This window comes from Cottoperca gobio, chromosome 9 (assembly GCF_900634415.1).
Source record: "Cottoperca gobio chromosome 9, fCotGob3.1, whole genome shotgun sequence".
Taxonomy (NCBI): domain Eukaryota; kingdom Metazoa; phylum Chordata; class Actinopteri; order Perciformes; family Bovichtidae; genus Cottoperca; species Cottoperca gobio.
This window is the reverse complement of record NC_041363.1, coordinates 24247646-24366593: the sequence shown is the minus strand read 5'-3', so window position 1 is coordinate 24366593 and position 118948 is coordinate 24247646. Positions and strand designations below refer to the sequence as shown.

General features: G+C 39.7%; 1 long non-coding RNA gene across 2 annotated transcripts; it reads right to left on the bottom strand.

Annotated features, from left to right (window-relative positions):
- Positions 1-56510: 56510 nt before the first annotated feature.
- On the bottom strand, positions 56511-112375 carry LOC115013684 (uncharacterized). Of its 2 annotated transcripts, none has more exons than XR_003832819.1 (5): positions 112230-112375; positions 111297-111424; positions 78571-78709; positions 71338-71442; positions 56511-56589 (listed from the first exon to the last, which is right to left on the bottom strand). It is a non-coding gene; the product is annotated as an uncharacterized LOC115013684 (long non-coding RNA). The 2 variants fall into 2 exon arrangements; XR_003832818.1 differs by lacking the exon at positions 56511-56589 and adding an exon at positions 64571-65468.
- Positions 112376-118948: the final 6573 nt, after the last annotated feature.

Here is a 118948-nt window from a genome sequence, read left to right as displayed (position 1 = left end):
GAAGCCAATCAAATGAATAGTTACAAAGACAGATAAAATATATTTATCTTAGATTTTAAACAAGGTTACTTGGATTGTTGCTAAGAAAGGGCCAAATAGTTTGAATCTGAATGTTGGCAATATAAAAAGGGCTTGTTGGACTCAAATGAGGGACTCTATCTACTGTCTAAAACAGTTCAAGTTAAGTATTTGATTGTATTGTTTAAATGAATCTGTGTTTCTGTAAAGTGCTTCTGAATATCTGTATGTGTTTGGTCTTTCTTTAGTTGCTTACTGACACTGAAACATTCACACTGATGTTTCCCAAACTGCCCATGTTGATTAATGTATGTTGTCCATATAAATAATCAAATAATGTTCAGATAAAATATAAACCAAGCTGCTATTAGGCAAGAAATATCATACAAAACCCAACTATTGTTCTGCTTAGAGGCCATATGTTGAGCAATACATCACAAACTGAAAAGAAATAAGTAAAACTGAAATGTTGCATCAACAAATGTTCCAGCAGTAATGTCTGCATCTATCTTCGTAGCATCTGGGTCACTGAGCTCTTTCTGGGAATGAAATGGTGTTGTTACTTAGTCTCCTTGTACTTTTAAAGGAAAGTTTCATCTGTGTAACATTATTGAAAGGTATTAGTCCTAATCTCTGTGCTTCCTTTTCCTTTTTTTTTTTTTTAAGTCTTAGAAGATACATCTGGTTCCCTATCTTGTAATTCCTGCCGGGATTCCAAAGAAAAGCGAAAACAATTTTTACAACAATGGAGGGATTAGAGAGGAGGTCAGGGTGGTTGTTTTAGGACATTTAGCTGCTGCTCTGAATGAGATGAATGCCCCCAAACAGCAACAACTGCTGCGATGTGTTGCCCTTTTCTGCAGCTGGACCAAACTTCCATGGTAATCCTTAATGGATCAGAAACTGTAAGCCCATCCTCATCACTCAGACAAACTGTTTAAGCTTTTTGACACAAAGAGTATGTATGCTGGGTACTTTATTCTTTTTTTATTTTCAGAACAATACCAAAATAAGCCCTTTAATACACAACTGACTGTAGATTAGACCTGCATATGCGTTGTTGCAATTATCCTATTTCTGCAGGGTTACACGGGAAACAGATTGGTTTTCTTGAGTTTTCAAAAGAAGATTTAGATTTTTAAGAATGATGTAAATGTAAAAATGCTTCTTTTTTTTGGTGATTGTTACTTGTTCTCATCGGCCGCTGCACCTTGTATAACAGTTTCCCTGAAACAACAGGTTGGGGTCACGTAACCCTGCAGACCAAACACTTGACAGTTTTTGCAGACATTATCTTTAGATCATAAAATGTATATATTTTGTGTCTGAACGTGTTCATGTTTCCTGATCCACTTATTACAACTTTGAATATTCTGCAGAAGGAAATTAAATTGAAGCCGTGGGTGGGTGAATGTGAGACTAATATAAACTATATTAAAATTGAATCCATTGTCTCTGTTTTTTTGCCTTCTTACTAATGTTTTGTCTCTGACCTCTGTTGGACTTCCTGTTTAAATGAAGGTGAAATTAAAATAAATGTACAGCTTTCTTCCTCTATACTTTATTTTATGTCATGTATACTCACATATTTACAAAATACAACCACCGGTATAACAAATCACAAACTATTTCAGGTACATTTGCTGCAGTGGTTTATGATGGTGGGCAGACGACGGGACAGGAGTCCCCGTTGATTTACAAGAAGTCACGTCAATTTTTTTATTCTTAAAAATATGTGCAGGATTTTAAAAAATCAAACACTTTGTTTCCTTGCAAGACTTTATATGTGTTTGTATGCAAAAGTCAAATAAAATCAAAACAAATCATATGAATTGATAAACTACTAGAATTACATTCCTAGTGGTGTGGAGAAATTGTGTTTAGATCATCATAACTGAGCAGTAAATGAATACATATGAAATATGAAAACTTGACTTGGGGGTTGTTTTGTCAGAGAGTACGTTACTTCTTAAATCATACTTTTTGTAATTAAAAGCCAAAAATTCCACAAATGCACACAATTCAAAATGCCAAGCAGTTTAGAGCCTGAGTCACAGTTTTATTGAGTTGAGACACAGTTTATGCTGAGCATGTTAGCATGCAGCACTGAAGTCCGTCTCACAGAAATGTATTATATTTTATGTCACCACATCTCTACACGTCTCACTGTAAAAAGTGTTTTCATTTTGTAGCAATTTAGTCAAACTATGCATGAAGATTCATGAGAAACCACTGCAGTATGTCGTAATGTCTCTTATTAATCACTGCTCTGCTGTAGAGTGAATTTATTTGGGATATTACTTGTGATTATGACAATCTAACTTTCTGACTGTGGGCAATAAACAGCAGCCTCTTCAGTGAAATGTATCAAACTTGTGGACGTTAATTGCCGTGTAAATCTTACTCGAAAATCAAATTAAACTGATGGATCCCTTCAAAGTAAAGAGAGAAACTTGTTCAACTTAACAGACTCTCATTCGTCGCCACTCCATCGTATCCATTAAATACACAGAGATATCTTCTGAATATTAACTCTGTGGTTCTTGTGATTTTGTTGCTGCAACAACTAAAACGTTAAATGAAAAGAACTTGAGCTGCTGTTGGAAATCATCGACGATCATTTGTTGTTTGTCAGATGTGGTCGTGCTGACTGGCAACAGGCTGCAGTTCAGTTTGCGTCCTGTGGAGGTCACTCTGTCCCTGCTGTGGATCAACGCGACAGCAGAGCAGCAGAAGGCCACCCACTGAACATGAGCTGCTTCAGATAAAACATTAAACTGATGAATCTCATCGGTCTGTCACTGACTGTACAGTATGTGGCCACATAGGAGATAATGACAAATATTATCATCATTAGAATTAATATTTCAACAGTTCTTTACATCATCAAATATACAATATAATATAAATGTGCAAGACTTTGTTATTTTGCACATATATTAAAAAGTATTTTATGGTTTGTTTTTCAGTCAGACTGTGGCGGGGTTAAATACAAGATGAGAAAGAAAAACAAGCAAACATTTAAAGAATATTAACCACATATTTCTTTTCATCAGTCAGCACTGAGCACAACAAGTCCTCACCGTGTTTTACAGCATGCCTTTTTAAATGTATCTATAGTTTTATATGCTATTTTGTGTTTTTGCAACAGTACAGAGCAAAGAGAGAGAGAGAGAGAGAGAGACAAAAGTGGAATTACATGTAACAAAGATGACCAGACTACACAGGCAGCATCCTAAACGCCACATGGAACTCTATTTTCTGTGTTTATAATTGGACTTATTCTGTACCTTTTTGTATTAACAGCAAATAAAATGAACACCAAAACCACCCAAAGCAGGAATAAATGTGTGAGTGAGCAGCGAGGAGACTTGCGTACAGTAAATCACAGACAGTTGTTGTTAATTGCTGTTTCACTGTGTGGCTACAACAAAGGACTCACAGCTGCAGAGCAATGAATCAGAGACCAGACTGAGAGGAAAATGAAGCCTGTACTTCCCTCTGAAGGCAGCAGGTGGCGCTCTGGTATCTCTGTCTGGTTCCTCCATAGAGACATCAACTCCCTGCATTGGCTTCCGTGTGTGAGACCCCCAAAACTGGCTCCTGTATCAGGCCAATAATAAATAACACACCAAGTGGGGGCTGTTTCGACTGGTATGATTTATTAAAAGTTAGTGCATTAGATCAGGGCAATAATTGAAGTTATGATTAAGGAAACGACAGGATTGGGACCCGTGGACGATGAAAAATGGATGCGTGGATGGACAGACTTGCAGATAGATCTCGTTTGATAAATAATTCATAGTTGGATTAAACCAGATTGAGATACAAGCCGAGCCTTTCTGTAAGTGGGGTTTTGAAAAAAAGATTTTACTCATGGGAGTCGCTCCAAACCTGCCGCCAGGAAGCTCTCTAGCTGGTGGCATGTTGCTCTGAGGATCATCATTGTCATCATATGCAATCCAGTATTAAGATGGATGCTGCCTGATCCCATCAAGATAATGGGTTTCATGTCTCCTGGCGTTCAGGGGGGGGTGGATGGTGGGACAGAGAAGATCTCTGCAGCTGATTTTCTTTTGTTTCCTCCCTCATCTCTGCAGGCATGTGGGCTCTGTGCGTCTACAGCACATGCCGCCACGCAGAGAAAATTACAGCACGTCTTAATGCAACATGAAAACCTCGGAAGTTAAGGATGCGTCCTCAGGTTGGAGGCGGAGAAGAGATTTTGGGATTCCAGCCAGCGAGGACAAAAGAGAAACACTTTGTTCACAGCAGAAGGGTTGTTCTATCTCTATAATGGAGAGGAAGAGAGAAACACAGAGCGAGAGGAAGAGGGGAGAGATAGTGGGGGAGGTTAGCTCTCAACCTGTCACCGCAGGAGAGGTCACGTTGGATCTGTTTCAGGCACTCTGGCTGCGTTCATGGCAAATACATGATCATTTCCAAATTTGTGGTCACGTCTGACTTTAATTGTGTTCTTCATTCCAGGATGTGAACCATCACTAAACAATATTCAGTGTCAAAACTGAATTCACTATTGTATCTATTTCTTTTGTTTGTTTCTGACTCAACCCTGTTACAGAATTTGGCTTTGGATTTAGACTTAACTGAATATGACAATTAAATGACTCCATTACAAGTTAAAGTAACATTTCATCAAGTAAATGAAGAGAAGTATTAGCAGAAAAGTGTACCTGAAGTACCAAAAGTAATAGCACTCACGATGCAGATTGACCCCTTGTTATAAATCATCGATGCCTTTAATCAGCATTTCCATGCTGCTGCTAGTCGACAGTAAGCGGTCCAAAAAAGACTCACAGCATCTACAGTCTACTGGTACTACTATATATTTGAGGTGGTGAAATATTAAACAATGCATCATGTGTGAATTGACTGCATGCTGAGCATATTAAAAAAATACATTGGCAAAGTAATAAGTGACGAATACATCTAACAGAACCAAAAACATTTCCTTCTGGAATGTAATACTATCCATGTATATGTAAGTACATTACAAAGTTGCACACAATTAAAAAACCTCTATCTATACATGGCACTTACATAAGTACAGTACTTGAGTTAATGTATGAAGTTTATTTCCAGCTTTGCAAACAACTGTATTGCTTTCCCCCGTCAGAAACACGGACACTGGTTTGAATATCCGAACACCGTTCACACACAGGGTGCCTTTGGATATAATCAGTACCTATGTCTGTTTATGACAGCCATATAAACTCTATGTAATCTCTCATTACTCGCTGTGTGTAAAAGTACAAGTACCACAGCATAAACATGGTCCGTTAAAATTAACCTCCATAAAGTTGAGGGACTCACAAGAGACAAAAAACGTCAAAATCAAAGCAACAGAAGCCCGACTTTTCTGCAGTCCCAGGATCCTACATTTCCCATGAAGCAACTGGAAAGCTTCTTTCAATGCACCCTCTCTGCCTGGTAAATGCTCATGTCTGTAACAAAGGCTTTCTGTTATAAATAAATAGACTGTCCCAGGCAGAGTAACCCTAATGAAATCCTGAATTTCCCTTTAAAGCCTTATTTTCCTTCAACAAATACTAAAGTCTGCCAGTGCAATGAGAACACTGCAGCATTTTACAATTCGTATCACAAGGTTCACTTACTTACTTCTTCTGATGCTTTCCCATTAAATAAAGTCTGCCCAGCTGTCATAGTCACATGACCTGGAACTTTGGTCATGTGATAACAAGTACGCCATCTGCAACAAGTCCTCCAACCCAAACGAACACACAGGCCGTTTGTTCCTACCCTCTAATACGACCCACAGGAGCGTCCCATCCAGGTGGCAGGAGATCAAAACGTCCTCATACCTAAACGTAACGTTTGCAGTTTCAAACACCTGGTTACTAATCTTAACCATTCAATACCTGACCTTAACCATCACGCTAGGTCAAGGGTTACCATTTAGTGGACGACTTATCCTGACCATAACCATCTACTTTAAAATGACCAGTTCCAAGTGATCTACCTGTCTGAGGTTCGTGCGACGGGGGGGGGGGGGGGGGGGGGGAACCTTTTGGGCATTCTAGACCATCTTACCATCTCGACACGACACCCATCCATCCACCTCAAATTCCTCCCTAGGCAGACTTTACCGCTCTTCATAGTACGTCACCTGACATCCTCCCTTGATCCCGTCATAACACCATGGCCACTAGAGGTCGCCGCCAAACAATAAACGTAAAAATGGGTCATAATATCCTGCTTGTACAAACAATTTATAGGGTTGTTTTTTGGGGAGAGGGTAAAGTAAACTCAATATTTCAGCTTGTTTCAAATGCAAATGAACTTGTTTCAAGTACAATTAGAAGAATTGTATTTTAGGATAAAGAGAACAATTTCTAGAAAGTTCTTGAAACCAGTTGATTGTTGTGTCTGCAGTGTGGAGGAAGCCTCATTCAGCTCCCGTTGTCTGGCGGCCCCCTCCCTCTGACTCCCTGCCCATCCAAACCCTGCAGTGTGATTCACCTAAAACAGGAGACGGGGAGTGGATTGGGGGGGGGTGAGTGGGCAGGGCATGGAGGGGAGTGGATGTCTCAAGGTCAAATGCAGAGCGGCGAATTGGGGTGGAAGCAAACTAATGAGTTTTTCCGTTCTCTCCCTGCCCCGGACCGCTGGCATCACCTCGCTGTCCTGTCAATCCAACTCACCCCCACCACCCCCTCCTCAACCCACCTATCTTCTTCCTCTTCCCCTCCCATCTTTCTCTCTTCCCACCTTCACCCCAGGGAGAGGAAAAAAACAGGAAAAAACAGTTTATTTCTGAACAGGCCTCTTAATCTATTTGGACTGGGCGTAATAGGACATTTGCATGGCGAGCACAGCGAGGTGTCAGCGATAACCACGGGGTTGTGACATCCCCTCCGAAATATGCTGAGCTTTCGCTAACCTCTCATCAAACACGCTGATCTTTATGGACTGTATCATATTGTGCCGTAATGTGCTTTATTGTCCACAGAATAAGCTTTTCTTTAAGGTAATTGGAAAGCGGGAAATGGCCGCTATCGGCGGACTTTTTAAATACATTATTCCTGAAATGTGGCTTGTGTAATGACCCTGTCGGTGTAAAACGTGAGATTTATCTTGGCAGCAGAAATTGATCCATTTCACCTTTGTCTAATGGAAATTTTTATCAAGGATTATCTGTTTATGTAAATGAGCGTGGCCCCTGGAACGGAGGGGATAAAAAAAGTCTGGAGGGGGGAGCAGTTAATCTAGGGCCTCTTTACGTGTCAGTCTGGACATAATGCATACAGGATTCATCTCTGTGGGGGTGGTGTGTGTGTTTGTGTGTGTGTGTGTTCCTGTACCTCTATCTCTGTGAGAAGCAGGTTGACTTGTAGACCTTCACAGTGAAGATAGTTCTGCTTAGAGAGGATGTTTGTGATGGTCCTCACTTCTTTACTTGGCTGTTTGAGGGTCAGGACTTGTGTTTAGGGTTATTAAATAGTGAATACATCGCTGAAGTGTTGGTGTTTAAAGACACCTCATTCTGCAACAGTACACCAACCAACCAAGCCATCAGGCATTTCTAAAGCGTTCTGTTCCAATGCTTTTTAAAAGCAACTGACATTTTTAAGATTAGGATTAGCATTTAAGGAATACATGTTGACAGTGATGGTGAGAACTACACCATGTGTGTGTATATATATCAACAAGTCCTCATGACCACCACATGAGCTTTTTCCTGATCTGGCGCCAATATTGGATAAAGATACACACAATAGTAAAACTAAGATGAGGGGAAGCTTGTGTTCATAGCAAATACATATTGTAACTTTCTGGTTAAGTTTGAGCAAACAAAACAAATTTGGTTTAAGTGGGATCATCTTTAAGGTTAAAATAAATGTTGACTGTTAGCAGGAGATGATTACACAAACACACAGTTACTGCAAATACAGATAACATGAATACGTTTTCTCTTATGGTAAGCTGTTCCAAACCCAAACTAAATGCACACACTTAAACATGCCCTGTAGCTAAACCCTATTAACAATATTCAAACACTTTATTGATTACATGTATACTAGGCAATGGTTTGGACCTGACAATAAAAAGCCCAGCAACTACTCCACAGACACTTATTTACAATGCCAAAGAGTACAAATTGGTTACAAATGTTTGCCACAGATATTAAAAATGTATTTCATGTTGAGCAATATGAGAGCTTGTCACTCACATATCAGTGTCATCTCAGAAAAGCTTTGAATGTCCACAACAAAGCCTGCACTCAGCTTGTGTTGGCGTTATTTCGGGCCCCATAATGTCTATTCATCACAAAGGCTCTTAGCATATTTCCATATCATAAAACTTTGCACAGACAGCTCCGTTATGTGCGGCATTATACAGTAACTCAGACGTTTGGACATGTCAGCTGCAGAATAGATGGCACATTTTGGATCACCGACTGCGCAGCATGAAAAATGAATGAATAGCGTGGAAGCTGTGAGTAGTGGCGGTGGGCTACAGTCACTTAGAAGTGCAGCTGTAAAGATTGACAAGGCCCCCCTCACTTGTGTTTTCATTGCAGCGGACGCTTTTGATGTTTTATGGGAGAGGCCTCGCCTTGTTGTTGGAGTCTTTGCCGTGACAGCAGCGCGACGGCCTTGAAATACAGCTGGTGGGGGAGATTCTCCACGGAGAGCAGCAAATGGTGCTTCACCGGGAGCTAGCGGTCCCCCGGTGGCCCCCGCTGTCATCTGCCATCCTGACAGGCAGACAGAGAGGGAGATAGAGAGGGGAGAGGCAGCCGGGCTAAGTGACAGACACGCCAATGTGACCCAATCCACCAGAGGGAAGGCTTCATCACTGTCTTAAACGCCCTGATGTTCTCAGAGGCCAGAGACTGAGAGGATCGGGTCTGAGCCCGGGCTAACCTCGACCCACGGCCCCACCCCTGCTTATCAAACAGAGGCTGTGATGCATCACAGTGGCCAGAGATCAGCTCCAACAGGCTGAGGGGAGGGACAGACAAGCAGAGAGACACTGTGATACTGAGGATGATGTATGGCATCAAGCATAATGCTGCTGAACACACACTGAACTCAAAGGTCCTCTGGCTGCAGCAAAAACATCCACTATCACACACTGAAGAGTCTTTTAGTAACTTCATCCATTTTACAACCTGCGGTTATTCTATTAACATTTGCCCATTAACCATATTACTGTATACAAAATAGTGTCTGTTGCAATGCAAAACTCATAATACAGCCACAGTAGGTATAATACGTTGAACCATGAAGTCTAATACATATTTACAAGAAAGGATTAATACTACTAAATGTAGCATTCACTTAAAATTCACTAAAAATAAATAATAATAATTATATATATATATATATATATATACACTATATATACTGTATATACTGTACATATATATATATATATATATATACACTGTATATACTGTATATATGTACAGTATATACAGTATATATATAGTGTATATATATATACACTATATATATACTGTATATACTGTATATATATATATATACAGGATATGCAGTATATATATACACTATATATACAGTATATATACACACTATATATATATACTGTATATACAGTATATATATAGTGTATATATATATATACTGTATATATATACTGTATATATTGTACATATATATACAGTATATACAGTATATATATGTACAGTATATATATGTACAGTATATACAGTATATATATACAGTATATATATATATATATATACACTATATATATACAGTATATACAGTATATTTATATATATATATACTGTATATACTGTACATATATATACTGTATATACTGTATATATATGTACAGTATATACAGTATATATATATACACTATATATATACAGTATATACAGTATATTTATATATATATACTGTATATACTGTACATATATATACTGTATATACTGTATATATATATATACAGTATATGTATATATATATATACTGTACATATATATAAACAGTATATACAGTACATATACATACATACATATACTGTACATATACTGTATATCTATATATATATATACTGTATATACAGTATATATATAGTGTATATGCACAGTATATACAGTATATATATATATGTACAGTATATACAGTATATATATATATATACAGTATATATATAGTGTATATATATATATATATATATATATATACATATATATGTACAGTATATACAGTATATATATAGTGTATATATATATATACACTATATATATATACTGTATATACTGTACATATATATACAGGATATGCAGTATATATATACACTATATATACAGTATATATACACACTATATATACTGTATATACAGTATATATATATAGTGTATATATATACTGTATATATACTGTATATACTGTACATATATATACACTATATATATACTGTATATACTGTACATATATATACAGTATATACAGTATATATATGTACAGTATATACAGTATATATATACAGTATATATATATATACACTATATATATACAGTATATACAGTATATTTATATATATATACTGTATATACTGTACATATATATACTGTATATACTGTATATATATATATATATACAGTATATGTATATATATATATATACTGTACATATATATATATACAGTATATACAGTATATACAGTATATATATATATATACTGTATATACTGTACATATATATATATATATATATATATATATATATATATATATATAAACAGTATATACAGTACATATACATACATACATATACTGTACATATACTGTACATCTATATATATATATATACTGTATATACAGTATATATATAGTGTATATGTACAGTATATACAGTATATATATATATGTACAGTATATACAGTATATATATATATATATATATATATATATATATATATATATATATATATATATATATATAGTGGTTTTAAAAAGATGTATTTTTAAAACAACCTGTGAGATTGTTTGTTTTGCTCACTGTTAAGGTTTCATATCCACAGGTGTCAGCAATCAATAAAATGATATCATAAGAAAACTAAATTGATGGCAAAAACTTTATAAATAATATCCACCCTGTAAAGAAAACTAAAACAAAGAAAAGCCAACACAGTTTTCCTTTAAAGGGACATTTTGGTCAAATGTAGACATCAGGATCAGTTTACGAGTCATTTCTCAGCCTGTCAAAACTGTTTTTGACGTCCTCTATGGTTTTGGAGGGAGTTTTGTCAAGTCCTAAAAAATAAACCTGATCATGTCATTAGTGTTATATCAGATTAGATTGCATCTTGGGAGGTGTAGGATCCAGTGTGACTAACACAACTAACACACTGGAGTTATCTTGTGTACAGGGTTCCTACAGTTATGGCAAATTAGATATAAGACTTTTAAAGAAAACACTCAATATCAATTGCTGAGGGTTAGGGACAATTTAGCTTGCCCTGTTGCTGGCATCAGAGATGGGGTGGAGGTGTTGTACAGACAAGAGCAGAACAGAATTAGGAGATACCTGGCGTCTGTTGGCAGTTTCATGTTTCCCACTCTGCATGAGGGATTCCTCTGCCTTGATTCCCACCGTGCAGAGCTTGAAACACTTCTTGCACAGAATACATCAGTGCTCGTATACTTTGCGTGGTACCGGTTTCAGCCATCCCACAAAACCTTGTTTGAATAGCCAATATTCATTGAGTTTGCACTTCCTAGTGTCGTCGCTAGCCATCGGCATGACGTTAATGCGAGAGGCATTCAGTAAATCATTTAAAAATAGATGTTACCAAATATTATGCGATTTTAAATAACAATATCAGGGTACAACAAGATTAATACAATCCTACATCTCATGTCTGAGCAGATGTTTTGAATACCAATGAAGGCATTATTTTTAGATGAATGAATTCAGTGTCCTTCTATGGATCCACAGGAACCCTGTGTGTCCAACCCACAGCACTGATTGAATAGTTCACCTTCTGTCTGCATCACAGGGCTGAATACATTCTTTGCCCAACACAAACCCAAGAAATATGGCCAATATACTCTCAACTAAAAAGATAATCCAAATTACACACCATGGATGTATTACAACAACTCTATACCGTGTTCCAACTTGGCAATCTTTTCTTTCCAATACAAGTTGCCCGACACACAAGTGTTGTTTCTCTTTCATTAAAAAGCTGAATCTTCTAGTTTTAAGCCGTCGCTGCCTCCATTTCCTACACAATAAGTTTTCAGTTTGAAACCCTCAGTAGGTTAGCAGCTCTATATGTGAATAGACTGCACCCTGATCCCTCAGATGAACGCCTGAGGGGTAAAAATCCACTTGTGACAGTATCTCTTCATGTCCACAGCCCTGACCCCCCATGGTGATCCACCGGTGGGATGTATGTGAGATGTTCTGCCTCTGTAATTGCAGGAAAGTGCTTTTCAAGCCAGTTCAGTGGGTGTATCTGTCCCAGAGAGACACAAGTGGAGATCTTTTTATCCTCCCTCCTAGCACTTCTGGGACTTTTAAGAACACACAGTGCCGAGTTCAGCCGTCAACTGCAGCATCTCACTGAGGTCCCCAAACCAGAACCAAAGCACCTACGAGGCCAGTGAGCCTTCACACACTTCCCATCCTCTCCATCCATGACTCCTGGTACACTGGGAGCAATATGTAATTAAAAGGGGGCTTTAAATTGCCCCAAAGCATTAAAAATTGATCATTTTGGCAGCAAATGGAGCATCTCCCTGCTCATCTGCCTCCATCTTGTCCGGTCCTTGAAGGCTGGAGGCCCAGACAGATGCTCCTCCAGGAGGCGAGGGAGGTTTGTTTGTGCCTCAGGAGGAAGTGGATGTCTGTGACCGGCTGGAGCCTTTTTGAAGATTCCTTGAAGGTATTAAGTGAGAACATTGTCGCTGAAAGATGACACAGCAGTCCAAGAATGACAGGAATGTTAGTTAACTCAAAATGTATAACAACAACCCCATTAATGATAGTCTTTATTTAAGCAGATTGTCCTTAAAGAAATGAAGAGGTGTTTTGGATTGGGGACCAAGACAGTTGTACAGCAATAATGAATGAATAAAAAGTAGAATTTCTAAGTAATAAAACTTGCTCAGGTCAGTACACTCAGGGGGTTTGCTGCTACAGCCTCACTTCTTCTGCTATGAATAGTAGCTCATGGTCTAATGTCAGCTAAGTTTACATACATATTGTTGTACATGACTGTAACATAACAGTTTAATTTTAAAACCTCAAATTATAAAAAATAACTTTTTTGACTTTTTTGAATTGTGGGAAATTAAAGGTAATTCTATTTGCTATTATCTTACGATTGCCACTTACAGTTACAGTAGGACATTAAAAATAAGACATAAGGTAAGAGAACTGCCAATAATAATATCACAATACCTTTATGACCTTGTATTAAAACCCTGGCATTGGGTGTCCTAAAGGGCTCTTGGACATTAAAAAGTATGTTTTGTACTCCGTCTTGGTCGACATTTACTACAGTCTATAGCACTATAGTATTTATGGTTTGGACTTTATGTCTTTGATTTAACATATTGTCTTGTCCGTCTCTACTTTCTTCATTTTTCATTTGTCCTTTCTGTAAAACAGTTTCGAAAGGTGCTTTATAAATCATGTTTGCATTGCCAGCTTGTCGTGAAGGAGGCTAAATAACGCTCCAAAGTTTGGAAAAATGCCAACATTTTCTGATACCAAATCATAGCATGGGTTTTTCTACCGTGTTGCTCAAGGTCTTAATGTCTTAATGTAGTATTTTGGAGGGATCATTGATTTTTTAAATCAATTCTCGAGTGGTCAAAAATAGTTAAATCCCCAAATCTCTGTTACAAATGGTATCAACACAAGAATAGCAGAAACAACTTATGAGACATAGCAGAGCATGACAATGATCATCATATACTTCTATCATAATGTTGTAAGCCCTTATACACTCTAAACCTTCAACATTTGAATTGGTGCCTAACCAAAACACAATGTTTATTACAGATTTATGACTAGAAAAACTTGACATACAGTGCACTTCTTTGTGGCATATACTGTTGACCGGCTAGCATCCCCTAAAGATCCCTTGTTCCCCCTCAATCTCTGACAAACATGGGTCTAAAGGAGTAGAGAAGTGTAAGAGCTTTGAAAAAAGGTTAAACCACAGGAAACCCCACAAGGTTCCTTGAGGGACACCATCCTAAATTTCCCTCGGGATGAATAAAGTATCTGTCTGTCTGTCTGTCTGTCTGTCTGTCTGTCTGTCTGTCTGTCTGTCTGTCTACCTATCTATCTATCTATCTATCTATCTATCTATCTATCTATCTATCTATCTATCTATCTATCTATCTATCTATCACAAGGAGATCTCAAACCTAATCTACTTCTGTAAAGTTCTACCTAAAGGCAGTTTTGGGGATTTCTGTTGCCTTACAGGTGTTTATCAGTCTCCCTTTGAATCTTCGTGGTGAACCTTCACTTTCTACAGTGTGTCTTTATGGATCAACTACATCCAAACAGAAAACCACCAAATGAAGTGTGCTCCCTCTCCACCAATGAGAAGCAGCTGCTTGTGTACTCGTTGCAGGAAGGATAACCATATGAGCCCTGGCGTTTTCCCTCCACACTTATTACATTACCATGAGCTTAGTGGCGAGGGCACCACTGCATCATATACATGGCTATTACTTTGATTGTATGCAGGGTGTCTGACTGTGTGTGTGTGAGTGTGTGTGTGAAAAGGAGGAGGTCCCTGACTCCTTGGCAACCCCCGCCCCGCCCCCCCCCCCCCCCCAACATCTTTCTGCACACATACACACACTCTCTTGCACCCGGTGTCAGAGCCTTCTCCTGTCAGTAATTTGTTGCTAATCAGCTGTCAGCTCGGAAGCGATGATGAGGTGATCATCGTGGGCGGTGGAAGGTAATGGCCTTAAAAGTCACAGAGTCAATGTCAATGGGATCACTCGGATTCAATCAGGGGCGGCCCGATGAAGGATGGCGCCCGCTGACATTACCACTCATTTTGAGCCCAAGCATCTGGGCCCTAGTAAATAACCATCAGTGGGTGGGTCCGGGGGACAGGTCATTAGCCCTGAGAAAAATAAATATCTCCTCTCTTGTGAAGGCTGCAAGTCATTTAGCACAGACTAGGAAATTTCACCCTAGATTAAGTATGATGAGCCAATATCAGTCAGAGGAGAGGCCATACTGAGCAGGGGGCCCTGATGAGACGCAGGGAAATTTATACGCAGGCTTCAGCAAATGTAATATGATTTTAAAGGCGAGGAAGTGTGTTGGCACAGGGCTGGAAGGAGGGACAGGACCACTTGAAACTAGAGTTTGACTGATAGGGATTTTTAAGGGTTGATGTCTTTGGATTGAAGCTGCTGCTTTCTGCTGATATTCTACATTTTCAAATGTGCCCAAATTTAATGGCAGATATTGAAAAATATTTTGCGTTTATTTAACATCTGGCATACAAATTTGGCTTTGTTTAGAAATAATTAATACTTAAGAAAGTGTTAAACAATTTTCTTCAAGAAATAAAGTGAAAATAATTTTACACAACTGGAGTCAGAACCTGCAGTGTTTTAGAGGTAGGAGGCATGACTGCTTGATATTCAATAAGTAGCCAATATCAACCCCATTTTATCAGAAAACTAATACAACTGTTTGACATTTTCTTTTTAAGATTATTGTTTGGGCTTTTTATCCTTTACTGTGTTTGAGGCATGATATGTCTCTCACCAACAAATATCTTAATATTTCAATGTGAAAGTAAATCAAACATTAAGTAAACTAACTTGTAATCTAGCACTGGCTGTTGTGTTCAATTAAGAGATTATATGACAGAAGACCCTGTTCCTGTTGTTTTACGGATGAGCTGCTGCACTAGCTTATCTTGATGGAGCCAGAGCCAACACAAACCTATAAAAGTTCAGTTATATTTGGTTACATACTTGACTTGATGACACTTTACTTACTTTTGTTGGTTTTGAGTAGAGTTATAAAACTAATTTGATTTTACTGTGTAATAAAAAATGATATTAACCTAATCTATGGTATTACCAAAGGACAAATGAAGGAGAATTTGTACTATGCCTGACACTGTATGCTTTTGAATCTCTATTATGTGTCATCCTTTTGTTCACAGTGTCAAGTTTGGACTACAGTTGAAGGAGACTCTATCTCCTCTTCTAAAAGTCGTGCACACACTTCATCCAACTTGACTAATGTAAAGCCTTGCTGATGCACAAATGACCCTGGTGGCTTTGAACAGTCATCAATCCAATTAATAGGAGATGGCTCTGAATCCATTACAGCAAATATAATACAAACATTATTATATTAACCTCCAAATCTAGTCTAATTCTATCAACATAATTAATTTAATCCATTTGCAAAGTGCCGGTTTTATGAATAATTAATATCAACACTTTAAATATTAAATATTCATATTTGTTCATGTATCTCAATTGTGTTGGAACGCTACTGACGTGCTCTCAGTCAGCTGTGAGTGTGTGAGTGTCTGTGTGTGTGTGTGTGTGTGTGTGTGTGTGTGTGTGTACAGGACTGACCTCCCTAAAAACCTGACAGCATCAGTTCTTTCCACATATTTGAAAAACGTTATATGTTTATGATAAGGTGACAAAGCTCGTATGGATTTACAGTAAGATGTCTGTTGGGAGCAAAGGAGCAAATCAGGAGCAGCAGCAAAATGTTAACTTATTTCTTCTTCTTATTTATTTAATTAGTTATTTAAAAAAAACTGATTCTTATTATTTAAGGAGAATTACAGTTAATTTTCATATTGTGTCAAATTAAAAAAAATCATAGAGCACATAAAAAAATCTGTGTCTGTCTTTTTCATTTTATCTATCTATTCGATTTTATCTATTAAAACTGTAAGGGGTGCAATTTGGTGCTTTTGACTGGGATCCCCCAGGGCCTTAATATCTTGGCATTTTTAAAAAGCACTAATTAAAACAGAAACATAAAACAATGATATGAAGTAATTAGGAACACATTGATTGAGAAAGTGATAGAGAATAAAGAATGAGATACAACAACAAGTGCACCTCTGAGGTCTGCAGTTGGTAGGATTAAGGTTAAAGACCCATTTTCAAGACTGTTAAAATCCCTGTTTATTGTGGATGTGGTGCTAAAAACAGAGACAAATATGTGTCTTCAAATGTACCAACATCAGTGTTTTTGACATGAGTGAAAATCAGAGAGCATTTTCCAAAAGATATTGGCAGTAACTTTGATGCAAAAACATTCATACAGAAAATATTCGAAAGCCATTTTAAGTCAATCTCTGGTGTGTATGCATGTATCGACAGAGCAGTCAGACTGACTTTGATGGAGAAGAGTCCTCACAGTCGGGTTAATCAACTCTCTCTCTATCCCCCCTCCCTCCCACCTCCTGGGTCCTGGCCATATATCTCCTCCTGTTCTCTCGCCCGATGCCCAACACTCAGCAACTCTTGGCGAGGCATCATTAGGTATAATGTACTTACCCTCTCTCGCTCTCTTTCTCTCTCTCCCAGGGATATTTTGGAGTGGGGCGAGCGAGCTGACCTTACTGAAGGGCTCAGACAGTGCTGCCAACTTTGTCTGTCTCTCCCCCTCTCCATTTATACCCCCCCCCCCCCCCCACACACACACACACTCCCCTCATCTCCACAAGCGTTTGATGAGCACACATGGCAACTAACAGTGATTTACTATTGCAATGTTACAACTACCAATCAAAACTATGTTGTAACTCTTGTTATTGCCTTCATTAAGAACCAGCTTGAATCTGAAATACCCAAAGACTTTGCTGTGATCAGCTACTTAATTTATTTTTAATATACAATAGTTTTCTGTTGTTGCACTAAGCCAGTGCAGATGGGGATCATCCTTTCTTGTACTGTTACTTTAAAAGTATCAGGGAAACACTGTGTAGGGTTATGCTTTGGTGTATTTGATCTTCCATATAAGTATCTAAGAAGTAACTTACAGCTCCTCTGGATACAACACATGTGATTGATTGAGTTTAGACCTTAGTGGTTGTGTCCAAAGAGCTACACAAAGTATAAAGGAAAGAGGTAACTCTAAATTGAAGCTCTTTCCGCCCACTGTGATCCACCAAAACTGGTTGGGTTTCACAACGCCCTCAGCGTCATCTTGGTTTTTGGAACCAGAAGTGACACAAGAGGATGGAGCGAAGTATAACCAAATGCTGAACAAGATATTTTTAAGGCAACTAAAAACTTTACAATTCATTTTCATGAACTGAAAACACACTGTGAAAGAGTTAATGTTTAAGACTAAAACACGGACAACCCCCGAAACCTGTCAATCACAAGGTAGCCCCTCCCTAAAGCGTACGCTGCTTTATCGTCTGTTTTACTCTAAATGGGACCATCATTTACTAAATGAACATCATGTTGTATTGAAAAAGACTCGAAACTAGAGATAGAGCGCCTAAACTCCTTAGGAAAATGTTTAAATGAGTGAGAAATAAGGTCATTTTCTCACAGACTATAGACAATCAGACTTCTTTTTGCAAAAAGTGAAGTTGCCCCCTGCTCAACATTTGCAGCTTCAAGGCACTTCTGCATTGGCTTCACTTTTCAGATCCAGAAGTTGCCACTTGCACAAACCTGATGAGCTCTAGACTGGCTAAACACAACTGATTCAGCAAACCAGGTGTGGATAGGCTTTTCAGAGCCAAGCACCACTGGGTTAGGGTGTCATCTAGGGTGACATCAAATGATTGACAGATGGTCCCCTTCACTGAAATATAAACCATTCACACAACTGATTGTTCCAATACATCATTTGCTGCGATTAGGTTTGTTTCAGGTAAAAGTAAAAGTTGTCGGTGTCATATGTCGTACGGGGGGGAATCAATAGATTCAACTTGACTTATAAAACTAAATTGCTTTTTGTATAAATGTAAACTAAGAAATGGGACATGTTTTTGAGGCATGTTTTTATTTATTTATCTTAAACACCCAGTATTTGTTTACAAGGTTTGGGATTGAGAATGCAGAATTGGGAATCAGTTCAAAGTCAATATACAGCATGTGTTGTGGTTTTAGAGCTTTAGAGTTTTAACAGTTGTTGGAAGCTAAAACACAGTTAAGAGATATTGGATCAGACGACCAGAAACACAACTTCTAATGAAAGCTGCTGTCTGCTGGACTTTCGCCATTTCAATTTTGTTATTGTTGCTGTAAGTTTAGACTTAGAGTTTTGGCTTTGTGAAGCTACTAGTTTACCAAGTTCTAACTAGCCAACAACTAGGTGTGCTATAGGTGCCATGACCATGAACACTATAGTAATGAATAAGTATAAAAATGTAATCTTCTTTCTATTTCACGTTCATATTTTGACAAGAGTTCCTTTCTTTTACCAGTCAATGGTCAATTAGTTCAGTTGTTCCCTGAAATAGTTTGGATATTTGTCTCCGCACAAACAATGCAATTTGTTTTGTCTCCACAGCAAAAGTCCGACCTACTAAAAGTTTGTGGCGTTGCTTGATAAGACAGTTTTATTCTCATATAAAGCTTTGTCCCTGTGCAGCCTGAGTTGATTTAATCCTAAGGCACCTGCAAATAAACAAATACCCTCCTCCCAACGCTCTTCACCCTGCCATGTCCAGTGACAGAAGCAGGTGCTGGGTCCAGGTGGGCCTGCCAACACACGAGGCTGGCACAGACCAGCGGGCGGTCCGACCAGGCCAGGACTCCACACCAGGACTGATATCATACCTCCGACACAGCAAAACCTGTCGCCAAACCCCCTCCACAAAAAAGCACATAAAACACATATACTGACTGAGTGCTTTAAAAGGCAAACTGGGAGGGTGTGCATTTGTGGATGAGCAGATTGTTATGGTGAAATGATAAACTAGAGGGACAAATTAGCCCCGAGTTTGAATCAAAGTCTGTGTGCCTGCATTGTAGCCGATGAACCCTGCCTGGAAGACGATCATTAGTGAGTCAAATACCAGCACAAATGGCCGCCCGCGATAATGGCTGACATTCATCTATGTCTGAGTCTTGTCCAACTCGCCGCTTAACGCTCACACAACGAGGGAGCTGAACGAGTCTGACGGGTAAAAAAAACCAACCTTTATAGAGGAAAGACAGTCCAAAGTATGAACCAGTGCAGCTGATACACGTTAACATTTTATACTGATGTGGCCACTTAAAGTAACTGGAACTACTTCAGATTAACACGATTATTAAGTGACTTATCAGCCCAACATTACAAGCAAATAACGCTAGAAAGTGTTAAGATCTGAGCTGTAACATCCTGAAAATAGATTTAACAAAATATTCCTCTCATCGTAGAAGAATCATGTATGATGAAGTAGTGCAAAGGGAGGAAATAAAAGCTTGTTGCGTAACATTTTAACACTCACCCACTTTGGTGTGATCAATCAGGCGCCCGTGCACAGTCCATCCCTCTGCCCCCCCATCTGTTATTGCAAGTGCTGTCCATATAACAGGCGCCTGTCAATTTCGCCTGCTTTTTATTGACTCATCCTCTGAGCCACGGAAGGGTTTCGATCACAATTATCATTTTTTATGAATACATTTTCATGAATATATTAGCGTCCTCCCCACCACCACCACCCACCACACACATACACATACACATTTGGTGGAGTGTTGTTTTCTCACAGTTAATCAGTGGCCAGATAAATCAGAGGCCATATTTGCAGTCCATCTGCTGGGAAGGTGCAGTGGGCTCCAGACGCCATTCAAACATGCTGGACAATAACAGGAAGTGGAAAGACAGCACGCAGACGTTGCAGGCATCACACTTCACTGTTCACTATGTTCTGTCAATACAGATGTCAGGCCAAGACGATCTATTTATTTTTTCTGGAACAAAACACCGAGAAGTTTTTTGGTTCTTCATGTTGCAACTTGTGACAAGTTAAGATCTATTGATTTTCTTACTGGTTAATACTTTAAAGTCTCTGGGAGGCTGAAGCACTGGCAGAGTAGTACAGTACGCTTCCTGATGTTTCTGTTCCACCCGTGGATGTGTAAGGAGAACTGGACACAGTGTTGGAGCCTACACTCTGTTTAAGTTGTTCAGTGGCGCATGAAGCAAAATAAAGTTTGACTTTACATCTTTATGCCCATAGAGCAATCGCACTAGCTTTAACCTCACGTCCCAGCCGCTCGGTCACCGGCCCATTCAAGGAAGGAATGGAGGAAAGAAAATAACTCTGGATTCGGCTATTAGTGCATTTTACCTAATGATTCAAATAAGCACTATTCAAGTGGGAAGATGATTTAACAACAAACAAATGATCCCCTGATTTACAGATGTCTCTTTCTCAATGTAAGCCGTTTAAGCCCAATGGCATCAAGAGACGTTTGGCCACTATGTTAAATTAAAAAGGGTCTTGCTGCAGTCTCGCAGACGACCCACTTCACTACACTAAAGTCCCCCTTCACCCCCCCTGAGATCTTCAGAGCCCTGCGCTCGTCCTGGGGGCTCGGTTACACCCATCAGCGTACCAGAATCCCCAAACTTCCTCCTTACTCACAACTGATGTTCAAATTGAGACTGTAACTTTCACAAGAGAAAACACCATTACCACCTTCTTCTTACTGACTTTAGGTCTCTTCTCTTCTTTGTGCTACTCTTCCACTATATTTAAGCATTAACATTATCCTGTAAAATATCACGTGTGGGTCCTTTTCTGCAATATATTCTCAAACCTCAAATTCTTTTTCAGGTGCAAAGCAACTCATGAAATTCACAAACCTTTTGGTGAGTTTCATGAGTTGCTTAGGAATAATGATAAATTATTAAAAAAGAAATAAGACTTGTAGGCACCAGACTTTCCCACCTGCACTGAAACAAATATTCTAAATAAATACAAAAAGCATTTAGTTGGTTGTCCACTAAGCTTTTAGGTATTTTTGATTTACAGACATTTACTGTATTTATATACAGTAAACTTTGCTAACAGACAAATAGACAGAAGTACAAAATAACCTATTTCTAACCTTATTCAGACATATGAAAGAAAAAAAGGGTGACAAGAGAAGAAGAACTAGACAACCAGGGAGTCGGACAGGGCATCGTCGCTTAAAATAAAAGAGCACCTCCACCGGTGAGTCTCTGAAACTCTGAATAAAGACCAAAACGGTAGCCGGGTGCTTTGTTATTCCAGATGGCTTTATGGGTCATGAAAGAGTGATTCACGCGTCACTTTAAAAGTGCTTGTCGCTGGCCTGCCGTCTAACCGCTCCTCTCCTTAAAAACCGGGAAGCACCCCATCAATTATTTGCTAAGCAGCCATACTGAAGATCTCACTTTGAACAGTGTGTGGGGACGGCAGCCCTGTCAGCGTGATGATAGATGCACTGGAGGCTCACGCTGCCCCAGCACGCCTCTCTGAGGGTCGGCAGCTGTACAAAGTCTGTGTGTGTGTGTGTGTGTGTGTGTGTGTGTGTGTGTGTGTATGTGTGTGTGTGTGTGTGTGTGTGTGCAGAAAAGCAACACACACACACACACACAGCAAGACACACAGACTTGCACGCCCTCAACACCCAGGGATGCGAGCTCAAACACACCTGCACTTATGCAAAGCAACATTTGCATAAACATCTTGTCATATACACACATGCTGACACACACACACACACACACACACACACACACACACACACACACACACACACACGATGTAGGAAAACCAAAAATAAGCAGTGGAACATAACTAAGTGCATTTTACGAGGTGAGGTACTTTCCTTGATAGTTTTCACTCTATGCTGTTATACTCCTACTCCCCAACTTTTTAGATGTACAGTAAATATTGTACTTTTACATTTTTGTTAATAAGCTTTTCCCTCAGAGCTGTGGACAGGCTGCTGAACCCATAACCCTCCCGTCCCCCCTCCAAATAAACTAACACTTTTTATATTTATATATATATATATATATACTTATATATATATATACTTATATATATGTATATATATATGTATATATATATCCTCTCTTTCTCTCTCTGTCTCTATATATATAACGCAAAAAATAAATAAATAAATATATATATATAAGATTATCTAATAATTAAATACCGTAACACTGCATTCTGCATAGTTAGCTTTGCCACTTTGAGTACATTTTGTTGTCAATGTACTTTTACTTAAGTAAAACTTTGAATATTTGAATTACTTTGATACTTTGATGGTATTGTAATTCTCACTTGAATAAATTATTTGAATACTTCTTCAACTACTGATAAAAATATATGAAGCCCGTACACACAAAGACACTTAAATGCTTGCAGACAAAGTTCACACAGCACAAGTTCATTAAAAAGAAACAAAACTACAACCAGAAGAACATCACAATAAGAAATGTGGCTTTGATTTGTAAATCATCTTAACTCTGCACAGCTGCAAACCCACCAGAGCCTGTTCTGCTAATTACACCGTTTGCCACTTTAATGTCCAATGTAGCCATTGAGGATTCAATCAGGTCTGTGGAGAATTAATAGAGCGTTAATCAACATGCGCTAATTAGCTAATAATGTGTTAATTAAATCAGGTATTTAAAGTTCTGAGACGTGTAATGATTATTCTACCGTACACGTGTCACTTACTGTGGAGCTTTGTCTGTGCCTGCATGTTGTCGTATGGAGTCGCATACAGTCAATACAAATGTCATGGTGTTGGTTCATTCCGACCCTCGTTGCTCCGTTGGGGTTTCCCTCTTTGCACCATTGTTATCCCCCCCCCACCCGACTCCTGACCCACCTCCAACCTAAACGAGTCTAATTTTTTCTCCCCTGTGATCAGCTGTGACAAATTTACACGGAAAAAAACGATTTTGGATCAATGTCGCCGTTTAGGCCGCCATACGCCGCACGCTCAGCCAACGTTCATAGATCTTACTGAGCGAGATGGAAAATGGCGGAAAGCCAATAGCTGAGCTCGTCTTTAAAGGTCCAGATCAGTGAATTACTTTGACAGTGTGGAGCCCGTCCAGGTGCTCTTAATGTGAAATCAATACTCCCTCTCCCACTTACCAGTGTAAAACGCTTGACCTGAGGATTGACTTTTTTTGTTTTTGACCCCTCTCCTTGTCTTCTAAGGAATGGGTCCGTAAGTTTGAGGACAGCTCTTATTTTTGTGGCGATACACATATTGCTGAGGCTGCTGTTCCTGTTATATCAGGCGCTGTAGGGCCTTGGCTCTGGCTACTCCGGCATCAACCTCACTCCAACCTTGCAGCCCGGACCTCTACCTAACTTGCACATCGAAAACAGCACATACCAAAGTGCCGTAAAAGTTCATTTGTAAAGTGCACATTTAAAGGTGGACATCTCATGATCATCATGTGCAGCTATAACAGCTTCTACTCCTCTGGTTTCAGACTTTCCACCTGATTGTATAACCTGGCTGCAGGGATTTGCTCCCCTTCAGCCACAACAGCATTAATGAGGTCCAACACAGATGTTGGGATGTTAGATAAGCCTGGCTCACCGTTCCTTGTTCCAGTTGATCCCAAAGGTGTTGGTGTTGGTGTTACTCACTCTCCAAAATAATAAGGTTTAGGTGAAAATGCACAATGCAGTAGTGAGCATACGACTGGATGAATGAGACTTGGATTATTAAAGAAGTTGTGTGAGAGTTTGTAAACGGATGTTTTGACATTTACTTCAATTCATCAAGACTTTTCTCAGTTTTGTTATTCTTCAAAAAAACAAAGTTTTCTTCAAGAGTTCAAGGTAACACAGGGGGTTTAATTTGTGTGAAGTATTCCTTTAATAAATAAACTACAGGCTCGTATACGCGCTGCATTTGCATCACAATGTGAACAAATGTGGACAAAATGTAGAACCAGTAAATTTAGTAACCCGGGATCCAACTCACTTGGATATGAATGTAAATAACTAGTGCACAGTCCAGGTGTGGTTATTGTATAGGCCTGTACTCAGGTTTCTCAAAGTTAAAAAGTTGGCCCACTGATAAAACAAATCACAAAATGATTTTCATATGCCACCTCAGTTTGTATTTCAAATACTACAAGATTTGATTTCACGCAACTTTGCCCAAAATCAAGATAATTTTTTCAACAGATCAGCTGTTTGCTTGACAGTAAAACCTCGCACGAGGTGAACTGTGAGACATAACAACACCATGCGATATGAAAAATCTGCTTAAAATCAATTGTAGATTTCTTCCTGTTCTCGTTCACATCTCTCCTGGTGGATCATGTTTTAATAAACCCTCCGTACGTCCTCTTCACCCCCACCATGTCACAGTCTCCTCCTCCTGTCTGTCCCCACGCTCACAGTCACCTCACCTTAAAAGGAGGAGGCCACAGATCAATACGTTTGATGGGGAGGCAATAAGCAGCCCTATTAAGTGACAAAGGTTTACTCTGTAACAGCTGGGCTGGCGCGGGAGCCGAGCTTGTCTGACTAATGAATCGTGAAACAATCAGGCAGTAGCCATTTGTGTTTAGATCTGTAAATATGGCGCGGTACAAGTGCCAGACCATCGCTGGCACTCCAGCTGGGGCCACAGATGGTCTGGATTGGAGGCGAGGCGCAGGCAAACCGTTAGCTCCTCCGGCCCACACTGCACCGCACCTCCTCTGTCTCTGAGTGACAACTTCACTTTCGCGCTAACTTAGCCCGCCTGCCCCACATTGGGAGCCAGGATTTGGTAAAAGAAAAAGAAAAAAAGATGAAAAAAAACCTGACAGCTCCTGAATGGGAGCCCAGCCGATGAGCAGTCTTGCTGCAATACGGCAGAGGGAACCAGGGGGAGTAGAGAGCCAGGCGAAAGAGAAGAGCAATGATGATCCTGCTATTTAAAGACATGATCAACCTAATTAACCTTGGGATGCCAATGACTAATTCTGAGGTGGCTGGTCCACCACGAGAGTGGCAAGGTGGAGGCCTCATAAATCTTACTAATAAGAAGTAGCTTCTCAAATAGGAGGAACATGGGTGCACAGACGGGTCATTATTTGGAAGAGGGTTGAGAATACTGTATGTGGTGTTCTTATCAGTGAGGCTGGGGAAGGAGGCGGCGGGTAATGTGGCAGAGATGGGCTGTAATTCACCCGGTGACAGATGAGTAAATACCAAAACATTCGAATAGACAAATAGGAATTCATTTCAAAGACTTTTTGTCATTTGCCCGCACAAATGATTGAAATAGAGACAGAATATATTCTTCAGTTGCCGCAATGAGAGGGGAGGGGGGGGGGGGCGTCCTTGAAGATAGAGCTATGGAAGAGATGAAAGGTTTATTTAATCTATTCTCGAGGTAAAATGATCTTACAGCGTTTTGCTCCTCACATTTGGTGCAGTGAATGTGGAAGCGGTACGAAGCCATTACAATGCCCTCAAGTCTATTAAACTGAATGACAGACGTTGTTTACAACCCCAACTGCTTCTGCAACCGCACCATTATCGCTGCATACTGATGCAAGCGCCAGCAGCAGGATTGGCTGTCATCACAAAAGGACGGCAGAGCGTCTTAAAGAAACATTTATCAGCGTTTATGAAGGATTTGTAACCCGCTAATCATTGGATGGCACGTTACTTTCATTACTTCCACCAGCATATTGGCCTGTGAATGCTGCACATTCAGAAATGGTCCATTTTTAACAATATGCCGGCCGATTAAAACACAATACACTGATGTCAGTAACAAACCTAGAATAGAATATTACTTCCAAATATAATGTTTGTCTCAATCCTAATCTGTTCTTTGTATTTTATATACATATAGGAGGATGTGTGTCATGTCATGTCTAAATAAAGAAGCTAAATAAAGTTGCAAACGTTACTACAACAGTGAAACATCCTTTATGATTGTTTTAATAGTTTTAAGACAGTGAAATAAAAATAAATTGTTTCCGGTTTTCTTCCTGTGCCTGCATTAATTATTCAGGTATGTCATCGTACATGTCAAATATATGTAATAAAAGATATAAATCTGCAACAGAACAATTGTGTTGTCTGCTCCCCTGTTTGGATGGCAGTTCATTAGCGTAATATCTAAAAAAAACAATAAGTGATTTGTCTTTGGTGCAAACCCTTGAAGCTGTTAATAGAATAACTTTTTATTTTTATCCATGGTCTTTTTTATTCAAGTTTCCAATAAACACAGATTATATCAATTCAGGATACATTATATCCATCAAAATATATATAAATGAATACACATACATATATACATGTACATGTATGCATACAGATAAAACCCCCCTCGAAAAATGATTAAAAACCAGAAGAAACTAAATTATATTTATAATAATAATAACAATAATAATAATAAATAAAAAGGGGGAAAAAGAAATTAGGCAAATGTATCTGATAATTGTTGATCACTTGTGAACTCTTTTCATACAAACATAACCCACAGCATTCTCTATCCCTAAATGTTCATATTGTGCCCAAACAACTGTGCAGCCTTAGTGTTCAGTTTGAATTAAAATGAGTGCTTGAGTTCATTCTGCATTTTAAACGCCCTGTTTGTTGTTACATATCGCTTTAAAAGCTCACATATGAAAGTCGTGTTTGCTGGATCTGTGGCGGTCACTTCCATTCAACTAACATGAGCCACATTGGAAGGTGTGTTTAAAATTGCATCTATCTTAAATCACTTTTAAGATCCTTCTCATGACACGATTACATTACTTTGTCAAACCCATTTACCTCTTACATCAGTGCAGCTTTTACAATAATGACACCCAATTGACATTCAGATGTTCTCCTTAAACACAACCCAGTCAGCTCCAGTGTCTGGATGTTCTGCTCTGTCATGTGCTGGAGGGATATTTATGGGCATCTAAATGTGCAGAGCCTTTGTTTCACAGTGGTAATAATGCCAGACCAGACCTAGTGTCCTTGTCCCCTCAGTCCTGTGAATAGGAACCTAGGCAATGGAACTTTTTGCGCAACGTTAACTGTCACGACCCGCGGCGGCGGCTGGAAATGGCTTAACTAAACTGTCAGATCTAATAAAGCCAATAAAGGGATCAGATAAATGTTTATTACATAGTGGGAAAAGATCATTTCTGGACAGAAATTGAGGATGACCTTTCCGGATAATTCCTCGCTGTCCCCCCCCCCTCCCTTCCTTCTGCCGGATAAATCACCGGGTCCCTTTTGTTTCACGGCTGATGGAGCCCTGCTGACGTGGGATTGTTAAAACCACACTTGCTCTTCTTTCTTTGTCTCCCCAATTACAGGAGCCCTCTGAGTCTGAATGCCACTTCAACGTGCAGACAGGGGCGGGCTGCTGTGCTCCTGCTGCTACAACACATCATATCAGATAACAATGTTACGTCACATAATATAATACCCGAGTCTAAATGCAGATACAGCCTTTTCTGTTGAACTTCGACGTTCAGAACATTTGACTTAAAAGCAGTCCTGTTTTGGTCAAATAAATCTTAATTAGGTTCTTCTGGATACATTTGTAAAATAAATGAATGCAACATGTATGCAATATGAAAAACAACTTTTACAACTTTATTATACTATAGAAGAGTTATCATTCAACTCGAAATAATAAGATACACGCTCTTGTTAAACAAAATATAGCAAGCCCCAATGAAAGTGCACATATACTGGTATATTTAAAGAGATTAACGGTTGGTAACATATTTACTTATTGCTGTGTACATGGTTATCTGAGAATTCATTCTTTTGTCAGGCAGTAAAACAAGCTGAGAACACAACACTGACGTATACGTTATTATTTCATACAGTTGTTTTTACCTTCGCCAAGGAGGTTATGTGTTCGGCTCGGTTTGTCTGTCAGCAGGATTATGCAAAACTAGGATTAAATATCCTGAAACTCGCTAAGAAAGAACCAAGAAAGCCAAGGAAGCACCCATTAAACTGTTGAGCAGATCACTGGGAGGACAAATGTTTCCATTAACATTGCGAGACGGTAAACTTCTGATGCATTCATGTGGTGTCTGAATGATCTGAGAAAAATCACGTGAACGCCCCCTCGAGTCAGGACAACAACTAGGAAACAGATATAAACGTGTCGTTTAAATCACAACACATCTTCTTCGTGGCGTCCATGTTGTTTCCACATTACGACTTAAAGCTCACAAACACACCAAAGTCGGAAAAGAACGACATGGCGGAAGTCTATTACCAATTCTGCCAAGTAAAGTCCAAGTTAACAAAGTGAAAAAGCATAAGCTCAGTGTTCATTATTAATGTGGAGGGGGGAGGTCTTATAGTTCAAACCAATGTAAAATTTAAGCCTTACACAGAAAACCTGTAACACTCATCAAATATGGATGACGACACCTACCCACGAGCACCTGCAGCTCACGGGTTCACATCAACAGATGTGGCGTGATGAGATCAGGTTAGGGGGTGTTTGAAGATGCTTCCTTACGGCCCCATCCCCTCTATTTTCCACTCAGAAACCCCCTCCCTCCTCCCCCCGCCCCTCCTTGGCCTGTCCTCTGAGCTACATGTGGCGTGGCTGCCTACTGCTTCCTGTGACAAGCCAAGCTGTCCGCTGACCACTTCATTTTTGATGTTGGCAGGCGAAACTCGAGCAGTGTGAAACCAATGTGTGTGTGTGTCCACGGACGCGCGCAAACACACACACACGTGCACACACACTGGGTTCAAGGGAACATCATCCAAGAAGAAGAAGAGTTTCCAAATGACCAAACACAGGCTGCTTGATGAGTGTTTGCTTCGCCTCTTCTTTGTTTTCTCTTCATCTCAGAAGTCCATCATCGTATCCCTGTTTATCTTTCTTTCCCTTTCTTTCTTCTCCTTCTTTGTATTGATATTGATATTTCTGTCTGTCTTGGCTGTTGTTTTTCCTCTTTGTTTAAGTTATTTTCTGTCCTGCTTCCCTTTCTTCTACTTACTTTAAGAGCTTACTTTCTCTTTGCGTTGTCTTTCTGTCCTTGGTCTTTCTCTTTCTCTTTAATGCCCATCCTTAGTGTTAGTGTTTTTGCTCTGTCCTTATATTGTTTCTTTCCTCCTTTCTTTCATTCTTCCTTGATCTCTCTGTTTCACTAATTGTTTTTATTTTTGTTGTTTTCTGTTTCCTTTTTTCTTGCTTCAGTCCTTCCAGTCTTGTGTTTCTTTGAATCCCTGAGTACAGTATTTTAATGCTGCCCATCCATACCCAAAGTGAGTATAATGCTTTGATTATTGTTTTTCTCTGACTGTGTAGTGTCTGTCCTTCTTTTTCTAACTTTATATTGTCTCTTTTCTTTTATCCTTGTACTACATTTTTTCTTTCTGTCTCTGGTTGTTTTTTCTGTTTCTGTCCTTTCGTCTAATTTGTGTGTCGTACTTTTCTACTTTTGTTTCTGTCTATGTCTGTCTTGTTTCATTTTTGGTCCTGTCTTGCTTTAGTTTCACTTCCTTTACGTTTTTTTCCCGATGAGTATTTCATACATGATCCTGGCCGTCCATGGACTGAGTGGAATACCGCTGGAAACACCTTTGTCATGTAAAACCATTAAATTCTGCATTTTAACCTGAGTCGAGGGTTTACATGCACCTCTATGGGTTACCAGTGAACATATACTAAATTATACACCATGTTCCCCTACTTCTTCAGCTTTTATAAACCTTTAAAAAACCCATTGGATTATATTTGTCACAAAGCTGAAAACAAATCTCACGAAAAGACATTTGGAGATAAATGTTTTTTTATAAACATTACAAAACTGAATGTTTTACGTCTTCTTCTTAAACTCGCTCTGTCACTGTGTAAAATCAAACAGATCCTTTATTTCTCTTGGTAATTCCTCGTGTTTAGCTCCGCTCTGTCTCCTGTAGAAGACATCATGTACTACTCAGGACACCTGCATGTACCCCATTCTCTATATCAGAGTAATAGAGTAATAGACTGATGTAAGCCTAAAAACATGTCAAGGCCCCTATTTTAGGTCAGATACACATTAGATGTTGGGGTCAGGATAAGAGGCTTTGATCGGTGGTACCATGCTGGGTTCAAGAGCTGTGTGTGTGTGTGTGTGTGTGTGTGTGTGTGTGTGTGTGTGTGTGTGTGTGTGTGTGTGTGTGTGGTCATAGCTATAGAGTGAGAGTGTATGAGGCAGGAGGGCCTCACCCAGCCCATTAGATGTGCGCACTGGCCTGTGAGATGTTGTATCACTTTAATTAGCGGGGGGCTGTGGGCCACGGCAGCGTGAGGAGATGGGGAGAAGGTTGATTGTGTTTTAGTCATTGCCTAAAGCCACGGACACCCCCCCCCTGCCCCCGACCCCTCCTCACCCTCCAACCCCCTCCTCCCATCCTGCATGTAAAAAGTTTGGTCAAGCTTGGCTTCCTCTCTGGGCCTTTTGTCAAAGTGGCTGATGAGAAGACGGCCATTGTTTTGTTTCAACGATCTCGTTCTTTTAGTCTCGTGGTTGGGGAAATTATATGTTCAATTGTAATATTTTAATTGACACTGGCATGAAAATATCCCTTCTTCCTTTTCAACCTCACAACATCTCCTTTAATTGCAGCCACATTTCCATATTAGCTGATCTGTAAAACCATTCATTTAGCCATTCTGCCTCAGGCCTCATCTGAATTTGAGAAAACCGGGCAAACTTAAATGCTGTCACACCGTCTGAATAAATTGCAAAATAATGAACATTTTAGATAACTACAGTGGATCAGAGCACGCTGAATACACCCTGGCAATGAGCCAGCCCCTGCAGACGGTCAGAGATGGAGCCATAGAGAGCAGGAATGGGGATTCTGGGTAATTGGACTCATTGTCCCATTGTAGAAGCTAATGAAGTGATGCAACTGAAAGGATCCTTCTTTGCGATTGTCTTAAAAGTAATTCAGCAGCTTGTAGCATTAGACAGTTTATATGAATAACAATATTTAACATTTATTTTGTGAAAACAAAATAGGATTTGATGCAAAATAGTTTCAAATTAAATGAAGCAGAAAATGTAAACAAATTCTCTTCATGTTCGGTAAGGACTCAGCATGCACCCTGCAGCGAGCTCATTTATGTTGCAGAACAAATTGCATGTAAGGATTTTTCTCAATGTTATTTCTACATCCCACATTCTACAAATTGTTAAAATAATGAACAAATGTACCACAAAACGAAACATTGTGATTGTTTTTAAAGTGATAGTATTGCATACTTTTTTGGTTGAGAAAATAATAAGAAAACATGTAATAAAAGGAATTATTTTAAATTTTTGTGGGTTTTTTTCTTTCCGCATGCATTTTTAACACCAAGCTAAATATAGTAAACTTCTTCCCCCAAAAAACAAAAGCAGCTTTCATTGTAAAGTGACTGAGTCCTCACCCTGGCAGTAGCATGCTGTAATACATGTTGCAATGATTTCCTTTCAGAGGTCATGTTTAAAAAATACAAGTACGCACCAGGAAACACTGAAGATTGATGTCAGAGGTGAAAATCATTGGACAATAGATTCCTAATGGCCAGTGTCACATCCCATGTTTCTCTCTCTGTTAAAGGTGCAGGGATGTGGGATTGGATGGGAAATGGGGGGTGGAAATGTGGGGGGGGGTTTGATGGTGGGCGGTGCTGCGGCTCTTTATTGCTATCATAAAAGTTTACACGACCGCCATCTCTTACAATCCATATTGACAGGGCTTTTCAGAGAAAAGCTTCCCAAAGCGCAGGAAAGGAAAAGAGAGGGCCATATCATCAGACTTAGGTGCAACATCCCCTTGTAATAGGCCAAGGAAAATATAGACCTATGGAAAATGAAATGAGGCATGAATGACTATAAGCGTGAAGACAATTACACCCTTCGGAAATCGTATATTTGTGAAGATAATTTCTGGAGGAGTCTGCGTGCTCGGGCCGGTGGGGTTACAGTATCTTCTCTATGCTTGAACTCTCCTTGAACCTACGGGATAACCGTTGCTGGAGTGGGACGTGGTTATCTGCCCCTGCATCTGGTTATTTTACCTCCAATTTGCTGCCTAATGCCACAATTACCCTGATCTATGGCTCAAGTCACCCCTATAATGGCTCAGTGTCAAAATCAGCACATTTGCAGACGCAAGGGCCTGAGAGGAAGTCTGACTTTGCTCCATTGACGGCTTGATTGATTTGGGAACTACTTTGCTCCGTGACAGGCCAGATGAACCAGAGGTTAAGGGCAAACCAAATAACTTGATAAAACTGAAATAAAAAAGGCTACAGTCTCCTTTAAAAACGTCACAATGATAATAATATTCCGATGTATTAGACTGATTGTGGCTATTGAAACTATAAAACATAGAAGAGAATGAGATTAAAACCTGAATCCCTTCACTTTCTCTCCCTCTATTTTCTCCGCTAATGACTGAAATTACACAGATTTCTTTACTCATTCTCTCGAGTGTCTCAGTTTAATATAGAGCATCATCATACATCATCATTTTAAAGGGTTACAGAGATGTTTGTCTCCACCTCTTATCATGCATCATCTCTATTGGTTATTTGTAATTAGGGAGGAAGGATTCAGGACACGTTTAAACTGTAGGTTCAAACAGTTGGCCTGTACAGCTGTAAAGCTCACTACGTACCAGAATAAATATATAAACAAATCAAATGGAGAGACAACTTCTTAGGGCCAAAAATGTCAAATCTGGCTAGCACCTAGCATGTTAGCATGTCGACTTACTTACAGTGAGAATGCCGTACAATCTGTGGACCGTTGGATGGACGCAGAGGGACCGGCATCACCATAGAGCCACATGAATAAATACAAATAAATCCACTTGCAGTATTGTGATTTCTAACGTTTTCTAATTCTGCTTTAACTGTAAAATTTGATTATCAGAAATCCACAGACTAGTTACGTAGTTACTGCTGTCTAACACCCAAAACATAATATAAATGTATTATGCTATTGAGCAATGAGCAATCACTTACTGTATTAATGTAGTTACATAAGATTCAGAGGTTTTGGGATTTGGACTGTTTTGTATACAGTATGTCTACATGTTGCATTTAATCATTGCTTCCAGGGATGAACGATATTGTAACGATATTTTCCAACTCAATTTGTCTGATTGCCGATACCGATATACGTACATATTGTTTCCCACCTAATTGTAGAGAACATGAAGTCTCTCCTGTAGTGAAACTAACATATTCATTTGCCCACTGACGGATACAGACATTAAAAAACAATGTCTTTTAAAATGTACACATTCACTGGGCAACATAAGAAAAAGACTTATTTATATTTATAGTAATGTTACATGTTCAAACAAACAGGAACATTCATCCTACTTTAACAGGCTTGGATGATGCTGTCTTCGAAGACAATCCTGAAAATAAAACACATCAAATTAATAAAACATGGCAGACATATTTGTTTGTGTAGCTGCTTCGTCTACAGATCGTCCGTCACGTGTGCATACGCATCATTCCATCATATCGGAGGAAACGTTCATTTTAAAGCTTTCTTCTTACGATGCTCATGACATTATTATTTCAACCAGATTAAAATGATTACATAATGGTGACTGCCACACATTGAAGAAGACTTTTTTTAAACAACAGTTAAATGCATACAAATAAAGTAGATGTAGTTAGGCAGATGCATTGATATGTTTACACCTGCAACTCACCAAAACAGTGTTCACTGTGTTAATGTCCCTAAAGCTTAATCATGATCTGAATATGTCCCTTTGGATAAGAGCGTAGTCAGAAGAGCCTAACATGTTACATTATAATGTGCGATAAGATGCTAAGGAGGGGAGATAGTGTGGAGAGAGTGACTCCACTTGTGCTGCCCAGAATCCCCTCTCAGCGATGAAAAGCAGGCCCCTGAAGTCCACTCCATCACGACATGGCTCTCTGCCCTCGCTGTGGCGTGACTGGGACAAGGATGAGTGGCGGTAAAGGACAAACTCATGGACACCAGTTGGGCTTCCAGAACCAGCACACATTATTACCCCCAACAGAAGCCGAGTGAAGGCGGGAGCCAGGAGCCCGTCCCCGGCACAGCTTCGTTGGGAGATGCAAAAGCAGATGGCCACCCCCAGCAAGACATTAGGAGAAGGGATTTGAAAACATCTTGAAGCCCCCGTCGCCACACAGAGACTGTGGTCAGGAGGCTAATGTGAGAATAGTAAAACATCAGAGTAAATGGTAAAATGAACTGCGGTAAGAACAACAGCTGTCCGAAATTACAGGGAACGGCAAGCTACAGTGTATTTATTTAGGTCTACAGTGTAACATTCAAAAGGCCATTGTCTGCATGCCTAAGATGTACTAAAACTGAACTCATTATCCAAAGTAAATGTGTATTTAAAAAAACAAAACAGAAAAAAACAGATTTAAGATACTTTCATTACAGTTATCATGGTATTTATTACTTTAACCTTAGTGCAGGAATGCAGATAACTTGCAATAGTCTAGCTTTCTGCTTTCACTTACATTTCACCAAAATGAAGAGGGTGTAATCATATCAGCCTAAAAAGTCAAAATACAAGAATGTCTCAAGAGCTTTTAGTTGGTTTAAACCATCACGCTAAATGTCTATTGAAAGTATGAAAAAAGATCTTAACTCAAGGTCCTCTTACTAGCTTTTTTCCAGAGCTTTGAACCACTTCCTCAGTTTAAGTCTGTACTACTTTGTGACTATTAAAGGGACAGGTAACCCTACAATGAAAAATATATATTTTTAGTGCTATTTATTAATCTAGATTGTAGTAATAGATAACTAGATGGCATTTCGCTTGTGGTGCTCAAAGCTGCAACAAAATACATTTGAAAAACTCAACAGCAAAGTCTCTTTCCAGATGTCATGACCCAGTTACTCAAGAAAATCCACACACCTTGTTGTGAGCAGTTTCATGTAGGAACTATTTTCTGTATACCGAACTACACCTGCCAAACTTATCACAGAGCAGGAGGAAGTGTGCATCTACTAGTGGACAAGAGGCTCTCCTGAGCTCAGGACGCCATCAATGTTTACATGTCGAGCTGTCACGAGCACGAGCCTCTCGTCCACGAGTAGATGCTTCCTTCTGCGTGGTCATACGGTAGGGGAAAAAAAATGAAACTGCTCACAACAAGGTTTGTGGATGATCCTAAGTAACCAGATCATGATTTCTGAAAAGAGACATTGCTGTTGAGCTTTTACAATGAACTTTTGTGGCACTTTTATTATGCCATTTTATTTATTTTATTCCCACAAGCCGAGTGCCATTTAGTGCCATTATATTTGAGAGAAGGCAGACTTCTCTACCGCGCGACACCTCCAACACTCGGCAACTCACACCAAAACGATCTGAATTGAAAATATCAGGTAAGAGGAAGCATATATATTTTTGATTTAACGGTGTACCTGAATTGTTTGTTTTCTTGCATACTTCAAATCAGGGATTGGACTTTTACAATTACGATACAAGCACCAACAAGCCTGAGCTGCTCTGAGATGAGGACCTTTCTGTACTTTAAATTAAAGGGTGAACAAATTACTTCTGGCCTGATGGAAACATCCAAACAAATACTGCAGGAGGAAACGCAGTGAAAAGAACCAAGGTGACATGGTATCATTGTCTCCAGTCCGGCGGTTGTTCAGTGGCGGCGATATTTGTTGCTGCGGTGTCAAGAGACTTGTGAACAGAGGGTTTGGCTATTCCTGGACATATTCTTCACACCTGCGCCTGGAGTGCACTGGGTTGGCATTTCAAACTTTATCACCTGTCACAAGAGAGACACCGGCTGCTCTGGAGAGTACTGCTCCCTGCCGCCACCACCCCAGTCCCCCCACCTTCCACCCCTCTGCCGATCCACTCGCGAGACATCACACCCGTCCTTGGAAGTCGTGCTTGGAAAGAAAAGACATAGATTTCCCCAGTGGGAGGCTGCGGCCGCTGGCCAGCCGACATCCACATTGTCTTCTGGCTCATAATTGATTTGAGGGCTGTGAAATCATCTTGATCATGTAAAGCTAGAAGCTGCCTCTTCATATATCTATCCATATGTGCAAAGCCCACTGCTGGACGCAATGTACAGTAAGTGACATATACAGCCACACTGCCCATGCTTACAATACACTTACAACTTGTTGAGCGGTTTGTTTTTTAATTGTAATGTATTGCTTTGCTTCTAGAATTATATATTCTTACTGCTGCAATGACAACATGTTCTTACAGGGATAATTATCTGATCTGTGTCAATATTTACAGTTTAATCATGTTGGCCACAATGATAATGTGGTATTACTGAAAAAAGATGGAAATCTGCAATTATTTCTGAAATATATTTTGATAATTAGAAACACTTGAGAGGAATTATTAGATTACTAATTATTAAAAATGTTTTTTTCTCTTCTAGATGTAATAATTGAAATCTTAAAGAAACTGACAAAACAGTGCTTTCTTAACACTACGCCAATTTTCTTTACAAGATTAACAAAATGTTAAACTTTTATCAACCCTCTGTTTATCGTCGGTCATTATGGAAATAAAAAGCTATATCTATGTAATAAGCTTTGAAATGGATAACGTAGTTATATCCATTTACATCCAACCTCTGTATCTCACAGTATGGTTGGAGGTACGACTGAATGCTAACAGCCGTGAAGAAGGTGTCCTCGCAAGGATAGAAAGGCAAGAAACTCTGTTAGTAGGTTAAATTTAGGGTTTATAGTAGTATTATCATTATTAATAACAGGTTAATGTCAAGCTAGGGGATGAATGTAGTTAGTGAAAGTCCCCACAACCATAGTAATTTATTTTGTGCATGTGTGTGTGTGTGTGTGTGAGGCAGTCTCCCGGGGACACAGTGATCAAGGTGACACGTCTCTCTCGTCTCCACAGGGGGTGTCTGGGCTCCAGAAGGCCATGGGTGTCACTGCAACAAAGCCCAACACTGGATGATGTCATACCCCACACACACACACACACACACAGGGACTGACATCACCACTGGAGATTGTGAAAGGTTAAGTCTACAGTTAAGTTTTAAATTGTAATTACCTGGCGATGATTTCAACTGAATGCCACCAACATGATGAGCAGGTGTTCATGTTAATGTGTCCGATGTCTGGGTCTTACACTTTGTATTACACCGCTGCATTGATTAGAGTTGAAGTTGGTGCAACCCATTTAAGACTGGTGTGAAAAGGCTGACAGGTGTCCATTGTATCTGTCTAGGTCTATTTGCTGTTTTAAACAGACAAAGATTTGACATGAATAGCAAATTAACTCTGTATCAGTAAACTGACTTTAGGTTTGTGCAATTTACAGACCCCCCCCCTTTTAGTTACTGTTGTTAGGTCGGAAAAAGCTTGACAAAAAAAAACACGGCGACGCTTGTTCCATTTAGAAGGGTGCCGCAGTGTGCATTAAAGAAACAGCCGACAGTAAGGACTAGCCTAAAGTATGCGATGAAAGTATATATTCACGATGAAAACTTATGAAAACTAACTTTTTCCATTTGCATGCTACACATTGTATCCAAATAAACAACACCAAAAGTTATATCAGGCCGGCACGTAGCCTTACAGAGATAATACAAGCAAAGGGACGTTAGCCTTGATCTTTTCTGCCTAACGATAATTATCTTTAAGATAGTCATCTTAACAATATGTCAGCAACCAACCTATCTGTCCTTTTCCACATCTCTTTAACAGTACCACAGAAATAAGGAAGAAGCAAACCTGACTGACGTAGGTGATGTCTGACATTAGGCTAACTCCTCTTGATGTGGCTATACGTTAGCTAGCTAGTTAGCCAGTGTTTTGCTAATATTAGCAAACTTCAGACTATACACAATGAAATGTGTCGGTGTCAGTATACCAGGAAAGAGGAAAGATTCCACCGGATACCAAACTTGCTCAACTGTTATTTGAGCACAGCGTGAAAAGGGGCGGGACTTAGGAAGGGTAAATTATAGTGGCAAAAGACAGCATTACTATCCCCCTGCCGCTGTTGCAAAAACAACCAGATCGCTTTTTCTATTTTCAATGATATTTCTATACAAACAATGTATCCAATGGAAAAGAAAAACAATGTAACAATGTCAATTATCACCTGAATCTGCAGCTCCCCTCGATTTTATGGAGCTTTACAGTTTCAGCTCCTTGTTTGGCTATTTGGCTGCAACTTTACTGTTTTGATTCTCTCTCACCTCTCATAACTTCGTTTTCAGCTGCAGCAGGCAGCTGCTTTTAGCGGAAAAGCTCTGAAAACTCACTGTACACCATCTAAGGTTACCATATGTAACCTGAAAACAACTTAAGTTATTGTCAAGTTGGTCCTTTTCTTCAAATGTTAAGCTAATTAAAAATTATGAATCAGATGCAGAACAAGTCTGACTTGCTGTTAAGTCTAAAGTGAATCAGTGATTCCACTCATTAAGATAAGTGTCTTATTATTATCCACCATCTTTTCTTATGCAAACAAAAGACCATGTGTTGGCAGAATCGCATGGTGCGTTTACTTGTCTCATTTGTCTTTTTTTACAGTACAGGATACTGACTAGATATTTCCTCTCAATCATTTCATGTTGGGGAAATGTATTCCTCTCACTGGGATTTTAAGGCATTATGCTCATTTAATTAAATTCCTTCTTTATTCAGTATACAAAACAGATTCCACATGGAGACAAACTATCACTTTGTTAGCTTGATGTGTACTGTTAAGCTAGCACAGACAATCTAAAGTATTTTTCCCAATGAAGTAAGCCCTACAAAAGTGAAACGCTAGTGTGTTCCACATGCACTGTCAAATGACTGTGATGTCTTTTAAGATGAGGACCGGGCAGCTGAAGTGGGAGGGTCAAACCCCCCCCCGCTGTTCTGGCGTTAGCGGCTATTACGGTACAAGTACTGATCATTATCTGTCCTACTCCACTACGCCCACTCAGTGTCTGTGTCTGCGTGTGCTGTACGATCATCAAAAGTGCACGCCGGGGGGGAATTAGGGAATGAAACATAATGTCAGCAATAACACAAAGGACCTTGGTTTAACATTTCAGCCTGTACTGTGTCCCTGCTACAGCCCAGAGCAGAGCCAACACTGGCCTGCTGCTACACTCCTACCCGCCCATCCACAGCCTCGGCATCACCATCTGAGGTTTGAGAATGTTTTTGCGGCACAAGAATACACCATGAGCTGCAAATCTTTCACTGTCCACAAACAAACACTTAGGGTTGTGGTCTGGAAATGGATTTCAAATTAAGATATACTTTATTTTCTATATGCATTGAATAATATTAACCTTATTCAATGTCCAAAATAGTTTAAAATTATATGTAATGTATGGTACAAAAAGAGGGAAAATGGGACACAATCAAAATACACCTGTCTTTTATTGTTTGGATGCTTCAGATCTAATTAAGATCAATTTTAATGCTACTTCATACAATGATATTTTAGACAATAGTGTGCTTCTAACTTTTTGGCAGACTTGTGTCCTGTTTCAATGAACAAGTACACAAAGTCAAGTCCATGAACAAAATGGTTTTCCTAGTTTGGTGTGGAAGACCCTGGCTGGCCTGCACAGAGTCCTGACCTCAACCCCATCCGACACCTTTGGGAGCCAGACCTGATCACCAGACCTGATCACCAGACCCGATCACCAGACCCGATCAACAGACCCGATCAACAGACCCGATCAACAGACCCGATCACCAGACCCGATCAACAGACCCGATCACCAGACCCGATCACCCAGCTTCAGTATTGGACCTCACTAATAACCTTTTAGCTAAATGGGAGCAAATCCCTGTCCATAAACCTTTGACCATGGAAATTAAGTAATTCAATAATCAGGAAAAGTATAGACTCAATAACTAAAGTGTGGCTAAATCATGATAAAAAGTTTTTTAAAACAAGAGTGTAACTACCTTTTCCACACAGAGTGTAGGATGAAGAATGTGGAGTGTGAGTGTGTTAGCTGTGCAGTCCTGCAGGTGTCATTATACTGTTGTGCCTAGTGTTATGTGTAACTCTTTAGGAGAAAGTAAATCAAAATAAACTTAAAGAGACTTGCCTGCAGACATTTGTACATCAAGGTATCCAAAAGGTCAGAAAACGCTGACTTTGAGAATTTTTTAAGTGCCTACAAAATGATAAACATGAAATTCTACTGATGATAGTAAATGCTATTTGTGGTGTAAAATGATGTGTTATTTATGACACTATGCCTGCAGTATTTAATAAATCACGATTTAGTATGTCGACCACCGATGTTGACATCACCGCTACCGGAAACACCCGACGCCGTGTTCTGACGTCACAAGTAGAACACAGTCCACCAGTTGAATACACAGACAGCACGGCAGCACGGCAGACAGCACGGCACGGCAGACGTGGCGATGTCGGACTCTGGCTTGGATATTTCGACAGAATCGAGTGAGTCGTTAATAGACTCATTGCACTTTGAAGAAGAGGAGTATATTGAAGAGGATGCCGGTGTCGTGGATTTAGATCATGCGGGCGAGTTTAACGTGGTGGAAACAGAGCAGCTCAAGACGGAGACACAGACAGGAGCGAACATGCGGATGATGATGACGGTGATCCTGGATTTGGCGGAGATCCTGTGCGACAACAGAACACAGACAGGTATATACATTTGACTATAATTCATAGAACTTCTCAATAAATAGTAAATACATCATAACAAAACGTAACATTATCCAATTAAGATGACGTTAATATTGGCCTTTTTTCTGGATATTGCATATTGTGTACATGTCCTTACCACTCTTCTTTTGTACAATTAGGTGCACGTGTGAAAACTGTACTAATTATGGAGGCAATTGAAGAGCTGCTGCCAAGAAAAGGATGTCATGGAGGAATTTCGGAGTTCGGAGAAGCTATGGAGAAGGACTTTCGGTCGGCACCAAGGTGCTTCTGGAAAACCGTCCGGAACCTTAGGAGGGGGAAGTGGGGAACCAACCAAGCTGTGTACTGAGAAGGTTATCGGGCGGTGGAAGGAGCACTTTGAGGAACTCCTGAATCCGAAGTCACTGAGGTAGTCAAACAACTGCACAGTGGCAAAGCCACAGGGGTTGATGAGATCCGTCCAGAAATGCTGAAGGCTACTCCAAGGTGCTGGAAAGGAGGGTTCGGCCGATAGTCGAACCTCTGATTGAAGAGGAACAATGCGGATTCCGTCCTGGTCGTGGAACAACGGACCAACTCTTCACTCTCGCAAGGATCCTGGAGGGGGCCTGGGAGTACGCCCAACCGGTCTACATGTGTTTTGTGCATCTGGAAAGGAGTATGACCGGGTCCCCCGGGTGATACTGTGGGAGGTGCTGCGGGAGTATGGGGTGAGGGGGTCACTTCTGAAGACCATCCAATCCCTGTACGCCCAAAGCGAGAGTTGTGTCCGGATACTTGGCAGTAAGTCGGACTCGTTCCCAGTGAATGTTGGCCTCCGCCAGGGCTGCGCCTTATCACAATTCCTGTTTGTAATTTTCATGGACAGGATATCGAGGCGTAGTTGTGGAGGAGAGGGGTTGCAGTTCGGTGGCCTGAGGATCTCATCGCTGCTCTTTGCAGATGATGTGGTCCTGATGGCGTCATCGGTTTGTGACCTTCAGCAGTCACTGGATCAGTTCGCAGCCAAGTGTGAAGCGGTTGGGATGAGGATCAGCACCTCAAAATGCCATGGCTCTCAGCAGGAAACCGGTGGATTACCTACTCCGGGTAGGGAATGAGCCCTTACCCCAAGTGAAGGAGTTCAAGTACCTTGGGGTCTTGTTCGCGAGTGAGGGCACGATAGATAGAGAGATTGGCGGGAGAATCGGAACAGCGGGGGCGGTATTACATTCGCTTTACCGCACCGTTGTGACGAAAAGAGAGCTGAGCCAGAAGGCAAAGCTCTCGATCTTCCGGGTGATCTTCGTTCCTACCCTCACCTATGGTCATGAAGGCTGGGTCATGACCGAAAGAACGAGATCACGGGTACAAGCGGCCGAAATGGGTTTTCTCAGACGGGTGGCTGGCGTCTCCCTTAGAGATAGGGTGAGAAGCTCAGCCATCCGTGAGAGACTCGGAGTAGAGACGCTGCTCCTTTGCGTTGAAAGGAGCCAGTTGAGGTGGTTCGGGCATCTAGTAAGGATGCCACCTGGGGGCCTCCCTAGGGAGGTTTTCCAGGCACGTCCATCTGGGAAGAGACCCCGGGGAAGACCCAGGACTTGGTGGAGAGATTATATCTCCTCATTGGCCTGGGAAGGCCTCGGGATCCCCCAGTTGGAGCTGGCGGATGTGGCCCGGAGAAGGGAAGTTTGGGGTTCCTTACTGGAGCTGCTGCCCCCGCGACCCGACCCTGGATAAGCGGTAGACGATGGATGGATGGATGGTGCAAACATAACCTGCATAACAGATCACCCAGGATTCCAATCAAAGTGTCTGGATGTTTGGTTGTTGTAGCCTACCAAAGGTATTCAAATCCAATTTCCAATCATTAATTCAGAGATTAGAGAAAATATTGAGATATTATTTATAAGCCACATCGCTCGGCCCAAGCCTCTCTGGATCTGAGTTCCAGGCCATTTCTGGTCCTGCAGAGTCCTCTCCATCAGCTGTAGCTGAATGGTTTCTCCTCTGTGTGGATTCTCATGTGACTCTTCAGACGTGTCTTATGCAAAAATCTTTTACCACAAACTGAGCAGCTGAAGGGTTTCTCTCCTGTGTGGACAACAAGCAGGTGATCAGCCACGTAATGAGTAAGTTACTTGGGTGCACAAATGTGTAGAGCTCAGAAACTTTGATGTATTTATGGGGAGTCGAATGGTCACTCTGGCAAATTTACAGAATAAATAGATAAATAAGCAAAGAAGGTTGAAGTGATTACCATTGACATGTATTATCTTGTATTTTACAGAATGTACAAAACACAACTTTACTAATAAATCTTTCAAACCAGCTTGAAATTGTATTGCATATTTATACATGTCTGCGTAAAGAAAATATCTAATAACATTCATAATAAAAGATGTGGTTGAAGTGATTGAGAGAGCAATGAACGTCATGTGCAGGTCTACTGGTACTACAACTGTAATGTACAGATGACGTACAGTCTTTATACTTACTGATGTACGATGCAAATATAATTTCGTAGGCTCTTTAAGCTATTTTTTGCCATTTTTACACGAGCAAATTAAAGTTGCACACCTATAAATATACAAAGTAAGTAAGAATACGAGAGGACATGACATCAGCTATGTTTTGTATGTTTGCACTTCTAACCCATTTTGTATTCCTTTCTAAATAGACATACTGCTCAAAGATTCCCTTTTTGCGCAAGCACACATACATATATGCAGTCAAACACACATATGCTGCAATGCACACACACACACACACACACACACACACACACACACACACACACACACACACACACACAAGCCAGTCCTTCCTCATCTTCACAGTTCACAGTCATACAACCCTCCCCTCCCAACACTTCAACACCCACACATTTTCACCCTCTGCTTTTCCAAGTTCTTACCCCCCTCTCACCCCCAAACACACACACACGCACGCACGCTCACACACACTTTCTTTCAACCAAACTGCTTGAGCCACTTGCCTGCCAGAGAGGCAAGATGGCCCTCCAGCCCTCCAGCCAATCAGACAGCTTGGCTCGCACAGGAGATCACAGGCCAGCTGATCCAGCCTCCCGACTTCTTTCTTCGTCTGCTCTTCTGGAAACTTTTGGACGCGAAGGCAACATCGCTGATCGAGCGTCATGGGTCCACCGGACAGAGAAAAAGATGTCTGCTTGTATTTAAAGGAATACTATGACATTTTGGGAAACAGATTTGCTTTCTCTATAAACTGAAAGTTAAATGAAAAGATATACAACATACATTTAAACTCAGTGAAGAGGTAGCTCTGGGTCAGGTTTGTTAGCTCAGCACAAAGCCTGATAAAGGGGGAAACATGATCCCCACTCAATTAAAGGTGTCTTCTATCAACTCAAAAGCTATCTCATTTACATTTTGTATCTGCGTCTAGAAATACAGTCAATTCAAATAATGGTCAAGTTTCATATAAAAGCTGTACAAATAAATGCTGGTTGCGATTAAAGGCTTTAAATGTGAAAAGACCTGTGCAGGAAGTGTTGAGGGGAGCTTAACAATGAAAAGAAAGCAAGTGAAAGCGACTGGAAATAATGAGTGAATAAAAACGCTTTGCAAATGTTAATTTTACCTGAATTTATCAACACAGCAAATAGAGGAAGTTATGAGTTCGCAATAAACAGCTCAATAAATGGGATTTTCTTTTAAAAAGGGCGCTTCTTTATAAAAATATAAAATTTAAATAGACCAGGAAAAAAGAAGGAACATTTAAAAATATAATTCTGCTACTAACATAATCTTTCCCTGAATAAAGACCTGCTTCTCTGCAGTTTAGGTACATAAAGACCCCGGAAAAAATGACACACTGACCACACACACAGCATCTCTGCTTTGAATAACTCTTAACTAACGGTGGAGATTCTTCTTCATGTGTTGCTGGCTAACAAGATACAACATAAACATATGATAATTCTGTAGCCGAGAGATATTTTTCTCTTTTGGTGGACGAATCAAAGAATACATGCCTGCACATTTTGCAATATAAAAAGCAGAATGGAGGTAACTACAGATTGACGTTCTCAACATTTTAAAATGTTACATTCCCATTGGTTCCTTTGGTCTGCAAACATGACATGTCACAGATGGTAAAACAGGCTCTGCCCTTTCTTCCCCTTGTTTTACATCAATAACCTGCTACTGTGCACAGTGACCAGACTTCCCGGTTATTTTCCCTCTCAGCTGAACAGAAGCATTTTGGCTGTGTAGGCATTCGGCTGCTGCTTTCATCCACGTCGATTTACGACGCCTGAAACAGCAGAATGAGCTTCATCTCACAGATCACCAACGCTAGTGTCTGAGCGGGCCAATAAGTGAAGAGTGCATGCTCACGCTCGCCTTGGTTTGAATTCGCTGTGACACTCTCACCCTGTTTGTCTTCCAGCCTGCAGCTGGCGGTGGAACTGCTGATCATGCTAAGTGGCATGTGGCTGGGATGCAGAAAAACACACTTGAATTGTTCTACCTTGAAATTTGCCTTTGCTTTTTTAAAGAGAAGAAATAGAGGAGGAGTGCAAGATTTTCCAAATGAAGAGTTACAGAAGCCCTATTTTTAGATTTGAATAGTTTCTCTATGTATACATCATTGATTCTTTGTTTCTACAGAATAATAAATGGCTCACAGCTACACTAGGTACTGACCCTCTCTGAAATCCTCACCAAAGTCATGCAGCATTTGAGATAGACAGCTTCCACTCGGTTTATCTCATGTAAACAGAGGAGAGGAGTTATTTTATTCACACATATTACGTGACCGACAGTAATAATAAAGAAAAGACATTCGAGATGCTAAAAACTGCTTTAAATACATCTAACAAATATGTAAAACACTGACATGTGGAGCTATTTCAAGGCTAAATCATCAGTATAAAAGATAATATTAAAATATCTGATCCTTTGTTAAAAAGTCAAAAGATACAAGACTGTGTACAAAGGAAAGAGGCAAAACTAACAGACAGTATTAAGTTGATGTATTTCTGTTTTTATTCTCCATTGTCACTTGTTACACGTCTCAGATTGCATGTGTACACAATCAAAAACAAATTTGATCATCAAAAAAAAGGAGATAGCTTTGAAGTGGGAATTTACAGCAGCTCCTCCCACTGTGCGTCTCCATTGAAGCAGCACCTCATGTCAGCCAATCAGAGTTCAGTATCTCAATGTCCTGACTATGACGTCATAGTCAGGACATTGAATAAATACCAGAACTGTCTTTTATAAACCGTGCTATTTTTTAACCTCATGACGGCCGTAAACATGTATTCCTGAGTCATTGAAATGAATTTGACACACTTCTTGAAACAGCCATCTGTACACACAAACACACATCATGGCACACACTCTGAAGTGAAAATCACATCCCCGTTCTACCGGGAGGGGAAACTGTTGTGTGATTATGATGAACTGGTTAAACTGCAATTACGCCGGCGAGCGATGGGAGAGGAGACGACAGCAGTTTAGACGACAATTTGGGAGGCGGCTGCCGTGGCTGCTGCAGCTGGGGCCTGTTTTAATGCAGTAATTGATAGACTCTGCCAGTCACTAGTGGGTTCAGAATTAAAACTCAAATTATCATCATTAGAGACCCCCCCCTCCCCTAATTGCTGCATCAAATGCTCATCAGCGTTTTGTTTTTCATTATAAAATTACACTTGTGTTATCTAATTTCATCAGCTGCATTGACGGCGTCCACTAAGGTTTTGTCAGGGATTTGAGAAGTATTGTCTTTCACCCCCCCGTCGACCTCCTCACATACTCCCGGATCATTGTACAGCCAGTTAATGAACATGTGATAGATGTCCGTCAGATGGGGGCCCCAAAATCACTTTCTGGTGTTGATACACACCATAAACTCAATGCAATCCTACTTCACATAAATGCAGCACACACAAGCTGAGAACATTCTCGTTTTGGATGACTTATGAATCACTGGGAATGGTAGCTGTGCACATTTAATGCCTAATAAAGTCCACTCAGTGGTAACGTCTGCATTCATTGTGGTGATGGCCCGGCGCCTTTTCAGATCTAGCTGAAAAATAAAAAGGACTTTATCCACATAAAGGCAACGGTAAGGACAGGTAAAGGATGCTCTATTGGAAAAGTCATTATTTATATTGTCTAACCCTAACCTTAAACAGACCTGGGTTTAGATGATGCTTATGGAAGACAGCTGAGACAGTGAAAGTGACATCAAGGCTTAAACCGAAAGAAGTGCTCAAATTAATTGGCCCACAATTTATAAAATCAGCCCACATGCAGTGAAAGTGAGACTAAGTGGCACTGACCAAAACAACTGTTAAACACTGCTGTCCCCACAGGAACAAGGTTACACGTCACTCTGCAAATACAAAAGCTAAACAGTTGTGAAAGCCTCCTTTATCCTACAATCGACAGAGTCTCCTTGCCCCCAGCTTATTCTGTGTCTTTGTCAGTGTGTGTGTGTGTGTGTGTGTGTGTGTGTGTGTGTGTGTGTGTGGTTACAGTAAGCATCCACACAGAACATACTGTAAGTATATGCTGAGCAAGCTGATCGTCCCCTCCAAACCGACAAGTACTGGGCGCATGCGTGTTCTTTTGTGGGTGTGTCCTAGCAGTCCTGACCTGCTGTTATCCAGCTGTAACGCAGTCAAACACTGAACAATCAGCCTTTGCAGCGCAGCCAAGATGCTAATGTTAGTTAGCGAGATGTAAATCAGCATATAGTCTGTCACACAGCAGAACTAAATTGGTCAAATGTAACACTGGTGTCTCCCTGCATTCTACATAGGCATAAATGGACAGAGCTCTGAATGCAAGAAGGGATGTTAAGACGTGAATATGTTTTGTGATTTAAGTTGCACAAAATTGTGATCATTTATATATGTTTTTTTGTTTTGGTGAAATACCCACGACTCCAACAAACCAAACCATCTTAGAGAGAGTAAAACGAGTGATGCTTGTTAATACCTATAAGACCATCTGTCTTTTAAACATCATATTGAGTGGTGAAGTTAGATTTCATATAAACAAATCCTGTTTGTTTTTGATGCAAGGAAACAATTTATTCAAAGGAAAACAATGTCAGCAGTTGGTTATGTTGATATTTTATATATGCATGCACATGCATCTTCTATGATAATGTTAGATTCAGTGCACCATGCTGCGTTATGATTTGTCTCTGGTTATCATATTTCACAAACTGCCCCCGTTACTTACTGACTCAAAAAACTATCAGTAGCTGCAACCTGCGATCATGTGGATAAATTATGTGCGTCACTCGTCAAACCCGCACTGTCTTTGGAGAAAGTGTTTTTAAAGTTTTTGCAGCCTCATCTTGGTGTGAGCTTCAGAGACAACTTAAATTAGATTACTTTATATTTCTCCTTGAGCAGGTGACCGAGGAATAACATCACACTGTTATTTGTTTATAACATAAATCTGAATTTCCACAGTTCACAGATTGACAGCAGCATCATTTAAAAGCTTAGTGTAGGTTGTGGTGTGTTCAAGGTGCTGCACTTATACACCAGTAACACTGAACTCTATCTGCAGGTGCTACCAACACAACACTTCTTCTTCAAGAGCACTTTCCTCACTAAAATCTGTCCCAATTAGACAATATTAATGATTGTTAAATGTGCATATGCTGGAGCTGGAAAATGGGAAGGTTAATAGACAGGCAGCGTCACACGATCACATTTATCAGTTTCTATTTATCTCTCCTTGGGAGGTGGCAGGTTTACAGTAAATACCTTCTGTCCCCCTAATTTCCTAATGATGGTGATAATGATGGAGAATGGCGCAGTCATTAGCAAGGACAGGCTCTGTGCATCACTCTGTCAGCTACGTCTCTCCCAGGCCTGCAATGAGAAGTGATGGGGCCCAGCTGTTCCCCACATTCTCTCCCCAAACTGAACCCCTCTCAGAGACCAAGGGAGAGAGGGAGAGAGGGAGAAGGTAAGCAAAGGACAGAGACACAGAGAAAGTACAAACATTGAGAGACAAAGAAGAGAAAGGAGACCTGAACTGTCAACCAATAGAGGACACAAAATGTCACAGGACTGTGGCTACGCCGACTCAACTCTTAACTGAGAACGTAGACAACAAAACCATCCGTGTGTCCTCACTAAACTGTTCACACAGGTGTTCCATACAAACACAACCAAATGCCTTGTTCACTGATAGCATACTAAGACTTAGGAATACATTATACTGACAAAAGTTGAGAGACAGTAGGCTCCAAGTAAACATTTTAGCAGATGCCTTATTGACTGATATTAGTCTACGAGCTAAAACTAAAAAGAAGCTAAAAAAGTATTTTGACAAAAACATGCTTGCAAATACTTCAGCATGCTGAGTGACCCCACACGGGCTCAATCATGTTCCCAGTGAGTCTCCTGAATATACTGTAAACTAACGTTGTAAGAGATTAGTTTCAGCCACTGTGGAGATATCAACGTCTAAAGTCAAGAAAACTCTCTTGCCCAGGTTTCAAGGAGTATAACATCAGCTGGCTATAAGCTGGTGATTGAACATTTGACTTGTGTGTCATATAGAAATGATATTGAGCCAGGGAACATATGACCCTGGGGACATAGATACACTCCCTAGTGTCATGTCAAATCTTTACCATACACTGTATATAAGTAGACGCGGTCACAGTGGCTTCACCCATGGGTTTGTGGAATACCGTTTTGAAGCCTTGAGTTAGTTTTTTTGGCCGTCACCATCTTGCACAGAAGTGAATGCTAAATAAAACATTCTAAGGCAACCAACGCCACAACCTAAAGCATATCCTGCATTATCATCTATTTTACTCTGAATGGGACTATTTTTCATATAGCATCATGTTCATGTTGTAAATTAGACATGAAACTATCAACTGAGACCATAAATTCATGTTTACAATGTTTACTGAGGTTATAAATGAAGTGACAAGTTTGGTCATTTTCTTATAGATCGACTTATTTTTGCAACCGGCCATTAGAAGTAAGGCAACGCATCTTCTTCACTTTTCAGAACCAGAGTTTGCACAATACACTTTACCCAATATGCTAATTAGTTGCGGTCTCCATGCCATTACTTAATAGTATAAATGCTAACACTTTGGTAGACGATATGTTGAGTAATTAGCAGAACGTAAGCTAATGCTAGTATAAGCTATGTTTAGTGATCGCAGGTTCAATGCTAACATTTGAGTATACCCCATGTGCAAATTATAATTGTGCTTCTGTGTAGCTACGAGGGCCAACGATGTCAGCAGCTCATGTTGGCGAGAGTCCATGACGACTGTGATCACGACCATGTGACGACCAACATTCAAGCCTACGTGGACTGGAGGCCAGTATCTGCTACTGTTCTCTTTTGCATCTGTTTTGGAGTATATCAGGGATATTTAGTCTGCATGCCAACCCATACAGCATGTTTACACTTTGTCATACACTGCTGGACATGTTAGGCTCCATGCACTGTAGCCTAGTTTTCGAGGTACCCTCAAGTTTTTGGAACTTTAATTCTGACACGTTCAGTATGACCGACGTCTTCATGCTAACACTTTAGGATGCATTGTTTTGAGTAACACATTTGAGTGTTCCTGCTACCAGTTATATATATATATATATATATATATATATATATATATATATATATATATATATATATATATATGTATATATATATATATGTATATATTGAGTGATAGTAACCTCCTTTCAACTGTTGGTTGTAGAAGTAGGCTTTGTAGTAACACATTCACACATTAACTCATTCTCCAACAGTCTATTTTTAACATCTCCTTCTCTACCTCTCTGGGTCTGTGTCCCTTCTCTCTCAATGCACTTCTTTTTATTGTGCACTCTCCCTTTGTCTCCACCATGTCAATTAGTAGTCCACACATGCACTACTATCAGCCTTGCGGAACATGTTACAATTAGAGCTGATAGCCAAATATTCCTCTTTTCCAATAGATTAATTTGAGAGCAAGGCTTATCAGGCAGGCCTTCCTTGTCCTGTGTAGCGATAGCTTTCAGTAAAAAGAACTCTGGTGTGACAGTAATCTGAAAGGAAGACAAGCATTATCAGAGTGGAAGTTAAACACTCGGGATCCACTCTATAAATTCAGAAGAGAGTAAAAATTTACATTTTCATTTGTCTTTCTTCTCCTACTAACTGTCTTTTTCCATTGTTAATCTTTGTGCGCAGATTATTAAATCCTTCAGTACATTTTGACAATTGTACGCCGAGGCACGGTAGATAATGCACTGTGTTAACCTAAAGTTGAATAAATTATACCCGCAAAAAAAAAATCAGAATGGCTGTTTTAAACCTGGCGACGAAAAATTTCAAAGTCACCTCTGATGAATAGCGCAGGGTGATTAATTCATGATGGGATACGCCACCTTGTCAGGCCGAGCTCTTCACTGGGTAATGGCAACACATGCATAATAGAACAGTGGTTCTCTGCCTCCCCTCGTTGTCTGAGTGACTTCAAAGGAATTAAAAATGGAGCCATCAAATTACATCTGTTGTGTTACTTTGTTCAAACAGGAAAGTGGATCATATCATTTGGATTGTCTCTCTATCGCAGCCTGAGATGAATAAAGTCAACAAGTTTGTGAAAAAAGCCGTAAAAGGTTAAAATTTTGGATTTGGTTTTTGAAATGGGCTTGAATACATTAGACTCCACTGAGGCGGTTTATGTCAATATACTATACATCTTTCCTGCATAAAACAATTCACTGTTTGATTTTATAATTAAATAGATTTTTTTGTATCTAACATTACTCCTGCATGATGTGATGGCTGATAAAAGAAGTTAAACATGATTTTTCAACATATTTTTCTTGGGAAATGAGTCGTAACTGCCACTGTAGCTAAGCAGCAGCACGCCATAATGACTGGACTCCTCTGTACATCTCTCCTTCACGAAGAGAGTGAACAGTCAGTTCAGCAGTGGAGTGACCTTTTCTCTAAACCCTCCAATAACTCTCCGGCTGACAGGTCGAATGAGCAGATTATCCCGGACTCCTTCATGGTGTGTTGCGACTGCACTCGGTGCAAAATGACAAGTGAATCAAGCTTCTATTTTTACCTCAGGGTGGGGAACTTGTGTCACTCTCGACCACTGCACCCAAGAAAATCAGCCATGAAGTTTGGTTTTGGGCAATCTGACCACTGACACCGCAAAGCTGTCACTGCGATGCCCTTCCCCTCCATCACCCAATCCCCCGCTTCGATGTCGCACCACTCCTCACACCTGACTGGCACCAGGGGTTGCGTGCCGGGCCGAAAGCATGATTGACACCTCGCGCGATCTTCTGTAAACACCTTGAGATCTCGGCACCTCCAGCAGGGAAGATCAGTGACTTGTGTGAAAGAGGCCTCTCCTCCTGGCCTCGGCTCAAGTCTGCTGGCGCTAGCTATGATGCAGCCTGACTTGTCAGAGGGCGTAACAAGATGCTGAGTGACTTAGCACCTCTGGAAATGTCAGCCCCCGAGCCGGCGGATGCCAGGCTGAGTGGAGTAGGGAGTGCACAGACCCCACTGCGACTGGCTCAGCTGCTGCCTGTAAGAAGCAGGACGACACACGCTCGACAAGACAAGACAAGCAGCAGAGATGAACCGGGCCCTGACGCCGCGCTCTCGCCCCATTCCCCCATATTTCTGCCACACGTCTTACGCTTGCTTCTCTTTTCAGTGAAGTGCATCTGCTATCGTCCAGCTGCTGCTGCGGCTGAAACGGACCTTTGCTGCCCAATGCCCGATGTGCAGGGTGTACGACAAAGTCCATGCATGATGATGATGTGGGCAAAAACAGAAACGGGAGCATGCCTAAGTGACCCATTATTGCTCTGGTGAATCATGTTAAAGGAGGCAAGGCGCCGAAGAGACACCCAACACAGAGGGGAACTCAGTCACGGCACAGTCTGTCAGACTGCAGTTATTTACCATGCCGACAAACACATTTTTTTTCTCCCTGAGGAAATTTGAGGATGTATAACGCACCATATTTAGTGCTACATATTTATAGAAGTCAAGCAGAAAGTCAGTTTGGTGAAGCATTAAGGAATCAGGAGATGCGGAAAAGAAAGCTTTTACAAAAAGAGGGAGAAGAGAGACACTTTGGAGCGTGATGATGCTCAGTAAAATCTAATGGGCTGTTTACTCACCGCCTGCCGAGATCCACACTGCTACATTGACTCTTGATTTATATTTTCTGATTCATAGAGGCGCATGCATCTTACTTTAATCAAGGTTCTCCCTATCATCCCCCACTCATCCCCTCCATCTCACTGCCTGCCATCCTTTTTTCCCCCACAATGCACATTAACAGCAAAAAATATAATCAGTTTTATGACAGACTATGTTTTGAGCACATGATGGGTGAATATAGCATTTTGAAAATGGCTCGTCCCTATCCTCAATCTCCAAATAGATCCGCTGGGATGGAAGGCAATATCAGTTGAGAGGACACAGTCTCAAGGGTGTGTGTGTGACCGAATGGCTGCAATCTGATGCCTGCTATTTTTCATGTTTGTTAACAAAATACAATTTGAGAGAGGGACGGAGTATACAGATAAGGGCATAAGCACATTATTTGGCTGAGCTGACGAATAAAGTTAGAAGTCTGCAGTGTGTCTGGAACTAACAAGAGTTTCCTCCAATAAGTGGAAAGAATGACTGTTGCACGCCGTCAAGTGTGATTTTTAATTTCAGTAATTGTTTCATATATTTAGGTTGGAAGTGTACAACACACTTGATTAGATTCTAATAAAGCACTGACAACAGCTTTCCACACATCGCTGCCCCTTAAAATATATTACAGCACATTTGTCACAAAGCCGAACAATAGCTGCTACCTTTTTCTTAAAGGAAGCAAACGCTGTGAGCAAAGCTTCTCCGTTTCAGGGGTTAAGTTTCAGTTTCATTCCTTACTGGCTGCTGTTATCCAAGAGGTCTAGAAGGCACAGGTTCGGCAGATTAAAGCTGGGGATTTCTCTTGACCTTTCAGCCAAATGCCATGCTGTTTGAGGTGCACAAGCATAATTAGATCTGATCGTTCTGTTGCCGTCTTATGTTTGCCCGGCCAATTTTTCGCACCGTAAAATCGCTGTTGTTCATTAGCAGCGTTTAAGATGTGGAGGGCACAGGCTAACGACGAAAACTGGTGAGGTTGAAATAATTCTGTTGTTTCTGATGATTCCACATGATGCCCACAACTGTTGCATAGCTCACTTTCAAAGAAGCCCCCCCATTAATGAGGAGGATGGCCTTCCCAGGGTCTGCTTTAGTGATGTACATACATCGTCTGGGAGAGAGAGAAAAAATGCGCTCTCCCAGCTAATGTAGCCGCCAATTCACAGTGACATTTGCCATTAGCTCCATGCTGAATTCGGCGTGCGACAAAAGCAGAAGAAAAAGCTCAAATCATTCCCAATTAACGGAGGCATCAAACAGTGAAAGTCCTAGCAGGAGATTTTACGGGCAGTGCACGGAGAAAGGTCAGGCTCCAGTGGAACAAGGCAAAGTCACAGCATTTATTAGAACTAATGAGCGCTTTCGTTAGACCATATTAACGGCGGTACACAAGCACAATAATAAATAAATAAAGGAGGTAGCATTTGTTTTGTGTCACACACACACACACACACACACACACACACACACACACACACGACTGGCTGACCCAGACACAGACCTAAAATTAATATTGTCCCCTTAAACATGTTATATCTGTATAATTTAACAATAATACTTAAAAATGCTATTTGAGTCCTACAGTAGGTGTAACAAGAGACCCAGACATTTGGAAAACTTAAAGGAAGGAACATAGCAATCTAAAAATATGCAGATGTATAAGCATTACATGAACGCCATTTTAGATTTTATTGTTTTCAAAATGTAGTATCCAGGATGTTCTACCAGGACCTAAAAGGCACAATTCATGTTTCAAAAGTAAATAATGGGTTTGCTACCAACATACCAACATTTCTTTCACATTGAGCAACAGCTTTCTTATTCGAATGACTAACACGAGTTTATGAGTAATACTATTTGCGACATGTCTGTCAAAAGTTGGTGTTAGTTATATTTTCTGTTAAATTTCTTCACGCTGTCTTCTTCTACCATCTGAGCCTCCTTTTAGAATCACCTCATTCTACTAATGATCCCTGAGCCCTTGAATAGAGGAGAGAGTATTTATTGAGATATTCACATGGAATCTCCCCTTGTCTTTCTCCCTCTCTGAAACGACGGAGGTGGAGAGATGTAACGGAGATTGGCTGTGACAGCGCCAAAATGAGGCTAACGAATATCCTAATGAGGAAATGCCAGCCATGCTCCGTCGTTCCAACCACACCAGTTAGCTGGCCTCGAGAGAGAGAGGGAGCCAGGCTGCAGCAAAAACTGACCTCTAACTGAAACACCAGCATGCTCAGTACAAATACATGTTTAGTAAAAGAAAAAATGTTTTACGTGTCTGTGGATCAAGAGTTTGTTGAGGGGCTTTTTGCATCCGTGATATGAATGAACATTTTGGAGTTACACTGGGTTTATTGGGTTTATCTATCCACAAAACAGCCACAATTTTGTCGTTCTATATTTTATTTGGTAATTTCTGTCAATAGTTTAACACTGCACTAGTGCACCATGGTTTATTTAGTTAAAAAAATGATTATATTATTAATATTATTTTGCAACAGCGTTCAGTGATCATACAGGGAAAACCAAAGCAACACAGGGCCAGAAAAATGGACCAGAATGCAGTGCAACTACAGGAGAGGTTGTGTGTTAAGTATAGGACAAAAAACATGTTAGATCCAAACTCTGAATGTCGTATAAACCACCTTAGAGAACATAATGCGCGTATCCCACCTGTGATTTGGGACCAGTCCAAAGTGTAATCAGTTCTTCCTCGGTCCATGTTGCACCCTCCACCAAACATCAGGAAAATCTGCTGACAAACAAACAAAACTGAAAACGTAACCTCCTTGGCGGAGGTAATAGTAAGAAAACATCGGCATGAACAATATTTAAGACAGAAATGTAACAATTTCAGATGTAATTTGTGTTTTCAATCTACACATTTTGGTTTGGTTGCATTTGGTCAATGACGACCTGAAAACCAACCACATACACCGAGTCCACAGTTGTTGGGATGTTTGGAACAAAATAAAAACTATCAAAGAATATTTAAATACTTCTAGTGAGATACACTGAAATAGGGGACCCTCAGGAGTCACCTCAGGGAACCCTGGAAGTGCCCTGACAACTATTGTCCCACCCAGGCACATTACACTCTCCTTACATGACTTTGACAAGGCTTTTTGGGTTCAAGACAAGGCCCACAAGTGACGAGCGATAACATTGCATGCAGACGTCTCAGAGATCTCTGAGGAAGCTGGATTCCATTAGAAAACAACAGGGACGTGCCCCTCGGGCCCCGCAGGTCCTGAAGCAGCGTATGACACGGAGCCTGAGTGCAGAGGAAGTAACTCAGCCTGACTTAATCCACTGGACGAGCTTCACAGGAGACACTCACTTCATGTGGGGGAGATATTAATGACTCCTGCAGCAGTGGTACACTTAATAATAATATTAAGACTTATAACTGACTTTAAAAGGCCAACAATACAAAATCTTTAGTTGCTTAGTGAATTCGCCGATCAACAGAACATCGATGAATAAGTGTAATATATTGGAAATAAAGAATCCCCATAATCTTTAGAATCGGCCACTTGTCATGATCCGTATTATCCATCATGATTTGACAAAAAAAAGGAGGCCACAGGAGGTCAAATTAATAAAAAAGAAATCAAGGAAGATTTAATTTGACTGATTTATGGGAAGTCCTGAGCAGAAACACTTCAGCAACGCTACGTCAACTATCTTGTGGATTTGCATGTGAAAATGTTACGTATAATAGTTGTTGCAATGATATAGTTGCACGTTATTATTATTATATAGTCCACAGGTTATATGTAAAAAGCATTTTTCTTTATGTTAGGCATGGTAAACAAGTAAAGAAATTAACTTTATCTTTATTTAAATGTTTCCATGTAAAAATGTATTTATACATGTACACAATACTTTAAGTTCTTTCCTCAATTTATTATGATGTTATGTTTATATATATATATATATATATATATATATATATATATATATATATATATATATATATATATATATATATATATATATATATTACTTTTTTACTTAACCCCATTAAGCGAAATGGTTCACCGATCCGGTTTGTAGTGAACGAGAACGTCCTGATTTATGTGAATGAGACGGAACATAAAGGACGAGAAAATGAAATAATAATGACCAATTACTCTTTTACTAATAATGTACTTGTGAAAGCCTCTTTTATATAGCTTGTGTGCATCCCGATGCTGAGACAAACATGTTGAGTTATATTGAGGTTGGTAAGGGTGGTATAGTATGAGGAGGAGAGGTGGGGGTTGGGGGGATGCAGGGTTTGGCATATGGTCACATGACTATCACGAGTTGGAGAGCCAAAGCCCTGCCTTGTGTATGATATGCATCGTGGCAAGAAACATGGATCGCGTGTTTGTGAAACGTCTAGGTTGTATGCACGGGTGGTGGATGATTGGAGGGTGGAGGGTGAAGGGTAAGGGGTGGGGGGTGAGAGGGGGGGGTTACGGTTTGGGGACGTGTGACGACGGCCTGAATTGAAAAGAGCCACCTTTTGATTTTGGATGGGCCCTGTTCCTGGCAGGCTGGCCGGCCATAAGGCGGGGTGGGGCCTGAGGATAATGGCAGCAGAAGGGAGAGGAGGCCGACAGCTGGCGAATTCTGCCCCAATATGTTTCCATGAAAGAGGCGAGGAAATTTCAGAAGACGCGATGCCCGAACGACACGCTCGGCGGCAAAAGGGAAGATTAAAAATAAAATGAGTTAACATCTTGCCCGTTTCACCCCACGATGCACATTTCAGCGCAGGAGGGGGGGAGGGGTGATCGTGACGGCCATTCACATTACACCAACAACCAAAGAAAGAAACAAAACCTTACAGTTAATTAGAAGAAGTCATGTGTCACCTCCTGAAGCTCCTTCAGCACACACAGATGTGGCCTGGAGCGTTTTAAGCCCCTTCCCATCATCTCTCTTACTCTCTGCTCCCTGCATACATATCCTGTTTCCCATCCTCAGCATATTGTGAATTTAAAATGCAAAATGCAAATGACTCCCTCTCCTTTCTTTTTTTCTACCTCCAATCACCGTGCCTCTAATGAGGTGTAAAATATGTGCATTAATGACACAAAAGTTGTTTAGATCTGGGGGAGAGTTAATTGGTTTTAATCACAGCCTACATCCATCTGGTTACACGAGACAACAAACTACTTCATCTCGATGCCTCATTAGACATATTGTGAGTCGCTACGACTAAAAGGAGACGCTCGTCTTCAACTAGCTTCATTATACACAAGCGTTGTTCAGCTGCAGAGTGTTTATGATCAGGACGTACGGATAAAAGGTACTCCATGTGCACTTGGACCAGAAGAAGACAGACTGGTATAATGTTACTTTTTGTTATACAATTGTCATTTATTGTGCTCCTATTTATCTCTTCTTTTATGTGAACATAACCTACAGGTTATAATTTAAGTGTGTCTTCATTTGATTGAATTGAACTGTGTCATGTTATGTCATCAGTTAAGGGAACTTGAGTGACATTTGTTTTGATCCTTTCCTGTCGTTCTTGATTACACACTGTTGATGTTGAAAAGCAAGTCAGAATGTCTCTATATGTAACAGAAATCTCCATCTTTAACTATAAGTGCTTTGAGTTTCCTCGACATAACCATAGAAAATGTAATCATGCCAAGTTGCCACAAGTGGATACTGTAGGGAAACAAATATGATGACAGTGGTCCTTTTGCAGATATGTTCGGTATCAACATTTTGCAACGCACTGATACGTTCAATAAAAAGAAACAAGTTCTGTGTTGTAAGTTGTATATGAACGTACTTCCTGGAGACAGGGTTGCTAAAACCGTTAACATACGTGCACCGCAAATGTGATATCTTTGTGAATTGTGTTGCATTATAGATATAAAATATAATTGTATTTGTTAAAACCAATAGTGATAAATGCATGAATGAGTCCTAAACACCAGAAATGAGTTAGCATCAGGTTCCCTCGTCCCGAAGTCATTGTTTTTTTTTTTAATGGGGTTTTTAATGCGGTTTTGGTTAGATGCCTGAAATATGGTCTTCGGTTACCACAAGCTTAAGAGTCTTTAACATTTAGTTTTTTCACATAAAATACGTCACTAAATATCCCTAAATGTCACTAAATATTGTTAAGGCGGTTGCTAACAAGTGTCTTAATGAGACTGCAGAACATTTTGTGAACACAATATGTCGTCACACCGAACACAGCGAAACTCATGTACTCAGTGCCGGTGGTGTTGAAGTCATGCGACCGTGCTGTAGTTCATTAACTAACGTTAGCTTTGAAGACTAACGTTAGCTTTACTTCTGCCGATTGCATTTACGCTTTAAAAATCTAAAAAGCGGTGTTCCTTTGTTGACAGATTTTATGCAAACAGGTCACCCCTGCACGGTTTTCACCTTCTTACAGAAGCAGCTTAATGCAGTAAAACTAGAACAGTACTATATCAGGCATTTTATTTCAGAACAAACATGATGAACTCCAAAACAAACATAACAAGCAAAGTAAGTTTTGTAATCCACGATTTGAACCTCATAAAGTCTCTAAAGTGTAATCTAAACCCACTTTGTCAAGAAGCCTGTCTTCATATATCTCAGTCTTCAGCTCAGCTTCATGTCCACAACATCCCTGAGTGGTCACATAAGTTTAAAAACAGACATTAATTATGCCTCAGGGGAACATACATTTCGTGTCACCGCTATGAAGAGTTTGTTGGTGGGGAGGGGTCTCTTTAACCAAAACACTCAGCTGTCTGTCTCCATGCGCTAAGCCTAAAGATGCTCTCACCATCTGTTGGCAGTGTGACCATGTTTCTGTGGATCCTAACAGGCCAAGAACTAAAATGTGTGAACTGCAGGCCTGCTAATCTGAAGTGTTGATAAGAGGCTTGAAAACATACCACGTGTGACTTGCACCATAAAAACTAAGAGTTCACTGGGGATTCAGCCAAGACCCAGAGGGACTCAATATGCACTTTAGGGTTCTTTAAACACATTAAGCCCTGAAGAATTTCTCGCAGAATCCCAATACTTCATTTCACAAAGTAGGGATTCAAAGTTTTCTCCGACATTTTACAGTCGACGACGCATGCTTGTTAGTTTTAGATTTGAAACTCGACCTCACACGGAGGGAATCATGTCATACTCAATGTTTTTTTTAAGTTTTCAAACTGAGGGAGCAATTTTATTGCCGATGACAAGTGCACGTGGAGACGGGATCTGCTGCTAGGTTTACCCATGTGTCTCATTAATCATTAGCATTTGGCTGAGAGGCTGCTTTATATGCTCCTGTGATTCACATTGTCACTTACTGTAGTCCATCTTCATTTAATGCTGAGGGCATCTAATGAGTTCTGTTCACATGTGTCAACTGAAATGGTTTTGTACAGGTGTAGTCTCACCTACCCTTTGATTATATTTTTTACGTTTTATATTTCTATCCAAGCCGCAGTGAAAATTTCGACGTGTTTGTATTTGCTCGATTTAGGATCACACAGCCCGATTATAGATACACTAGAGTTGCATGAATGAACACGCCATTTACTTATTGAACAGTTCGTGTAATCTGTTCCATCAGGATGACAGCACACACTCAAAACTAATCTAACTCCAGTTCATGTAACGCACACTGCACTTACTTTTTGTCCCATTTAATATATAAGTTACAAGAAAGACAGCTGAATAACCTTTGTTTTTTTTGGAGAATATGACAATGTTATTAGAATATAACATTTCCTGGATTAGAAAGAACATATTCCAGGCAGCAATTACGTTTCCCCATTAAACGTATTTAGCAAAAATAATTGGTAGTATATCAATGTCATTCTTTGAAAGCTTCTGTATCTTATCTTGCTCTACCAAAGGCTTTATAGGTGGGACGGAATATATGATACAGTCTCACCGGTGAGGATGATGTTGCATTCAAAAGCAGCGTGATGACAGCATTTCAGATGGAAAAAACACACTTTGAATTATAGTTAAGGATGAAATTCAAAGATTGTAAATGTGTCCATATGTACTGCACACAAAAGGTTCCCGGGACTACTTTTAAAAAAACTGAAAGGTACCTTCAGTATATATATGTACAGTATATATGTATATATATATACAGTGTATATACACACACATATATATATATATATGTGTATGTATGTATATATATATATATATATATACACACACACATACACACACACACATATATATTTATATATACACACACATACACACACACATAATAATATTAAGACTTATTAACTGACTTTAAAAGGCCAACAATACAAAATCTTTAGTTGCTTAGTGAATTCGCCGATCAACAGAACATCGATGAATAAGTGTAATATATTGGAAATAAAGAATCCCCATAATCTTTAGAATCGGCCACTTGTCATGATCCGTATTATCCATCATGATTTGACAAAAAAAAGGAGGCCACAGGAGGTCAAATTAATAAAAAAGAAATCAAGGAAGATTTAATTTGACTGATTTATGGGAAGTCCTGAGCAGAAACACTTCAGCAACGCTACGTCAACTATCTTGTGGATTTGCATGTGAAAATGTACGTATAATAGTTGTTGCAATGATATAGTTGCACGTTATTATTATTATATAGTCCACAGGGTATTATATGTAAAAAGCATTTTTCTTTATGTTAGGTCATGGTAAACAAGTAAAGAAATTAACTTTATCTTTAATTTAAATGTTTCCATGTAAAAATGTATTTAGAACATGTACACAATACTTAAGTTTCGTTCCTCATTTATTATGATGTTTATGTTTTATATATATATATACACACACACTATATATATTATATAATATAATATATAAACACACATATATATATAGAATATATTATATAGTGATATATATAATAATTAATATATATAATATATAATATATAGAAGAGATATCCATATCTATCAATAAAAAATAGAATATATATATATCTCTATATAGATAAATAATATATATACACAGACTTAGATAGACATATATATATAGCAATCTATAGACTATTATAATAGTATGAGATATATATATACATAATAATACTTATATAAATAAAATAGATATATTATATATAATATATATCTTATATAGATAGATATAGACGAGATACCTCTAATATACATTATATACATATATATTATATAATATATCTATATATTATATATATACATAATATATATATACATATATACATATATATCATATATATCATATATATATATATATATATATATATAATCATATATACATATATATCATATATTATACACATATATATATATACATATACACATATTATATACACATACACACATATATATACACATATATATATATATACATACACATATATAATATATATCATATCATATACATATATATATACATATCATATATATATACATATATATATACATATACATATATATATACAATACATATATATAATATATATACATATACATATACATATATATACATATATATATACATATACATATATCATACATATACATATATATATACATATACATATATATATATTATATATCTTATATATATATATATATCTATATATATATATATACATATACATATATATATATATATACATATACATATATGTATATGTATATATATGTATATATATATATATATATATATATATATATACATATACATATATATATACATATACATATATATATATATACACATATACATATATATATATACACACACACACACACACATATATATATATATAAATGATATATGACCAATAACAATACAAAACATCATGTATCCACAAGCTTTCTCTTTGATTAAAGCCTAAATGAAAGATACTGAAGCACAGGGAAGATGAGGAAAAAGATTTCTATATTTTATTTAAATGCAGCTACAAGGCCTTCTGTTTGTTGTTGTCCAAGACATTCTGTCTGATTAGAAAAACATACATGTTAATTATAGAAATCAGTATAGTTGCAGGCTTGTGTTGAATAAGAAAAGTTGTGCAATTTACTGATTTGCAGAATGCGGCAGTTAAACCAGCAGCAGCAGTGATGGAAAGTGCCGTGGTAATAATTAAGAAGACCTTAGCATATTTAGATAAATTAAGCAGCTGGATAAGCTCTATATTTACAGCGTCGTTTCCTGGCTAATTCGCCTCACGTCCTTATGTGTGGTGTCAGAAATACTCTCTCCGTGTTTACAATTGGTTCCCGTTTCCCTGCTTGTTCATTCTGATTGACATTTCTAAATCTATAGGTCCTGAGTACTGATACACCAACTAACCACAAATTGTGCAGCCAGGCGATGATGTGTGCTGACAATCATTAGCAAATACTGAACTTTGACACCTAATCATGAGAAAAGTACGCAAGTGGTACTGATCATTATCTGTGGGAGTATCCGTGTGCATGGTGTCTGGGGTATTTCTTTCTCAAATGCATGTTAGTGCAGATTGCAATTCATCCCTGACTGTGAAAGGCCACTGCAGTTTTAGGAAGCATTAAAAATAATCACATCTACAATAGTCATTTTTGTATACAAAGTCAAATAGTTTCCAAATGCTTTATATTTATTTAAAAAGTCACTACATGAAGAATAGTTGATGATGTAACTTCTGACAACCAAAGACATAAATTACTGAAACAATTTGTTCATATCTTATGTTCTCAAACTACAGTTTAGTTGTGTCTGGCTTTCACTAACATGTTATTCTGATGTGCTCTTTGCACAAATGTAAACCAGTCATGCCAGGGAATATACTACTTCTCTGGATCACGGCGAAGGCCTCCACTCAAACAGCATAAATGTGCCCTTGCAACAGTTTTGCATCATGGGAATGGATGTGTTCAAAAGGTTGATGGGGAGGATCCAGGCAAACACCCAGAGAGAGAGCACTGAGGCTGTAAAACCACAGAGGAGTTTTACATCTGTCTGGCCTCATTGCTATGCATAGAGCCCCGAGCCACATTTCTCTGCGTCCACCATTGGCTACCCCACCGCCCTGACAGATTACTGCCCCAAACAGTGGTGCCTCCGCCAGTGAGAAAGAGGCCTGCCAGCAACAGCTGTCCTTTAGCATTGGAAATGCTAAGTTCCCCTTTGACGAAGACTGAACAGGAATGAGTGTCAACAATGCTTCGCCCTGGAGTGGTTGCTAACATCTTGTAACTTTCTGTGCTGAGAACCACTTCTGTTGGATACTTTTACATCAACAGAGCAGATGAGTTTTAATATGTATGGTAATTTCTTCATTTTTGGCCCCTCTGCTGCCTGTTGTAGAGGATAAAGGAAACAATTAAGAACACAATGCCAACAGTGCTCTTGAACTTGAGCGGTGTGTTAGCCGGCTGCTATGCAAATGAGGTCGGAGGAGAGGAAAGCAAACAAATCTGTTAATTGATACATCCCGTCGGTGAAGGGCCTCGAGGATTACCTGGAAGAGCTGGAGTGTCATCATCTGATGGCTGTGACACACTGCAGGAGTTTAAAGTGCATCTAATGGGGATGTTAGCGCTCGTCCTCCACAGGCTAATGGCAACCATTTTGTTGGCTGTGGAGAGGTGCCCAAGCTGTCGAGGGCCAGGCATTCGGAGTGACCTCGGTGACCTGCGGTGACCCCGGCATACAAGTGTGCGGATAAGTTCTACAGCCTCTCCAGAAAAAAGCCGTCCGTGGCAAGAAGACACTAATTAAGGTAACACGGGCAGCTAAGTCCCACAAGTGTAGCACACAGTTGGAGTGTATACTGAACCTTGTCATGTAGGTCACTTTGGAGCTTTTAGCAAAGCTATGCATATTAATGGCCTCTGCCACAGCAGTCACTGCCTAGGTGCTCATGGGGGGTTTTGTATACTAACTGTGGGGCTCTTTTCTGAAACATATGCATTGCAATTTGAGACTAGGGCTGGTTACAGTTAGCACAGGTCCCTGTGGCATTATTTAGCCACAACAAAAATAAGAGTACACAACGGCAAAATAATTATGAGTTAGTAATGGATGAAATCATCACAGTAAAAGAAGTGTCGAGATGACCCTATGCGTATGAAAATAAATACGCCATATGATTGAAACCCAGATGAATTCAGGGTCTGTGCACTCTTCATGTGTTTCCAGCAGCTATTGACCTGAACATCAGGTGGCTTGTTTACTGCATGTTAAAGATATAAGCCACCGGAGTTGTGATTCCATATGGTTTCACGTTCTCCAAGGATTTCAGCGCTTCTGTTGTTTGGTTTTATAGATCATGTAGTAACACACAAAGGCTGTGAGTGAGTCAGTAAGAAATAAACAACTTTCAATGCTCCAGAATACAAGAATATTCCAGAGCCCTGACCTCAACCCCATCCAACGTCTTTGAGATTAACTGGAGTGCGGACTAATAGCCATCAGTGTTGGACCTCATCGATTCAATACCGATCCTCGCTACAGTACAGAGGGGTGCTAATTTCAGGATCTACACCAATCCACTGTGCACTATTAAAGGCGGTGTGGCAAACTTTCACAAATAAACACTTTTTACTTTTTTCACGTTTTTAGTATTTCTCAATTCTCATTGACTTCAAGAATAACAAGTAGAAGTTTAAAAAAATTAAATAATGCTGCCTGTTACATAAATCAAATGGGTAGGATTAGGCTAGCTGCCATATTATTATTCAGAAATTTACACAAAATAACACTGTAAAACTGGTATTTTGTGTCATTTCTCAACAAATCACACATTTATGTTGGACACAACTTTGACTTAGAGTCAGAAGCAATGTCTATGTTCTTTTGGAAAACCATTTATTTTTTAAAACCCTGCAGCAGGTTCTAAAATCTTGGTGAAAGTGTTCCCAGATGAGTGGAGGCTCACATATGGGTGTAATGTTTTGCCGACCCTACATCTACTGACCATTTAGGTAAGGTGTAAAAACCTACAAATAATCTTTTAGAACATCTGGTAGTTTCTGATGAATGCACGTACATGTTGCACATACAATGCATGTTAAATCAGCATTAATTAGGACTTTTACTTTATGATACGCTAATAAATACAATGGTGGCGTCAGCAGTCAGGAATGCCAGAAACCTGCACATAACGCTGTTCGTCAGGTGTCGTATGACTGTCGATTTGACCCACAGTGTCTTGTTGTGGGCCTGCCTTTACTCTGATATCCCTCAGTTCAGTGGCATGCATGTGGCACGGATCTTCAGCTGAGCCTCACAAATCGTCTGCCGCCATGTCAGTCAAGCCTTGTTTACAGATACCCAACATCCTTTCCTTCTCGCTTGGCTGTCTCGCTGCGAAGTCGGTCGGGGATGTGTGATGTACATCATCGGTAATCAGATAAGTTGGGTACCATCCTCCTGCTTTCTCTCCAAAACAACATGTCCACTGAACTGAAAGCCAGAGTGCAACTGTCACATTAGCAGCCAGAGAGCACTCACTCCGCTACATGCCTGGTAAACAAACCCTGAAAGATGTTTTGCATGACAGACAGACTGACGGCTCTTTCAGGCGAGGCCAGAGCGTCACCGAAAAGAGCCGCCATCCTCTCCCCTCTGTTGTCAGTTGAAACTCTTTAACCAATTATAATGGAAGAGCAGGGCACATATTTGAATATGCATGACAGAATGTTGCATTTAAGAAAAAAAGGGTTGAAACTGCTAATTATGTGGTCAACAGTCTATCACTGAGCAGTTTTACCTTCTATTTCATTTGCACATGAAATCTCTCTTCTCATGACAGCAAGCTTTTAAGTGCTTTAATGAGGCATTTCATATTCACAGAAAGAGATTATGTCAAAGGATAGTGATAAACCCTCCCCGATATCAACTAACTGTTTGTCACTTTTCATAATGAGCCTGGGCTTTGTTAGATTTCCTCTTCCTGTAGATCATAATGGAGTCGAGCCAGTTTTTCACCTCCCAACAGCTATGTTCTCCTGTGGAGGCGATACGAGGCGGTTAAAGTTATCACTTGATGAGTTTTGCTCTGAGCACTCAAAGTTGGACAATTATTTTTGAATCCCTGGGCTCTCAGAGGAGCGAACATGAGGGAAATGGCCAATTATGGAATGTGATTTATTAGAATATAAAAAGAAGAAGAAGAAAAGCAGTGTTTGTGATGTTGTTGGAAATGTCATTAGGCCAAATAGGAAATGTTTATGACTGTGTGAGTGAAAGGCTCAAGCTGTTATGGTCATGAAAATAGTTTGCAATCACTGAACACTCCATAAATGTACATATTTAATTTATTCTACCGTTGGTATTATTAGATCTCAGTGGGGCATTGACATTCGACCACAACATATTATTCAATCGACTCGAAAACTGGGTGGGACTTTCTGGCAAAGTACTAAACTGGTTTGAATCCTACTTAAAGGACAGGGACTACTTTGTTTCTATAAGTAATTACATATCTGAGCGGACAAATATGACATGCGGAGTTCCTCAAGGCTCCATTCTGGGGCCTTGTTTGCCACTGCCTTTGAAATCAAATATCAAATAATTATTCATATCTTACACAGCACTGTAACTTTTTTCTTCTGTTTTATACCTGTCTTGTTCTGTTTTAGCTTGTTTTTATTTCTGTTCTCTTGGCTCTCCAATGACTGTTTTTGGATGTAATTGTAGAATGTGTTTTATTTGTGTCTGTTGCTTTTACTGTTTTTGTAAAGCACTTTGACTTGCCTTGTTGTTAAAATGGACTATATAAATAAACGTGCCTTGCCTTATCAAACTCAGAAAGTACAGTTGATAAAAATGTTTCTAGTCAACACTGACTCCAGCTCAAACACAATGTATTTACACAATGTCAACCCCACAACCACAGGGCATCCCGCGGCCCAGCTGGGACACCGTGAGCCTTCTTCTCTGTTTCTGAGGTACGGAGAACAAATTCCAGTCAGAACCTGCTCCGCTTGCCAAAAACACTGCTCATCCAAAGTCATTTGCAGCAAAGTCCATTATCATCATCACTTGTGGTGATGAATTCCCTATGATGGTGGCAGGCCCGCAGCAGCCTCCACTCATAATGACATTCTGCTCTTGTTGGCAGTCACTCCCCGTCAGATGGCTCATTCCCAACAGCCAGCGTGTCAGACAGAGCACACACACAATACTGGGCTGGGCCTCGCCGCCAGAAACAGGGGGGCAACATGAATGGAGCTTGAAAGGCAGACTTCATTTGTGGGAAGGCCGCAGTGTTCAGTCTAGTCAGCATGTTACTTTTAATGTAATCATCTGTGACATTTTGAAACAAGTATGTTTGGTTGCGCTGTTCTCTCACGTTTTTCTAAGCGTTTACACTTACTAAAGTCTGGCTATTCATAGCATGGTGATGGGACGGTGTTTCCATGGGGAAATCCTTTGGTACACATGTACTTCCAGGTAATTGACAAACTGGGTAGTTTGTATGAGAGAGGAAAGAAATGGCACCCTAACTGTAACTTCATAAACAGAAGTTGAAAAAGAAAAACAGCAAAGCATCACCTGTTCTGTAGTGTTACATACTAAGCACAGAAATTATGATACGAGAGAGAGAAAGTGAAACATAAAGTTACCAATTACTATTCCATTTTGATTTAATGTATGTATGAACAGTAGAGCATTCTCCCATTTAAGATGTTGTTTACAACATTCCCATCCATCCATCTGTTTGAATGATGGATGAAATGATGTCAATCTCCAGTCTTCATCATTGTCAATGGGCCTAAGGATGACAGGAACACATCCTATGTCCAGACAGAAGGATGAGTCTGTAAAGCCCCATTTGTATGTCAATAACTCACCCCGTGTTACTTTGTGAAGAAAACTCGCATGCCTCCACGGTGAACAAAGAATTTAAAAAAAAATGGAGAAAAAGTAATGATTGCTTAAAGTATCCAGGCGTTCACTAATTCCCAAACGTGTTGTTAAACACGGCCCGCATTTACTTAAAATGATCATTTTGGTCATTTTGTGGGAGAAGTATTCCTTAAAGGTATAATAAAGGCAGACATCTAAAACACTAAGCTTAGGGGTTAGGGAACGATTGTGGTTACAGTTTAAACAGTGAACATAAACTGCTAATGGAAAGAGAGCTACAGTCTCCAGCATACACTGTCATCGACATTAAACATTATGTGTAGCATGTACATAGGGCAGAACACTATCGCAGCTTCACCCAACAGTGGGAAGTGGAAGGAATTGCAACAGCTACAGTAGATGTGACAAAATGTGTTTCTCTTTAAGTACAGATTCAAATCACGATCCTGAACCAACACTAAATATAGACAAACCAAAATAACTAAATATTAAGAATTGTTAATGAGGACGACTGTGGTGGATAAATGATTTAAAAAACGTACAGGTTGATGTTTCATCGGTCTGCGTTTGACAATCCGATCGAAGCATAAAGAGAGACATCGTAGATCTGAAGTTCTTTTAGTTAAGTGAAAGGGAGGGACAATGATGAGCTTCCCTGATTTCACTGCTGGACCAAATTAAGGTTGATGCCCCATGAAAAGGAATGTAAGAGGAGCTGCAAGGCCAATAATATTCAAAGCACCATGCGACTAAGTCATCACTTCTGAAATAAAACAGCTCTGTGGACACACGGTGAGTCTGATCTCTCCAGCAGCAGAACGACCAAACCACTCGGTAACAAATGACGTTCCCCTTTAAAAAGTGTGAGGTCAGGGTAGTCTGCTTGTTTGTAAGTACTGTAGTTTTGCGCTGCAGTTTAAAAAAAAAAAGAAAATGGTATTGTGAGCTCCAGGGTATGCAAGCACATTAAACTGTAGCTTTAAACATGAGTTTAAATTTAGAACTTTTCTGTTTTCCATAAAGTTAGTAAAGGTTACCACAAAACAACCTTTATAAATAAAATTGACAAACTAACTCATGCCCTAAAAGTCCTGAAAAGTCCACCTTGACTTGTCTTAGGTTCAAAGCAAATTTCCATCGGCCCTTGAGCAAATCATGTGTGAGAGCACTAAGACTAAGCAATACGATAAATGGACGGTAAAACCAAAATAATGAGATAAAAAAGACACAAAGATCTCCGCAGAGCTGCAGAGTCGGTCACATGTCTGTGGGTTGGCCACTATCAGTGAAACCTTTCCACACAAATACTTATTAGTAGAGCTTTATGGGTAAGATGTGAAACGCCTGACTCTCTGACACAGCTGGGCATAATGAAAGCGCAGGATATCATGACAAGAACAACATTGTCTTTCTTTGGGCTAATATTAAATATTGACTCGTAAGATAAAACAGGAAATCCTGAGAGGTGCAAAGCAAGATGGCTGAAGGTGACTCTAAGCCCAAGCTTATCGAGGGAATCGGTAAACAAGAGGCCTGGCAAGCTCAGTGCTCGGCTGTTGACAACTGGTGATGGTGACCAGGTGGGATATGTTATCCTAACAGTCTGGAACTCTTGTGAATTATTTGCTGATAGATATAAACAGCTGTTATTCTTGGTAATGGAAAGCAATTAGAAACATCTGCATACTTGGCTGTGAGCGATGCCTCTGAATGGCGACCGTGGCTCCCAGGTGCCACTGGGAAATAATTACATCATCAGGACAGGGGCCGGGGCTGGAGGACTGCTAGTGATCTGTGAAGAGCAAGGAGGAGAGCCCAAAGAAGGACACACACACACACACACACACACACACTCACACTCACACACACACACACACACACACACACACACACACACACACACACACACACACACACACACTTGTATTAGTCAGACTTGTTTGTTTGTTTTTGTATCCTTAACCAAAGTCTTAACCAAAACTTGACCTTAAAAGGTTCTCGATTTGGCATTCAGAACATTAACAACTCTTTGCTATGTGCAGTAATGGTGTAGTTTAGTAGTGGCGAGCTAATGGCCACCGTCTGCACTGTGCTCATACAGCGCTTACCGCTGATAGTGCTGTCCCTACGTGGTTGGGAAAGTGTCACGTCCTCCCTCCGGTTCCCCCTCAGGTTATCACTGTGAGCTCTGTCAGCACAGTTACCGTTGTTTGCTCCATTAGCGCTGTCAGCACAGTTAGCTGCTAGCCGCCGGCTCAGCTGAGGCCGTGTGGAGACAATTCCTCTGCTCTGAATTTCAACTTGAGAACCTTTAATTCTTACTCTTCTTTATTTAATTAGATTTTTTTCTTATGCATATTTTACTAAAAGACTCTCCCAAAGCCTTATGTTCAGACTACACTCGATAATGTAAACCCTGCTTTAATCTGACACAGTAACTTTCTTATAAAACTAAAATATTGTGTTGTCTGGCATGAGAAAGATTTCTTTTTTTTTAATACCAGTGCAATTTGCTCTTAAATCCCTTCAATGTACCCCAAACCTAATCCTAGTTATAATCTTAGCTCTTCAGTAAAATAGTCATCTTAAACTAACCTTTAATTTAACACATTTTTAATCCTTATCCAAAACTCTAATGCTAATTTGAGGCAGTGCCTTTATGTACAACACATTTCTGCACATATAAACTGCAACAAAGATGACGGAGCATCTAAAGTGTTTGTGAAGTGAAAATATACTCGTCTAATTAAAAAGATTTAGTGAAAAGATGAAACTAGACAGCATTGGCACTGTCGACGGGACAGGTGCGACCTGACAAACCTGATCAACATTTCTCTACAGCAGAGAGCATCTGCAGCCTCAGTAAAGCATGTTTTAGTGTTTCAGTCCATGCAACCATAAAGATACACAACACATTACTTTAAGAAGTTATACATTTCAGCTGTAAAGGTTTCAAAATAACTTTACTTTCTAAAAACTATTGGTTAAACTAGACAAATTCTTTCTGAGTGTTTAAATATCTTTTGCCAAAGAGGCACACAGAGTACAAAGTCTTACACTGATCAGTCTGCTTTTACAGTTTGAATACGCACGCTCAGTCATGAGACGGCCCCTGACTATGTCACCTGCGTGGTCACGTGGTAACCTGTGGTCATCATTCAACCATTGCTCTGGTACGTAAGGCTCTCACAGTAACTTATAGCATTCTGTTCTCTTGATGATCATAGCTTCCGATACACTATCCTCTCACCAAATGTCTGAAACTCAAACAGCTTCTCACAGGCGGACAAGTACAAGAACACACTTCTAAACACATACACCCACAGATGAAGACAGCAGACATTTGTTATGGTGATAATTAATTCTGTTTCCCAAGCAATATGAACGATCTGTGTGTCTCTCTGATGCTTTCTGATATTTCTCTGAATGTTGTTTAGTAAAACTCCTCAACTCTTAAGCCACATGAAGAAGCTGAGCCAGAGGCGGACACAAACACTGCACACAGTGTCCTTGGCATGGCATCTTTGCAGTGTTTTTATGTCCCTTGTAGTACTTTTGTTGCAGTCAAAGATGTTGATCTCATCCCATTCTTACATACTTTTGGACAGTCAAAAATATCAAAAGGAGCTTTGTTTTGTTTTACAATTTGTCTTCTTATATATACATATTGATAGTAATAAAGATAAAAACTGTTGCCTTAGAATACATATGTGTATGTCTCAGACCTATGACATCTTGCATGGATATTGTAAAAACGTCACAGTGGTGGTTTAAGAATTGTCCAACATAAATGTTCTGACTGGTTACAGAGTTTGACAGACGTAGCGGTAGCAGTAGCAGTCCGTAGTGCTGTGAAGAGAACACAACACCCACAAACGCACTATATTGCTTAAAACTTGTACCGTAACGGTGGATCAACTACTCTGGGAAACATTTTTGTTAAGGCACATCTCTGAAAAATGTACTTTTCAGTACAAAAATGTCCTCCTTCTTTTTCAGCGTTTTTCAATGCTTTTACTGTAAATGTCCTCTGTGATATTTAATTTGCAGTCAGTCACGCCACAGTGTGTCTTCCCCTAATTGTGTTGTGGATGGAGCCGCTGACCTTCTGCCCCAGCCTGCTTCTCGCTCTAAACAATACTGCGGCTGCGAGAGCCCCGACTGTGCGATGCCTCTGAATTTACCCCTGCTAAAGCATGACTGTGACTCTCCACATACATCAATGGGCGGGCCCCTACTGAGCGTGCTCATCGGCTGTAAATACCAGCAGTCTGCGCTGCCGTGGTGAAATGAGCAGTCAGGGGGATTTGACCATGTTGTGAGGTGGCAGGTCGGGCCTGATGGTGGAAGTGTGAGTCCTGAAAGCAGAAGGTCACATGATGATCCGCACTGCTGACAGAGAGTCCTGATGCGGTGTCCTTGAACAACACATTGACCCCTGGCATGAAGCTAACAATGGCATCAGCTATCTGACTGACGTTGGAAATGCAGAGAATGTGTGGAATGTCTAAATGAAGTCCATGTAACAGCTTTCCCACAGAAGGAAATAAGTGAGATGCAGTTGAAAGCTGCAGATGGACCTTAAGTTGTTTACTTTGTCGCACATAAATGAACAGGCCGACCTGGTTGAAGCATGGACGGCACATTTTAGAATGGCGGTCATGTTGTATAAAAACAAAGATTTAGATGTTCACAGTTTTAATGTGTGGCATAGTTGTGTCCGCTGCAAGTCACCTGAACAAGTACAGTTTGTATTTGCTGTTATTTATTTTGAATTTGTCAACACTTTGTATGGCACCACTTATGCTGAAATGTTTCAAAGTTCTTCTCGGTTCACAATTGTTTTTCAAACCTCATTTGTGAGCTGGCAATTGGGGGAATTTTGTGGGAGTTACAACTAAAGCGGCAGCTGTAGCTAAATACAAAATATTCAAAAAAGACTAAATCACAAATATACTGATTTACTATACAGAAGAAAAAGTGACAGAACATGTACAAATGTGCTTAGAAATGTAATGATGCAACAGTCCAACACTTCTGTGTAAATAATGTACCTGCAGCTAAACTCTACTTTGCTTTTATTAGATTCCCGGCAGCTGTACGGATGTTACTGTGAAGCAGCTGCGGACACAAGCAAACATGGAGATATTTCAGTTACATTTAACATTATTGTCCTGTATGCAATTATTATAAACCATTTCTGTTTACTATAACATAGTATACTTGCAACATGTTCTGCCTTCATACCACAACAAGTACAATTCTAGTTTGGGAGTGGATTATATGTTTTAAAAAGCAGTGTTTCTATAGTATGGCGATGGTTTGGTGTCAGGCTCTACTTCTTCATACAGTTCATTACAACTCGGATCTCGTACTATGATTGCAGATGTCCATCTTGCTGCACTTTGTTTTTAGAGTCACAGTGAATTGTCTGTAAGCGGTGGATTGAATCCTGTAAAACTGTAAAGTAACGCAGATGGGCCAGCACTTATTGGCTAAAGCTTGGAAATATTTTACAAATCCAGTGTATATATAAAGCCATGAGTGGAAAATGTCCAGTCTGATGTAGAGAAATATCACTTTGATGAAAATCTACGCAAGAACAACACAGCAAAACAGAGGGGGGGGGGGGGGGATCTCCTTTTTTTTACTGCATATTCTCTGCATCAGACAGGAGATGGAAGCGGCTCCAACACAAAACATTATGTTTGTGCCTTTGTTCCATCGGGGCCTGTAATCCCTCGGGCAACAAACAGAAAATATCCGTCAGAACGGATGAACCTCAGGGCCTGTGAGTCGCGGCTGTTGTGGCTGGATATGTTGATGCCGACTGGCGTACCTGTCACAGAAAGCTGCAAGCGCAGTTCAAAAACGAGGTGGCTGGTGTCACATGAGTCTGCGAAGGGAGTCTTTGATGAATATGAGCACAGCAGTGCACACAGTGAGTCTGTATTCGTCAGCACTTCCTTATTTATTTTTTCACTTTGTAGTGTGTTTGGGTTGTTTTACACTAAGGGCTAAATGTGTCCTACTCTGTTTGAGTACTACCAGATCCTTTTGGCTTTTATCATGCCTCCATCTTTGTTGATTATCTTTGTTGCCCAGAGCTGTTTTGCAGAACAGCGTCTTGCAGTGACGCGTTATCTTCGATTATATGTAGATTTTCCGTTGAAGATTTATTTCCCTAAAAAAAGATCTCCCAAATGGAGAAACTAATAACTGGATATGGGTCCAATAATTATTGTGTTTCATCAGTCGGCTGGTTCAATAGCGAATAGCAAAGCAGATGCAACTGCATAACTTCTCTGCATAACCACTGTGCCAAAAAGACGAGTCTCAATACATAAAGTATATTACATCTTCATATTCATGTAACTGTTCAGAGAATGAGCAGTGTCTGAAAGTTCAGTGCTACAATCCCGAGAGCGGAGAAGTCAACTTCAAAATAATTATTTTTTCTCCACACACAAGCAACTTTTAAGTATAACAAAACCTGTATTTCTACATACATTCACAGTTCCTACACAGGGCAAAGCAGAAAGTTCCAAAACAGGGTACACTATGAAGCACTGTCAGTCATGTGCCCATTTTTTCGCTTGCAAATGTGTATTACTTTCAGCCCAGCATCACTATGACATTCATATTGGACGTTTCTGACACCTGACATCAGTGCAGGAAGTAGTGCGCTCTTTCTGTAGCGAGGCAGAAGGTCAGGGTGTGGAAGTTAGAGGGGTGGATGGGTGTGTAGCGTGCTTGACATCTGCATGGGTGACCTGAGGTTACCTCTAGTCACAGACCATCAATTGATGTTAAATGTCTTTAAAACCTGCCTTAATTATAACCACAACTTAACTATAGTTTATTTGCCAAAGCCATGACCTTTCCTAACCTTAACCATGCTGTTGTTGCACAAATAAATATTTTTCTTAAAGCGGCATTGAACATCGTACATATTTTTGGGGGTTGCTGAATTGTTGAACATCAGTTTGTACTTGTCTGGTGACAAAGTCGCATTGTTTAGGCATACAAAGGGAAGCCTCCACTTGTTTGTATTTCCCATTAGTGACATTTCAGGTGAACAGATGCACTGGTTAACATACACCGAGTTGCACTGGGACATATACACTCTGGTTAAACAGATACAAACGGTATAGCACAATCCATATCCTGGTGTTTGTACCGGTGTACCCTTTGTACAGGTTAAGCCGCCCACTCCTACAGTAAAACCATTGTACATGGTGAATACTGTGAATCCAATATAACTCAGACTAGTACAGTCTGTTAATCTATTCATAGAGACTGTTGTGTCCTCATACTACAAGTCAAGTACATGAGCAGATATGCTTTTGTAAATGCTTTTCATTTAAACTGACCTGGTGGTCTGAGTTGATGAAAAACAATAATAATAATTGTTGTGTGGCGGTACAGTACAGCACAGCGCAGTGGATGAAACCAAAGTACTTTCCTCTCCCCAGATGGTCCGTTCAGCCTTTTAATAATGAAATCTGCTTTTGTGTTATTTAAAAAATTACAATAACCTTTCCACTAATCCCCCGATTTACGACCCCGTACACCTGGATTTCTGCGCTGCACGTACGTCCGAAATCCCCCCGGCTCTTGATAACATATTAGGATTATATCTCGGATATGGTTCTTTAATAAATAGTTTAGATAAGCATATCTGTTTAATTTCATCCACCCGCCCTCCCTGCATGCAGGATTACAGTGAAAGGGTTGGTTTTGTTGAGCGCGTGTACTGCAGTCTGCAGACAGAACATGCAAACATCTGTACCACAATTCATCAGAAAGAATTATGTATGGCAGACTGGAGGGCTCTAAGCTGTGTGTATTTCAGCATCCCAGTGTCCTCAATGACGGAGGCAGATCATAAATAATGGAAAGAGAATTAATTGGTTTATGCTATGAGCATGTGTTATATATATTGACGGCATACCGTTAGTGTGCTGTTGCTCTGTGCTGGACTGGACATGTATACCAATTTGATGAATGATCTCGATCTGGTGTCTGGATTTATAAGGTTTAGGTTTAGCTTATATGAATGCATAAACATTATGGTCAACACAAACAAACACAAAACAGGAAATGCAAGCAATACAGACGAAACAAAATGGAAACAACCAAAAAGCAAGTGGGACAAATGGGTGAATTCGTCGACAAAACCTTTTTCCCGGGTTAGGCTAAGCCCCGCAGTTCAATGAAGGACAATCTTGATATTTCCGACCGTTTGTTAGTTTTTGGGGAAAGTCCTTTCCTGTTTCAATATGGCAATTCCCCAGTGCACAAAGCCAGGTCCATAGGGAAATGGTTTTCCCAGTTTGGTGTGGAAGAACTTGACTGGTCTCCACAGAGTCCTGACCTTGACCCCACCCAACACCTTTGGGATCAACTGGAATGCAGTCTGTGAATTGGGCAAATCTCTGCAGCTAGGTTCTGACATTTTTCTCCAGGAAAGATGTAAAAGTAATCGGCAACTATTCTGACACTCAATTAATCGCTAGGGTGATTTTTCATGCAAAAATGCGGAATGTTGTTTTCGGCCTCTCAAATATGGAGATTTCCTGTTTTTTACCACATTGAAATGAATATCTTTGGGTTTTGAAATGACAAAACAAGACATTTTTTAGACCAAACTAACAAATAATCTTCAGATTAATCGATAATTAGTTAGTTGCAGCTCTTATTTTGATGGAGTCATGGATTTGATATGGATTTCACTACTACTACCTTTAAATACATAGCACCACAGTGTTTCATGGTTAAAAAAAAAGTGTGACAGACCTTTAAATTATGCATGCTGCCATGAGGTCGGAATTTTCTAGGCCAAACACCCTGCTCTCTGTGGGTCGTGACCCCCCCCCCCCCACACACACACACACACCCCCCGCTTTGTTTTTTTTACCTTGCGTGCTGGGGTAAATACCTCAGCACCTGCATGTTGCACTGATTTCACCCAGCCCCGGCAGATGGTCCTCACCCTTCACTGAACACACACTCCGGCACCTGGGACGCTGGGGAAATCCTTCCGTGTTCTTGCCACTCTGTCAGAGAGCACATGCACATATTATAAACACAGATGCAACGGCATGTGGGTAGGCATGCGCATCCGCAAGCATGCACATGAATGCAACGACGTGTGGGCGCGAAGACGCAAAACAGGCAAATGCTTCTCGTTTCCGCTAACAAACACAAATTCATTGACGTGTGACGAAAATGTTTCAACAAAACAAAGAGCTTCTGAAATACATGAACAGAGACCTTCAGGGTTCAAACGATGAAGACCATATAAGCGCCACAGAAGCCTTTCCTAACCTTGTGTTGTTGTTGTTGTCTTCTAATCTGTAACACCTTGGGATTGCTTTTAGCCATGAAAGGTGCTTTACAAATAAAATGTATTATTATTATTATTATTATTATTATTATTATTATTACCACATTTCCTGTAATTGGGGGAAAAGTGAATTGAACTTAAGAAAATACAGAATCACAAATGTGCATTAAAGGTTTTGTTTTTGCAGAGTACGGTTAAAGACATGCAAATACATATTTCCAATTTAGATTCAATAAACTACATTAATTCTAGTAACACAGTAAATCATAGAGACTCCCAAAGACGTGCATAAAAAAACATTTAAAATATTTCTTAATCCAATTTAAAGACTGTTTTAAAATGTGTGTTCATGTTTCCTGGTCAAACAGGTGATTCAAATCACAACCTGTGTGCATCATTAATTGGATTCTGCTGTTTTTCACTAATATTCACAGTCTATGTACCATAACTCCCAGGTTATATGTATTGCAATATGGCCGAAAGTATGTGGACACCAACAATATAACAGCCATGGGTTTCATTTCCAAAACCATTTGCATTAACTTGCCAATAGCCTCCACTCTTGTGGTTTTCCACAACATTTTGGAACCTGGCTGCAGGTATTTGCTCCCATTCAGCCACAACATAATTTTGCTTCTGATTTCTGGATGAACCTGGCTTTGTGCATGAGGCCATTTTTATGTTTCAACAGGAGAGGGTCAAACACAAACTGTTTAGGGCTAAACAATTAATCATAAATCGCAATATGGACTAATGCAATATCCAAATTGCAACTTATGTGTCGAGATCCCATTCTGAAGAGTATTGTGGTGCTGCAGAGATGCAAACGTCAAACGTTACAGATCCTCGCAGAAAATGAAATCATAATAATTTCAATATTATTTTTGATAAAATTTGCAAAAATGAACATTCCATTCAATATCGTCAATCATATCGCAATTGTAATATCAGTAATATCAATACAATACTGACCTTTTGTTCTAATAGGCTTTAGTGGTATCCTGAGTTTTTCAGAAATCATTCCTTAGTTTAAAAAGTTAGTCTTTTACTTTTATATCATATGTTATTGTTTTTGTTAAACATTTAGTTTTTATCTTGTCACATTATGTTAACATATTGTATTGCTTCACTTTACTGTTTTATCTTTAACACTATATTTAGAAAAATGCTTTAGAAATAAAATATTAATTATTATTATTATTACTAACTGCTACATTTGCACTGTGAAATCAAATATTACACATAGAACACTTGTGATACCAGAGAAGTTTAATACCACACACACACACACACACACACACACACACACACACACACACACACACCAGCAGCAGCAGCTGAGCTCCAGAGATGCAGGCTATATAAAAAATGCTGCTGTCCCCTCACAAAGAATCACACAGTAAACCAGCAGCTGTATTCAGATTCGTTGTGATGAGGAGGAGCTGTTCCTTCCTTGAGCTTAATGTGAAAATATGCCCCACAACCCCATGACTGCGTGCCTGGACGGACGCGACCGCAGGCACAACGCACAGACAAATAAACGCCTTATGGCGACTGTTGTTGTACTCCTCACTGATTTAATTAAAGAAGCCTTCTCTACTAGCAGTGCAACACTAAGGAATGTTAATGATGAATTTAATGGCTGTTTACCACACTGAGCGCCGCACCAGCCGCACTTCGTCCGAGAAGTATCCCTGAGCTGAATTACAGACGGGGATGAGCTACTTCATATGGACACAGACTTCACTTTTCATATCTGCACTGTCAAAGTGAGCAGCAGAAAATGCCTTTTGTTTTTAGCGTTAATTAAAATCCCCCCGCGCTAATGCGATGTATCGCTTCAACCAAAGTCAGACTGTTGAGATGGATTTAACAAGCTGAATATAAACAGCTTTTGTCAAGTAGAAAGCTAGCTTCTTCTGGGGTTGAGGCTATCGTTCTGTTGCAGATTTAAGGCGTTATTCAGATTATCTCTGGAGGAATAGTGCAACACACTATAAGGGATTTTAAGGAGAAAGTATCACATCATTAATCACAGATGAAGGAACTAACAAGCAACATGCAAGAGTAAGAAAGGTTTAGTGTCGGCCAAAATGGGGAACAAGTTTCATAATAAGACAAACAGGTTTTTAACTGTTATCGAAAAGATGCCAGTCCTGGTTTCTAAAGTGGCTCAGTCAGCATAAAGTATAATTCCAGCTTTAGTACAAGCTTGATCATTGTTTACACTCAAAACAAGTAATCCTACATTTCAATGATTAAAGTTTTAATCATGTTCACGAAATCACGAACTAAACATATCATATAACAAGTGTCGGAGCACAAATGTATCTACATTTAATGTAGAGATGCACCAATTGCAAGTCTTACCTATCAATTTAGATATTAGCTGATTCTGATTTTCTTTCTAAGAACAATAAATGACAGCATACACAAACATTTTTGTAACTTTTTCTTTAACGGAAAACTGTATGTTCATACAAAATATTATTCTATAATGTTTATTTAGGCCTATTATAGAGAGACTCAACTATGTAGGCCTATTATCTATCCAACACTATGTATTTGTTTGTCTATTCATACAAAACCATTTATGAATCGGTAACTATTAACCAGATTGTAAAGGTGTATTATAATATATGAATACACCTCCTGTCCTCCTGCCTGTGCACGGCAACAGGAGAAGGAAAGACTGCCACTACTCAGAGTAGCACGGTAATGAATTACAATGTAACATATTAAGTGTCTGATTAAGTTAGTTGAGCCAAATGTTTTAAGGTTGATCCTCCACGGCTTGTTTTGTCACCTTCCTGTGTGCGTGCCACTGTACCTGCCACTTTGTGTGCCACTGTACGTGCCACTGTGCGTGCCACTGTGCTTGCCACTGTGTGTGCCGCTGTGCGTGCCGCTGTGCTTGCCACTGTACGTGCCACTGTGTGTGCATTGATGTGTTCCACTGTGTATGCCACTGTAGTGCCACTGTACGTGCCACTGTGTGTGTGTCACGTAACACCATCATGCTGCATGTGTGTAAATTAAATCGACCAACAACCGGCCCTTTTCAATTAGCGGCCAATCAGTCGGTGCATCTCTAATTTAATGGCTAAATAGTGTTGACCTCCCAACATCAATACATCACTGGGGTGACCAAAGAAGCCTAGACATTTCCTCCTGATTGACTTTACTGTTAAACACTGCAGCCATTTTCCATCTAATCTGGTAAGTACATTTACCCTTGGCCTGTCCGGGATATTTATACACAAAGTGATGCAGAAGTTCGCTTCAGCACAGGTATCTTTTGTGTTCAACCTTTTGGGATATTAATGAAACTTCCCACAATGTTTATTCAAGAACTTAAATGAATCAGAAGCAATAAATCAGAAGCAAGTGTCTGAAGCCCCCGGACACAGTCAAGGGAACTGTGTGATAAATCACTGGAAGAAAAGGTAATGTGGCCTTATACTTCAAAGTTTAATCGCCACGCAAAGAATCACTCTCTCCTCACAGGCGACGGAGTCAAAGATACTTTGAGGTCCAGACCTTCACTCCTGTCGCACATCAATCACACCTGGGCGTTTTTTAATTTTCCGACTGTAGATCTCTCTGCTGCTCAACATATTAAGGGACAAGTTATTTTTTGACATTAACTTGACACTTACCAAAGCAGATGTTTAATGTGGGGCTTTTTGTCGCACTACAGTGTTACAAGAAGTACTGTTAAAGTGTTTCATATGCTGTGTAGGGCATAGGTTAGACTAACGCATCCGGGGCTCAGTTCTCATTCACCTCTGACTCTTCTCTCTCCAACCATTATACATTTTGAAATCGACTACGTCCTTGTTTGAATCATAAAATCGTGTCTCCACCTCACTGTGCCTTGACACTACATACATACTTCCTCCAGTATAACCAACTGTTAAGCCTCTGTTCTGCCAAGAAACTGACATAAGCCCAAAACAGACTCAACTCCAGTAGATGATTCATGTTTAATCAATGAGGCATTAGAAGCAATTCACGCTTTTGTCTCATAATCAACACAATCAAAGTATTGATCCTGGTTCATACTTTCCAGATACTGTTAGGTAATAAGTTCAGAATAAATTCTTCTTTCCTTTGTTTCTTCACTAGACTTGATTCCTAAAACACCGATGAACTCTTTAAAGATCGACGAACTTAACCCTTTTGTTGTCTTCGTGTCAAAAATGACCCCCGCGATGTTTACCAGCAGAGAAAAAACCCCAAGCGACATTTTTTCGACTTGATATTTGATGACTTTTCCTAAAGTAAAAAAATAAATGTGTTTATAATTTCATGGAAGCTGTACCCCATCAGGGTACACAGGTTGTCTTAGGGTCATTTTTGACCTGGCAGTTAAAATTACAGTCAGTCAGTTATACACCACAAAACACACAGATTTAGACACACACACACATCACAGAGTAATGATGTCACACTATGGGCACGCTGCTCTGCACTTGAAGGTCACCAGCCGTAACGTTGTGCTTCTATATCACACACACACACACACACACACACACACACACACACGCACACACACACACGCACACACACACACACACACACACACACACACACACGATTATTCCTGCACCTGATTGAGCTCAGAAAAACAACAATTTCTTTGTGAAGGTGCATTACTATGAAGTCTTTCTGCAATGTGAAAAGGGGAAAACTAAGACATTTATAAAGTGTGTGGTTAATTACAGGTTTTTTCTTCATGCAAAATAGATTTTGGTTTGAAAAACACTGCTATATTTAAGAGGTTTAGTGGAGGCGGGTGATTTTTGACCGTTAGGACACGGAGAGTATACAGAATGTGAAGACAGCACAAGGGTTACGGAAAAAAACAAAAAACATTTATGAATCAAATAAGCATCAGTTAAACTTTTTTCTGCTTCAGTTTAAATATTTCTTTGTCCTTGCTCTGTGGCAAAAAAATAATAAAGTTAAAAGAATGAGAATTGAAGGATGTGTTCAAGAGCATCGCAGTGTTAACTTAATGCTAACATATTGTAACATTTTACCCTCAGGCTTAACTTTGCCCCACTATTAGTCAATAAACAACAATAACTCACAGATTTAAGGTTAATTAGCGACAGCTGATTTGACCTGCAGCTGGTGACAGCTGAAAGCAACCGTCTGCGCCGGCCGAAAGTGCGAAGCTGCTTCCTGAATGTTGTAAACTGCTCTTTGCTAATCATCGCTGTATTTTGCTAACGGTGGTGTCAGGGTTTATTTTAGACAATACGATTCATCAAGGTATGGCCCAGATACCGATCCTAGTATTAACATAAGCAGCTTTAAATTCTCCTGACTTTCAATGTGTCACAGACGTTTAAAAATGATTTTCTATATTTGTCAGCATATTGAATTTGTTTTTGATTTTGTTTTGTGTTTTTACATATATTTTCTTTGTCTCACCAGCACGTGTTGTGCTTTCTACACTTCTCCCTTCCTTGAAATTCAGCACAATATGATCTGTATTGACTTTTGACCTTATTGAAGCTCGTCATTTAAAAATCCTTAAACCTGTTCTGTGCAATATCTATCCAATGTGGTGTTTAGATTGGATTATCTGTTCACCATGCATCCAATCATGATGATTCTTCTTTGTTGGGAAGGATACAGACACTGCAGTGGTGTAAGTTGATTTGTACGCCTTGAGACTACTCACAGATTTCTGCAGAATGTTTTCTAACATGACACCTCCCTATAGCCAGCCATATGTGTCCAGAAAAGTACATATTTGATTTCTACGGCAGAGAACAAGAACAACTTCTACATACGAACATTTGGTCAGCAGGGTACTTTGACTGAAGAGGCTGTCCTGTTTGTTTATCCCTTCGCAAGTGAGGCCAATGTACAGCAGACCAGTGTGAGCTTTATTACACACCTGCATTACACACCTTGTATTAATGGACACTTTTTTATCTATCAAGAAGAAACATTTTCTGTAAAAACTGATTACTATAATGTTGATTTATGGTGTTTTTGTTACATAAAACACAAATTGATGGACTATATACAGTAAAAAGGAGACCTGCGGAGCATAGAAAACACTTGAGGAGTAAAGCAGGGAATATAGGAGCAGAGTTGTGCTTCCTCGTTTCATTTTGATGGACTTCCACTGAAAAGGTTCCCAGCACATCCCGTTACTAAGCAGTCGGACAGACTCGTCTGAATTAAATATGTAGTGATGAATAAGCCTGTATCTACACATATTCATTCAAAAATAAGACATCAAGTATTCAGCTGTTCATAGGAGGTTTTTAAGCCTTTGCCAATCACTTTTCTGATGTTGCATTTAAGATCTTTAACCCCAGATGATTGGGACGACATTTATAATCACACACTCCTGCTGGCTACATCTGTTTCTTTTTAAACCTCCTCTTAAATTTAGGTTTTTTTAGACATGCCTTTAATGTAATGACCTTTTGTTCGGCAGATTTGTTTTGTTTTGACTTCCTTTTTTTATGACTCTGCCCTGTTCATACATTTCCCCATTGCTGATTTTCTGTTTTTGAATAATAACCACCCTTCTTCATAGTATCATCATTATTACTATTACAAATTGTTTCCCGCAAACTGGCTACAGATGGGAGCCGGGACATCGAGTGAAACAAACGATAGCAGGACAAGCGTTAGATTAGTGGATAATATCTGAAAGCGCACGTTAATTTCACACTTACATTTTGTGTTGCCTCACACGTGACTCAGTGACAGTTTAGGATACTACTCAGTGAAAGTTGCTTTTTGCATATTTCTCTGCACCCTAAAGATTACGAAAGACAGCTGTGCCAATGTTCTGATCCCCTTGGTAATGATGATGGTGCAGTTTGGGGGGCACTAGATTAAAACCCTAAGCTATTGACCCATAACTAAAGTGATGTTTGAGCTCATAATCTTTTCATCTCGTGGTAAGTGAAACCCGCTTTGTTGGATTTTGACCGTCGGCAGACAATGGGGAGGATCATTTTAACATGGCTACATGCTGAGCAGGTGGGAGGAGGGGTAAGCAGAGAATTGGGGGGGGGAGAGACCTATATTCACCAAATTGTATCCTTGAGTCTTGCCGTGTTTTTCTTCACTTCAACCACAACAAACCGAAGGTAGCATCTCATTTAAAATCTTCGCCAAAGAAACTTAGACGTCGAGAAGCATCTCCGACATCCTCTCGGGCTTTTCTCATTGTGTCTGGCAACGTGATTGTTCCGATACAGCGATGCAGAAAGGAGGATGCACTTGGGATCCAGGAAATTTCATTACACAGAGTCAAGCTGTTTCAGTTCAGGATCCAGGCCTTTGTGCCGGTTGCCCAGCACTGAGAACTGGAAACATGGCACAAACAACATTATGTGTTATAGCGACTTCGCGCCGGGCCTTGTGATATGTCCATCTGCCGTGACTAGTGTTGCGGATCGCGCTGATGTCCCTGCCTCCCTGCCTGTGTTCCCTCGCCTCCTCTCACTGAAGCTCTCCAGGTTGCACGACCGCTCAGCCATAGTCGCCTTCAGTGCAAACTACTTTTGTTATAAAAAAAAAGAGTCAGTTTCAGTGCCGGTATGCTTTTGTGTGGATGTAGAAGCTTTCACTGGCAAGGTTTGGCCTCCAGTGTGCTTTAAGGCTGCATTCTAGCATGATATCAGTAATTACAACTTACTCTGCAGTACACATTGTGTCCGACCTGCATTGTGTTCACACTAATTATGTGTTCATGATTGGACATGTTGGTACAGATGGGGCCTTCGCAGAAGTCCAACCTTTTGCTGATTACTTAGTTTTGAACTCAGAAGTTGGACAGAAAGGTTAAAGAAATTAAACATTTTAACAATAGTTTTGCAGTTGAGGTTGATCATCTTTCACTCAGGTTTGTCAGTTAGCCTGATATTCATAAACACTTTAGTTCAAATATTTTCCAGCTTCTTTCTTTTACTTTACAGCTCATTTTGCACTTACACTAAAGTAAACAAAACATGTGCTTCAAGACATGACCTGCTTCCAACTTCCAAGAAAAAAATGGTTTATGGCTTTAATGCAAAATTCACAGACGAAAATATCTACATCAGACATCACTGTGTGATCCAAAATCAAACCACCAGAATGCACCGACTGCCCAAAACCAGGCGAATGACAATCTGTCCCGCCTCTCAAGCTGTCGTCAAAAACACGAGCAGATCTTCAGCTCGTCACCTTCCAGCTACACTTTGATCTGATTTCATGTTGTTCCCCAAGATTACAACACCAACGACTACACAGAGCATATTGACGCTCTTTAAAAGAGGTGGTTACCAGATGCCTGATCCTTAAATCCGAAAAAATGAGGCGATGCTTAATTCATATCATGCATTCATTATTTTTTTGGGATGGAAGGGCGGGCGGGTCGATGCGAATGAGTTTTCAGGGTCGCGCTGCGGCATCTTACAGGCTAAGCTCAAACCGAGACATATTGGGACATACTTTCATCTTGTGGATTATTCTTTCTGGGAGGGGACGGACAGACGTTTGTGGGCAGATGATATTTTGAAATATAAATAAACAAACACATGTCATTGAGTGTAATGGGGGTGAGGGGTGGGGAGGGGATAGTAGGGGTGAAAGTGAGGGGGGGGGTTCCTGAAGAGCCTTCAGCTATCTGCAGAAAGCTGATTATTGCTTAAGTAGGGGATTCAACTAGACACGTTTATGTCTGTATTAATCAAGGAATAATAAAATGAAAATCGCAAATGCAGCCTCTGTTCTACGATCACTTGGTACATCATCAGATATGGGGAATCTTAAAAGCAGAGAGTTATCTACAGTGTGGCGGCACATGGTGATGAGAGCAATAGGGGATGTTCTGGCTGAGTGATTACAATAGTGTTATATCATTGTTGGAGCTGTTTTATGGGTTTAGTGGTGTGCATGGGCCATGCAGACATAATACTGCAGATAAGTTCCAGTTTTTAATATGACAAAGCAGAACAAAATTAGTATAACAAGAAATCCTAAATGTTATCGGATCTTTTCTTGTACCCTCTGATAACTGAAATGAGAGCCGTAATCTGCAAATAATTCCTTTCGGGATGGAGACAAAGAGCACCAATGATGCTGTAAATCATGCAGAAGAAAGACTTAAGTAGTGGCCACATCTTTATCATGTCACTGCTAATTAGTCCCTACAATTAATAGTGCCATGAAAGTAGAAGAAATTGACTATTTTTTGAACATTGCCGTGTACATCAATCCAACAATTAAGTGCAATTCATGCGTACTTGGTCAATTGTTAGGAGTGCACTGTTATATATTATATTATTATTATATTATATATATTATACTTTACATTTACTTTACTCATAGTGAGAAAGCTGTGTGTATAATAGGTTTAGTTTAAGTAGTTTAGTAAGTGCATGTCAGGTAAGGAATACAATAATAAGTAGCTGCACATAACCTGTATTATAGCTGTGGAACAAATAACATAAATCAGCCTTTTCAAAATTGGGGGAAAAGCACAGGCTGACTCCAGTGATGCTGAATTTCAATGCATATTAGCACAAATATGGTGTGAAATGCATCACTGCCGGCAGAAAAGACTATAATTATGTACGCACATGAATGGACTTTATTGGCATTGTCACCACGACAGGTGCGACCCCATAAGCCATAACAAGCTAATCTAAATTTCACAGTATGAAAAAGTGTCTCAGCCCTAATGTGTCGGCCTGTTTTCTAATGAAAAAACATTATACCTGTAACATTATATACCATGTTAATTTTACACTACACATAACCGCTACGCTCAACATATGTCATGGACAGATTAAGGAATGGGCCTACCTTGCACAGGCCCAGGGGCCCAAAGTGACAAAGGGCCTTCACTTACAAAATATCACTCAAAGAGACAAGTAGAAACCATGAAGAGACTCAAAATAGACCACAAAGAGATGCAAAACAGCTGTAAAGAGACACATACCAACTACAAAGAGATGCAAAACAGCTGTAAAGAGACACATAACAATTACAAAGAGATGCAAAACAGCTGTAAAGAGACACAACAACCACAAAGAGATGCAAAGCAGCTGTAAAGAGACACAACAACCACAAAGAGATGCAAAGCAGCTGTAAAGAGACACATAACAACCTACAAAGAGATGCAAAGCAGCTGTAAAGAGACACAACTAACCACAAGAGATGCAAAACAGCTGCAAAGAGACACATAACTACACAGGAGATGCAAAACAGCTGCAAAGAGACACATACCACTACAAAGGAGATGCAAAACAGCTGCAAAGAGACACATAACAACTACAAAGAGATGCAAAACAGCTGCAAAGAGACACATAACAACTACAAAGAGATGCAAAACAGCTGCAAAGAGACACAACAACCACAAAGAGATGCAAAGCAGCTGTAAAGAGACACATAACTACAAAGAGATGCAAAACAGCTGCAAAGAGACACATAACTACACAGAGATGCAAAACAGCTGCAAAGAGACACATAACTACAAAGAGATGCAAAACAGCTGCAAAGAGACACATAACTACAAGGAGATGCAAAACAGCTGCAAAGAGACACATACCAACTACAAAGAGATGCAAAACAGCTGCAAAGAGACACATAACTACAAGGAGATGCAAAACAGCTGCAAAGAGACACATAACAACTACAAAGAGACAGAAAACAACCACAACAAGACTCAATATGACTACAAAGAGACACAGAACATCTAAAAGAAGCTAAACAACTACAAAGTCTGTGTCTCTGTGTTTCTGGCTCCTGTAGGAGACGTGGTGGGGCCTTTTGCATGTCTGTGCCCAGGGGCCCATTGCCTCATAATGCAGCCATGCCTAGTGTTTATCAAAGTGTTACTATGAAGCTCTTGTCTCTCAGTTTATAGCTCAAGTTTTCTCGGAGCACCACAACTTTTACACCAAAGGAGCATTGATCATCTGGATGGATTACTGTCAGGAAATGAGTTAATCATATATTTCTGAATATCCCTTTAATAGATCAGAAAAAAACTCATTCTAAATTGTTTCTGTTACTATGATGGAACAATGGGTCTCAAAACCACCAGTCAAAGTGAATGAACGAAAACTTCTTCACCATAACGGCAGCAGCAGCAGGTAACAAACCCCCCCCCCCCCCCCCAGGTAATAACCACCTTCTTCCTCTTCCCAATGTTGACTCTAATGTATCTCCAATGTCATCAATGGATGAGGCTCATTTCTGCTTTATGTTGGCATGAGAGGAGAGAGGCACATTTCATTCTCTGCTGTAATGACATAAACATCAATCTGTCTGAACTGCTGCTTAAATGACTGTGTAACCTTTACAGCACTGTTAAAGAAAGATGTATAATTTCTGCATAAAAAAAGAAAGAAGCCGAGGTGATAAAAAAGAGAAGTCTAGCTGATGCACTTTCACTTTACTGGACTTACTCTTTTTTATGCCCAGTCAAAGAGTCGTGCTCCAAGAGTCACTTTGTAAAAGACTCACTGATATTTCCTGCTTTTAACACGCACGTTAAGATATTCACTGAATTTTAACAGATTTAAAAATGGCTGGGAACAACAACAGATTGAGAGCCATAAAACTAGAATAAAGCCTTTATTACCCACTGACATTCCCTACATAATGGAAATATTTTACAATGCCTCCCATTTATGGACCTCTATCTACTATAAATTATATTATGCAAGAAACATCATCATGACTGGTGGCATTAACTACTTTATATTAAATAGCTTTCCAGAGGGAAAAATTGCCTTGCTATAGGTAGCCTGGAACAAAATTCAATCTGCAGCCATGTTTAATGTCACAGTTTTTATTATCTTGCAAGCATATGTTGGAATGGCTACAGATGATGAAGCGAGCTGCTGGGCAAAGTGATAATCAGTGCTATTTTTTTTTTTAAAGCTGTCTTAATAACAGGATCCTGCAAATTGTTTGTGACCTTTGTCAAGGTTTTGCTGGAAAATCAGAGGCCAGCAGCAGCCACTGTGCTCGCCCCCGGCATGTGTGAATATGCAAAGCTCCCCAAGTTTTTTTCTTTTGTGCAAGGTTTCAATGAAAACGTGAAATTGTTTGGAAACCTTTTGCCTTGCAGGGCCTTCACGGGGAGAAGCCACATAGAGCTGAGCTCTGCAAGAATGTTTGATGCCGCTTCCTTAGTTCAGCATATGCCACATTCTGTTTTAGGGAGGCTGTGTTTGTGTGGTGGCCTTTTTCACAGAGCGGCAACTCTGGCCATGGGGAGAAAGGGCTGGTCAGGACAGCATCTGCCCAGCCCTCTGCGAGCATTATGACATGCATGACCTGGCCAAAAACACAAGGTAAGCAAAACCATAGCAACAAAGCTGCTCTACTCAGATTCAACCTCCTTTTACTGTGTTTGAATTACAGGTCTGTGTCTCATAAAACCTCTGTGTCGTTGTCGTTGCATTAGAAATGACACTCCAGGAGAAACATGTGGGTCAAATTGAAACGTATAAGCAGTTAAACATACAGTGGCCAGGAGGAAAGAGGCTTAATGGAAATATCAAGAGAAAAGACAGCAGCAGTTCATGGAGGAAGGAAGGAGCAAGGAGGAGGGAGAAGGAGGGGGGGGGGTGCAGGTGGTAGGCATGGGCAAGGGTATGCTGGTGCATCTGCCTGCGGCGATGGTATTGCCGGACATATTTCCCACAGCTCCGTGTCACGGCGGGATCATCGCACATGATTACGGGGGGGATCAGCATGATCGGCTGTCGCTGATTTCGCTGACATCTGTCGGTGAGGTGATACAAGCTGTGACAAGGATTGCCCCAGACATGAAATCTTGAGCGGTTGTTGAGCCACAGCGGCCGAGGCTCCTTGTCCTCTGAGCTGCAACAACAAAGCGATTCTATGCAATATTTTACATCCGGGATGAAATGAAGAAGAACTTCTCCATCACAAGAGACCGCCTCTTTCTTCAGTGGCACTTTGATCCAAACTTATATATTTGATGTATATTCAAATGATTCTTAATGTAAAAAATAGTAATAAAAAAACAAAAAATATATTCAAGATCCACTCATTAGCTTCTTTCAGAGCTTTCAACCAGGTCTCCTGATCTTCATCAGCTACAGATGACGACCATAAGAACAGTTGAAAGCTCCAGAAAAAAGCTAGTAACTTTAGTGACCTCATTTCTTTGTTTTTGTTATATTTAATTAAAAAAGGAAATTGACAAAAAAAGAAATGTTTTTTCCCCAGAAATATAAATTGTAGGCCAACACTTAGTTTCACTGAGTTTTAAGGCTACTGTAAAGACAGGAAAAGCTTTTCTTTCAGTTGGCCTATTCATGTGTAAGTAATGACTTTCACGTTTATTTTTCTTGTGCCAGACAAAGCAAGAATGTTGCAGCACACACCACCAACTGTAAAACACATCGGACCAGTGAGAGTGAAGCATCACAGTGAACGCAATTCACACATAATCCACTGAGCGTTCTTTGCTAAAACCAATACAGTATCTGTCCAGCTTCAAAAGATGGATTACTTTTCCCAGGGTAAGTAATTGCACGGTTCATAACAATGAGGTTCGGATTAAGGAATTCATTTTGGATTTGAAGCGGAGCACAGCTTGTATACAATTACCTTTAAGTCCAAGAGATAAAAATCATTTCCTCAATATGGAGCGCTGGGACTGCTTTGATTTGACCCTCAGCGGAGGAACAGAAAAGTATCTTGCAGCTAAATCCTTTCTTCATTTCGTCTCGGAGATTCGAGGGAAATTCTTTAAACATATGGCTTAAATTGTTGTGGCGAGTCATCTGGAGCAGAAGCCTGAGCCCTTTCTCATTTTTTTGATGCAAGCTCTATTTTTGATTAAATGTCAGACTTTCACTATCACATATGCTGGAAGAAAATCTCTTTTTTTCCTTAGAGGTTCCTTATTGGGCCATTCCAAGAAAAAGAGGTCTTAACTGCGCCCTGGCCGTGATGAAGACATCAGACATAATGCTGCCGTTCTTGTGATGAATCCTCGTGGAGGACGCATTCAACAAAACAACAAACAGAAAAGATTTATGTCTGATTTAGTTGAAAAATGTGCTGTAGTGCATTTGAAGAAATAGCTCAAGAAATGATTGTGTAAAGAAGGTTTTTAGGGACATTTGAATGTCCCGCGATTGTCAGTTTCGGATGCTTTTCCATCTTCTAAGAACTTGTCAAAGAAAACATTTGAAGGCACCTAAACATCTGGCTTTCAAACATCAATTCATTGCCTTTTATCTGGTTAGAGGATAAATACAATAGAGAAGTAATGCAGCATTTGTAGAGAAGTTGTTGATAGGTTGTTAAGACTGGAAGCTCTGCGGCACTGATCACATACTGCGGTGTATAATCCAGCAGTCTATACAGTGTGTCATTACAATTTACCAATTCATCTTGGCTCGTTTGAACTAATAATGAATAAAGATTTAATTAGCATACATGGTTTAACAACAAACGGAGATTAACTGCAAATACAAATGTCACCACTGACAATATATATTATATAATTCAGGAAACCTGGGAATAAATACATATTTATAAAAATGTGTCTGTAGTAATTAATAGTTGTTGAAGATGCTGATTTCTGTTCGGTGAGAAATGCAAAGCTAGCTGTGAAGCTGAAGGCTTGTTTGAGGTTGTTTATTGCGTATATATGATCAGTCATTTACATGAATAATGTCACCCCCGCTTTAGTGTTTATGACAGATTAGAGGCCAGCATCTAACTGCATTTTCATTCCAGTTATTTTTGTTTTAATGCATGTGTGAATCAATTAATTCTGTCATAAAAGGCTACCATAAACTGTGTGCAGAAGTTAATGAGTCCGGCATTACCACATCATTACACCAGCTGGCATAATGGAGCATGTGTTGTTTGTCATAATATATGCTGCCATGCTTAACAATCATAAATTGTTTGGATTGTGAAGTTTTGTTTTTTGTTTGATGACAAAGACAAAAGGCTGGTGCACTAAGATTACCATATGAACAGCAGGTACATACTCACATACATGTGTACATACAGGTGACTTTACAACTGATGGGATTCATCAGGCTGATTTTCACAAATCCAAAAGAAGCTTATGAGCATTTCAGGATTCCACATACAGTACCTGAGCTTTGTGGAGGTATTGCCAAGGCTCAAAGCATTTCATCAAGGGCTTCTCAAAGATGCACTGCCTTATTTATTATTTGTATTCGCACCCAATCGCATCGCCAACCCAGCTTTGGAGCTTAAAATAGTTCACAGCTGCAATTCAAAAACCACAGTGAAGCAAATGAGTACATTTTTACTTTGACTAGAATTGTTTACACTTACACATGTACACTAAGCCTTTATTTTCACCATCAGATAACAATGTGGAGATATTTACACCAAGACTCTGCTCTGTGCATCTCTTAGTCTTTATGGAAATGAATGAACCTGTGTAGGGAAATTGGTAACTTAGTTTAAGGTAAAACGTTTTTTTTATGTTATTAAATATTAACGTGACTAATGTGAAACTGCCCCTTGTATTGCTGAATCCACTGATAATTAACTGAACTCTGGAGTATTATAGAACTTTTAACCTAGTTTCGGTGCTCTACTTGTGTGGTTGAGTCTAATGGCTCTCATTAATGATGCATATTAAACCACAGGTTAACTGTCCAGCATCCAAATAGCAAAGTTAGTGACCAGAATTGTTACATCACTGTAATAAAATATGGTCTTTAAAAGCAGGAAAAGACCACGCTTATGACATATTAGGACGATATCTAGTTTAATATCATGACATCAATATCATATAGATATATTGCCCAGCTGTAACACAGTACTGTCTGACAGGACTGAGTCATTATTTTCAGTCATCTTGGAGTTTCTTTTTCAGTGTCATCTGTATTTAAATGTATTCTTCTCACATGTAAACATGCCTGGTGTAAATGCATCCCAACTGTTAAGCCTTGGTGTTGCTGATAAACAGCACTTCCAGCACACTAACACTTTGCTCAGTCAACCCTCCCACCATAAAGGCAGGTTAAAAAGGCATCACAGTGAGTGCCACTCATGCAGCACATGTTCCGTTCAGTCACAAGCCGCACAAAATGTGCCTCCATCCATCGTCTCATAAGCAGTCTGCAGCCCAGCGAGGGGGAGGAGCCCGGCCTGTCTCAAGGTCACCGGGCCCTTCACCACTGTGGCATGATGGGTATCTCCTGCCCGTGCCAGGCAGCCAGCCAGCCAGGAACTGCCCGGGCTCGCCTGGCCAACATTACCTTGACTGAAAGGAGGGAGGAAGGCACCGGTGCCCCCCTGCCGCTCGGTAACTGGTACCAAATGGTGCCTCCCCTCTTGGGTCCTGACCTGCGAGCAGGCAGAGTCCCAGGACACCTCAGAGCCAGGCTGGAGGATGGGCAGACAGCTGTCTTCTGTCAGTTGGCCCGTGGACCTCGAAGATCATCTTTCTCTGCACACACACGGTCATTTAGCAGGAGACTCTGGTCTAAGACTAAGGGATGTACAGGACCGTACAAAAGAAATCTCAGCACTGACATGATGGGTTACACTGCAACTAAAACATTTCCAGTTGTGATGTTTACCTCGCAGATGCAAATCTGATGCAATAAAGTGACTGCAGAACACTGCATGGAGGCTATTTTTAAAGCAGAATTGATCAACTTGATTGATATTTGAGATATTAAAACATAAACACAGAAGAGCAGGTTGAAAGAAGGAAGTGTCATTGTGTCACTTCCTGTTCACAGGGTCACAATGTAAAAAAATATACTTACGCACTAAATACATTATCCTTTATGAATAAAAAGCATACACTTGTATTTATAAAAGGAAGATCGTGTGTTAGGAATCTGCCCAACTCACACTTTTCGCACAACGGTCATGCGTAAGGATGCCTGCTAGATGAACTGCAATTCTTAACTACACACTTCTTTGCTCTTTTTTAGGAGATTGGCAGCGCACACATCTGCAAACAGTTGATCAAGAGCTTGTTTACATTCAGAGTGAATCTACATTATATACTTTTATGCATCTGGTCTCAAGAGTACAACAAATTGGCAGAAACGGAATTGAGGTTTTTTTATTTTTTAAAGAGCCATTGTGTTGTTAAACAAAGGAAAAGATCAAGCAAAGTGTTTCTGTACAATGAGTATGCTCATTTGATACAGAAAAGGTTAAAACACACAATATTCAGCTCTCTGAGTCCAGGTGATCTATGTGATGCGCTCTGTACAGTGAATGTGAAAAGCAATAGAAACAACAATACATTCATTTTGAATTCTCTTGACTGAAGTCTCAGATCTGTTTTAACAAAATAAAGAGATAACAGTCTTACTTCATGCTCTGCTACCTCTACATCTGAAGCCAGTGAGGCTCTGTGGAACAATGTTATATGGATCTTGATGGGGAGAAGCTGCATAATTAATTTGTATATTCTAGCATGACAGATGTTTGATTTTGGCCGTAAAAGTAATTAATAAGAGAGTGGAGGGAGAGACAGATTGCTGGAAGATTATTTATAAAGACTCCTCACCGAGCATGTTGGAGGTGTGTGTGTCTGTGTGTGTGTGTGTGTGTGTGTGTGTCTGTGTGTGTGAGCCCTTGTTCATGCCCCAACATCACCTGCTCCCCTGGCTGCCCCAGCTGTTAGCCTAGCTGCTAACACGGTCATCTCCAAACATTTGTTTTAATGTCCCTCTATGCTGAAGGTAACAACTGAAATAATTAACATACTCGGAGAGAAGAAAAAAAACACATTGCACCTGTGTTTGAAATTCAGAACAACAACACAGAGCCGGAGGTTTTAATTGTGGAAAGGGAACAAATAATCAACAAATTACACAACATACTTGTCTGACAGTTCCAAAGAGCAAAGCAGAACACCTGCTTGTGTTTGGAAACAGAAGATGATCAATTCAGAGGATTCACCTCAGACAGATGTTGGCATCTGCCTCGCACACAATATTTGTGGAGGCCTAGGACTAGCCCAGGTACATGTGTGATGAGTCGTCTTCTGTGTCAGTTTGGTTTCTTTGGTCTGAACTACAGCAGAGAAGGTTAACGGGCACATTTTTGTATGCCGTTTATTTTAGCTTAAACTGGGCTATAAACAGAAGGAAAATCTAATGGTTTGGCATTCATTCTGTAGCTATGATTACAGTTACCTACTAGTTACTAAAGTTACTAGTAACTTTAAGAAATATTTACTTCTAGCAACATTCTCCTCTGAGGGACACAGGAAAGAAATAACTAAATATAAGCATCTTTCCAAATTGAGTTTCTCTGAACTAAATTTCTTTACTTTAGCACGCCAAAGTTAGCATGCTAATTGTTTTTTCTTTAGATTAATACAACGGAATACAAGGAAAGTCTAAAAGTGGGGACCATGAATGTGTGTACCAAATGTCATGGCAACCCATCCGACCAACAGACTGATGGACGGACCGAAGCTGACAGTTCTAAAGCCACGCTGCTAGCATGGCTCAAAATAAGTCCAATCTAAAGTCAGGCTGCACGACTCTGGTCAACAAGTATGCCTGGACTTACAGAAAGACAGACCGAGGAGGAGAAAGAAAATAATTGGATACGGCCAAGTGTTTTGCAACAGCAGGGACGGGACAATTTATGCCTCAATCTAGGCACAAACTTCCGTTTTTCTTTTTTTCCCTTTTTATTACAGAGCTGTGCGGCTTCAGAAGATAATAATGAACTGTAATGGATGCCAAACAGTGAGGACAGGGAGTGAATGTAATTTTCTCAATGAGGGCATAAATCTTACACGGAGGCTGTTGCTGGAAAATCTTGTGGATATTCAAATCTGCTGCTTTGATTGAAGCAGTCACAGTACATCACAGGCATTGTAACTCGACAGAAGGTTAGCGCAGGTGATCTGCCACAATGTGATCTTGTTCATTGCAGGTCTGGATGCTCTGTGGGGTCTTATTAGTGGGCAATGATTAAAAAAAGCAACGCCTTGATAGCAGTGCATAGGAACAGGGCGATTTCATCAACCCCCCTCCTCTTTGCTGTAATATATATACACGTTCTTTGTGACAACAATAGGGTCTTGTTTCATTTAGCTGTGAAGTCTATGGGCTTACATTAATTCAGACCATAGCCAGGGCCGTGGATTACGGGAATTAAACATTATCTGAACAAGAATAGAGGTGGAGAGGAAGGCATGCATGGACAGTTATGGAGAAATTAAAGTCTGACTGATGTCTCTGTTAAGCTTTATAGCTGCATTGTGATGAGAGCCTCTGGTGAACAGCTTTCAGTACCGGCTTCTCAGGTGTCACCAGCGCTGCTTCTCAGCAAATGTTGATCTTTTATACCTTCAAGATACTCAAAACCAAACAGGTACCTGGTCATGAGACTCCCTATTTAAGATGTAAATGGGAAATAAAAGGTTCCCTTTAGCATGCAATAATGACATGTATTTATAGAGATTAGTCATCATGTGACTGAGGTAACTTATCTTGAGTGACCTCGGACAGGGCTGTTGAACAGAACTGTTACGATTGCTGTGTCAGCTTTTTTCATTTCAAAATTTCAAAAGACAAGTAAGTGAATGATGATAATTGATTTGAAGAATTCTGGGAAGTACTGTATGCACACTAAAAAAAAGTGATAACGCTTCAGTTAAGTAAAATATAACTTCAAATAGGTACTTCTTTGACCTCCTCTGAGTTGTCAAATTAAATGTCCTTGATAGTAAATGTGCGAGACTGCAGAGTGGACAGGTAAGTTTGGCCATTGCGAAAGAAATTTGGTGAATATAATTGTACAGATGTGTCTGATTAATGGGTAATATAGTTGAAATTAATTATAGAGCAATAAATTAGCGCTCTAACACAAGACAAAGTGAATTGAATCTTTCGCTTTTTTGAAGGATAAATAGAGAGATGAAATATAATGAAGAAAGAGGGAAAGTGATCATAAAGAAATGCATTTGCATACTAATTAAAAACCGGTGTAATAATCTTACCAATATTCTTCAAAGGAGTGTACTCAATAGAAGTAATTTCCATAACTTTCTGAATTATTGTCCCACTGTCCTAGAGCACTGTGGGGAACTTCTCTGCCTCTACTGGGTAAGCTTTTCTCGTTTTAAACTTTCTTGCTACTAAACTTCAGCATAACTCATTGTAATTCCCGGCACACCCTCAACACAGGGTTAAATGTCCTTTCAATCTGTTAATTGCAAGACTTTATAATTCAAAGGAAGGGATCCAAGACCTGCCATAAATCAAACAACTAGTCACAGGGCTTTAATGAATTCCTCCCAGTGACATTGCAGGAAGTATCATCCAACCTGAAGGCTCAACAGTATTCAGTAAGCACACTCGCCACTAAAAAATGCTTGTTAAAAAGTGATCCAACAAATCATCCACTCACTCAGGTGCCTGTTCTGCAGCACAATGGGAGCTGAAAAGAAGTTCAATCAAATATTACATTTTATATAGCAGGTGTTAACCTACATTCAGCATTGCACTGTCCCTTTAGAGTAGAGGGAACATATGGTCCTCCTCCACGAAACACAACCTGACTCCTCCAAAAGGCTCAGCAGCAGCAGCAGACGGAATATTCACCTGTAAGGATACGGATCCTGATCACACGATGCAAAGGAAGATACAACAATTTGACAAAAGAAAGTGACGATCTTTTGCTTTGTTGACGTTGAACATTGTGTTTTCCCATCTTGTACTGCATGTTGTGTGTGTGTGTGTGTGTGTGTGTGTGTGTGTGTGTGTGTGTGTATATATATATATATATATATATATATATATATATATATATATATATATATATATATATAAAAAATCCCTGCTCACGCTAAGGATAACTCCAAACAATCTGGAAACATTAAGCACACCACTTCCTGTGCACCATAGCAGACAATGTCATGCTACACACTGATACACTACACTACATGTTAAAAGAGCACTACTACGGCTGGGCTGGGAACATTTTGGTCCCTCTTTCTCTTCATGTTGGGATACCGTAGGGCCGGAAGATAAACCAGATTTATCAAATTACTTAATTATTAAACACTGAATCTCTTACCAACCTGACTTCTGAATACCATTAAACTACAACAACCGAGGACATCTGACTCGACTCTCAACCAACGTATCAGCCCAAAGTGTCCAGAATCTTTAAATGGTCATACTTTTATTCATCCAGGCAGAAATATAACAAGTGAGCATCAGAAAGAAGAAAGAAAATGTCATGCGTAGTTTTAAAAATACACATGTATTGTTACCGAGATAAATGAGATGGTTATTGTAATCTAGATTTTTAGATGGTGATGTATCTTTACAATTTTCAATTACACTTGAGTTTCTTGGATTACCCTATCGTCCTGCATTCCAACAATGTCAGCTCCACGTCGTCAAAAAAGGCTTTAATTAAAAAGTCACTCAGCCCTACAGTGTTACAGTTAATGTCCAAGAAATTGATGCTCTTTACTATATATCTTTATGATGTGAAAGGACACCAATGGACGGTAATCGAATTGTGACTACTGTCATTACTGCTGCCAATTTAAAATATAAGAACTGCTGCACTGTCCAAATCTTTTTTTCAGCAGTTTTTTGTTTTCTAATTCATTGTGGGACATTAGTTTCAAACAAATGTTTTGAATGGTTGCAGTACACAGAAAGTCCACATAAAACAACAAATATTAAAGCTTTTATGACCTACATGTAGGTCTAATCAATATTACGTTATTGCAAAGGGATAATTATTTATATGAAAACTTCACTTCCTGCTTTAATAACAGGAACAGGAAATAAACGAGTGTATGCTGTCGTGAGATTAGGAGGGTCTGACATCATGCGTTGTTTGTGTGTTTGCATGCACAAATGTGTGTGTGCCGTATGTCCGTCTTAAACTGATATACTGTAAGTTGGCCTATTCTTACTCTCACTCTATCCACGTGGCAGTGAACATGGATGCATTAACGAACAAACTTTCACTAGTTGAGATTAAATAAATCCTTCTGTTAATTTTCTGGCCGTCTGTCCCTCATCTGCAGTCGCCAGGAGCAGCAGTGTGCCTCTCCATCCCAGCGGGGTAAACCTCTCAGAAGCAATATGTAATTAAACTCAGAGAGCATATTCTTTAATCCTAAAGGCTATTATAGATTTATGGTCAGTGCATTGTCTGAGCTCCACAATGGCTTTTCCTCACTGCACTCTTGTGGATACCCTGAGCCCATATATGTTCTTAACTGGGTAGATAAAGGTTTTGTAACCCTTTTAAATCTAGCTTCGTAATGGGAGTGCTACAATGGCTTACTGCCCTTGTGGGGTAATACGATGGCTTTTGTATTTGGCCCGGGATGGATAGGAAAAGCTTAGAAAGGATAGAAGAATCTGTAATTATAATGCATCAAACCGTCATCAATGACATATTTCTGAACCCATTTCCAGTCACATTAGAAACAATCGGAGCCCTACATGTGAAATTGTAATTATGGTGTATTCATTTTTAGCTCCCGGGGATTAAAGTATTGAGTATGTTTAATTGTAAGTGTTCTACATTTTAGAACAGTGGAGCCCTGATTAAGAGTGACCTATCCCCACGACAGGATGCTTTGAAATGCCATTAATACTTAACTTAATTGCTACTTTTATTTGCAATATTTTGACTCAATCTCCATCGCGTAGCTCTGAGGGGAACCGCTCATGTAATGTGTGACCCTTGTGTCCTAATAAGCGTTGGTGGAACAGGGTTTTCTTTCTGTACTCTTTTGCTCTGCAGTGTTTCCCTTTTTTGATTTAGTTCAAACCTCCTTTTTCAGCTTTAGAATAATTTAACCACTAAATATTGTGTGGTTTGTACTAAAGAAAGTTTACTTCATTAAAACATGTGCAGCACCACCAACAGCACAAAGTTGCCTAAATGTAGCTTTTCCAAGAGAACTGCGAATCCGATTGGTTGTTGAAACATAATCCTATCTTCCTTGAAATTATCCCAAAATGTATTAGTTAATTATCTGGAAGCTAGTCATGATTCTCACGTTCAGCTATTGTTTGTTATTTCCTCATACCTACATAAAGGTACCTAGAAATAAACAAAGCTTATCTTCCAGGTGAACTGTGTGCGGTCCGAACCAACTACAACAACCCAAAACTACAATCTTGACCGATCAGGTATGAAGCCTTTTATTACACACACAACTTTTATCCCTTAACCGTATCATATACCACAGAACATACTACACATCCAAACAAGACATAACATACATCACAAAGTTGAAACACTTAACTTAACTCAGCAGTTTTCGGACTGTGGAAAGAAAATAGTACGATGAGAAAATAAACAGTTTCCTAGGAGAGACTCTGCACAGAAGGCAACACTTAGCCACTGCACCACTTATAACGTTTATAATAAACAGTCTTTTTTCCTTTTAGTGAACGCCACAAAAACTGATTTGAAGCCAACGTCAAGTCTCCAGAAAAATCACAGAATTTGTTGGTTTACAATCTACAGCAAAGGAAGACACACAAACCATGACTGAAATCTTTCCCTGTTTTTCGTCAAGTCGTTTTAGTTGCCTACACTAACGTTGTTTCGGGGGTCTAAATATCTTTTCCAGTTTTCTGTGTCGACTGCAACCTTCTGCTCTCATTATCAGTTGTCCCAACGTAACTATGAGGCAGCAAAGAACACTGGAGTTGCTTTTGCAACAGAGATAGGGGTCGTTTAGGAGGGCACTAACAAACTACCTACAGAGTTGATCGTTCTTGAGTTCTTCTGTCATCTACATGTCCGTAAAGTCTTGTTGAAGGACATTTACCAGAACTCAATAAACAAACCACTTGGGAGTTCATGCTTCCGTTTATAAGCTCTTGTTTTCTTAGAACTGCTGTAACAGACCAAACGCAAGAATGCAACACAGTGAACTTCTCCTCTGTGGATTGGCCAACTGAAAGAATACCAGGTGTGATCCACAAACAAGACTTTCTGTCTTTTCCAAGTAGCAGTTGGATCCCTTCGTCCTTCTCTGTCACACACATCTGAACATCGTCAGGTCCTGGTGCCTCAATGATAATGTATTCTCTTATTTGACTTTTTAATGGGCTTTCACCTAATTATCATCACATGGTTCCTCAGATGTGTGCTGGAGAGGGAAGTCAGGAGTAGGGGAACAAAAGGAGGTCAGATTTGGAGGTGTTGGCACATGGCCTGATCCGCTCTGGTAACCCCCTTTGCCTGATGATACATTTTCCCCTTGAACATGATGTCAATATGCCTTCCTTTATTAAGATACCATCCAACTGATAACAAGTCCTGCTGTGTGTTACCAACATAAATAATTAGAACAGAGACCAAGGAACGGCAGGTGGCTTTTGGCACAAAGAAATAATCATACTTGATGTGGAAAATAAAGTAAAAGGACCCATCTGTTCACGGCGGGGGGAGGTGAAAAAACACGTTAACATATTGTCAGTAACATTATGAAATACCCAGTTAATAATTTAGTCATGGCACATGGCTCTGGACACTTGTTTGAAATAATCTAACAGAAGTGAGCCTGGGTCTGCTTCAAGGCTTCAAATTAACCGCACATTTGCGCACTCATGACTTGTCCACCGGCCATTTTGTCACACGCTCTGCCAATTATTTACCCAACGGGTTGATGAAGAAAGAGGTAGCAAAGTCATGTAATGCTGAAATGATCTTCTCTTATTCAAGACCAGCCAAGAAGCCGCAGCAGAAGGGAACAGTTGAACCCTGAATTCTCTGTCTGTCCAATATTCATGTTCAACACCCAAGATCTTCATTTTCTCTAAGAGCAAATTGCAAAGTTACTCCATTTAGCAAAGATCTACTTTGAATTATCATGATGTCACCTTGTTTAGAAGCTGCAGATGAAAACACTGAAAAAGCGGAGGGGGGGAGATTAAGAGAGGCTGTCTGAACCCTGTCCAAACCTACCTGCCATACTAAATACACACTCCTCTACGTACATTTAAACTTAATACTATACGCTGTATTACCTATTATTTAAAGTGAAACTATATTATGTAGGGAAACCAGTCAAGCATTGCAGTTTACATCCATGTCTGTCAAAATGTTTATCCCGTTAGACATTTGTGTGAAATTTTCATAATTAGCATATACACTTTCAAATTATGCCCAAAAAACGTGTTTTGTGAGGTCACAGTGACCTTTGACCCCCAAAATCGTATCAGTTCATCCTTGAGTCCAAGTGGATGTTTGTGCCAATTTGAAGAAATGTACTCCTGGCGTTCGTGAGAAAATCCAAACTATTCCTTTTTTTTGCGCACAAAATGTAATCAGGATTTCAGAAATATTAATAAGAGACTTCAAACAGATGCACTTAACTTTGGGGCCCCTGGAAGCACCCTTCATGGTCCATGCGAAGAGACTGAAAAATAAGTTCACGAGCAATTTTCAGAAAAGCAATACTTAGGAACTATAAATGCATAAAGGAGGGATTTTAGAAAATAATCTACGTTGTGAATGGCATGGCTAATGCTATATCTGTATGCACCCAGGATCAGAGGTCATTGTGGATACACTGGAAGACTCAAATTACTAAAATGAAGAGGCCGTCCTGGATGGCCACTTGAGCCAATCAAAGTTTAAGAGGCCTCCTATTAGGAGCTTCTTGACTGTTGTGAGGAAGCAGTGACACATTAAAGCACCCACAGGTGCCTGCATTTATATAATTTCCTCATATTGTGTGTACCAACGGGTTCATTTGTGGACGGCTGTTCTGCAAATTAGATTTATTTACTTGCTTGTTTGAGATGATCAGTTTAATGTTTACTGGTGTGTGGAATCATCCTTGGTATATAAATGAGAGGATTAAGGTTGCAGGGCTTCCCCGCTCAGGGAGTTCAACCTCCGCCTCCGAACACAGCGGTGCCTTCACCATGAGACTAAACTTCAACGCACAGCTCACAGTTTTTACGCTGAGAGTCTGAATAAAGACAGTAATTTCATTTTGAGAATACTGCCGCCTGCAACCAAACCACTGATTAACAAGAACAATTTGAACTGTGAGGGTAGACAATGTACGTGTCTCTGCAGTACAGTTGTTGTATCGAAAGTGTAAATATATATGGTAAAACAGGGAAGAACAAACTAACAAAACCTTAAAAACAGCTGCTACACTGGATGAGTTGTGACCGTTAAGCACCTTGATCCTTGTTAATGATCGACGAACAAAAGAGACGCCGGTGCACTACACTAGAGGGACTATTTTATTTTCTAATGTATGACAATGACATTAAAAGGGCTTACTGAGAAGAACATGAATGTTTAGTTTTTACTGTGGATAAATAAAGACTATCAATACTGCAGCTAAAGAAAATGTCGGCGGCTGTTTAACAGACTACAACTGTAAAGTTCTTAGAAGGTTCATTATCATTGGCGATTCTTCAATGAACCTCCAACTATGGTCTCTGTCAGGTGAAAGCCTGATAACTCCAGTTTAGGTGATTTGTTTTATAATCTTAATCTCTAAAAACAGATATCTGCAAATGTTCTGGTTTCCATCTGTTGTAAATAGACTGCATTTATATAGCGCCTTCCTACCTTACCAGCGCAGCGCTTTACAATTTGCCTCTCATTCACCCTTTCACAAAGACATTTAAACACCGATGATGGAGGAGCTGCCATAAAAAGCGACCCCATCGAGAGCAACATGGGTTTAAGTGTCTTGCTCGAGGACACTTTGACATGCGGACAGGAGGAGCCGGGGATCGAACCACCATCTTTGTGATTAAAGGACGACCCTAGTCGAAGGAGTCTGGTCAATTACGTTTGAGTGGGCTTTGGTTGCATGCAGGTAAACAGTCCGTGTTGAGAGCAAAAGAGGCGGAATATCATCTCACAGATATTTATAAGCAGGTATGTGCATATGAATGCAGTTATACAACCTGGTCGTAGTTGTTGTCTCTCAACTCCAACTCAATTCTCTCAAAACTAGACTCAGGAGATCTGCTGGCTACACTGGAACCCCCGATACTGGTCATTGCCACCAGAAAGGATTATGAAGAATTTGAAGTTAACTCATATTTACTAAAAGCATTTCAAATTAATAAAAAAATAACACAACCCTGTCTGTATGCCAACTGACTTCTGTGGGGTCTTCACCCCAAGTCCGAAGGGCAACACCACCCGTTGTTTTCTATATAAGCCTGCGCCACTACTACACCACTGTCCCATTTACCATTGTTGACAAGCAGCAATTTAATCACTTCAGGCTCCCGCACATTGATTACTTATTTTGTGTGTATGACACGTCCATTGTGTGCTACCGGGTGTTAATTGACACAACGCTTAGCAACACAGCTGGTGTGTGTTGGAAACTCTGGGCTGATGAAACCCTTTTAAAACTGTTAAACACAGACATGTGTGAGGGTGATACTTCCATGAAAGTTTAGAAGACACTGGTTTTGAAGATATAATATATAACCAGAACCTCTAAACCCATAAACAATGCCTACACACCTATACGGTTTATATTTTAATTCTAGCGTCTCTCTGGTGCTAATTTATTCATTTTTTACAACTAATGGCTGAAAGAATCAAAAGCTTTTATAAAACCTCTCAAAAAAGCTCAGCAAGCTTGCCGTGAAAAGTGCTGTAGGACTTGTATAATAGCTACAGCTCCAACATGAAAGTTGTTATTCTCATCTAACTCTGCTTAATTCATTATATTAATTTACCTTAAACAACACATTCAACTCAAGGCTCTTTCCAATCTTGTTTCAATTAAGGGTGACATGTTCAGACAAGATGCTGAGGTGCAACAGCAGCAAAAGGAAGAAAAAAAAAACACCCGCACATGATCCTTAAAATGGCTTCTCCTGTATCCCTCGCAGGGAAACATTATTCCTAATAAAAGTCTTTAATAAATACTTCAGGTCCTTGGAGAGTTCCTTGAACCTGAAAGGAAACACTGTCTATACCCAGGAGCAAAGAAGGCCATTACAGCTTGTACTGCAAGATTTAATAGGTGTCATAATTTATCATGTAAACCGAAAAGTGTTTCTTAATTAAGTGAGAGCGTTAATGAATTTTTTAATTTGATCCCTGTAAGTACTTTGCCATGCTAATTGCAATATTCCACACATTAGTTATCGGCTATTGCCCTTGGCTATTTGCTGTCGTGAGAAGGGGAGCCCCTTTTCCCCTCAGCTTAAGTTCATTAACACAGTCTGAACCTTGAGCCCAAACTACAGAGGAGTACTTTGTATAGATATATTGTACGCATTCAGGTCAACAAACAAAATAAGTCAACGTTATCTGATCCTTTTCACACTGACTGAAGCGACAGTGATTGGATTTGACTGATGCAAATGTGCTTTGTATTGATAAAGTACAATCAGTTGTACTTCTTGAAGGAGTTTGAGCATCTGCGAGCTCATAACAGCACATCCCTGCACCTCAGACTGAAATCTTACATGAGAGTAATCACTGAGTGAGCTATTTAAAATGACTAATGCGATCTGGGCTCAGTCTTGATGACTGCCTTTGTATCCAAAGTCTTGCTATCATTGGTGGCAGGCTCATATTGTTCACTGCAATTAATCTGTTGGAGAAACATAATAATGGAGTTGCCAACTGCTGCCCCGCGCTGGTATTTTATTAATCAACTGCAATTAGGCAGTGCCGCTATGTCCTTAGGATGACTTTTCATTCACTTGCAAGGGAAAACTGTGCGCCAGCACAACAGTGCACTCAGTGAGAAATACAGTTCGCTGCCACAGAGATCACAGATGGGCTCAGACAGACATAAAGTGGCAACAATGTGGAGAAATTATCGCCAGCCACAAACCAAATGCTAGAGCGCTTTGGCTGTAAAGTTTGTCTACTTTATCAGTGACTTAAGCAAATAACAGACCCCATTTTGAGGCTGACTTACACTCTGAAACTCCAGCTGGCTGCTGAATTTTAGAAAGTAGCAGCACTACGCCTGCAGACAAAACAGCTTCACATCCCACACTGCAGTTCAGCAATTCACAACAGCTCATAAACATTAACGATATTAAAAATATTACCTTGAAGGCTCCCTTCGTAGGCAAGTAACCCCGCTGTTAGGGAAGTTTAGGATTATATATATTATATTATTGTATTTTTTCAGCACACTGAACCTGTTTAAACCTATACATCCTACGTTATACCTTTGGGGATAATCACTCCCTTCCTCTTTCTTTTGAGAAGCTCAAAGTGAATGTTTACGTAATTTATTTTTCAGAACATTTTGCACTCTGCATTGGAACATAGAGATAACAGTCACTTCACACCCAGGCTCTGATTTAGGGGGCCGTCTGGGCCTACGCCTGGTCCTGTTGGAGATGGTGACGTGTTACTCGATGTGATGCAAACATGTATGATTACTAGCACATTTAATATTAAAGTGATACTTTAAAAAAAATGTAAAGCATGAAAATGTCACCAAAGTGTATGTTTATTTACAGTGGTTTTGAGAACAGAAAAAGAAGAAAAACAAGTTTTTCTCTGTTCCTCTCGCATATGTTAAAAGTTATTTGTGTTTACAGTTGCTTAAAAAACAGCTGTTAACAACGATAAAGTCACGTAAAAGTTATTCAAACTGAGCATGATGCTGCAGTGGGCTCCTCCCTTCACCCACTGCAGTATAGTCATGGTTAAGATGGATTTGCTAAGCCCTTTAATTTAGCCAAAGCCAAAAGGAACACAAGGCCATTAACACACATGTTATCCTCAAACCCCACCCCCTTAGTGTCATGACATTCAAGCATAATGGAAAACTCAGCAAAGGCAAACGCTTCCCCATAAATGTTTCATGAAGTAATTCCACCCATATGAAGAAACTCAGAAAAAAATCTGTTGACATTATCCCGTCGATGTTGTCGGAGCATCTGCAGAGGAAATGTATTTAATATTCACAGGCCGTCTTACACTCTGACATTAGCCGAGGAAGATAATCCCTCATAGATTAAATTAAATGTAGGCTGGAGTGTTTAGTGCTGCTATTGTTTTCATTAGTGCAAAAAGGAATTGTACTCGCTACGTATGATATTAAATCGTGCTGCTGGGCGAGCACTTGGCATCCATTCTCTCATCCACCCACCCCTCTGATAAAACATAATGTCATTCAGGGTCCATAATCTCCAAGCAGCAGGTTAGCATTATAGTTTTTAACTACACTTAGCGGTTACTGAATATGCATTTGTGGTATTAAAATAAATCTCCTGTTGAAATAAAACCAGAAGGTGCACTACACTTCCTGGCTGCTTCGAGCCATTCGTTCATCTTCACTTTGTGGAGGTGAGGAGGGGTGACGTTGGATTGTGAGGATGATAATGCAACATTTTACTATTTATTCAAGCAATCAGATGTTCTCTGTTGCAAGGGCTTTTTGGGTAAATGTCAACAGGTTGCAGGAAAGCAACATCTGCGAATGTTGATTAATTATGGTTTGACAGATGTTACTAAATGTCTGCAGAGTCTGGGATTTGAGAAAACAGTAGAAAGCCTCGTCCAATCCTGTTATCCACACGGAACGAGCCAGGTTATAAATGGACACCAAGCACAACTTTCTTTCACACTTTGTGGCATGGAAACGTCTTTTACATTTCCAGAGATTATGGTATATTCTATTATTTTATTAGATATGCAGGTTTCAAATTAAACACCATTGTTCCCTATGAAAGATAAGGTTCATTACAGCAGCAGGTAGCCAGAAGTAGGACAAACCAGAAATAGGTAAGAAGATAGCAAATAGGGCTTATATAAATGTATACATATAGAGACATTTATAAAGCTGTATATATTACAATGCAGATGAATTTAATTAAAAAAAAAGGTACGATTTCAGCTAGCAAAGAAATTGCCAGAAAATCATTAAAGAAATATTTCAGTAAACACATATGGCCTGTGCACTATTTTAAGAGTAGTCAATATATAGGTATCTGACAATGTAAAGTAGGGCTGCCGATAATTTATTTAGATTCTCTTAGTCTATAAAATGTCAGAAAATAGTGAAAAATTGCCATCCAAGTTTCTCAAAGTCCACGGTGATGTCTTTAAATGTCTTGTTTTGTCAGTCCAAAACCCAAAGAGATTAATTTTAATGTGGTATTAGAATTTGAGAGGCTGAAAAAAAAATGTTCTGCCATTTTTGCATGACGATTAATTTGAGTATCAGTTGCCAATAATTTTTCTGTCAATCAACTAATCGATTAGGCAACTTATCGCTGTAGCTCCAATGTAAATAAGTCAAAAGTACAATACACTGCAGTGTGAAATTGCATTGGAGTGCTGTGACACACGACTTTCTGAACAATTCAGCACCCCTGAGCTGGTTTTCATGCTAATTTTAAAAATCATGAAGGAGAAAATGAGTTTTTGAAATCCTAACCAAAAGGCTCCAGAAGGTATTTCTAAAAAGCCACAAAAACAATGACTAAGGCAAATCTGCACTATAAAAACAGCCCAAAGATAATGTCCTTCCCTTCTTCCTGAAGATGCTCACTAAAAGGTATCTTCTGGGGACACAGAGGGTCTTGATTGACATCTGCGAGAATGCTCAGGGTGCTCCACTGCAGGCCAGTTTCGAGGTGATGTGAACACAGAGCTTTGATAGTTTGTCTTTAACTTGTCCTGATACTGAATTTAAAAGGAGGCAAAGTGATCCCAGCAGATCAGAGCACGTCAGTGATTGACGATCATATTTAATAAAATGCAGGTTGTCTATGTAGTTGTTTGATTGTTTACTTGTTTATTTGTTACTGTATATCATTCTGCTGTTTTGGGATTTAATCATTTAAAAGTTTAAATTTAAAAAGCACTTTAAAAGTCAGCCACACATTGTTTTTCACAGTCGATGGTAAACTCTTATAAATTTCTCCTCCATTTTCTCTTCATCAGAGGACAATGTTTACAGACTCATTTTAAGAACCATACATTACCAGCAGTATACTTTGTAAAACTGGGTACAATTGTGTTTTTAACTTTGTTCCCACACCGTCCAGTCATAAATGAAGATTAATCGAGATATGATGACGAGTGAGGAAGCCAAGAGGAGGCTGAGACAAGCGAAACGATGCCCAATTCTAAATATGCGTTTCCCTATGCAGGACCACAATGATATTTGGCCATAACACATGCAGATAATTGATTTATTTTTCGACATAATTTTTATTTTGACCTTGAACATTGGGACCAAACTCCTGTGGCCCCACATGTTTCAGACGAATGCAGTACCTTGACATTCTGACATGAGAACCTGATACTCTCACTACACTCACCTTGGCTTGGTCCAGGTACTGAAGAGTTCACCCCTGCAGCGGGGTCGGCCTCTGCCACCTCAGGATCCCTGACACGGAGGGCTGCCCCCTCTGTAAACCTGGCGTGGCTGATCAAGCTGTTCCAACAACTGGAAGACATCACAAGTTAAACACTCATTATTTTAATTTGATGCTAATCATGTGTTAATGAGACTAATCCTCGCAATGATTCAGGTAATTTGCTTAATGGCTCCAGTCCAGATTACAGCAATCAGTCACGTTTGATAAGACGTCTGTTGTGGGGCAGGGGGGAAAACTCTGTGGAGGAGCGGAGGACAGGGAACAGGTGAAGGCCAGCAGGCCTCCGGGAGAGTGAAGACATGAAGACATGCTAGTTCACCATCCCTCTCACCTTTGAGCCATTAATGTCTCTGCTCTGCATGAAGGAGAGAGCTTTTTAGATATTTCCTCCGTCTTACAAGGCACAAGGATGAAGGGAAGCAAAACCCCCATTGAGACACAGTATTTACTGCATATTATTTACCAACTCAACTTCACTATTGTTTTCTTCAATGATTGTCATATTGTTCCAGACGGGGTTTAAAAAAAAAAAAACCTCTTTCTCTTTCTCAGACCCAGATCAGTACTGAATACTAGAATTAATCACAATGCTTCATTTAATGGACAAGTAGCAAGGCAATTACCAGAGTGCAAGTTAGCTATACAAGCTAACTCAATTTGAAAGATATATAAATGGCAGTGCCTTTTTCCATTCATTCATAGCCATTGCATTTATTTGGTGGTGCTGGAAGGTCTTTTAGCCAGCTAACTAACTGTCACTGAGGTTACCAGTCTAGCTAAGCTAAGGTTAGCCAAACGAACAAAAACGTTGGTTAGCAAGTCCAACTAGTATAATAGTATTAGCTTCATAATGTAAATGTCTTCCTGTCTTACCTTTGGAATTTCAGGCTTTCGTTTGGGCTTCAGTTCGGACAATGTTGTAGCCTGGAGCTTAGAAAAAGCTTAGAAAGTTTACCTTCCAACCATAAACTGTCCTCCTGCACTGTACATGCTACCAACACACGTTTAGCTAACAGAGGGGGCGGGACTTACATTTTAACTGGCGCGATTCCCTAAAAATACAAAGCAATATAAAGCATAATTACATATTTCTTATGATTTGATATGTACTTATTGCCTTGTTCAACTTATTAAATTGGCTCAGTACCAATTTTCAACAATTTAGTTTTTAAAACGTTTTAGGAGTCTGTTTGATTGACATGTGTCTCATCCTATGACAGTTGGCTGTAGTTTCTTCTTGCACACCTCACCTCAGCATCACTCATTCTCCACCCTCTATTCCCAAATTAAGAATATCAATTAATTTCATTAACAGCAATAATGTAACCACAAATACAAGCTTCAAAACATCTTGGTTGCATTTTAACAGTTTAATTTAAAAGTGATTAAATATTAAGAAGTATGCATATAAGGGAGTGTCTGTTTAATTGACAATAATCTGACCCAATGACTGAGTTGTCAACATACCACCGCTGAACATCTTTCCCCAAATTATCATTTTCTGGCTCCAAAACAGTAGCCTCTTTATTTGGACTCATTTTAGCTTCCAAAAAGTGCTAATCTTTCTGAGATCCACAAAAAAAAGAAAATCCATGTTTTTTGTAATCTATAGTATCAACGGAAAAATAAAAGGCAGAACAAACCAAGCATAGAAATCTGAATATAATTATACATATTAAAAAGGAAGGTAATAAAAACTTCCATTAAAAACAAAACAAAAAAACAAGCACAAATAAATATAATTTGTCCCAAAACGCACTGCTCAGACGGAAGTGAGTGTAAAATCATACAATAGTATTAAATAATAGCAAAAGAAAATGAAAGAACCCTAGGAAACTTAGAATTACAGATGGACCCCTGCTGGAAATACGAATTGGTGGGCAGATCAGTCCATCCTGTGAGGAAGAGTGAAAGACTGAGCTCTCTTTCCGACTCGGATCAAGCAGAGGAAGCTACGCCCCTGACAAATGGCTACAGCATAATGACCTGTGAGTGCTAACAAATATAAATCGTTTTTCTCTTGCATTTTTACTGTCATCAAAACAAATGCTCATTAGCCTTTTATGAGGGATTGTGTGAATAATAAATAGATCCTAATTACCCTCTATCACAAATGCAAATGTGGGAATTAAAAGCAACGGGTAGTAAAACAATAGAGCCTCCATCGGTGGCCTAATATTATATGTACAGTTACTGAGTTATTGAGCAATTAATGGTTTAAATAATTTTTTGTGTTCAGTTGTTTTACTATACATTATCAACTGATTGATCTTTAATCCCTCCTGTTCTCACCAAATTATTCCTCTATTCTAATTATTCTAAAATGTTATTCTTTTTCTAGCAATTTTGCCTAAGATGATTATTAAAGCATTTGCTATTGCTCTGACCTTTGACCTCCTGGCGATTAACATAACAAATGCTAATGTTGTCAGTTTTGCAATACATAGATCACAAGTTATGTGCCTAAACATGAATGTATTTTTAAAAAAAAAGAAAAATTATATTTGGACTAACCCTTTCCTACATATCAAACACAGCTATTTGCATATTGTTCACCAAACAAACAAACAGCATAAGACAGCATTATTATGGAGGCAGATTTAAAACAATGGCACTTAGTCAAATCGCCATCACTGTCATAGTTCTACGAACCTAAATCAGAGGATAACCTATATTTCACACACTAATCTGAGCTAAAGCATGTCAGATGCCTATACAGGGGGCTCAATCCATTGTTCAGACTGAGGGCTTATCCATGTTTCACATGCTAAGTGACAATGGACTTATGAGGCAGCCCAGTTGGCCTGTGCAGGCCTATGTTTCTGACCGTCACCAGGTTCTTGTCAACGGCGGTTAAAGCTGCTGCATGTGTTAATGCATGAACACCTTCTGTTGATGCCTCGTCCCAATACAACCGCTGAGTTTAGGTTCACTAAGACACACACACACACACACACACACACACACACACACACACACACACACATAAACCAATCCCATTTGATTTAAGCTTCAAACACAGATAAAAAATAATGTAACAGCTAAAAAGCAACTATCTTGGGCTTGAAAATACGTGACGGGTTTAGATATCATCATAGTCCCCAGTTGATTACTTACATTAAGACCATTATTTTTAAGTTTTCTGAAATTGTATGTTTACATTATGCAAATGAGGCATTATCTAATGCTTACTTTTGGTGAGGAGAAACCTACAGATGCAAATAGACAACGTTGAGTAAAATAAACACCTAAATATGTATTCTGTACGTTTTCTTTCCACAAAAAGATGACATGTTATGGAAGCAAAATAGCCCAAACTCTTAGTACATGAAGAAACATGTTTTTGCCTGTAGCGTCTTGCCTATCTGATAACTCTTTTGATGTGATCAGATCCAATTTCTTCTTATTATTGATTATTATTATTAGCTTAGTTTACATTATGTTATTATGCATAAAGAAGGATGTGGATGATTTGAATAAGAAATTGGCATTTGGAGAATTGACCTTGTCCTTCCAGAAAGGGAAAGTGTCACAGCGACATGAGATTGAAATAGCTTGCTTAGTAGTTTGCTAAAATCATCTTTTTCCGCTTTGCCTGACAGTATCATATATGTTCTGCATCATCTTGTTCTAACTTATCATTGAATCTATAAGAGTAAAACCCCAGACTCCGTGTTTTCTACAGCTGCACCATTTCATCAAAGGGCAATATAAACGGTTCACCTTGCATACCTTATATATGTGGAACCTCTGGGACATCCTCTAGAATAAAAAACGAAGTTCTGCAGGTTTGAACAATGTTTGGCTGCACATTATGCGTTTGTTGTGAGAGATAAAGTATTGGGGTTAAATGTGTAACGCATGAACATCTGCAAAGGTTTAAAAAGACAGGGGATCTGATTTTGCATGTGATAATCATGCAAATGTGAGGTCAAACTTTGGTTCAAGTATAGAATCCATCTGATGACTGACACCACCCAAAGTCTAATACACATGAATAGATATTATATAGCCCACCTTATGTACGATATTTACCTGTGAAAGGAAAGTTACATTCACTAAAAAGTGATATCCCTTTAAATGGTTTATTCTTTACATTAAATGTGGTGAATGTGTGAAAGTAAAACCTCTTTGATTGAGGTGATGAATGGTGCTATAAGGTGCTTTAGATAAAAGCTGATTCAAATTCCCTCACAGATGAAGGGGTCGCTGACACTGACCCTTACTGTCACGGAGATTACACTTTGCCCTACAATAGAAAGCTCTTTCTCTTACTCTTTAACTCATCATGGGGCTTATAAAAAAAGGTAGCTCAGCACATCGACTTCCATTTCTGTTATTGTTTGTGAGGCAGCTGCATGTGGATTTAGAAGCCTCCAGCTCAACTGTAACTATGTGTGGATTAGATCTGCCTGATCTATCGGATAGATTATGATTTGTACCGCATCCCAATATCATTTCAGTTGTCACACCCCAATACTTTGGGTTACATATGGGTGCATGATTTATGTAATGGCTATGCAGAATTCCATTGATATAATGTGATGTCAGATGTGGACGTTTTAGTCATCCTGCAGTTTTAGTGCATTCTGCATTACTGATGCACCTTTTCATCATCCCCAAAAGGAAGGCCACAACAATAGAGAGGGACTCCACAAAGTTCAATTTACAAAGTTCAAACAAAATGTTGTGCAAAGTCTTCTGTGGCTCTGGAGGGAGATTTCTGAAGTCTAAAATAATAACAATGAAGTCAGGCCCACCGTTAGAAATTATGGACAGGGGGACAACATTTTCCAGATTGTGTCCCTCATACAAGGCTCCAGAATAACACTTTCACCACTGTACTGGTACCGTCCTTATTGAGATATTTGCTCTGATTAAAAAAACGATGTATTATAAGATGCTTAGAGCTAGTGTTTAACAGCGCATAATTCTCTCTCTCCAATATGTAGAGATATGGGCTTGTACCAGGCAGGGAAGGCCTAATGAATGACTCTAAAGAGTTAATTATGTGAAATGTAGGAGCCTGCTTATTCCAAGCTAGGGACTAAAAGTCAGGACATCTTGGCCTCTTGCTGCTTTAAATCTGATCTTTTTAAAAATCTGTTATATCAAGTCACTAAACTTTGTGGGAGAACAATACTAAATTCCTGAAGTTTTCCCTTTAATTACTGATCTGCTTTTTCACCAGGAGTTGCGTGATTAGTTTTGATTCAGGAGGTACATACACAGTGAAAATAAAGCAATTAAACAAAGGTCACAAATGGTCATGAGGTAATGAGATGGATGGCAAAAAGAAATAGACATTTACTTTAGAGTCTGGTGTCTGGATTCTGACAGATTAATGCGTGGCAAGACTCTAACAAGGAGTCATATACAACAATTCTTGGTCAAATCAAAAGGATTGTTGTATTCATTATAGCAAATTTAACTGAAAAAAACCTCATTTGGGTTTTTACCATACATAGAAAGGGCAAGATAATCTTTCCCCAACTATCAGTGCCAAAAGTAGTTATTAAACAGAATACAGCCCTCAAATGATGGTTGATTACCTTTTGTGGCACAGAACTAACATCCCCCCTGTAGGTAAACCCAAATGCTGAGAGGCAGAAAAACATTCCCATCAGAATAGATTCTCTTGTTGTGCATGTGACACAGCTACCTTCACAGGTCTCTGCAGGAAATGCTCTGTAGCTTCTGCCTCTCTGATCACTGGCCTGATTAATAGGGGGCTGAATTGGAAATTTAATTGGATGTGGTTACAATTATAAAGCCATGCTCTACCCGGAGCAGCAACTCTGACTGTCGTACAACGCCGACGGGGGAACAAGATATCAGCGGGGGAAACATGTTCTGTCACACAACCCCCACGTTATTCCAATAGAGAGGGATGTGAGGTGTATCAGATCGCTGTTGCCCACAGTGGAGCTGTTAAAACACCTAGACTGCTTTCATGGTGGCAGCCGTTGACCTCTGTGATGGCCAATTTGTTGCAGTGATTCACCAACTTTTGCACATCTGGTTGCAGGTTTTACTACAGGTGAATTCTGTAAATGTCGAGGTGGCAATTCTTCTAATATAGCAGCATGCAGAAACAAACCTTTTCTTCAGTTTCACTTATCCAAAGAGCACAAATTGCTTTATTATATCACACCTGGGAGATGCATAGTGCAACAGAGTTTTATAGTGAGTCACTGAGCAGCTTCATTGGAGCAGTTATGTGCTGTGTTCACAGGGAGCCTCCCCGGAAACCAATATGCTAAGCAGGGCTTGTGCAGACATGCATGTTCTCTCCCTCTCCGCATCATTTTCTCTGCTTCAACATTTCTTCAGCGTAAGTGTATTTGATCCATTCACTCACATTTTCCATCCGATAAACCCTCTCAGAAATCACCCTCGCACTTCCCTTACTCGGAGATCCACTACACTTACATGCCCTCTCTCTGCAGTTGCAATCCCCTCAAGGCCTCAGGAGGTTGAGAGAGCCCTCTTTTGGTCGGAGTCAGTATTACACCATCAAATCTCATCAGTGAAATGAAAATGGCTCTGTCAAAACCCAGGGATCGTTCCACACAGTTCTGGCACAACCATGCGTGCTGATAGTCCAGTGTACATAATAATCCCTGACATATGTAAGATCCGTGTCATGGTTTTTTTCCCTCTCCATAAGCTAAAAAACTTAAAGAGGATGAATTTGAAGCTCCCCCGCCTATAAGCTGCTTTTAGCAGTCTGAAGCAGCCACCACTGACAAATACAAATGGAGCAATTATTAGATTGAGGCCAAGAAGCAGTGATCGTGCACCATTGTCCGTGTTGGGCTGGATCTCTAGCTTGTATTGTATTAAACTCTAGAAAGTAAAAGGACTTCAAGGAAATTGATTTACATCTGTGACTTGATCTGTAATCCTGGACTTTTTAAGGGAGTTGTTTGAAAAAACCGTGTCATTAACCCTTCTTGTGTTGATTAGACCCTTATTTTTAAATGATCAAAAGGTGATGATCCTGCTGCCTGTAAAGCCAACCACATCAAATTGGCTAATGTAAGAGTTTAACAGCTTGAGCAAGTTTTTTGATAGGGCTGAAAGTCATGATTAACCTATTGATTTTATGAGAAATTACTTAAATTGCGGATAATTTTCTGCCAAATCAACCATTTGATTAATTTAATAATAATGTCCACTGTTACTTTTTCATGCCATTACATTATCCACGAGTTCACAGCTAACATCCTCATGCTGAAATATGAAAGCACATACAGAAAGTCCTTAATCCCCTTTTCCATTAACAATATGGGAAAATAGAACCTCAACGACATTTCCTAATAAGATCAATTAGTTCTGGGTCTGACATGTTAGATACACTATTTAAGCAAAAAAATGTTTAACCCTTCTTCTTTTATGACACCATTAATAATCTTTTGTTTATATGGCGGGGCACTCCCTCCATATGGGCATAGAGAAGCTTCATGTCAGTCAACATGAGGTTGAAGCAACAGTGTGAGTGTGTGTGCTGCAGCGTTTATATTCACATGGATGCATGTGTGCGCAGACAGTATATGTGCATATGCATTATCAAGTCCCTCCTATGACCA